Below are 122140 nucleotides of genomic sequence, written 5' to 3' on the forward strand. Positions count from 1 at the left end.
GCTGCCTTTTCCCTTCTATCCTTTCCTTTCCCCCCTATTACTGGAAGTGCATGAACGGACCACTTCTCCTTGAATGGTCCCTTGAAACGTGTGTTAACTACCTATGCTAAACAATCTGTTCTACCTTGTATTTAGCTGTTACACTCAATTAGTGAAGATCTCAAAAGCTTGACCCTCTCACCAACAGAAGTTGGCCCAACAAAAGATATTACCTCCCCCACCTTGTCTCTCTAAGATCCTGGGATGGACACAGCAACAACACTGCTCACACATTCTATTGACATTTTACCTTTGTATGACAATGAGCGTATATTGCAGTTACATGGTTGCATTCAGTATCCGCTTTGCACAGATGTAAATGATTATCTATACAAGGGCAAGGCAGGGGAGAATTCAGGTCCGCATTTCTATGCGCCTAGCCCTGCTTCCTATGAAGTCAGTTAGAGTCTTTGCATAGGGAAAGAGAACACAGCTGCTTGATGCTACAGTGAGTCCTTTGATACAATTGCTTCATTTTGATAGGCAAACACATGGCTCTTCTTCTGTTGGCCTGCTTGACCAGCAACAACAAAACACTATTTCATCACAGAAGCTTTCCTCCTGACAACTCTGAAGCGAGCGTGAGCCATTTATAACACAAACGGAATAAGAGACAGAGGTGCACCCAACCCTCCCTGCCTTTGGCCACAACCTTATCGTTAAGCTACTGGTTGGGAAGCTCTGCCTCTTTACCAGCTCCTCCCTATTGTGACAGCCAGGCGGATGCTATTATAGTGCTCTGAACACCTGACCAACCTCCAACCCCAGCCCCGCTTCCCTGCTCTTCCCTGTACACCAGAGAGTGATGTACCTGGAGATTTAACTCTGCTGGCTGGTGTTCAGGCAAGGCCTCTGCACTCTGCCATAACTATTAGTTAGGAGAAGCAAATCTCAAAGTCCCCTCTTTAGCAAGCTTCTAAATAACGGTGCACCAGCTAGCAAAGCTGGTCTAATACGTTATGTGATGAGCAACAGCAACGTTCACTAAATATTTGATGGATTATTTTTGGAGTACGAGATCTGCTCTGATGACCATCATTATTTTTGTTGAGTAAAGGGGCCCCTTGAGGGCATATTCTCTAGAGCAGTGCTTCTCAAGCTATCTGATGTGGGGGACCGGCAATTTTTTTTTCCAATGTGGGCGCAGACCGGTAGCCAATGGCTCGCGGACCAGCACCAGTCCGCGGACCACCACTTCGAGTAGCACTGCTCTAGAGAGAACAAGCAACATTGAGATGGGTTGGAAAGGACATTTATAAATTAAATGCATGCTCCCCTAAGCCCTTATGCAGTACGTACATGGAAATCTAAGCAGCTAGATGCACACTCTTCCTGAGCGCAGTTGTCTGTGCATACACAATCTGTCCCTTCCACGTTTTTTCCATTAACGCACACTCATATATTGTTATAAATCAAAATGAAAGAACAGGCCAGACCAGCAGAAGAGCAAGGAAAGGAAACAGATCATAGTCCATGTTGCAAAAGGCTGCTGCTCTAAATACCAGCAGTTAATGGCAGTCATGAACAGTGAGACTTGGGAGCACTGTTAACCCATGACCCACTGAGGCCAGGAGGGATGGGGCATGGTGGAAGGAAGAAAGGTTAGAAAAAAAACACAAGGTTTTTGGTTACTAATGGAAATAGGGGAAAGCAGAGTAGGGGTAGGACAGGAAGCAATCGGTTTAGTGTACACCAAGGGAGATTCAGATTTAGATATTAGGAAAAGCTTTTGAACTACAAGGATAGTTAAGCTCTGGAATGAGCTTCCAAGGGAGGTTGTGGAAGCCCCATTGTTGTAGGTTTTTAAGAACAGGTTGGACAAACAGCTGTCAGGGATGGTCTAGGTTTACTTAGTCCTACCAGAGTGCAGGAAGATGGACTAGATGAACTCTTGAAGTCCTTTCCAGCCCTACACTTCTATGATTTTATGATTCAGGAATGAACTGATGTGATTAAACCCTTTGATGAATACAAACTTAGACCAAAAGCTGATACCCACTATGAAAAAGCAGGCAATAGCTTTGATCCCACTATAAGTTTTGGGGAATCAAATGTAAAAGAAATGGGACTACATAAAAGAAAACAGAGGAAAGGAAGAAATTGCACTGGATAATGTCAGGAGTTCTAAAGTGGAACAGATCTGTATGTGACTTCCTGTAGCTATTAACAGGGTATACATTAGCTAGCTGGCAATGTACTTACAGGGTGTTGAGATACGTAATGCTGAAGGCAGAGTGCAGCAATACCCCTCTCATCCATAACATGCCACTCCTTATTGCAACTGGAGCATGGCTCCTGCATTTGAATTTTTTTTTTTTTTTTTTTTTTTAAAAAAGCATACATGAGTGTCGGAGGTTTGAGGAGAAAAATTTGGGCAATAGCAGTTTTGTTCACAAAAATATTCCCAAATTAGCATTTATTTTCCACTATGATTCATGATTCGATTCACTATTTGTAAGTATCCAGATAACTCTGTGGTGCTTGTGAAAGTGTCTCTGAACCCCAGAAGTTTCATGAATTGTAATACAAATAATTAATTCATCCACAAATACATACAGGATGAGTATTATCCCTATTCATTATTCTCCTGCTTAAAAATGTTTCAGTCACCTAATCAGGGAGCGGAAACAATGCCCTGTGACTTAAGCAACTAACCATACATCCTGAACATCGAATGGTCAAAAGAAGAACTTGTAAAGCTACAGACTGGAAGTTATTCGCCCAAACTCTTCAACAAGCACCTATGAATAAATATATTTTGGGAAAGTCAAGATTGGTTCAGCAATGACTCGATAACTAAAAAAGGAGCTACATTTGTAAGTAACAAACATTCATAAACAAATAGTTTGACAGGTCTAGCATGGAAGGAGGATTTATGTGACATATCCTGCTATGGAAAGCAGTTCACCATAGACAACTTGGAAAAACTCCCCCCTTCCCCCAAAACTCTCAAAAAACAAACCACCACATATTCCCAGGAAAGAATAGCCCCAAGTCCCCAAGAATCTTAAATCTCTTCCCCCCTCACCCCACTGGCCATCTTCAAATGATAAACAGTGGGTCATTCCCAACCCTGCACATACTCAATGTATTTTTTTGGAGCAAAGTGTAAATAGTTCCAGCAAAAGTGCAGCAGAACAGAAGCTTGTTTGCTCAGTGATAGGGCCACCCCTGGTTTGCACTGAACTGGAAAAACAAATGGATAGATTCCCCACTTCTTCACCTCCCCACTCCACAGTACAGCACTCCTGCCCTTTGACATCAGTTACAAGGAATACATCTTGTGAGATCCCCTTGTTAAAATGTTGGCTGAAACCCACTGTCTGTTCAGCTTCACCAGTTGTTTCAGTACAGACTCTAATACATTGTTTCCAGGGCCCTTAAAGCACAATATGAATTTCCTTCACATGTAGCATGAACAACACTTGACTCCCGACTCAGAACTGCATGCAGAAGGTGATTTCTCTATATCCCATGATCATATCAATATATCAGCAGTGTCCTTAATAAACCCTGTGTATTATTTTGGTCTTGTGAATCAGTTCACAGGGCAGTCAGAGAACACTGTAGCACACATGACAAGGCCGGAAAGCTGCCAGCTGCTGTTCAGCTGCAGGAGCAGCTCTCGTATGCATGAACAAACTGGCGCCGTACCAGCTTGGTATCTGACACGGGCAGATTTCACGCCTGCTTAGCACTGCTGCTATTGCAGAAACTATTTAACATACAATAATACAGTCACATGTAACAGGTTTAACCAAAGCTGCATAGCTTCCTGCTATGGCGACTGGTCACAAGAACCAAAAAGCTGAACAAAAACAAGAACTTTCTGTGTTAAAAGCTTCTCCTAATCTGCCCTGTTCCCTTCTGAAGCCCTAAAAACTGATGAACAACGACACGGACTAGTTGCAACCGGCCCAAGGCAGTGATCTAAGCTTTTTCACATCAAAACACTGCCAACACCATTAACCTGGGTCAGGTCAACAGTGTAAAGATATTTCACGTGTCCCACCCCAACTCCAAATGACCTCCTTTTTCTGTGTTGCGACCAATCCACCCCCCACTACCCACCCTAATACTTATAAACATGGACTATGAAATTCACCCTTGTGCAGAGGGCATAAGACTTAAGCATCATTAAGTCCCAAGTAAGCCTCAAGGTATGATTTTTCAGAAGTGCTGACAATTCACAACTGCAGGTGAAGTCAATGGGACCCAAAAGAGATCAGCACTTCTGAAATTCAGACCTTTGATGTCTCAAAGTTGGCCACCCAAAAACTATAGCACCCAATCCCATTACCTTGTCCCTTTTACCTGGTCTTCATTTGTTAAGTCATGTCTTCATCTTTGGATCAGATCCACATAGGTGGATCCTATGGGACTCTGGATCCCAGTGAAGTCAATGGGGCTCTGTGCAATCACAGGGGCCTTCATGCCTGGATCCAACTGCAGGCTTGACTAACTTGTATGGGGCAGGAGTTTTGTCTGTAAAGCACTTTCCAGACTTTTGGAATTTTATAAATATTAATAATCTCCAGCATGTCATATGCAGAAAAAGTACAGTTCAGAAATATGGAAATGTGAGATCCAAAGACAGAGCCTGCTGAGGAGTTTGCTGATTTGATTAATGTTGATTTTCAATAAGCCTTGGAGCACTTAGGAAGTTCCAGATGACTGGAAGAAAGCTAATGTTGTACCACTTTTAAAAAAAGGTAAAAAGGATAACTCAGGTAATTATAGGCTTGCTAGCCTCACATCAACCCCGGGGCAAAATAATGGAGCAGCTAATATGGGACTCAATAAAGAATTAAATGAGGGTAATGTAATTAACATAAATCAACATGATTTTGTTGATAGATCACATCAAACTAACTTGATACCTTTTTCTGATGAGCTTACAAGATTGGCAGACAAAGATAATAGTGTTTAATGGAATATACTTAGACAACTATAAGGCATTTGACTTGGTACCATAGGACATTTTGATTAAAAAACTAGAATGATAAATATGGTGCATTAAATGGATTAAAATGGATAGCCCTCAAAATATAATTGCAAAACAGGGAATCGTCATAAAGTGGATGTGTTTCAAGTGGGATGCCACAGGGATTGGTTCTTGGCTGTATGCTATTTAACGTTTTTTAAAATGACCTGGAAGAAAACATAAAACCATCACTGATAAAGTTTGCAGATGATAAAAAACTGTGGGAGATGGTAAATAATGAAAAGAACAGGTTGCTGATTCAGAGCAACCTAGATAGCTTGGTAAACTTGGTACAAGCAAACAATAAGCATTTTAAAACAGCTAAATATAAAGGTATGCATCTAGGCACAAAGAATGTAGGCCATACTTACAGAATGGGGGACTTTATCTGGGAAGCAGTGACTCTAAAAAAGTTGGTGGTCATGGTGGATAATCAGGTGAACATGAGTTCCCAATGTGACACTGTGACCGAAAGAGCTAATGTGATCGTGGGGTGCATAAACAGGGGAATCCTGAGTAGGAGCCCACAATTCAAGAAGGATGGTGATAAATTGGAGAAGGTTCCAAGAAGAGCCACGAGAATGATTAAAAGATTAAAAAACATGCCTTATGAGCTCAAACTATTTAGTTTACCAAAGAGAAGAGTAAGGGGTGACGTGATAACAATGGATAAGTATCTACCTGGGGAACAAATATTTCACAATAGGCTCTTCAATCTAGCAGAGAAAGGTATAACACAACCCAATGGTTGGAAGTTGGAGCCATACAAATTCAGATCAGATATAAGGCATAAATTTTTGATAATATCACTGGAACAATTTACCAAGGGTCATAGTAGATTCTTTATCCACTGGCCATTTTAAAAATAAGATTGATGTTCTTCCAAAAGATCTACTCTAGGAATTATTTTGGGGAAGTTTGGTGACCTGTGTTATATACAGTATGTCAGACTAGCTGATCACAATGGCCCCTTCTGGCTTTGGAATCGCAAAAAGAGCCCCATTATTGTAAAAAAGGTTAGCTATTTAAATGGTCAAGCAAACCAAGACTAACAACTAAGGCTAGCTTGCCACCTTCCCATACCAGAGAGTCCATGTTTATGGTTTATGAATTATAGGAGGCCTTCCACCATGTTCACCCTCAGTTACCCTGAGTGTTCACATAGCTTACCCTTCTCCAGCATGGTTACTTCTAGATCTCCTGCCTTTATACAGCCGAACTGTTCTTGACAGACCTTAACTTTTATCATGACAGGTTTCAGAGTAACAGCCGTGTTAGTCTGTATTCGCAAAAAGAAAAGGAGTACTTGTGGCACCTTAGAGACTAACCAATTCATTTGAGCATAAGCTTTCGTGAGCTACAGCTCACTTCATCGGATGTAGCTCACGAAAGCTTATGCTCAAATAAATTGGTTAGTCTTGCATCCGATGAAGTGACCTGTGGCTCACAAACGCTTATGCTCAAATAAATTGGTTAGTCTCTAAGGTGCCACAAGTACTCCTTTTCTTAACTTTTATCGTTATGTGAAATGAGGAATCTAGTACCCACAACAGTCCTAAAGAGTGCTGGCCTGTATTTAACCACAAACACAGGTTCAGTACAGACAGTTGCAATGCAGCCTTCTCTACTATCCAAGCCATGTGCCTCCACTTTGCCCTGGAGATATAATCTCAGTGGGGTAGAAAGGGAGTCAGAGCTGCCTGTACACCCACTCAATTTTTGTCATGCCAACAGTGATGCTAGTAAATGTCAATTGTGGTGAGTGGTTTTGTGAGATGAACACTTATCCATTACGGATTTGAGTCAGACCTAGAAACTCATTTCACATAGGCCAGCAAATCATGATCAAGTCACAAGTTTGGGTCAGTAAAGAGATTACAATCTAGCTTTTAGACAAAATGCACTGACAGAAAAAGACATTGGGAAGGAAACAGAGCTGGGAGGGGATGGGAGAAGAGGACAAAAACAAAAGTAAGGTTATGAGGCTAATTTAGGTAGGTAATGCACACAGCTTAATAGTTTCAGTAGGGTAAAAGTCCACAGATCATGTGTGCGCTTACACACATGGGCACAGATCATTGTTTGCTCTCATTTCATTTTTCAAAAAAACTTGCTTAGGTTGTTGGTTTATTTCATCTTCCCTCTCATTTCCACCTTAAAACAGCATTGCTAAATGTGCTAATATCTTCTGTTGAGAGTTCTTGCTTTTCAGTTTGTTTTCTGCAGCTTTTTTTTTTTGTTAACAAATGACTGAAAAAGTCTAATTTTAATAAAACCACTATTTGGGATCAGTTCCTGAAATATCACCCAAAAAAATCCTTTTGTTTGACAACTATATTTCGGAATATCTGAAATCACACTGAAAGGTTTCAGCGTAACAGCCGTGTTAGTCTGTATTCGCAAAAAGGAGTACTTGTGGCACCTTAGAGACTAACCAATTTATTTGAGCGAGCGAAGCTTATGCTCAAATAAATTGGTTAGTCTCTAAGGTGCCACAAATACTCCTTTTCTTTTTGCGAATACAGACTAACACGGCTGTTACGCTGAAATCACACTATAATCTAGTTAGATGGGTAGGTCCTGGATATTTATTTATGATTCCTTATCCCACCTCACTCAGTTAATTCCCTTCCCACCAAGAGTAACGTTTTTTCAGCAGTGAAAAGTAATGGGCAATGTCTCTCAACCATGGGTAGTACAAGACCCCTTTCTATATGCCCTTCTATGAGTCCTGTAGTCAAGGTACTATATATGCTCTAACAATTGGGCTTCACCAGCTCACTCCCTCATGGAGACACCCCTCGCCCAGCCAGTCCCCAGCACAAGGGAGCCAAAGCTTCCCAACACCATCACCTCACTCAGCCACTCCCCTAAGATAAGATATTTACTACTTGAGCTTTAGCCAGATGGAGATTGGAGGTCTATTAACCTTAAGCAAAATTTACTGGTTTCAAATGCTTTGCAGGATTTGGAAAGGATTTATACACTGCTGTAGCCAGAACTAAAGTGCCAGGGGAGAGAGATCCATTTTTGTCATGAGGGTAAAAGCTGGCTAAATTGAACGATGGCACAATTATAGGCAGCGAGTAGGAACAGAAAGCCCCTTTGAGAGGTCTTGGCAAGAAAATCTAAAAGAAAACAGTTTTACTACCCTAGCAGCCATAATACTCTTAGTATATTGTAATTAAACCATAAGATTGTGCATATCAAGAAAGTAATAAAACACCCAGCAAAACCACTGCACAGAGCTCCGCCAATTTTCAGGTGTTGAGCCAATAACAGAGTAGCAAAGAAGTTAACACTATGTAGTACTGTATAGCCATGAACACGCCTCCAAACAAGGCGCCTGTGACTCTTCAACAGGAACTTAGTGGATCCGTGTGCTGGCGAGACTGGATATATCAAAAGGAATTCCATAACTAGAAGGCACATGGAGAAGAGAATGTCAGGAGTTAGTTGGGTTTGGTGTGCATGCACACACTAAGATGTAGATCGAGATTTTCAAGTGTCTAGTGACTTTGGGTGCTTTAGCTTTTGAATGCCCAAGCTGCCATACCTCAAACAGATGCAATTTCAGAAAGCGCTGAGCACCCCCTGTGACAGTCTGTATCACAAAATAGCAACCTGGAGCCCCCTTATTCACCACTATGATAGGATTATGGTATGTTTTGTACAAAGTATGCCTTGTGAAGTATCATTTAAAAAGCCCTGATCTGTTGATCATCACATGCAATGACAGTATATACGATTCAACAGGGTAGTGAAGTTATGAAGTATTGCGATACGTTTGTTTCAGAAAAATGTGGTAAGTGGGAAATGCCCACAGGTAGCCTTTCAGTGGCAACAAAGGAGCAACACGCTGACATGACAGATTTATATCTGGATTAGCCAGAGAGGTGTTGATGGTCCATCAAGAATCGATTCTCCCAGAGATTCCTCAGAGAGGGCACATACACAATGGGGGCTACCTAATACCCATGTCCCAGCTATGATCTTTCTAGTACCTGGAGAGAAAGTATAAATGAGGGTCAATGACATCACCACTTGGCCTCTCTCCTCCCCCATCTCAACACCTGGAAAATCGTTTGGAAGACAAAGACTTTGAGAAATTGGTCCCAGGCTAAGAAGAAAATTCAGTCTGTGTATTAAGAACTGTGAGCTGCCTGTAACATCTATTAGGGTGAGAAACACCACTTGATTCAAATCTTGCTTAGTCTATTAGAATTTAGACTGTGATTCTATTTTTATTTCTTATGTAACCAACTTTGACCTCTGTACCTAACACTTATAATCACCTAACATCTATCTTTCTGTGGTTAATAAATTAATTTTTATATTTTATCTAAGACAGTGTGTTTTTGATTGAAGAGCTTGGGGAATCTGCTCAGAGTACAAAGGCTGGTGCATTGCCACTTTCCTTTGACGAAGTGACGGACTAATTAATGAGCTTGCACTGTTCAAGAAAAGATCTTGAAACAGTATAAGATGGGACATCAGTGAAGTACAAGGCTGGGGAGATTTGCTGGTGTCTCCCTCTATATAATTCATAAGTGGCTGATAGAGCATTCATGCAATTTTAGCTGGGTGTGTCCCTGCATGTTGTTGACTGAATAATCATAGTACCTGGAGGAGTTTTGTTGCTTGTCACTAGCACAGCATTGTTAGAGACAGCCCAGGCTAGAGAGTTAAGGGGGCACAGGAGTCCCACAGTTCTAGAGTGTACACTGGGGACATGTCACCATCTGAAAATTAGGGTCCTTTAAAGGTGTGTCAAGTTAGACACCCAAAAGCAGAATACACTTCAAATCTCTAATCACATATGAAGATCTTGTCCTCCATTTTTAAATCCAAGTTTGCAAACAGGGGGGAGGTGTTGGTTCCTCAGGCACTTTTGGAAGCCCAGATACCAGTATTAGTCAAATTCTTTTTTCCATCTGAATTTGGATGGAATAGTTTATTTCAGATATTTTATTTTCCCCATAGTTAATTCATGCCTCAAGACTGGATTTCAGCAACATGCCTGACAGAAAACCACTATGCAGAATGAAGCAACTTGCTTACTTAGTTAGTGCATGGGATGTGCCACACCGGTGCTTCATAGTCTGTAATAGTTTCCAGGTGCAATTCAATGCGCTGGTTTGATCTATGACCTTGCTGTTTGATTCCTCTCTCACTGAAAAATCAGTCAAAATCTTGAGTCAACAGCTACCACATTTAAAGACAGGAGAAAGCTAGAAGCAGAGCTTCTTTAATAAAAGATCCTTGGGCCATCTCCATACTGGGAAAGTTTACAAAAAAAACCTCTACAGTTTCCGTTTCACTACTGTTGAAAGAAATGAGCCCTAGTGCAGAGTACCAGAACCAGTTTTTAATCAGAGTTTTAGTGAAAAGTGCTGAAAATATCTGTACAGCACCTGCCGAAGTAGGGTGATGACCTTCGGCTTGCAGGTAGTATTGCAATATAAATGTTAAATCATAAAAACTGAACAAGTGAGATCAATTTCTCTAATAAAGACAAGGACTTGACCTCTGGAAGTTGCTCTCTTCCAACAGACATTTTTGTTTTGATGTACTGCGAGAATTTATTTCCTGGACATTGGTGTTACAGAATCATGTATTTAAAAATTCTCTGTATACAAAGGTGGGTGCAATATTTTTTTAAAAAAATCTCTATATAAAATTAAGATTTCCCCTACAAAAAAGCACTATTGGAGAACCTAGTACATGAACATAAAGTGTCTATTATCAGTCTAGCCTGTAGAGTGACCTGACTGAATGCTCATCACTGCCTTATAATGGATATTATGTTTTTCTTCTCATTGTTAAATCAACATTAAGTGCAGGAGATAAGGAGACTGTCCTACTTGACTTTCCACCTTAAAATTAATTCAGAAGAAAGGAAATAAGTAGAATCAACATTAACCAAATTAAAAGCAATTTGTCGCTCACCCTGCAGCAATTTAATTTTGTATTAATTACTGTTATGTACATGAACAAAAAGTTTCACTGAAAACAAATTTCAGAGTAACAGCCGTGTTAGTCTGTATTCGCAAAAAGAAAAGGAGTACTTGTGGCACCTTAGAGACTAACCAATTTATTTGAGCATGAGCTTTCGTGAGCTACAGCTCACTTCATCGGATGCATACGGTATGCATCCGATGAAGTGAGCTGTAGCTCACGAAAGCTCATGCTCAAATAAATTGGTTAGTCTCTAAGGTGCCACAAGTACTCCTTTTCTTTTTATTGAAAACAAATGCAGCCTTAGAAAATCTGATGAAATTGAGTAAGATATCTGGGGAAAGCAAGGCAAAAAATGGATAAAGGCTGGCTCAAAGAGGGCTTACCAAGTAAGCATCAAAATAACTTGTTCACTAAATACGTTCCCTCCCACTTTATCGGGGGATTATGGTTTTTGAGGTAAATCAACCAAGCCCTCCATTAGCAGGGTCACAGGCCAGATGCTTCTTCCATCATGCACCAACGGTAGAAATCAAAAACATAGTCAAAAGCAAGTCCCAACTATCCCTGACCGTTTATAGCAAGAGTATTTTGTGCAGGCTTTTGGCTTGGTTCTATGAACTCTCCCCTCACCTTCCCTACTCCTTTATCCAGATGGGCCAATGTGGACATCTCTACAATAGATACACAGGTAATGGAGTTTATTTCCAAAAAGTGCGGGAGGTATGGAAAAAGAGGTGTTTACAACCCAGATGGATTTTTCCTTTTCACTCTGAAAGGCCTTCACATCTCCATTACAGAGATTTGATTTTACATCTACTGTATAACAAGTTGCAAAAATGGGCACTTTCATGTTCTATTAAATATATCTGGATTGTCAAATGTAGTTTGTATGTACGTTACACCTTTGTATAATATGGAATCATATGGAAAATAGTTGTCTGAGCTGAACATCTAGGTTGTTATGAAGTCCCTGCTATGAATAACTGTAAGCATTTCTAATGCATGTACTGCTGTAGTATCAAGGGGCACAATATTCATTTACATAGTCAGCCTGGAGTGAATCCAGAAATATGTTAAGCAAACTTGATAAATAGACATTTGTTCTCAGATTATAGAGCAGCTCATATTGTCCTACCTATCTGAACAAAACTACAGCGGATGTCAGGGAGAATAGGGAACTAGAATTAAAGTAAGATGTACTATACAGGAGTCAAGGGAACGAAAAGCCTCTATGACAAATGGCTAGCCCCACATGCTTTACAAAGTGCTTAATTACCAAATAGCTCAAGTCTCACATCAGGTATTTCAGCATACACTGAAGAGGGCTTGCCTCACACCGTATAGGTGGCTAACATTATTTTACACGTGCCTTGAAGAAGGCACGCATAAGCAAGAGGCCACTGGTTATATACTACTGACTGATTGAATGCAGATATTACAATGTTTGGAAAGTAGTAGCCCAGAGGCTGGAGCCAGTATAATCCTCTTTCATTCTGAGAGATCAAACAGGACAGAGTAGTGAGATGTTCGCAACTCCAGCCCAGTCAATTGGGGATCACATGTCACAACACATTTTTATCATTAGGCACAGGGAAATCTTTTGTCTGTGTCAAGCGCGATTAGTACCTATTTGATGTTCTACAGAGCTTAAGATTTACCTGGAACATCTGGGGTGGGATTGGAAATATTCACAAAACACCATTCCCACTTCTGCCTGCTCCTCTCCCCACAATTTTAAAATTAGCTCATTGAAGCTGGAAGACCTAGTTCCCCATAACAAAAGCCACTGCCAGAAAAGGAATGTATCAGCCCTTTAGTAGGGATGGGTCACAGGATTTCTCACTCAGTAAGGGAGATTTCTCATAACTGTTCTCTAGAACTTGAGGTTGCTGGACATACCCAGGAGAAACAAAACACAAAGATATTGGTCACTGGGTTGATTATTCAGCAGCCAAAGTTCACACTTGTATTATCTATAATGAGTACATACTGAATCTAAAACCATGCAACTGGCCAATTTTCATTATTTGAAATATAATGGCATGAGATTCTGGAAAATGGGCATGAAATTGCATACCTAACGTGTGCACGCAATTAACTCTACATTCATAAGAATTCCTTATGAAAGCATGGCTTATATGGGAGAGTTCCAGAGCTTTGCTCTTGGGTATTAAACTTCAAGGGAGTCTTGCAGTTGTTAATCTGCCCCATGGGAATACTTGTATAATTTGTTTCACAAGAGTAATAACTTCTACCCATCTTACTTGTGAGTGCAAGGGCTCCAAGCTAAGCCCTTTCTGCTTGGAGAGCAAAAACATTCCACTAGATCTACTACTAAACACTAGCCTGTGGATCAGACAGAAGATGTGCAAATAGCCACTAACCACTGAAAACATCTTCTCAGGGTATGACTATATTACCCGCTATTACCCGGGTAGCGATCGATCCAGCGAGGGTCGATTTATCGCGTCTAGTCTAGACACGATAAATCGACCTCCAAGCGCTCTCCCGTCGACTCCTGTACTCCACTGGCATGAGAGGCGCAGACGGAGTCAACGGGAGAGCGTCGGCAGTCGACTCACTGCAGTAAAGACACCATGGTGAGTATGTAAGTACATCGACTTCAGCTACGTTATTCGTGTAGCTGAAGTTGCGTAACTTAGATTGATTCCCCTCTCCCCCCAGCATAGACCAGGCCTTAGGCACTGACAGCATCACCTGCTACACTCTCGTCCCCTTTCCACTCCAAGAGCAGAACTCCACTGCCAGTGGGCGTCTTGGACCTGCGCTACCTATACAGACACATATGGCCCTACACACACATACCTGACAACCAGCCACAGCAGCACCACTAACAGTTAGATGGAAAGTTATTTCTGCTATTGAAGCAAGGGCAATTAGATGTATGAAAAGTGCTGGATCATATACCACCACCACAGGGCAAGTCCTACCCAGTAATGGAAGAAAATCCTTTACTGGACTGCAAATTATATTTGATTTTTTTATTCCTGAACTTCTGCCTCAACTTTCTATACTTGATTTAAATATAGAAAAATAGCAAAGCCCATTATTAAAATAGTAAATAAGTAAACAGTATAAGGAGAATGTGTCTCTTTCCCCCCATGTGGGTTACAACTAAACATTTTAGCTCTGTAGATTTCAATAGCTGCCAAAATACACTTCTCTACTTACAGCTAGTTACTATCCTATAGAACAATCAGGACTATGTAATGGGCTGTAATAGTACCCAGAATTCTGTGTGTGATATAGCTTATTTGTTTTCCATAGTGGATCATAACATCATACAAATGCTTAATTTAACTTTAAGTGTTTAACTTAAATTTGCATTAGACATGGACCCAAACCAAAAGCCCAGATCTGAATACCATAACTTGCTGGGAATGTAGACATGGATCTGAAATTCTAGTTTCTATGGTTGGTCAGGAATTCTGGTGGGGTTGCCTTCAGATATGAACATAAGAATGGCCATACTGGGTCAGATCCCAATAGTCCATCTAGCCCAGTAACCTGTCTTCTGAGAGCAGCCAATGCCAGGTGCTTCAGAGGGAATTAACAGACCAGGTAATCATCAAGTTATCCATCCTCTGTCACCCATTCCCAGCTTCTAGCAAAACTGAGGCTAAAAACACCATCCCTGCCCATCCTGGCTCATAGCCATTGATGGACCTATCCTCCATGAATTTATCTAGTTCTTTTTTGAACCTTGTTATAGTCTCGGCCTTCACAACACCCTCTTGCAAAGAGTTCCACAGGTTGACTGTGCATTGTATGAAGAAATACTTCCTTTTATTCGTTTTAAACCTGCTGCCTATTAATGAGACGATGATAATGAGCAGCGTCCGTCGTAACACACACACACAGATGTCCAGTTTTGAGAACTGAAGTTGAAAAGAATATCCATTTGCTTTCACAGATTTAGAGAAAAGGCAAATGGAAAGCTGGCATTGATTTGTACCAACACACTTAACCTTACAAGGATTAGCATTTTCATATTTTCCACTGAAAGGACTACTTGGCTTTTCTGTCTTCCCCATCAACAGAATGTTCTATCCTTAGATCCGATTTAAGAGGATAAAATCTTATTTTTCCGTGTTTCAAAAGGACTTGTATCTCCTGCTATCTAAAACAAACCTTTCATTTTTATAGCTTTGCCTAGGCACATAGTAATAAATCAAAGCTAAGTTGGTGTTTCCACCATAAACCACATTTTTCAGCCTTTTACAACTCCGCCATAAAATTTCACTAGAAGATGTGATATGCCTTATAATCTGTACCCAGATTTTGTTCCAGGATGTAACTTACACGCTAAACTGAATGCCAAAAGTTCAACGAGTTAGGAATCTCACGTATTTATTTTGGTAGCTCACTGCTTTATCTCAGCAAACTGTATCTTGGGTTGGCACATGTCTTAGCCAAAAGTACTAGACACCTCAAAGCGTCCATCACCAAGTCCATTAGTGACAACAGAAAGCTCCTATCTTCTGAGACTGACTTCCAAGTTGTGGCACTGTCAGTTGAAGTTGCTAATCCACTCAACCCTAAACCACTAAAATGTGTCCCACTATAAGATTTTCATACAAGCTTTATACATATCTTGACTGGAAAAAATGCTAATGGTATTTTCTTAAAACTATAATCTCAAAGTCTATATTTTCTTATGCCCAATACAGCTTTAAAAATATAGTTTGCTGCAACTGGATTAAGCCCCTTTACCCTATGTGTTGCATGACCAAAGTTTAATCTATGTTACTAAAAAAAAAAATTGACATTTCCCAGTAATGTTCGCTTGTTAAGATCCACGTATAAGAAATAGGTTTTGTCTGTGTTTGTGCTGGAAATGGACTCAGCTGTTTTCAGAAGTCTTACATCCTCTGGTACCTTTTGAATTACAGAAATCAGTCAAACATTTAGGCCAAGATTTCTAGTTCCACACAGTCCTATAATATGTTTTTATTACACTATACTAAAGTTCCATTGCCTATTCAAAGAAATGACTGGTTTAATTTCCAAGAAGAGAGAACCAGTACCAACTGTAGCCAAAAGGTTGTTCACAGAATCCCTGGGAAGAATTACAGATGGAAGTTGGCATACTGACTGAACTACTCAACTATTTTTACCATTGCTCATTCAGAATCCAATTTCACCTTCCAGACTACAGGACATGTGCAGAAGCAGCATTTTAGTATCATCCACAACACCCAAAACAAAGGCTGACAGCATTCTGTACAAATTCCTCCTTCCATCCTAAAGAAAAAAATCCTGCCCGCTTCCCTCCCCCATCCAAAAGAATCACTATCAGCAGAGACTCAAGCATGGAAAGTATCAGTCCAAGATGTAAATTTCATAAATTTATAAGCATGTGAAAATGGAATATAATGGAAGGTTTATTTGGGCACTATGCTAATAATATATAATTAAAAAAATAAGGCCTTCTACAAGAAAACTGCATGGGGTTTATCTTCCTTTAAAGAAAGGCAAATGTGGGGGCCCTAAACAGGTTAGCCATGTCCCTTAAGATAATAAGGATTGGCATGTTTGTGAGAAAGAATTTCTCTAGCATTATCAGATACAAATAGTGGAACATACAAGCTAGAACTGCCCAAGGTCAGTTTTAAGTTACACAACTTCATTTTGGCATTTGTTTTTTTTTTTCCAGGCAATCTTGTGAAAAATGCATGTTGGAGCCCTGCCCTTTTGGCTTGGGCCCTCATTCCCTTCTCTGGAAGGCACACCTCCCTTCACATAAAAGTGTAACGTGACCCAAATAGCACGTTGTTATAATCTAAAAAAAAATAAGAAAGGAAGATAGCAAGTTCACACAATTTAAATGAGATCATCACATCACACCCCTTTTGTTTAAACAAAAATCCAAGTTGTTGGCTGCATAAGTGATGGGCAAACAATAAACGAACAAAAAAAACAAAAAACTGGGACTTGCATCTAGAGTGGACTAGTAGCTACAGACAGATTCTCTATCTCAGACATGCAACTTCTTTGGGGCCAGCAACTGGTATTTCCATGCACTAATATAAATGTATTAAACACTTAAATATCCACACTTTAGCTTTCGGATGCCAAAAGCTTTAATGATAAATTCTTACAACTTACTGAAAATAAAGGCATGCCTTCTCCATACATCAGCAATTTTCCCTAAATCTCCAAATGGCTTGAATCTGCAGATTAATAAGTGTTTCCATTACAGAAGTGTCCCTTTGGCGGGACAGTGTTTTCCTCGTCTCTTTATATAGTAGCAGACAAAAACAAAAAACCAAAAAATAAATATAAACCCATACACACTTTGCCAGGATGTTGTTAGTGGCTTTTTCCAAACACAATAGAATAAAAATTCTGAAATGAAATATTCACAGAGGAACAGGGAAAGTGTGAAACTAAATATAAGTTATATTTAATCTGATTCAGTCAATACTGGACACAGAGAATTCTGCTAGCTAAAAATACTCCCATAACCTTAAATAACAAGACACTTTATATTTACCTTGCCAATTTACAGTACATATAAAATGAAGTAGTCAGGTAATCCGATAGCCCTAATAGCAACATTAAATGCTATCTCATCCATGGAATTTTGACCCATATCCAAGACACAGGGAAAGAAGTTACCTTAAGTGGTAAATTGCCTCTAAGTTTCTATCTCTACATTTAAACATTAATTTGTAATGCAAGAAAAACATAAGCAGCTGCTTTTGATGACTTTCTCCCACCACGTGGGCCTATTAGATTGAGAGAGAGACTTGCTGCAAAATATCAGTCCCATCAGGTGTGTTGGGTTTTTTTGTTTTTTAAGGCAAGTTAAAACCTGTAACTTTCTACTAGAGAACCATTTCAGTAATGAACTGATTTTACATTGTTTTCTTATCTACTTGGCTTACATAGTTGTCCAGAATGCCCAAGAATTTTAAAGCCATTAAGACTTAGGCTAGTGACCGGTACTGGTCTGCAGCTTTTCTGAAAGCCTTTCAAGTCTGAACATGTATAAAAAAAATGACTTAAATCAAAGGGCATCACTGAGCAACATTAAGTATTAAAGTCACATAGTCCTACATGCATAAAGTCACATGGTCCTAGCACACTCTGCCTAGCAAATATAAGAACATTTCCTTTATGAAAATGAGAAGAGTTTTCCCTCCCAATTATTCCCATGTAGAATTCTAGTGATTCAACAATAGTCAGAGCCTGAAAGACTTGATTTTAGGCTGTGTCATGGTATGAAGATATTGGGAGAAAGCAAGGTATGGGAGTAAGACAGGACTCCTGTATCCTGTTTGCCGCTCTGCATTAAGTCAAGTCACCACTTCGTGACTCAGCATACCCTTAAGTAGAATGGTTACAACAAAGAAAACAGGCTTGAAAAATGATGTAGGTAATAAGGTTTTGCTGTCCAGTTTGGCAGCATGAATGAATGCAGAATAACGTTCACAACACCAAACAGCTGATGGACGTTTTCAACCATCATTTTAAATGTTATGCCCCATCTACGCTACCTGACACTCACTAGAAAAGCTTAGTACCCTGACACAGCTTAAAAAATCAGTTTCAAGAACTGATCTTAATGTGGCTCAAGTCTTAGTTTGAATACCCTATCTGTAATAAGATACTGACCAGTTAGCACAGACTCAACATAGTTCAACCTATGTTCACGCTCCTTGAACATCTCAAAGTCAGAGAAAAGCAGCATACTCACATACATGGAAGTAGAGGGTAGGAATGGGAAAAGATTGCCTCCATGTAAGCTAAAGAAAGACTTACAACTAATGGACATTGTGGACAAGACTAACATCACTAAAGTGCCTTAATTACATATGGTTATTAAAAAAAATCTAAGCAGAACAGAGACAACGAAGCTTTAATAAGTATATAAAGGAGACGTATGAAAAGGCAATAGAAAATAGGGTTATGAGATTCATTTTTTTTAAAATCCCTATATTTAAAATTACAATAAACCGTAAGGAGAGAACTTTTGGAAACTGAAGTGGACCACATTACAACTAAAAGCTTCATCAGCATTTAGTCTAAGACTGTGATTAAATTAAAAAGTGTACACTCTAAGGAGTAAAGATAAAAATATCCATCACACTTTTACGTTAAATTGGTAGTAAGGCAAAACTACATCAGTGAAATGGTATTCTGAGAAAGGAGATTGGGAAGTTTTTATAACAGAGCAGGAGTACCATATGTTACACCTATATTATGTAATTAAGCTACTGATCCTTTACAGATAGCTTCTATTCTGAGAAAGGAACAAGTGAAAGCCAGGTAACCCCATGGAGAGACTCAATCTCTCTGCTGGGGTCACACAGCTGAAAAGGATTACCAGGTCAAAATTTTAGCAGATTTAAAGAGGTATTATTCTGAAAAATCCTAAGGGAACAAATGAACTCTTAGGCAGCATTACAATTACAAAGGGAAAACTCATTAGAACAGTTCCTCCATGTGTTAAGTGCTCAAAAGTTTGTGTGTAAAGTAGCAATTTTGGTGTGTGTGGGTTTTTTTTAAACTTAGAAAGCAAAAGCACAGGACGCTCAATGTGGGGGAAAACTTTCAGAGTACTAGACTGGTTAAGGGTTAAGATGAGAGAAACAAAAATATCTTTAAAAGTTCGTACCTAGAAGACACTGGACAATTTCAGGAAGCACAATGTTCCTTAGACCATACCTTCTTCCTTCTATTACTTAATACCAAGTCAGGATCTCACTGAATAAGAAACAGATCACTAATAATCTCTCATAAACCTGTGCCTGCTTTACTAGGTGGATTTATGTTACAACAAGATTGCCTGCTGCTATGAGAGGTTTATTATTTAATAGATTTTGGTTAAGAAAGGTTTTAAGCAAGTCCTTCCCCCCCCCCCCAGTTTTCTCTTCCAATCACATTCAACGTTTACCAGATTCCGTGAAAAGTCAGTTAAGAAAGAGCAACGCACATAGATAAACATCTACCGCCATTTCATACAATAGGAAAAAATCACATTCTGTTCATCAAACAGCTATATGGAATATCAGGCAGCTGCACGAAGTACCCAATTAGAAAACTGAAGCGAGAAAAGTTCTCGATGGTCTTTATGTTTGTATTCTTTCATGGCTCCACAATTGGTATTGTGTAGTCAAAGAGAAAAGATAAGGTATTTACAGGCCGTGATTAAAACCTGAAGTCTAATTGCTCTATCCAAGACACACATTCTCTCCTTTGTTTCCTAGCAGGATGTAGCTCTCTCTCTAAACAAATAGGCCTGAGCAATAATCATTAGTTTCCCCAAAAACTATACGAGCTTACAGAACAAAACAACTATTTTGTTCTATATAAATTCTTATATTTTCACTCTTGTATCTTCTAATTTTTAGTTACATCAAAAGTTTGGAAAACATTAACCTCTCACTATCTACATATAAACAAAGAATTCTTTAAAAATGACATCTCTCCTCTAACATACCAAACGAACAGACTTTTTGCTCTCAAGCTGGAGATTTTTTCTATATCTATTAATTCATGAAACCTCAATGTTTCAATTTACAGACTTAAGTTCAGGGATAAATCCTGCTTATAATTATAGTATTTTAACAGGTACTAGAATGAGCTAAAAATAACTGAATTCATCAAAATATACCAGCATACTTATTTACTGTCCATAGTCCTGTAAACAAAGAATATTTAGAAAAGCCAGCTTTCAGCTGTAATACTCGCAGATTCTGCCAACTTTTAATTACAAAATAACAGCTTGAAAAGTTAAAATACCAGTATCAGAAACTTACCAAGTAGACTGTTAGCAAAAAGGCTGAACTCAGTAATATCCTCCTGATGAATCAATTTTTTATTATTTGTATTACCATAGTGCCTCCCTAGAAGCCCAAGTCATGGACCTGGACTCCACTGTGCTAACATCAACAATGTAACTGACAGAGGAGTTGCTTACCATAATACTCTAAAAAGTACATTTCAGTACTATACCACGTTAAAAAAAAAAAACGTAGTGTATTTCAAGACACACAAACATGCCCATAACATTAAAATATCTTTAAAATGTCGTTGACAAGAATTTATTCACACCTGACTTACAGATCTCAGTGTAAGTTTCCTTTACCAAAATAACCTCATTATGTTTACTTACATCTTTGCTGTAAAAGAACTGTACAATATATATATAAAAAGCCATCAGCTTTCATCTTTCCCCAATTTTAATCATCATCTTCCTCTTCATCGCTGATCACATATTTCTTGTGCTTTTTACTTGCTTTGTCATCATCCTCTGCTTTCCTCTTTCCAGAAGGTTCACCTTCCTGAGGGCAAAACATAATATATTTCAAGTTAAAATGAAAAATTCACCAAGTTTATTTCTGTGAAGAAAAACGAAACTGCTTCCAGTTTCAGTCCCCTTTCATAGTACTCAGACTTAAAATTTATTTTTACATGGTCAGTAGTACTGAGAGTACTCCTGACATTACTCCCAACCTCCACCACACTCTCCAATCTTACAGAATCATATCAAAGATGCAATTGCCTTGCAATTGTCCAATTACACATGGACTTCTGGTGTGCTGAATTTCATTTTCCACATTTAAGAATTAAGCACACAAGCTCCAAAGCAGCATCTAGAGTTATAACACTTGGGTGTTTTTAGATGCACATCAAAAAGTTAATATCCTCAGAAAGTACTAATATCACAATGCTTTACCCCTCCTCCCGCCCCCAAAAAGGTCCTATGGCTCCTGTCCCACAGACAGGACACAGTGTAGTAGTAGGAGTTTGTGTTTGTACTTTGTATGATTTCGAATGAAGGATAACGAATAATGCTAAATATTGTTAAAAGGTATACCATACGAATAAGGTGATCGACCATTCAAGTGTGCAGAGCCCCGATCATAGAAGTGCCGGGCAATAGGGGGAGGATTAGAGTCGTCACTCCGACCCGTCTGTCGGGGAAAACTATACAGATAAGATATATACAAATTGTCTAGGTATATACACCACTGGTCGTAGAGGTACCGGGCCATAATGGGGAGGGTTAGAGTCCTCGCTCCTACCCGTCTGCCGGGGAGAAAATTGCACAGGTGAATATACCCTCGGTCGTAGAAGGATCGAGCCCAAAAGGTAGGGGGCTTCGTGTTTCCCCCTCTGCTTTGTCAGGCAGAGTTCTTTTTAGTGGGTACAAAACTTTTGAGTTTTGTAAGTCCCAGCACGAGCGTGAGAAAGTATAAGGAACTGAAATCAAATAACCCCTATGAGAGAGATAAGGCCATTTCTTGCAAATCTGTAAAATGACAAACAGGAAAGGTCCACCTTTAAATTAACTAGTTTAGATGATGAACCAAAATTTGATGGAGTATTAGAGGATGCAAGCAAGTTAAATGATTTTTATCTGACAGTAAAACAAGTCTCTTCCTGTTTTACAGAGATGCCACTAATACTGATGGCCCAAAACCAGTATTTAAATACCTGTTTAAAATCATGGAGCTACAGTAGATTCTGGAAAACTTCAGTACAGCTTTTTACAAGAAGGCTCAAATCATTTGAATTCAGGGAATCTGATTTGATCCATGAAGAACTGGAAAAATGTTGGGTTGGGCAAAGGAAGGGAAAGTATAGGAAGCGATTCTGCCCCCAACACAAGGAAGTTGTACCAATTTAACTAAATTGGTTTAGACACAGATGCAGTTAATCAACGCAACCTCCTTGTGTGGACAATCAGTTTAAGAGTACCTTATATAATCAATTTAAGCTTAAGTGAGTAAGGAATCAAGTTAAGCAAAGCTGATACAAAGCCCTCTGATCAGTCTATAGTGAAAGGAGTAGTGGCTAATCAAAATAATACAAAGATTCACTATCGTGACCACTGATTGTATTATGTGTCTGACGATGCATTGTCTACTTTGCTTTTAACTATCAAGCTAAAATAGTTAACATGTTAAGCATAAAGTTTTTTAAAATAATTTTTAGTGGAGTGGAGTCAGCACACCAAAATGAGGGCTACTGTGTACTAATTCCTATTTGATTTACATGAACTGTAGATTCTATGTGGGTATTTATTTTACAAATTTAGGATATTATAGTAATGAAATAACTAGCTTTGGATTTAATTAAGTTTTATTTTATATATAAAATAAAACTTAATATGGACAATATAAATCAATAAATATAGTAAGAAAATACAAAAAGCAATCCCATAAATCACAATTACTTTAGCTATTAAATCCAAAGCTAGTTATTTCATTACTATAATATCCTAAATTTATAAATATATATCTCCCACTTTATGTACTTCTACTGTAGATTTAAATGCTTGTTCCTTTGGCACAAGGGTAAACCAATACAAATAAAAATCTAACTTTATAAACAGATTAATTTTCAATCTATCAATCAATCTTTGGGTTCAAACACTAAAACACAACACTTCCAGAAATTCTATCAAGCAGTCATCTAAGATGTTCTGTAAACTTACAGCTTAAAACGACACAGTAAAAAACGAAATAATAGAATATATTCCTTTATTCTAAAGCTATAGATTTAAGGATGTCGGAGGAAAGTATATAACCATATGATAAAAGTCTCATTCACATTGTAAAGTCAACCATCTCAAACAACACTGTTTCCACTTCTCCCCTGACATGGCATCTTGCAGTGTGAATAGGATTTAACTACATCCATTAATTTTTCTAAAGCCACCAATTCAGAGACACTCTAGAACAGGGGTGGACAAACTTTTTGGCCCAAGGTCCACATCTGGATATGGAAATTGTATGGTGGGCCATGAATGCTCACTAAATTGGGGGTTGGGTTGCAGGAGGGGCTGAGGGCTCCAGCTGGAGGGGTGGGCTCTGGGGTACAGCCAGCAATGTGGAGTTCAGGGTGCAGGAGGGGGCTCTGGGTTGGGGCAGGTTGGGGTGTGTGGGGAGGGTGGGGGCTCTAGCTGGGGGTGCAGGCTCTGGGGTGGGGCTGGGGATGAGAGGTTGGGGGTGCAGGAGGGTGCTCTGTGCTGGGACCAAGGGGTTCAGAGGGTGGGAGTGGGATCAGGGCTGGGGCGCATGAGGGGGGGTCAGTGGTCCAGGCTCTGGGTAGCGCTTACCTCAAGCAGCTCCCGGAAGCAGTGGCATGTCCCCACTCTGGCTCCTACGCGGAGGTGAGTCCAGCAGGCTCTGCATGCTGCCCCGACCACAGGCGCTGCCCCTGCAGCTCCCACTGGCCGCAGTTCCCAGCCAATGGGAGCTGCGGGAGTGGTACTTGGGGCGGGGGCCTTGTGCGGAACCCCCTGGCCGCCCCTACGCATAAGAGCCGGAAGGGGGACATGCCTCTGCTTCTGGGAGCCGTGCAGAGCCATGGCATATGTGGAGGAGGGCAAGCCCTGGACCCCGCTTCCCAGCAGGAGCTCAAGGGACAGATTAAAACGTTTGAAGGGCCATAGTTTGCCCACCCCTGCTCTAGAACATGGTTAGGTCCCATCCAATCTATACAGCAATACAGAACTATGCATTAGTAACATTGTTGGACAACAATTTTAACTAAATCTGCAAACATGGCTGATTTTACAGTGTAGATTGAACATAAGTACCATTTTGGTCAAATATATGCTTCAAAATTTATTTCAGAATAAAAACAGGATTTTTAAACTTTAATCAGTACAATATTAGATACAGTAGGAAAAAGGGAAATACCTTTACAAGTCAGAAACTACTATGCAATAGGATGTTCTAAACCATCAGATAGAATTACAAAGAATAAAAAAAATTCTGCATCTGAAATATAGTAAAGCATCATCAAGCTGGATTGTGCCAGCCTCTGAAGCACATTATCACTATCAAATGTGGAAAATGACCTGGAGTGTGGGGTTCTTAGGTCAAAAACTGAATTTATGCGTGCAAAATTAAAACTATTCTTTAATCTCAGAATTGGGGGAAAAAAAAAAGAGCATGAATTCTGATTAGTCAAGCAATCACCAGTATTTTTCCCAACTGTTTCCTAGTTTATCCCATAGGCTGTCCTAAAAAATACCTTTTTCGGGTACACTACGACTCAGGTATTTTGTTTTGTCATGCCGCATTTCCATTTTGGTCTGTTTGCTAAGTAACAAAATAATGTCTTGAAAGAGGTTGGATATCCAATTTTCTAGTACCCTAACACAAAGCTGAATGTAAGTTGTGTTTTGACTTTAGGAAAACTGATCAGGTCTAAAATATTTGAAATTAGACTTCCAGACAGCATCTCATTTCAATTTCCTATGAACATCTTTACCACCACAATTAACAGAAGAGACAGAATAATGGAAGCGCTGCTCAAGAGAATAAGTTTAGTGCACTAGCTTGACAAGTGAGAGTATCTAACCCTGCAATCTTTAGTCAGTCAAAACTCACATTCAACCAAAGAACTTTTGCCTGAATAAGAAATGCAGAAATAAGTCCAACAGTTGTGCAGTTTTTCTGCTGACATTGTTACAACCAGTTAACTTTCCTGAAAGACATTTACGTAACAGTTTTGAGTATTTTTCCTTGCTCTTATGATGTTCCCTGATTTGTTAACCAGTTTTTAAAAAATGAATTTTCTATCATAGGAGACATTTTACATTGGAGCCTAATTAACTTTGATACAAAGAACAAATAAAATTGTTGATATAACAACTGAATTTCTTGTTTGGAAGAGAAAGCTCCTTACTTAAATATATATCATCAGGTCTAGGCAGTAATTTTACCCCTCTCCTCCACTATACTTAAGGACCACTGTTATTTTAAAATTAATGTTTAAATAGTAGTGAAAGCTAACATAGGATTTAAGAATTCTATTAAGACTCATTTCTGCTCAACTTTAACCAACACGACAAACTAACATATTTATAACCTAGAATCTCAATGGCAGCCCCTATCTGCACTAGGCATCTGAAAAGACATCTATCTAGTAAAGGTATTTCGAAAATGCTCACTACACTGTACAACAGAATTTCCCAAAGTTACATCAATGGGAATACAACTTGCCTTTTATCAGTATGCTGCATCACTTGATAATTTGATGTTTTGATGCTGGACAAAGCACTTTAGCATTGAGGACCAGCTCTCAACAACCTTTTTGTTTGTGTGTTTGACTAGATAGCCAGCATCCTTGTGCAAATCACTAAGGTATTACAGTATTTGACAGATGAGTGCCATGCTTTGTGTATGAAGATATACACTGGTAAATACCTCCAAGTCTCTATTTATATACATTCAGAGTGTTGGTTACTATAACTCACCATTGCCACATTATGTTTTTTTTAAGCTTGAGCACCCCTATGTGGCAATGTTATGAACTTCAGCCTTAAAATGAAATTGTTTTAAAATGGAAGATGTAGCTCAAAGCAGCACAGCGGATTAGCTCAGTACTCTTTCACCTCTGACGAACCAGAATCAAAGCCTAATTGAGATCACAAACGAAAATGATTTTGGTGTTCATATATCACAAAAGAAACAATTGCTAACATCTGCTTAAGGGAGAAAAGGGACTGGAATTCCAGTTCAGGTGTAAGGGCGTTAGCATAATTAAATGGGGTTACTTGCACATATGGACATACCCAGACCATGTGTAACTAAGGACAATGCTTTTAGTGCCTCACTTTCCAGAACACTAAATTCACTCAACAAATTCAAAACTAAACACTATTGGAATACTTTTAACACAACAAAGCTTTCAGTGATTTGCTTTCAGTTATTTCACCACACTCCAGTTCCTTTTAATTATTTAATACAAACGTCACTCTGCTAACACTGTAATTGGAATTATCTCAGACACAGCAACACAGAATGGAATCCTAACCAACATCCCAGTTTTAGCCACTGGACAAGATTAGGAAACAAATACACCTGATGAGGGTTTTACTGATCAGGGGTATACATCATGGTACAGCTTATATATGTGCAGTATACACATTGAAATAACTTTTGGAGGAATACAAGTTTGATCTTTCAATGAATTAAAGATTTTCCGTATTATAAGGTCCCGTACATCACACTGCAAGCTATACCGTATAGAAATCAAGAGTCATTTTGAGATATAATTTTGACATTTCAGTGAGATTATGGAATTATAATATTTGTCTCACTTTAGTGTTTAGTATTAGTAGTAATACTACTAATTAAAGAAAAGAATATAATGTTTATATGAGAGTCTAAGACTTTACACTGATATAGTTACTTCAGTAGTCTCTTAATTATTAGAGTAGTACAAAAGGGACAAACAAGGACTGATGAGATGAAATTCAGTTGAAAAATTTGAAACTGAATATCTGAAAAAATTTTGCAATGATAAAATCATCTCCTAAGGGAAACTGTAGAAGCTTCACTGTTTGACTCGTTTAAAATCAGGACTGAACAAAGGCCGGGAAAATATTCTGTAGGCAACAATCCTAAATTGATTAATAAGTCTTTCATTTTTAAACTTCCATAGATTATGCTTCTGTATATACTAACTTTTGATTTAAATTTAATAAAGGACATCAACAGGAAACTAGGAAGGTAAGATTAAGCAAGATGCCATTCAAGTGCAAAAATCATCTTTTTACCTCTAACAAAGTAATTTAAAATTAAGATAGAAGTGCTAGAGATATATATTATCTGACCTACAGATAATATATGTCATATATATCTACTACAGAGTCAAGGCGGCCATCATGTAATTGTCAGTAGAATTTTATCAGCTCTTACTACTAGGTTTGAATCCTACACCAGCATTTTGACTCCAAATAAATTATGACGTTGCAGTGCAATATTAGATGGAATTTCCATTGTTTAGAGGTAGAGATGCCATCACAATTTTACGGGGAATTTAAAAAAAAAAAAAAAAAAGGAGGCGGAAACCTTAATATTGTAGCCAGTATTTTCCTTCATATTATGCCTAGGACAGTACATGAGCTGTAAGTGCCACAGTCCTCCTTTTATCAAAGGATTAATAGTATACTAGTATTTAACTCTTCCCCTTAAAAAGCAATGATCTACGAATAGTGCTGTGTGAAACAGGTTTCCCCTCCCCCCCAACAGAATTGTCATAAGTTTATCAGGGGGAGGGTGGTGCAGACAGTAAGGCCTGGTGGATAGAGCACTGGACTGAGATTCAGGAGCCCTGGGTTCTATTTCCGGCTCACTATGTAACCGGGGCAAATCATGTCAACTGCTCTGTGCCTCAGTTTCTCCATCTGTAAAATGGGAATGATGCTTACCTCCTTTCCAAAAGGCTTTGAGAACTCTGAAAGAAATACCTAGCTTTTATATATGGCTTTATTATTATGGAAAGCATAACAAATTTAACTTTACCTCAATCCCTGGGTCCATAAAACCTTGAAAAAAATCTCAATTTACAAGAACTTAGCTGGATAAATATGATGTATCCAGTCATTAAAGCAGAGAGTAGTAGTCATTTTTCACAATAATACTCAAAATTATAAAAACAAATTGTTCATTTTCAGTCAACCAACTTTCACCATAAAATAAAATGCTTCTCTCACCTCATCACTAGTTAGTTTCTTTGCCTTGAGTAGTCTCTGCGTTCTGTCTTCATCTGATCCCTCATCACTGTCCGAAGAATAGATTCTAGCACGTTCCTCTTTAAAAAAAAAAAAAAATTAACCCAGGTAAAGACTGGTCTGCAAATGCCAATGCCTGCCAAAGCACCTTGAACTATACCAGGGATCAGCAACATTTGGCACGTGGCCAGTCAGGGAAAACCGCTGGCTGGCCGGGACAGTTTGTTTACCTGCAGCGTCCATAGGTTCGGCCAATCACAGCTCCCACTGGCCGCAGTTCACTGTTCCAAGCCAACGGGGGCTATGGGAAGTGGCAGCCAGCACATCCCTCAGACTACGCTGCTTCCTGCAGCGCCCATCGGCCTGGAGCAGCGAACCGCGGCCAGAGCTGCTATTGGCCGAACCTGCAGATGCAGCAGGTAAACAAACTGTCCCAGCAAGCCAGCGGTTTTCCCTGACTGGCCACATGCCAAAGGTTGCCAATCCCTGAACTATACCATCACATATACTGTTGCCTGATATTTCTCTCAATAATGTGCCAAGATCTCACCATCTTCATGACAAACTATAAATAAATACACAAAGTATAATTAAACAGATTGAGCCTTCTTTGTAGTTTCCTTGTTCATTATGCACTGCTCTGAGAAATCTGTTATTTCATCAGGTCTAGCCCATGAAATCAGTTAATTTGAATTAGATAGGCTGCACTCATCAGATATTAACAAAAAAAAGTTACATTCAGATTTTATTTGTACCTCTTATACCACCTTTATAGCGGTTTTTAATAGCTGCCAGACTGATTGCCTCTTCTCCTTCATCCTCCTCATCATAACGATCAGGTTCTAAATAATTTGCACTCAGCCCACGCTGATGCTGCTTCTCCCGCATTCTCCGCTGCTGGGATTCCCTGCGAATAGAAGCTCTTAACCTCTCCTCTTCTTTCTGTCCAGGAAAAGCAGCAGCATGTAAGGAACTCTGAGGAATTATACCCAGAGGGCATCTTTCTCCAATGCTTTGCACCTCGTGTAGTCATTTTATACCAGTGCAAAGAAAATGTCAAATTCTACCAAATCAGAATGGTACAGCTTGATGCTCACTTTGCACTGATGTAAATGACTACACACAGTGCAGGACTATGGAGAATCAGGCAAAGTATTTTTTATATTTGATATTTCTCTTGGTTGAAACATTTTTAGCTTTACGTTTCCTTATTTATTTTCTTATTTAATGCAGATCAGAGACAAAGGCTTAATTTCCAAGATTACAAAATCAGGTTTGTGAATGTTATAAGAATTAAAACAGTTTAAAAATAGAGGCAACAATGTGTACTTATGATTAAACTTAAATTCTGTGCAATATCATAATATGCTAGGAGAAAATGTAATGAAGGTAACCATTACTTTTTGTTTCTGGATTGCTGTGTAAGTTTAATTTTTCCTATACAGAACAAATATGATAAACACTGATTTGTTCACCCCACTGTGCCAAGAATAACATTTTCAATTAGCACTACTTTTCCTGTAGCACTGTATTGTTATTTTCAGTTAATACAAAATTTTGAAAAACTAATATTTACATCTGTAGCATCATACTTAAATGAATGTTTGAGTAAATTTGTCCATCTCTAGATTTTTGTTTTCTTACTAAAATTAAGAATTATAACATATTTACAGCTGTAACAAAGGAGTAATACAAATCCCAGAAGCAGAAAGGGGACCATGCTTTGAAGCAAACACTACAATTTTCTGCCCCCAATCCTGAAGGTTTGGAAAAACTCCCCATCTTGTGGGGATAGGGGCCAGCACCTTCCTCAGGGCTCCCTTGTGGCCTGCGGAGCACCTCAGAACCGCAGCTCTGCAGAGTTGTTTCTGCAGGTAATAGTAAATACTCCATTCACCGGGCTTATTTTAGGACAGCTACACCTCGATAGCAATTGTAATCTTTGCTGACACTAGTGACATGTAAACAGTCAGAATGCAAGGACACTTTTAATAAAATGTATACTTTGGGGTGAAATCTTTTGCACAGTTGCCTGTGTAATGGTCCTCAAGTGCATGAAAAGTCTAGTCGCAGAACAAAAAAAAGTTACTTTTGTTAAAAGTCAAAAACATTAATTTTCACAGCCTTATAAATAAAGACGTTTGGCTGATTTGCTTCCAAAAACTCCAGAACCATCTCTTAGCCCCTCTGCTTTAAGACTAAGCATGGGAATTTTCAGGCCAAAGGATTATTTGGAATGGTGACAGGGAGAGATTGGAAGGGAAATAAAAGGGGATAGACTAGAATAGGGCTAGTTTCTTTAATTATGAAATTACAATAGGCTCTAGAATGTTATACAGGAGGCACAGCATTTCACGAGGAAGGTAACAAATCAGCGAAGGGCTGAATAGAAGAATTAGTCCCCCTAGCGGGCCAGGCTAGGAATGGCAGACTTGGGCATTAATTCTGCCACAAAACAGAGGCATAAATTACTGTGATTATTATACAACTGGCTGCTATGTTCACACACTTGGCAACCAACTTTACATAATATACATGAAGAAATACCTTCATTTGAGTCTTTGAACATTTATCTGAAAGAGACAAAGTCATCTTCCTGTGGAGGGCACTGTCTTTAGAGTGAGGCCTGTTAGAAAATCGTTCTAGGTTAAACACACTTCTTATAAGGGCACCTCTGCTTCCTAACATTAAGGTCAAGCCATGGAAGTCTGTCTGTTACCAAGAAGGGAAAGCAGCAGGGAAAAATGATAAAGGAGCAAATTCTTCATATGCATGCATATAGGAAGTTCCAATGCAAGTTAATACGTAAAAAATTCCACTGACAAATACACGATAACTTCCATATTAGAGTATAGCAGCACCTAGGCACCTCAGTCAGGATTGGGGCCCCATTGTGCTAGGCCCTGTAGAACAATGGAGTGGCAGCTGCCTATCCCATTGATGAATTTGGGATATAATTTTTAATATGCAAATTAAGTGTACACAGTCCACATAAATATGAACTAGAAAGTCTGAGTCATTTAGTGACTGCTGGAAAATACAACACATCACCTTAAAATGAATGTTTATTTCATCTTAAAAATAAAGCCTTTTCAAAATTTTACTTCCAAGGCCTTCATTTATTGTATTCTTAATATTTGTTTTTAATTTTGTTATTTCTGAAATCTCTTGTTAAATGGGTACTTTACACTCTTACAATTTCTCCTCCTAGTTTACAAGGTAACCACTATACCAGGCGCCATATCCACAGAGCATAAAAATGGATGCTGATAGAATATATTGTTGTGATTTCTATGTCAGCACCAGAGATTGCATCTTAATTTATTTTACTAAAACCCAATAAATACCCAAGAATATTCAGACATGATATTTGCAATTTGAAATGAACAATGTTAATTCTAAGTTTTGATCTAAAGAGTAATAAAATTCCTTATCATAATTAATACCTTAATCATTTCTGTGCGCTGAGACTCTGGATCACGGCCAGCCATGGGCAAGATACGAATTTTTTGGGTCTTTGAACATCTATCTGCAAGAGACAAAGTCATCTTCCTGTGGGTGGCGCTGTCCGTAGAGTGAGGCCTGTTAGAAAATTGTTATAGGTTAAACACTTCTCACAAGGACACCTCTGCTTTCCAAGAACAATTACAGACATGCCACAAATACAATCAGGAAAATCAAAGACAAAAGCAAAAAAAAATTAAACAGAATAGATAATATGCACAGTACACAAGAATTATCTGATAGATCAAAATATTTAGCAAAATCACCCTTCCCCTAAGAAATCCTCCACATCCTCTTACACACCTAAATATTTCTCCTTCCACTTTACATTTATGCTTCTGGTCATAGTCACCATCTTCATAGCAGTGAAGTATGGTATGGAGATTTTTTTCCAAAGAACATCAACATTCCTCCTGATTCGCACCAAAACTTCTCATTTTAAAATTTTAAATTAAATATTAAAATTACAGACAAAAATATAGTCAGCCTAGATAATGCAATAAATAGCACACTGGCCTTTCAAGCCTGGAGATTTGGTCTCAGACCTAGCTACCTTAATGTGCAGGTCTACTCTGAAAAGTGAATATTGAAAAATGGCAGCTTCTTACTGAACATTTCTGTTCCCTATGTATTCAGTGAAAGTGAAACAGTATTTGTATTTATTTATTCCCTATTATGCTATGGGAGAGAAGAGGATGCTGGCCTGTATTCTGATACTCACATATCAATGAAATCCAGATTGCAGGACCAAATTCTGACTTCATTTATGCTTGTAAAAAGGCGAGACAAACATGGCATCCCCAAGATGTCACTTTTTAGAGAAATGTACTTAGGTCTCAAGTGTAGCTAGCATGCTAGTCTTTGTCTTCAGCAACAGTATAAACTCAAACAATTTGGCAGTCTCTGTATAATTGATATTCAGATCCCAAAACGGCCAGCACTGAAGTCAAAAGGAAGCCTATAAAACTCATGACTGAGCCATAGTTAGGTGTATACATCAACACCAGCCTTACTTTTCAAGGGACAGAAAATTCTTTTAAAAATAGTGGGTTTTTTTAAAAAAAACCTCTTCCATACAAGGTGTAGTAAAAGAAAAACTAATGATCCATTACTTTACTAATTCATCTCCACCTTTTAAGACCCAAATATTTCATACCAAAATGCTGTACTATGACTTCAAGCTCTGTTAATGAACTGTATGTTTACCTGAAGGTTAATTTAGTCTTGAACACAGCCTGGCCCTGTAGACCAGTTCCTTGTCTGATAAACAGATGGTTGTGATCTCCTTGTAATGGTGCCTTGTACACATCAAAGACTTCATTGCCCAAATGCAGCGACATGCTTGAAAAAAGATTCATATATCAGTTATTTTCGTATTTAGTGACTCATTCTGTTTTTACACCAATATTTCATTCCCTCTTTTTTATGCATAATATGGATTGAAATATTATTAGCTAAGTAGTACAATATTTGCTCAAAGATCTGAGAAAAATTGTGCAAGAACTTCAAATTTCACTCACTCCTCACTTTTATATGCAAGAACATCTGACAACTATGTTTTCCTAGTCTAGAAAAACCTAAGCTAACCTTCCATCTGACCACTTGACTATCCGTGCATTGCTTTCTCGAATCTCATTTCCTTCTTCATCTCGTCGCATTCGCCAACGTATGGTGTTTTCCACCTGTTGGAACAGAAAGCCTGTAAACATGTATATAAAGTAAAATGTGAACTAGCTTAAAGGAATATTGAAAAAAGATATAATTGGGAGGTCAAGAATTAAGTGCCAGTAGTTAGCTGAATCTTCTGCGTGCAGGGTAAAAGAAAAGCTTTTGCAGAACAGTTACACTGCATCTAAAGAAAAAAGTAGATACAACAGAAAACAGCTAAGCAATTTCTATGAGTGCTGAACTTGTTTACTTCTTGGTAGAACAAGAAGCAGGGGATATCTATGAAAAGTGTGACTCAAACCATCACCTCTCAACCCCCCAGGCTTTTTGGTTTATATAGTAGTTTGAAAGAACCTAACAGGAAAGACGTGAGATGCAGAAAGAAAATTACAGCTATACCTTTAGTTTTAACCTGGTTCTACCTTCTTCATCAAGCATCTCCTCATCTTCAAATTCATCCTCATAATACTGAGGATCAAAAGGTCTGTAATAAATTAGATAATGTATTCTTTATTCACCTATCTTCCAAAAAAGCAAACCCATGTTATTCTAGGATTGCTAAAAATAAATTTGTGATTCCATTAAATTATATATTACACACAACTGTAGACATTACTGCCATGGTATACGTACATTTATTTCTGCCACCATGTAATAAACTGGAGAGGTTTTAAACCACAGGAGACCCACCCTAAAGTCTCCCAATAATATCAGCTGCAACCACTTCTAACTTTTTAAATCTCTGAATAGCTTTTTTAAAAAGAAAAAGTCTACCTCAAATGTGGTATCCTCCCCTGAGGTCCCACTGTGGCAAATAAGAGGTTAGGCCTGAGTCTAGGACTAGATATGATCAGCCTGGTCCAGTGAGTTTTAAAGTGTGATAAAGATTTTGTGAATTATTACGGTTAGGATGCAGGAATTCCTGTCAGGACAACATTTGGATGAACCATCTTTCATATGAGCCTAATACACTGGTGGGCAACCTGCAGCACGCGGGGCACATGTGACCCATCAGGATAATCTGATTACAGGTTGCAAGACATTTTGCTGACGTTGACCGTCCACAGGCATGGCCCCTCACAGCTCCCAGTGGCGGCGGTTCGCCATTCCCAGCCAATGGGAGCTGCAGGAAGCGGCGGCCAGCACATCCCTGCGGCTCGCCGCTTCCCACAGCTCCCATTGGCTAGGAACGGCGAACTGCGGCCACTGGGAGCTGCGGGTGGCCATGCCTGCTGACGGTCAATGTCAGCAAAACGTCTCACGGCCCACAATCAGATTACCTGGATGGGCCACAGGTTGCCCTCCACTGTTCTAATAGGTATCAGATTTGACACAGTCCCACACCTAACCCATCTGAGAGAAGGGAGAGGCAGAAACACAAATTTCTTTCTTCCTCCACTACGCCTGACAGCTGGAGGAGTTGCCATTCTCACTTCCTCTCCCAGATGCTGTAAAGGAAAAGAAAGTGGGTCAGAGAGAAGCTGTTAATCTGCTAAATTATTGCTATTTTAGGCCTAGCCTGCACTAAATATTTAGGTTTGTTTAACTATATTGTTCAGGAGTGTGAAAATTCCACATCACCGAGTAGTGTAGTTAAGCTGACCTAAGTCCCTGTGTCAACAGTACTAGGCCCACAGAAGAATTCTTCTGTCGACCTAGCCACTACTTCTCAGGGAGGTGGATTATGTATGCCAGTGGGGAGAACCCCTCCCATCAGCATAAGGAGTGTCTATATTGAAATGCTACAGCAATGCTGCTGTCCTATTGTAGTGTTTCAAGTGTTAACAAGCCCTTAGTCTCCATTTTTGGGTACTGACCCATTAAAATCTCCAGTATCTGCCCTTGCTGTTGTTTATGGCTGCAAATAATGTTGGGAGGAGAAGCAGCGAAAGCGACCAGAGTTGTCGGCTTCACTTTTCTGCTTTTTGAGAAAGCTGTCAATTGCTGCAAAGCATTGCAGTAGTCTGTCTGTAGACCTTCAAACTCTGTACATCCTGACCCACAAAGGTTCACATTTGGAACATTATCTTTTCAATCATAAAGGCTATTGGCTCATAAATACTTCCTGACAGGCCACAGAACAGAACATTTTGAAAATCATGCAATGGTGCATTGGGATAGAGGTGGTCCAAAAGAAGAGTTCTCTTTAAAAGTGGTCTGCAGCAGGAGAATGGGAGAACCACCAAACTAGAGTATGTCAGGAACAGGACTAGATTTACAAGGAAATGGACACCTTTTACAAGATCCAATAATATAAGTCCCAAGTCAGTGGTATGTTTAGAAAAAGCAATATTCAAAACATTTTTTGTTACTGGTTGATGTGCAGTTGGAGTCACAGAGTAGTATTATAAGGAGCTAAAGAAATTTATTTTCTTAGAAATTTTGGATAAATATTATGATCTGTGTTATACAGATGGTCAGTCTGAATGATCATAATATAGTTTCTTCTGACTTCAATGAATAAAAAATAGTAATTTAGCAAACAGATGAGGTCAAGCTTATTCTAAAATCCAAAGCAGTGCTTCTATTATTCAAAAGTACATTTTTATGTCATTTGGCTAAATTAAATGGCTTACAATACACTAGAAGATTAAACCTCAAACTGAATAAATATGAAAACTATATGTTTAGAACTCAACAGATAATCTTAAAAGCTAGTCTTTATAATACTATGAACTCATTAGGCACATGCTACTGTTTCAAGTCACTAGACTTTTAAAACTGATGCGTTGTGAAGATACATACTAAACTAAAAACCTGAAAACCATGCACAGTTCTAGTAAATACATCACAGCTCAAAGCTTCTCTAAGCTACTTTTTACATTATGTTCAGTACATCATTTTTGGATTTGCAAAACAAGGTTGCCTATTGAGAAGAGTCATACAGATAAAATTAAATGCCATCAAAACAGATTTCCTTGATTTAGGAAATACTCAGGTCCCCTGAACAAGCTGTTTACTCTGAATTAAATCTCAAAGGAAGATCATTTGGTTTTCCAATATATGGTCCATTATTCAGGATGAAAGTATCAAGGTTCACCAAAAACTAAAGCGGTGTTGAAGAAAGGCAAGATAGCTATAAATTCAGGAGAATAGTGCAATGCAGCCACAGGCAATTAAAGAAAATAGATTAAAAAGGACAGAGCTACTCATTTGAGTTGCAAACCAAGCTTACAAAAAAAAAAATCACTAGTTCTTTTACTGATTTAGACAAGAGTGAGATGATTAATTTTATAGGTAGACCAGTTAAAAATGGCTAATCTCACAGGGTCAAATTAATACAAAATAAAAAGGAGTTATTTAAAATTATGAAATGCATGTATCTAACAGGTTGAACCTACACATTTAGTTTACAAGAAGACTGTAAAATGAAAAGTGATCTGAATATCTGATCGACTATATCAAAGTATGCACCCCAGTGTTAATTATATTTAATGTTGCCAACAGAAATTTCATTGGACTACTAGACAAAAGCAATACAGGGAAATACTATGTATGAGTATAAATAATTAACACCTTTAACAAAGACTCAAATGCAGTATTACCTGGGCTCCACACTGAGGAAGTTGGGCAGCTTCACAAAATACAAGTCATTTCCTAAGTCAGTGTTTACTTTTGGTATCTCTACTTCTATTCGCGTTTCTGGAATAGGTTCTTCTTCCTGCTGCTCCTGATTCAGTCCATTCTCATCCTAATGGATGGAGTAGCAAAACCACATTACATTATGCAGGTGAAAAAAGCCAGATTGTTCAGGTTGTTCCACTGACCACTTAATTTTTGCTCTGAAACATATGGAAAACCTCTCTCTCTGTCCATCCACCCACCCACATGGAATTGATTGTGCAAAGCACAAACTACTGACATAAAATTATCACACACAGTACTCAAGCATTAAAGTGATTTCAGTTATGAATGTTAGCTCAAGATACCAAGAGAGAATGGAAATAAAAAGCATGGGACTGATCCAAATAAATCGGTCTTCTACTAGGAGCTAGGAAATGGTGGTAACTTTGCCTAGACTAAAACTGGCCTTTAGATGTAAAGGGCTTTGAATCCATTGCCATCTAATCCCAAAAGTACTTTTCCAACAGGCCTTACTACAAGTATCTAGAACAGTTATAGTACTATATTCTACTTGTTGACATAATCAGAACGTACTCAAAATATATAACCACAGTTACAACAGCAGAAAAACAAGTGACCCTATCGTACATTGCCATATATAAGAGGTGAAACTGTTAATAGTGATTCTTTCTGCCTGGGCAGTATCATTTATGAATTCTCATTAAATTATCAGTCTTTCATTAAAGCATGCTAAAACTCAGTCCTCTAGGATTTAAAACTCTATATTAGACTGCTGGGCCAGGTGTAAGAGGCATAGCAGGCAAATTCTTTTGAAGGACTTACAATAGGTTGCCCTGGAGTTGGTGGCTTGTCTTCCCCATCACTCCCTGAAGAAATGTCATCTGCACCTCCAAACAGATCTATCGAATCTCTGTGATCTTCGATAGAAAAATTATTTTATATAGGAAGAAAGAGAAACTGTTATATTCTACCACTAGAAGTCATCTACAAGATCATTAAAAGTGACCTGCAAAGGAGAAAAAAAAATTGATTTCCTATTTTGTGCATTTCTCTAGGAGGTTCAAAGAGGCCTTGAAAAGGTGATTCGTCTCTTCCCTCACAAAAAAGTTTTTTAAATAAGTGGATGTATGCTTAATGCCAGATAAAGTAGAAGGGATTTGAAAAAACAGCTAATTACCTTTTTGTCCTTCTGCATCGCTATCCATTTCTGAATCTGATGCAATTGGTTTTTTACGTTTCATTCGCAAAATTTCATCTTCACTGTCACTGCCTCTTGCAGACTCTATCAAAGAGAATATATCTCCTCAAATTAAGAATTTCATTCTGCATCTTTTTACATCTCACACTATCCACAGCTTGTATTAATAAGTAAACTAATTCAAACAATGAAAAAATAATTGACGTTTACTGGGTGAATCAAGCTTTATTAAAAAACTATTATTGTTAGAAGTCAACTGGAATTAATAAATAATTTTATAACCAAATCTGAATCATTTCAAGCCAGGACAACAGAAGTGATATTGTTATGGACAAGTCAACAAGAAAACACATGACTTAGGGTCCTCATTGTAATGGTGACAGTTCAGTCTGTTCAACATTAAGATTTGATTTTGTTTATGAAAAGACAGCAGAATCAATCTTTGAGAAAAGGTCACCCAACGGGAGGATTAATTATCTCAACTATGAGATGACTACAAGAACCCAGTGAAGGTCAGGGATAACGATATTTTAATTTGTCTATTTATAGTCAAATCATTAACACTGTATTCAATCCTACCAGATTTATGCTCCTGTTCCTCATCATCATCTGAACGCCTGTGATCTTCATCAGAATGCTGGGCCCTTTCGTCATCATCAGAATTCTGCATCTTCTCCTCATCAGAATGCTGGGCCCTTTCATCATCATCAGAATTCTGCATCTTCTCCTCATCAGAATGCTGGGCCCTTTCGTCATCATCAGAATTCTGCATCTTCTCCTCATCAGAGATCTGAGGCCTCTCTTCATCATCTGAGTTCTGCATTTTCTCCTCATCGGAGTTTTGTAGTCTTTCCTCATCATCAGAAATCTGAGGCCTTTCATCATCATCAGAGTTCTGAACCTTCTCTTCATCATCAGAGATTTGCGGCCTTTCCTCATCATCAGAATTCTGGAGCTTCTCATCATCATCTGACTGATCACTTTTGTCCTCTTTGCCCCATTTTTCATCCTCCGAATTTGCTTTTTCAGATACATCTGCATCTGAGCGACGGCTACCTTCATCTGATCCGTGTCCTCTGTCATCATCGTCATCAGCAGCTTCTGAACCACTATGCTGATCTATATCTGACTGGTCATTATCTTCATGCTCAGAATGTCCCGAAGCTTCAGAGTGATTGTACGATCTTTCAGACCGAATGTCACTCCCAGTATGGTGAGATGCTCCCTCATCCTCACTATCATCTCCAAATAATTCTTTATTACTGGGCTTTACTGCCTCTCTGTCATCATCTCTGTCACTCTCACTTCCAGAAACATTACTGCCAGAGCCAGCATTCTCCTGATCAGAGTCAGAGTCAGATCCAGAGTCAGAATCTGGAAAATAAATATTACCCACTTAAAAGTGATTGGGGGAAAGATCGTCAGATGAGGAGATAACAAAAAGATTAGCACTTCTTAAGACAAAGTGGAAAAATATAAGAGGGGTCATGAGACACGCACCTAAATAATGAAAGTAAATTGCATGCTCTTATTTACATGATAAGAATAAAAAAACAGCTAATGAAGTTGTGACATTAAAAGGAAATTTTTTTTCTTTTTTTTTCTTTTTAAAGGACAGATTACTGGTCTGTGATCCTGTCACAAGGCATCATTGAAACCAGAAGTCTACTAGCAGTCAGAGAAAAACTGTACATTTATATGGGTAATGAGGAGACAAAGATAAATTTGATAGTTTAAAAAACATTTTTTATTCTAACATTTTACTCTGTTTATAACATCTTGTGAGTTCAAAACTGAAATTGTTTTCAAATCCAATTTGTTTGCCTTTCCCCAACACATGCCCACAGACAAATTAGTTACAGTAGAACTACTCATGAGTGCTGGGTTTGCAGCACTAATTTTTATTCAAGAAAAAAAAACAGGGTTTGTTCTGAAGAGTAAATTACATAAAATGACAGGAACTTCGCAAACATAAAAAAGCTCAAATTTTGGACAAGCCAATCTGGACAATATCCATAAAGAAATTATTTCAGCATTTTTCTTTGAATTGTTGATGACAACTGTGACGTATGAATTACGTTAAGGAACCACGGTGATCATCACAAATATATGTAAAAAGAAAAAGTTATAGAAATTATATTAACAGATTATTTTTCTGGATAAAAAGGAACAAGCAGGAAACTCATGGAATACAAACATATCTAAACATAAAAATACTCAAAGAGTAAAAAGGCTAATTATCAAATTTATAATCGGAAACCAATTTTGCAGCAATTTCATGAAAGTCAGTTATGCAAGATCATGCTAAAGGGAAACTAATACACTATGACACGCACATTCACTAAACTCTCAGTCCTAAAACATGTACTTTTTTATTTTAGATGTATTTTAACTGGAACTGATGTACTGAAAAAGAAATGAAATTGAAAACTTGTTTAACATAATAAGAAAAAAAGTTCTAGACTAAACCAGAAAAAAAGACAGTTTTCCAAAAGACAGGTGATGAAAAGTGTGTTCTTTCTTTCCTCTCCTTTATTAAATATTAATTTAGCTCTGCACCCAGGATAAAAATGCTTTGCCAAAAAATCCAAATAACAATATCTCAACCCAAAGAAATTCATAAATAATAGTTTATATAAAGCAAATATTTGCCCCTATTTATACAGTTTATAAAATTAAAAACAGAACAAAGATCTAGTTGCATTAAATTCGTATCTCTTATGCCCAAGCTGGGGCAATCTGTTTGCTTCACTAAAGAGCTGAAGTCCTTTACAATGCAGTACCTATTAAGCAGAAAAAAACGGGGGTAGGGGGATTACTATCAACAGAATCAGTAGAACCACCCGGGTTAAGCAATTTCCCTGTCGGCTCCACAGTCGAATACTGGGGCTAGAGAACTTGGTCACCTCTAACAGCAGCTGTAATAAAACAGGCTACGATACTGGGGTATTGCTAGTAATGAAACCCTTCGGGCCCAGAGCAGGGGCCACGGACACACGCCCCCCTCCCCTGGCTGCAGCACTTGTCAGGGGCATCCCAGGGGTGCAATCACCGCGGCAGGCAGGAAGTCAGCCCCGGTGGGCCAAGTACAAAACCGCAGGGCAAAGCCCACCCACCACAAACACTTCTTACGAAAAGGGGCAAAGCCTTGGTGGAGACTGAAGGGAACCAGCAGCCGGAGAGGATAAAGGGAGGGGAGGGGGAGACCCCGGAGGGGCAGAAGGACGGGCCAGTCGTTCGGGGGAGGGAAGGGGCAGAGAAGGTTAAACACGGGAAGCGCAGCGGGGCGGGCCTCTCTCCCCTCTGCGGACCCTGCGTTGGTACCTTTCTGCTCGGGCTCGGAGTCGACATCGCTCCCGAACAGGTCCTCCATGTCCGCCATGGCGCGGGCTCACCGGCGCCAGGTACGACGCAGCCGCAAAGCGCAGGCCTCGCTCGCCTCCTTTCCGGCGCCGCCGCACCACTGGGAACTGGGGAGGGCCGCGGCGCCAGCCAGTGACGCGCGTGCGGAGCGACTGGTTCCGTACGGGGTCAGGGGCGTGGGGCCGCCTGTGCTGACCCGACCCAGGCATGGGGGTGGAGGGGGCGGGGGGAGCCTTAAAGGGGCAGCGTCCCATTAACGGAATTCCCCCACGGCAGGGGCCCACAAGTCTCTCTCGCCCTTTCAGCCTGCACAGGGCCTGGCCACGATCCCCGGCACCAGGACGCACCCGGGACGGGGGACAGTGATTCCACACCCACCCCAGGGCTCTGGGAAGTGGAGTATTTGAGTTGGGCCAGGTGCGATGGCTGCTGGGATGCTGGGCCCGGTCTGGTACCCACAGGGCCAGCAGGATGCTGGTACATTGGCGAGGGAGCTGAGATGAACCCGAGAACGATTAACGGGTTTGAAAACGTGCCTCAGCCTCAGCGTGCTAAACTCCATAGCTTGAGTCTGACCGACAGAGGAGCCAGGGGTGACTTGAGCACAGCCTGTCAGTAGCTACAGGGGGAACAAATATTTAATAACGGGCCCTTCGGTCTAGCAGCGAAAGGTGGAACACGAGGCCCCGGTTGGAAGGTGAAGCTAGACAAAGTCTGACTGGAACGAAGGCAGTTACATTTTCAGTGGGGAGTCATTAATCATTGGAACAACTTATGAAGGGTCAAGGTGGAGTCTCCATCACTGGCCATTTTTAAATTGACAGGCTGTTTTTCTAAAACTTATGCTCTAGGAATTATTTTGGGGAAGTTTGTGTTCTACAGGAGGTCAGACTAGATAAGCACAATGCTCCCTTCTAGCGTTGAAATCTATGAGTGAGGGGCTAATAATCCCCACCACCACCCCTCCCCACTGGCCCCAGCCCCAGAGAAAAGGGCCAGTGATCCGCCTCACCATAGGAACCCCATGACACAGGGTCCAGTGACCCTCCTGCCGACCCACACAGGACAACTCTTCCCAGGACTATCATCACATCCCCCTAGGTGCTTCACATTGACACAGGATCTGGCATTTACCCAGCCTGGGGACCACTGACTCAGGTTTGCCAGCCTACGGACTTGTCCTCACTTGCAATATGGGGGTCAGGGCATCCACCCCAGTGACCACTCATCCCAGGACTCAGGCATCCACTTTTCTTCTTTTCTTTGTATGGCTGATATAAATGTAGAACAACAACTATAGTTTTACATTTAGATAGTTAAGCCAGATAATTGTGTCTGGAGTAGCAGAGTGGATTGCTTTGATGCCTCCTTTGTATTTGTGATTCAGGCATTGAGTTGTTATATGTTCCATGTTCTGTTCTGCCATGGTTTGTGCAGATGCAGTTTAGGGTTACCCATGAGCTCCATGGGAGATCGAAGCCAAGGCTCTTCTGGATTGGGTCTTTCATGGGGTAGTTTATTTGTGACTTCTTGTGAACTCCATTTGGCTTTCCAAGTTTAATCAAGGTTGAAGTTGCATTGTTGTAGGTTAAATGTCTGAATCCAAAAGGGCTTATGTGACTTTAAGTGGTGGTGAGGGATGTTGTTAAGGTCATGGTGGAAGGAAAAATGTTCATTTCCCACAATCCTCTGGAATTCCCGAAGGCGTAGTGTTTTGCAGGAGGGGATCCACACTATGACAGCCGGTGTCTTGGTCCTACACAGTAAGGTTTTGTGCTTTCTTCATATCTCATGTTCTACAATCCATCTCCAGTAAGGAGTTACAAAGTAAAAGTGAGGGAGTACTTGTGGCACCTTAGAGACTAACAAATTTATTTGAGCATAAGCTTTCGTAAGCTACAGCTCACTTCATCGGATGCATTCAGGGGAAAACTGAATGCATCCGATGAAGTGAGCTGTTGCTCACGAAAGCTTATGCTCAAATAAATTTGTTAGTCTCTAAGGTGCCACAAGTACTCCTTTTCTTTTTGCGAATACAGACTAACACGGCTGCTACTCTGAAAGTAAAAGTGGATCACATAAAAGTTTATTTTCAGGCAGTTACCACCCCACAGTCCTACAGTAAACTCTGTCCCATATTTTTCATAACTGTCCTTAACTTACTCTACCAGTGACTAAACCAGGGGTTCTCAAACTGGGGGTCAAGACCCTTCAGGCCATTGAGAGGTTATTATGTGGGGGGGTCATGAGCTGTCAGCCTCCACCCCAAACCCTGCTTTGCATCCAGCATTTATAACGGTATTAAATGTATAAAAAAGTGTTTTTAATTTATAATGGGGAGATTGCACTCAGAGGCTTGCTATTTGAAAGGGGTCATCAGTCCAAAAGTTTGAGAACCACGGGACTAAACTGATACAGGGTGGGACTGAGCATCCGATCTCAAGCAAACCACATAGTAGAGCATTTCTTGTCCTGCAAACCCAAATTGAAATGGGGCAGAATCAAATACTCCACTTCCACAGGCCAAACAGAGGAGAATCATGTATTTTGACCCAACTGACTCAGTGAGATCATTTGGGTCAGGATTCCTAAAAACAATGAAATCCCTGAAGATTCCTGCCATAAGAAGCCAAATAGGGAAAAGGGACACATTGTCTGGTGGAAAGAGGATAAATGACACCAAAAGGAAGCAGTCTGGGGGAGAGAAAGAGAGAGTAAATTTAGATTTAAATTGGCCAGGTGATGCTGCAAATTGTCTACGTGGCTCCAGCTGTAGTTATGAACTATAACATTCAAAGAGCTGGGAATTTTCCAGTCAACTAGGTACATTTGAACAGACAGCAGAGAATGGGCTGGTTGCTCTTTTCAGATTTACCCCTGATTTTCTGTCAATTTTCTTATCTTGCTTTGTTACTGAGAATGTAATTTTCTGCTGAAATTCCCCCCACGACACTTACTAATCCTTTTATAAATCGCTTGGAGCAAGGCTGCTGAGATACTTTTTGTTCTGAAATCTTAGTATGCTTTTCTCAGAAACATTCAAGCTTTTGAAAAGGTATAAACAAATTCTGCTTTTCATATATTTTACTCCATTTACCTTTTTTAATTGTAAAAAATATAATTATATTGAATATAGGGAATAGGAGTCATCCAGATGTTTTTTACTTTGATATTAAATTCCTTACATTTGCACTGCACCCCACAATTTCATTGTACAATATACTGCAGATGCTTTCAGTTTCCGATCCAACAGTCCATTAAGATGAGTGGGATTGGTTGACCACTCTCAGAACTGTTTCAGGCAGATAGCCTAGCTATCACATTCAGTGCATGTTTTCCAGCTTTTCTTCACAACCTGAGGGCTAGAAACAAATTTATTTTTTATAATGAAAGTGGAGATTCTCAGTCATAGTTGTGTGGTAAGGGATCAAATTCTAAGTCTGCTGAATCAAATTCTAAAGCCGCTGAATCATGGAATACACAGAACTTCACATATAAGGAACAATTCTGCATCAACAGCAGGATACATTAGATGACAGAGTAGGTCTCTTCTCTCTCTAATTTTTATTAGCCAATCTGTCCAGGTAGATTGGTGAGCACATCTACCACTAGTGAAGATTATAAAATCTTTCTGTAATGTTGCCTGGCCTATACTAAAATTACATAGCAACTTCAATTTTTGGAGTGAATAGTTGTGGGTTAATTCTCTTCTCTGCCACATTTTCATTAATTTGAAAGTAGAATTTGGTTTTGAATATCTTCTGTTAGAAGTAGTACACAACAAAGCAATTTACAAGTGCCTTTCTTTAAGCCCTTAGAGCAGTGAGTAATTAGGCAAATATGGCCATCTTTTTGTGCTTAGCAATAAGGTAGCTCAAATAATGTCAACAAAAACATTCGTAAGAACTGTCCACTGTAGTAAGTGTGCATAGGATTGGACCCCTGGGAGGACTTGTCTCACTGAGCTAAGTTGTGTTTTAATAGGCAAAGAAAACATCATAACACCCCTTTCCCAAAGGACACTGCTAAATCAGCATTTTGTTAAGCCATAGTTCTGGCATAAGAATTAAACACAAACTTTTGTGCCAGAGGTAAAAGTGCTCTCTAACTGAAAGCAGACACTTGACATAAAACACTGCTGGTATTAAAATATATACTGGTCAGCCAGTTTGTGCCATATAGCCAGAGCCTGCAGCACTACGCTACCATGAGAGAGGGAAAGTACTGTGGACTCCAAAATAAGAAAACTCCCTGCAATAATTAATTTCAATACAAGGACCACTTGCAGAATTAAATAATTGGGTTTGAAAAATACTTAGAATCAAATATGCACTTCTGAACCTAAAGAAGAATGCCCTAAGGTAATGTGAGATTTCTGTTAAGATGTCTAACATTGCTATTTTAGAATTACCTACATGTTGTCCAACACTGATAGGACAGCCTTATAATTCTATCATGCAACAAGAAAACCCTGTTCTACAACTTCAGAATAAAGCAGGGCCTGTTAGTTACAGCAGAAACAACGTATTTGTAATTTAACTATTGGGCCTGTTAAGAAGCAGAAAGTTAACTCTGAATAGCTTTTGGCAGATGACAGATCTGCAGGACGCACTCTGCCTCTGATCTGTATACAATCTTTTCCTACGAGTGCACCTTTCTTCTTTGTGGTAGGCCTTGGGCCTCCATTCTGCACAAGAGGAAGTCTGTAACTAGGGCCCTGGTGTCAGCACCTCTGTTTCTCACTGTGACTACTTCCACAAATCCAAATGAGCTTCTGCTCCTGTTGGAAACATACCATCTTGGGAGGTCTGCAACCAGCAGATGATTGGAGTGACACTAGACAGCCTCTTCAAAACAGAGTATTTATTAGACAACAGGAATACTACCATCTTTAGGTGCATTGGGTTAAAGAGAGGTTTCAGAGTAACAGCCGTGTTAGTCTGTATTCGCAAAAAGAAAAGGAGTACTTGTGGCACCTTAGAGACTAACGAATTTATTTGAGCATGAGCTTTCGTGAGCTACAGCTCACTTCATCAGATGCATACCGTGGAAACTGCAGCAGACTTTATATATACACAGAGAATATGAAACAATACCTCCTCCCACCCCACTGTCCTGCTGGTAATAGCTTATCTAAAAGCCATTTCCAGCACAAATCCAGGTTTTCTCACCCTCCACCCCCCCACACAAATTCACTCTCCTGCTGGTGATAGCCCATCCAAAGTGACAACTCTTTACACAATGTGCATGATAATGAAGTTAGGCCATTTCCTGCACAAATCCAGGTTCTCTCACTCCCTCACCCCCCTCCAAAAACCCACCCCCATACACACACAAACTCACTCTCCTGCTGGTAATAGCTCATCCAAACTGGCCACTCTCCAAGTTTAAATCCAAGTTAAACCAGAACATCTGGGGGGGGGGGGGGAGGAAAAAACAAGAGGAAATAGGCTACCTTGCATAATGACTTAGCCACTCCCAGTCTCTATTTAAGCCTAAATTAATAGTATCCAATTTGCAAATGAATTCCAATTCAGCAGTTTCTCGCTGGAGTCTGGATTTGAAGTTTTTTTGTTTTAAGATAGCGACCTTCATGTCTGTGATTGCGTGACCAGAGAGATTGAAGTGTTCTCCGACTGGTTTATGAATGTTATAATTCTTGACATCTGATTTGTGTCCATTTATTCTTTTACGTAGAGACTGTCCAGTTTGACCAATGTACATGGCAGAGGGGCATTGCTGGCACATGATGGCATAAATCACATTGGTGGATGTGCAGGTGAACGAGCCTCTGATAGTGTGGCTGATGTTATTAGGCCCTGTGATGGTGTCCCCTGAATAGATATGTGGGCACAATTGGCAACGGGCTTTGTTGCAAGGATAAGTTCCTGGGTTAGTGGTTCTGTTGTGTGGTATGTGGTTGTTGGTGAGTATTTGCTTCAGGTTGCGGGGCTGTCTGTAGGCAAGGACTGGCCTGTCTCCCAAGATTTGTGAGAGTGTTGGGTCATCCTTTAGGATAGGTTGTAGATCCTTAATAATGCGTTGGAGGGGTTTTAGTTGGGGGCTGAAGGTGACGGCTAGTGGCGTTCTGTTATTTTCTTTGTTAGGCCTGTCCTGTAGTAGGTAACTTCTGGGAACTCTTCTGGCTCTATCAATCTGTTTCTTTACTTCCGCAGGTGGGTATTGTAGTTGTAAGAAAGCTTGACAGAGATCTTGTAGGTGTTTGTCTCTGTCTGAGGGGTTGGAGCAAATGCGGTTGTATCGCAGAGCTTGGCTGTAGACGATGGATCGTGTGGTGTGGTCAGGGTGAAAGCTGGAGGCATGCAGGTAGGAATAGCGGTCAGTAGGTTTCCGGTATAGGGTGGTGTTTATGTGACCATTGTTTATTAGCACTGTAGTGTCCAGGAAGTGGATCTCTTGTGTGGACTGGACCAGGCTGAGGTTGATGGTGGGATGGAAATTGTTGAAATCATGGTGGAATTCCTCAAGGGCTTCTTTTCCATGGGTCCAGGTGATGAAGATGTCATCAATATAGCGCAAGTAGAGTAGGGGCTTTAGGGGACGAGAGCTGAGGAAGCGTTGTTCTAAATCAGCCATAAAAATGTTGGCATACTGTGGGGCCATGTGGGTACCCATAGCAGTGCCGCTGATCTGAAGGTATACATTGTCCCCAAATGTGAAATAGTTATGGGTAAGGACAAAGTCACAAAGTTCAGCCACCAGGTTAGCCGTGACATTATCGGGGATAGTGTTCCTGACGGCTTGTAGTCCATCTTTGTGTGGAATGTTGGTGTAGAGGGCTTCTACATCCATAGTGGCCAGGATGGTGTTATCAGGAAGATCACCGATGGATTGAAGTTTCCTCAGGAAGTCAGTGGTGTCTCGAAGGTAGCTGGGAGTGCTGGTAGCGTAGGGCCTGAGGAGGGAGTCTACATAGCCAGACAATCCTGCTGTCAGGGTGCCAATGCCTGAGATGATGGGGCGCCCAGGAGTTCCAGGTTTATGGATCTTGGGTAGTCGATAGAATATCCCAGGTCGGGGTTCCAGGGGTGTGTCTGTGCGGATTTGATCTTGTGCTTTTTCAGGAAGTTTCTTGAGCAAATGCTGTAGTTGCTTTTGGTAACTCTCAGTGGGATCATAGGGTAATGGCTTGTAGAAACTCGTGTTGGAGAGCTGCCGAGCAGCCTCTTGTTCATATTCCGACCTATTCATGATGACAACAGCACCTCCTTTGTCAGCCTTTTTGATTATGATGTCAGAGTTGTTTCTGAGGCTGTGGATGGCATTGCGTTCCGCATGGCTGAGGTTATGGGGCAAGTGATGCCGCTTTTCCACAATTTCAGCCCGTGCACGTCGGCGGAAGCACTCTATGTAGAAGTCCAGTCTGCTGTTTCGACCAGTCGGAGAACACTTCAATCTCTCTGGTCACGCAATCACAGACATGAAGGTCGCTATCTTAAAACAAAAAAACTTCAAATCCAGACTCCAGCGAGAAACTGCTGAATTGGAATTCATTTGCAAATTGGATACTATTAATTTAGGCTTAAATAGAGACTGGGAGTGGCTAAGTCATTATGCAAGGTAGCCTATTTCCTCTTGTTTTTTCCTACCCTACCCCCCCCCCCCCCCCCCGATGTTCTGGTTTAACTTGGATTTAAACTTGGAGAGTGGCCAGTTTGGATGAGCTATTACCAGCAGGAGAGTGAGTTTGTGTGTGTATGGGGGTGGGTTTTTGGAGGGGGGTGAGGGAGTGAGAGAACCTGGATTTGTGCAGGAAATGGCCTAACTTCATTATCATGCACATTGTGTAAAGAGTTGTCACTTTGGATGGGCTATCACCAGCAGGAGAGTGAATTTGTGTGGGGGGGTGGAGGGTGAGAAAACCTGGATTTGTGCTGGAAATGGCTTTTAGATAAGCTATTACCAGCAGGACAGTGGGGTGGGAGGAGGTATTGTTTCATATTCTCTGTGTATATATAAAGTCTGCTGCAGTTTCCACGGTATGCATCTGATGAAGTGAGCTGTAGCTCACGAAAGCTCATGCTCAAATAAATTCGTTAGTCTCTAAGGTGCCACAAGTACTCCTTTTCTTTTTGGGTTAAAGAGGTGAATTAAAGCCTAAACACAGCTCTAACTTGTCAGCTTGTCCTTGCTTAGCTCATCAGATCTCTGCCCTGGCATGCTTACAGCAAGCCTTGCTCTGTGCCTCTCAATTAGTACTAGGCAGCCTCTCTCAACCCTTTTTTTCCCCCCTAAGCCCTCAGACCCACAATAGTTTATTGCTGCCTTTGATCTCTTTCTTCCCATCACAGCTATATAAATGACTAGTGTTTGAGGGGATGCTCCTCACCATGACATTGTTTTACTTTTCCTGTTTGGTTTAACAATCCCTTTTGATCTAACTCCATAGCAACTAACGCAGTATAAACACAGAGAGGCATGTACCATCTTCCTACAAATAATATCAGCGTTACTTAGTTCGTCACAGCAGGTCAGAATACTAAACAGCTTTTTGTGTTTTAATCCCCTGACAAAATTATTTTCAAATCTTGACCAAGTCAAATCAGGAGCAATAGTAACTGCAAACAACTATGCTGCAAGTTTCTCCCATAGTCCTCTGGGGTAAGAAAACTCTGGCATCACAGCACAAGCAAGGTTATGAGTTCAGGTACCATTTAAAAACCTGTTATTGGAGACACACCCAAAATGTGCATTAATGGAAGGGACAGAAAAGAGATGTACTGAAGGATTACTTTTTTCCTGGTATCCACCCTAACCAATCCACCTTAACAATTCATGCTCTTACACTTGCTGTTAATCATTGCTTTTTGGTATTTCCACTAACTTTCAAAAAATATTAGCATAAAATCGATTGCAGAGCATTGAGCTTTTGTATGTTATGCTTTGGACCAGGAAAAAATGGAAGCTGAAATCGAACATTTTCAATGAGCCCTTGCCACAGGGTGGGATGGCCTGTTCATACATTCAAACATTCCGACCCCAGAAGGAATCACTGTGATGATCTAGTCTGACCTCCTGTATAACACAGGCCGTAGAACTTCCCCACAATAATCTCTAGATCAGATCTGTTAAAAAAACATCCAATCTTGATTTAAAATTGTCAGATACACTGGTAAATTGTTCTAGGGGTTAATTGCTCTTCCCCCTCCTCCCTTTAAAAATTTGTGCCTTATTTCCACTCTGAATTTATCTAGGTTCAACTTCCAGCACTTGGATCTTGCAGGACCTTTCTCTGCTAAATTGAAGAGCCATTATTAAATATTTCTTCCCCATGTAGTACTTACAGACTGGGCTTAGTCCCCACCTGTAACTGACTGGCTTCCTCCCAGATTAGTGCAATAAAAGGTGAACAAGCAGCTCACTTAAGGATAAGAGCTGCAAAGAGGCTTCTGCAGGAGGTTCTGGGTTAGGAAAAGGAGCTGGAAGAGAGCTTGCCCCAGCAGCTACGTGAAAGAGCTGTCTGGGAACAGGCAGCAGCAGAAGCCCTCTGAGGTAGAGGTCTTAGGAGGAACCAGGACCTGGTTTTTCCTATTTTGATGGATGCTGAACTGTGTGTGTTTGAACACTAAATGCAGCCCTGAGAAAAGGGACTGAAATACTGATACATGTGGGAGCTACTTTGATGCACTGGCCTATAAGCTGACATTCCAGCTTAACCAAGAGAGGGGAAACCAGGGCAGAGGCAAGCTCAGATGCCGGGTTGGAGAGAACCAGTTACATCCCTTCACTAGTGTGGCAGAAATAGGCACCATTAGAGCTGGTAAACAATGTAAGTCTAATCATGACACACCCATGTCAAGCAGAAGCTTACATTCTTAAGAGTTCTACCAGAAGGGTGACTTGGTTTTCCCCTTTGTCTCCAGGTAAATGGGCAGTTTAAAATGCGCAAATATTAAATAAAATCCAAATTTTGCTTCACAATGTATAAAAACTTTGCCAGGTGACAATGGGGGAAGTTTTGCTCTCATTTACACCACAGTGAATCAATAGTGACAGAATTTAGCCTGCTAACTACATTTCAGAATACTTTAAATCAGTGTTTCTCATGTGGCCACGACAGCCTCCAAAGCATGGGCAGAGATTTAGGGGGGTGGGGGGGGGGGGGAGAGAAGAGAGGGCTCCCTGCAGTGCCCAGCTGTTGCTCCTGAATAGCTGTTTCCAAGGGCAGCATAATGTGCTGCCTTGGGGTTTGTGCTGGTGCTGCCAGCAAGGATTGGTGCCCTGCACCACGCAGCCATTTGTACAAGGAAAAATCAGAGGCCGGGGAGATGTGGCTTCGAGTTCATGCATTTAAATGATTTACACATCTGTAAAGTGGGGATAATGATCTATGCCTCCTTCGCTAAGTGCTTTGAGATCTACAGATAAGATGTGCCGTAAGAGCTATTAGAAATTAAACTTTTTAAAATTAGGTATGATTATCCACTCATGCAGTCTGCCCCATTTTGCTGACTTTGCTTTTTAAAAAGAAATCTCTCATGTGTAATGCACAACATGGCATTTTTAATATTGTACGGCAAAAGCTTGGAAACAGTTCATTCCCGCCACACATTTTCCTTGGCAAATTGGGTGAGGGGCAAGGAGGGGAAACTAAGTACCTTGTTGCAGAATTTGAGCTTTCATTAAAAAAAAGTTAAATTTCTAACCCTCGTAACAAAGATAATTTTCCAAATGAGATCTGCAGACAGCCCAGTGCCTCTCTATAAGCTTATAGTTTTTTCCAAGCAGAAGAGTTAAATTGATGAGATTCAGGCCATGTCTTCACTACGGAGCTAAACTGGCGCTTCTTTAGCAGGTGTGGTGAAGACGTGTTAAATTGATGGGAGAGTGCTCTCCTGTTGATTTCTGTACTCCACCTCTCTGAGAAGAGTAAGGGAAGTCAACGGGAGAGCATATTCATGTAACTGAAGTAGCATAACTTAGATCGATTTACCACAGTAATGTAGACCTGGCCTCGGGTTCCCTTCACTGCTACAATTCAGTACCCTCTGGGTACCAGTGAAACTGACATGAAGGAATTGATTTTAATCTGTTTCATTGCTGCTTTGAAATCAGAGCCTGGCAGCAGCACAAAGCAAGAGCTATTCAGGAGGCAGAAGGATCCAAACAATTGAGGCTGGGGAGAGGGGGTGAAAGAGGCCACCTACCTATTTCCATCACCCAGACAATAAAGAGTGGCACTCCTGGACAGGCAGCAGCGAGTGCTTTTCACTTTCAACAGCTGGGATGGTGGCTTTAAATGTATTAAGTAGTTGAGAGAGAACTCCCCCTCACAAGCAGGGCCTAGGACAGGCCTGTGGTAGGATTCCAGCAGCTGTTTAAGGATGGAGGTGGGGAGAGAGATTGGGTCACCCGAGTATTTGTTGTTAGCAACCTCTTCCTCCCAAATTTTTCTAATCTGTTCCTGGCTAGGTGTTTGGTATACTTCTCAAGGCCTCTGCATGATGAAATGGAAAGTGTTAGAAATGTAACTCATGAGAGGTATTACCCACTATTACATATGAGGAGACATTCCAAGACAGTGTGTCCTTTTACTAGGCAAAATTATGTAATATGTCTATTAATATGACTCAAGAGTTCAAAGGAAATTTGGTTGGAAAACAGATGTTTCCAAGTATTAATTTTGGAACTTAAGTAGTTTCTCTCAACACCATACTTAATGTACTTATTACCCAATTTGCTTTTATAAACTGACCTCAACAAAGACTGCTGAAGCGTTCCCATGAGTTCCATACAAGACTACAGGTTTATGGAACAGATTGCTTTTTAATTATTTGGACTTTCATAGATTATATTTTAGTAGATACTCCTGGGTTAGAGTTACCCCTGTTGGTGCAGGACTGTAAATTCTGATTCCATCATGTCCAGGAAGGCAGCTGTCTTGGAGAGGGAGTTTTGCCCTAGCTGGGGATACACAGAAGCCTGCCAGTAGAGATTCCTAGGGGGTGTACTGAAAATACTGCATAGCTTGGGTTCCTAGATCCTGTATCGTCCCAAGCCAAGCTCTATTTGTTGGCTAGCAGAGCCCACAGTTCTAAGATCCCCAAGGCAGAGGGAGAGAGTACAAACAGCTTGTTCCCCAGCAGGGCTGCAGATTTTGTGTTGCTAGGAACCTGCAGTCTACTTTATCCCAGCAGAAGCTAAAACAAATCTAGTCCATAGGCTTAAATAGCTGCGTGCATGAAACTGGGTTGACAACAGTTTGCCACTATTTGTTATTTTCTGCCGTATGCTAACATTTTTCCCATGTGAAAATCAAATTATAGCCAATGACAGGTGTTGACTCCCAGAAGAGCCATTTGGGCCCAAGCATTCCCAACAGCAAAGGTACAAGCAGGAGCCTGAAGTATATGCCAGCTTCACCTTTCTGCTAAATTAGTGCTCTGTTAAAAAAACCAAACAAATAATATTTTGAGGTTTCAGAATTTTTAATGTAATACAGCTTGACAGCATACAGTGCTGATATGCTAAAATACTCAATTCATGTTTCCTCAACGGAAACTTAAACTTAACAGACTCTGTAATTCATAGCTTACAAACAGCATTATTCATACAAAAAGCTGTGGAGATGATGAGGGCATCTCTCTAGAGTATAAGTGAAAGTAGATAATTTACAGAATGTTTGGGAAACATATTCAGTCCATGAGTCTGTGTATTAAGAATGAAACCCAAAACTATCAACAAAATGTGTGGTTACTTGATTTTCCAGATTTAGTGCATATTTCAAAAAAAGTGAATTAACCATGAATCAATTAGACTAAAAATAAAGCACATAATCACCACCTCTTTTTTGAAAGCAGCCTGGTTTTTATGGTAATTTATTGCTAAAGTAATACCACCCATAAAATATGAGCTCATCATACCCAAGACCTTACGATATATTTGAAGCCAGTAAATCAAAAAGTCAGCTTTGCTTGCTGAGTTGGATTATGGTATTTGACAGCTCTGGAGACTGGATTCCTTCATTTATCCACACGCAAGGTAAATTACAGGCAGCAATTAAAGCGTCTTCATATTGCCCTGCCAAATGTGCCTCAAACCTAACTTGGAGGGACAAGCATCTATGGTTAATTCTCCATGTCCAATCTGTCTGATTTCTCTGCTACGATTGCCACCACGTGTCTAGCCTCAGCCGTTCACAACAGAGCTACTAAATTTATTTCACTGGGGCAATGCTATTAAGGATCTGGCACAAAGATGCCCATTACTTTCAACTGTGACCCGACTCCTGACCACTACGTCTTCAACCAACCACTGATTTCCACTTATGCCACTGGTGAGCCAGATATAACTCAAACAAGTAGCGTAGAGAAGAAAAAATGCTTTTCATTACCAATTCTCTCCCCACCTCATCGCCTTTCATTTTCCTCCTCTATCTTCAGTTACAAATATAAAGTAACTGGCTAATTTGCCTAGAGGCTGATCAAACAGATATTACAAAAATTAGATTTTATAAATATGCAACCCTTTGACAACAGAAGGAAGAGAAGGTTTTACAGCCTGCTTATTTGATACAAAAATGATTCCTTGGTGTTTTAAACATTAGGCACCGTAAAATAGTTTCAGACAACTTAATACATGTATACCATGTTTTGGCCACACCTGAATAGCACCATCTCTTGAAAAAACACTTAGCTTTTAATATATGTTTGCATGTAAATGTATAAGAACTTAAATTTTGGGATAGCATTCACACAACAAAGTCTGCTTAAATTATGTAAAAAATTTAAATATCGTAAACCAAAGGCAAAAGGAGTCTTTATGACCAACACCATCATATTTCTGTTCATTCAAAAATGTGCAGTGCAGGAAATCTTTGGTTTTTCAATAGAATTCATTCCAACTTCCTTTCATTTTTACACAGTTACATCCATGTCTTTTAGGCCATAAGACACTGATGTTTATTCAGAATTAACCACAACATTTCCAATTTTGAAATGATAGTTCATCTTTCCACCCTTGTAAAAGCCTAATTACTTATCTTCAATGAAGGTACTATAGTTTAAAAGTCGCTGTGTACTTGCCATAAAATTTTAATTCATTTTCAGATTGAAGTCTGTATTTTTTAAAGACCTAAAACATGATTTGTAGTAGCGCAGAAGCGGGCACAATAATAGGGGATTATTCTAAAGAAAAATTTGTACATTGTAAAACTCTACGTACAGCACGATACAAAAATCTCATTTTTCTCCACACCACCTATATATGGCTTTTACAAAAACTTACGGTATTTATGTTAATTTTATGGATACTGGACAGTTAAGTCAGTTGAATTATATAAGTCACTGTAAATAGACTGTCCAATTCCTTAGAACATGCTTTTACTTCTGTTATGGTCCAATGGTCAACACTGTGCAATCAAGTATAGTGCAATTCAAAAATAGCACAATCAAAATAAAACCTAAGTTTCGTAATATTACAAAGGAGTCCACAGCTGTTATGTACGGAAACTGCAGTGACTTTTGTTTGCTAATTTGTTTTCCTAGATAAAGAGCTCTAAATATTTCTCTTTAAAATAAATGGCTTGGAATAACAGCATGGATCTAATATCCAAAGCAAATTAGATACTACATTTGTTAAGTTTCTGCATAACACGTTGTGATGATGGAACAAGAGGACCCTTCATCAGCGTGGAAGGTAAAGATCCGTCTAGTACAGTGGTCACTATTTCACAGGAAGTATGGTTGACAGCTGTTTTTAGTTTAACAGAATTTCTCAGTTGGAACCCGCCACAGGAGATTACGTATATGATTTCAGAGCTGCACAGGAGTGCTTTTCCTAAGCATACTATCAGCATTTCTTAAAGAATGCATGTTCACTACTGCTAGAAAACTCCTATGTCATTTAAGGTATTTAGATATACATTTTTATACAAGAATATAATCTAAAACAATGCTGATAAATGTACTAAGTCAATCTAAAGATGTCCAGTTTAAACGTATCAGAACAAAGTACAGTCTTTTAGAATATTCAGAAATGTAAGCTCCTTTGGAGGCTTTTTTGGTTTAGTACAGATGTTGATTTTTCAAGACACCCACCCTCGTCTTTTAATTAGTTCTCCTCCAAATGTATTGGAGAGCAGATACAACCCTTATTCAATTCACGTTTTCATCAGAAAAGGGATGACTTTCGAGCTTTATCAAAGTATCAATAAAGCATATTATTGAATCAAGACAAAAAGGAACTGCAACTGTGACAGCTGTGAAAGATTTAAGTTCAGTGTATATTAACAAGAAGGCTGAAGTAATAGCTACAAAATAAGAGTCCAATTGTTCTGAGTTAAGAATCCCTTTTCTCTAAAACATTGTTCTCAAAAATATACAAATCCTGCCATTTAAATAACCATCCCCAGCTTTCCTATCAGAAACATACTCCATTGTTTGCCCATTGATCCCTTCATGTATCATTCTTTGAATACAGACAACTACTCCACTGATTACAAAATTTACATTATTTTAGTGGAAAGTATAGCTAAAGTCTTGAATATAAAAAAGTTCTCAAAAAACCGATCTTGCAAAGTCTAGTGCAGTTACTATGTCACAAAATGAAATACGTGATGCATACCACACAGATCTAAACATAACTTTACTAAAAAGGAATGGGGTTTCCAGTCTTTTCCCTTCTACCCAAGTAAATGAAGTCTGAGATTGCCAACACCCATGATTAGCAGATGCGCCTTGAGGACCTCTGAAATCTTCACACAATGCAATTCTAGCAGCAGCAAGGTTTACTGGTAGTCTCCTTCAACCCTTCTCTTGCGAACTGTGTCCATAACAAAAAAGAAAATACAATAACTTTCTTAGGGATTTCCACAATATCTCAACAGCTTACAGGACAATTAGTAGTCATTAACCTTTTAAACCACAATTCTTTCAGCTATGTAAAATTTCATTCCAAACAGTTAATTAACATTTAGCACTATTTATCATTTCAAATTTGCTTATTAGCAACTCTGAGTACCTTATTTCGATACTCATGAACAATTTAAGATTTACATGGTAAGAATTAGGGAATAATAATGTCATATCACTTGAAATATGGTGAGCAGATTTAACAGTTATTCTTGACTTCATATGTACTATTCTCTAGCACTGTGCTTAATTATAGTTCTAGTTAGGAATATACAAAAGCTTCAGAACACTCAAAGACTTGGTAAAAAAACTTTACAATATTAACTCATGTTCAGTAATCGGATAATCTTCAGTCCATTATTAGAGTGAATAAATTTTCAGATATCTTAAAACAATAAATTACACAAGGGACGAACAAAAAATTGGTGAATAAAGTTACTAAAACTCACATGCTATTTACAGTTAAAGAATATGCAGTATTGACTGAATGATTGGAGTACGCTTAATGTTTAAAGTAAAACCCTGATGTTCTACATAGTGTATAAGTGAAATAATCAGTTTGTCTTGTATTTTCTCTTTCCCAATTAAATTAACTTCTTTTTTGAGCAGATATAGTGGATTTGAAAGTGGATTAAGAGTTTTAAAAGCCTCAAGTTAGATAGGATGTTTCCACATTTTTTTTTAATTAGAAGGTACTATATATTTGCAGAAAACCACCCAATATTAAGAGTGGTTTAAATACTTAATCACATGATAAATTTATAATTTTTATTAATATATCTGTTACAGTTTTATATAAACCAAGTTGTCTATCTTCAGCTTTGGTTCAAATTAATGAACTGAAAAGTTTTAATGCTATATTGTAAAATCAGAGTGGGATAATTGTTTTTCACTGCTAGAAAAGATACTCCACTAATGCTCAAATATGGAGTTTACAAGTTTTAGTACTTACAGAGACCTACCATCAAAGCCTAAAACGTACTACTCATTTAAAAAGTAACCTACAGATATTTAAACTGTTGCATTCTTAGGCTCTCTCTCGCACACTCATCTCTATTTTTTTTAGTTTTATCGCAAAAGCAGATGAAGTGGTTCATACTACTGGGCCATCTCACTGTAGTCCAATCATGCAGTTAGAAATAAACTGGCACAGGGTCTCAGGCAAACAAGAACAGGGGTGCAGGACAGCATGAGAGAAACATGGGGAGAAAAGATGTAGACAATTTGTCAGAAGAAACGTACAAAGACAGTGATGCGAGACTAAACATTTCAATTTCAGAGCTCAGTACCCAACTGGGTATTCACAATAACCTGTCTCTGTAGCTTCAAGGCTGGAGAGATGAAAAGGCTTTTGCAGAAAATTTTATTCGTATACTCCAGACTAAGAAAGCAAGGAAAAAAAGGCAAGATATCAATAGAAAACATAGAAATAGATTTTCAGCAATTAAATGCTAAAATCAGAACTGGTGAAAAAGAAGAAAGTTCACAACTACCAGAGGAGCACTTGAAATATGATGATACAGAGAAAAGATCAAATCAATTGTTCTCAAATGTAGGCCATTTCAGGAGGTAGCTATGTAATATGTCCGGTGCCTTCCTGCTCCCTTCAAAATTATATCTTTCCTCCTGTTCCTCTCTCCTCAGTCTTTCATAGCTGTTTAACTTCCCCACAAACAGCTTTCCTCAATGGGAGGCCCTGGACATATCACCAGCCTCTCAAACCTCAGGCCTCTGCTCTCAACAGGTCCCCCACTGAGCTTCTTTGGACCCTTGGAAACTATTCTGGCAAGCACCTGCCCTACTTCCTGTCCTGAAGAGATACCCCTCCTGCACCATGGGGTGTGTGGATGTGTAACCAGAAAGAGGAATACCACTTAGTGGGGGGCGGAATAAAAAAAGGTAATTCTATTTAATGAGGGGAATTTAGTTATTGTTATTTAGCTGGAGGCTTTAGTGTAGGTATATATAATGCATTACCTGAGTTCTCACATTATGTTCATAACTAAGCTTCAAGCTTCCTGATTCAGTTAGTTAGCCACATCTGTGGTGATGTGTCCTGGCACCCTGGCAATAGGGATTAAATTTAGTCTCTCCACTGGGGTAATAAACAATAGGTGGGGTGGCCTGGCCTCCCAGTTCACAGTGGCTGCAAGATAGGGGATATGCCCTTTACTTGAATTTAGGCAACTACCCACTATCCCAAATCAATGGGTTTGGATGATCAAGTAACAGGGTTCTTGTTCATTTTTTCTATTATGCCTGTCAGAACAAATCCACCATCAAAAGTACTCTTCATCCTTTTGGAATCCAGGAGCTAACCCCTTCCAGAAGAGACTTTTAAATTTAATTTTTATTTTTTAAAAATTAGTAATTTCAATGTATCCTTTAAAGAAATACTGAATCTTATCCAGGGCAAAGCCAAATGTATATGAAATTGTAAGGCATGTTCTGCTTATGTTCTGTCTGGAATTCTTGTTTTTTTTGAGTTTTAGAAAATACTGAAGAATTCTGGACTCTAGCCTGGGAGCCTGGAGAGTGTGAAAACTGAAGGGGGAAATTAAGAGAGGAAAAAAGTAGGAGAGTAGGACTCAAAGTAAAGGAGAAAACTGGAGTAGAATTATTTGTGTATCAGGACACAATTAAAACACAAAGCAAAAACACTATCTGTGCCATTAGTTCATTCAACAGTCTACCAGAGAGGTCTTACCCAAATCATTATTTTTTGTAATAGCTGCAGCTGCCCTGGTTCGTGGCCCCTGTTGTGTGAAATGGTATCCAAATTTAAGGATATTTGTGTTCTCCTCAAGCATTTTGGCAATTTCCATTTCTACAGGTGTTCCCAACTGCTGCCTCTGTTAACAAATATTACAACTTCAATATATTCATATTCATTTCCTACAAAAACCTAGAATATTTTTAGTATACTTAGGTGACAAGTAGTCCTCTTTACATCTGCTGATTTGAAAGACATGACAAGTTCAGATTACTGGTCTCTCTATTTTAAGCACCAATCACCAAGTTAACTTAGCACCAATTTAAAGTGGATACCTATTTGAATTTTAAATCAAATTTATGAAGCGCCCCAGCCTCATACCCCTCAGTTAGTTATGTGCCTTTCTTCTCCTTCCCATTGTTGGCTCCCTCTATATTTTATTGTCTGAGGCCTATCTGTTGGCCCTAATGGTGGCACTCTTGCAAGTTTCCCTATGCTCTTGGGTTTCCTAAAAGGTACTGTGTCCTGGAGCACAGCAAACAGGAAAGTCCCAGAACGTTACCTAGTGTGGAGCATCTAGTAAGATACTAGTAGCTAGAGACATTTCTGGACCTGTTGGACTAACATTGTAAAGGTAAAATGGATCAGAAAAAATTTATTCAAACCAGCGTGAGAGTTCAGTTAAGGAGGTTTATTTAGGCTCACCCATTAAAAGCAAGTTTTCCCCCTCTGCCACCACAGAGTAGTAGTTTAACAAATTCTGTGTAATAACCAGAATCCCTCAGTGTTTAATTAGAGCACTGGCAAGAAAGTATGTCAACAAAATTTTAAGAGGCAAAAAAGACTGACTACTTCCATTAAGATGCAAAAAAGAAATGGCACATATCAAATTATGTTTTTCTGCTGTAATAACGTGTTTCAATTACAAGACTGCCTAGGAACATGGACAGTTCTAGGCTAAAACTTTTCACATAGAAACTGCAGAATATACTCTACAGTTTAATTCTTTATATTGCTTATTAGTTAAATGAGCTTGTTTACTCATTTTAAAGAGCACCAGCAGCATATTAAACTAAATATTTAAGAATATTTTGTTCTTTTTATTCCAAGCAATGGAATCTACAGGGCAGTTAACCTCAATCTTCCATGCTCCTCACTTGAGGATGCCAAGCCAAGCCCAGCAGTTACCCAAAAGGGAAGTCTATTCTTAAACGAATAGAACTATAATTATATAGAAATCATAGAAATGAAGGGCTGGAAGGGACCTCAACAGGCCATCTAGTCCAATGCCCTGCCATACCTACACCATCCCTGACAGGAGCTTCTCTAACTTGTACTTAAAAAACCTAAAATGGTAGGGATTCCAGAACCTCCTTAGGTATCCTGTTTTGGAGAAGTTTAAGACACCTTAGGGAATTCTCCCTCAGAACAGGAATAAGCCCCATCTCTTGCTCTGATATCTGAGGCTCTCTCTAGACAAAGGTTAAAAAAAGTCTGGTTTTAAAACATGTTAGCAAACATTTAAAAACCCTAGGACCAGGGCCAGCTCTAGGACTTTTGCTGCCCCAAGCAAAAAAATTTTTGGCTGCCCCCGCTTTTTTTTTTTTGTGTGCACCCCCCCCCACCCCTGGCTCCGCCCCAACTCCACCCCTTCCCCAAATCCCCAGCACTCCCTTCTCCCACAGGCGTGCCGCATTTCCCCCCCTCCCCCACAACCCCCTGCCCTAGCTTACCTCTGCTCCGCCTGCTCCCCTGAACACACCGTCGCTCCGCTTCTCTCCCCTCCCTCTCAGGCGAGGGAGAGGCAGCGCATTCAGGGGACCAGGCGGAGCGGAGGTGAGCGAGGGTGGGAGGGGGAGCGCAGGAAGTAACGGGAGGGGGCTGGGGGGGAGCGAGGAACAGCTCCCCACCCCAGCTCGCCTCCCCCTCCCCCAAGTGCGCTGCCACTCGGCTTCTCCCTCCCCAGGCTTGCCACGCGGCAGCCAGCCTCGGAGGGGGGAGAAGCGGAGAGGCGGTGGCGCACTCAAGGGAGCAGGCGGAGGCGAGCTGAGGCACATTTCTAGGGGCAGCATGGCCGGCGCCGGAATGCCGCCCCTAGAAATGTGCCGCACCAAGCACCTGCTTGATTTGCTGGTGCCTTGAGCCGGGCCTGCCTAGGATAGACATGGCATGTTGTGTTTTAACATGTCTTAGCTGGTCAGAGTGAACCACAGATTTCCTCTCCCCTCCCCACAGCGTTCACCCTGCCCAGCTAACACGTGTTAAAAACAGGCTTTGGCGCATGCTCTCTACATCCCATCCAGTGGGATGGCTCGCTAAAGTATCCTTACCCCCACCACTGGAAGATAGAGAGGGAAGCCATGTGATAGGATAATGCCTGTCCAGCCCAGTCTTCTTCCATTTCATCCTGTGTTTTAAAGGCATCTCTCAGCTATTTTAAGTATTGCTGATTTCCGCCCCCCCACCTTGATCTTTTTATTTTGGTTGGTTGGGGGGAGGGAGGGGAGAGAGGAGACTTCCACCTACCCAGCTCTGAGCTCCACCAGACAGCTAAGGTTTTAAAAATATTGTACATACATTAATGTATACATACTATTTTTCTCTTCCCCTACCCTTAATCACCATATAAACTACATAGAAACAGAACATTTATTTTTCATGGGTTCATCTCTTCCTGCTCTATTTTAAATCCTAATTCTTCATTTTCAAATATCCCCATTGCTTGCTGGGGAAACTATTTGAATGTTAAGAAATTAATGAATAAGTGATGAAAAAATCAGCCCATCATTTCCCAAGAGGCATTTAGTCCGCCTTCCTCAAGGGATGGAAGTGTCCACTTGAGGAAAGAATAAGAAGAGACTAATGTTTACATTTATTTCGGTACAAAACTGTTCTGTTTTTAATTAAAATACTTTTTGAAAAGGTCACGAATCAGCAGCTGCTTTCTTAAAGGTGGATCAGTCTGTTAGAGTGAGAGCACAAATAATTCAGCTATAATCTTATTATAGCTTCACTTACCTGGTTATCGATTTTGACCTCTGTCAGGGTTTCATTCTCTTTTAGTGCATCAATCAGTGCCATAATGCCAACCCCAGTGACGAAATTTGATTCTATATTTAGACTTTTCAAGTTTTTGTTCACTCTCAGCATATCTGCAAAAGCCTTGAAAAGCAGGAAAAAGTAATGAAAATTAAATAGCAAATTGTACTACAGTAAACGTAACATATAGGACCAGACGGAACTATACCAATTTACACCATCTGTGGATGTTGCCCAAAATCGGCAACACTTTATAGGTTCTTAATGTAATTTCCCAGCCTTTTATCATTCATCTGAGACTGAGGAGAGAATCTTTAATCAGCCTTTTCGAATGCAAACAAGTTTTCATTTGTATGGTACACAATTAGGAAACAGCCTGCATCTTACACTTGTTGCAAACTAAAAACCTTCACAGAATATAAATTATCTCTAATTAGCACATTGGCCCAAATCCACTTTATAAGCCTTGGCAGAAAACCCTCCAGAGCACACAATGAAATACAAGCTGTTCAATAGTAAAGATTAATAACTAACTTCTTGTTTGCCTAGCAGGTGAAATTAGATTTGAGTGATATACAGCCAGGACATTTGACTTTCAAAATACTAATAATCTCTGCCTATTTGATCACATAAAATACAAGAGACCTGCTTTTAGTCACCAATCGCCAATAAAGTAAATATAATTACAGCTGGTTGGAAAATGCCATTTTGTCTCTTGCTGGGATATCCCAGAATAGTCAGATGTATATGCAACTTGGAAATACTCCGGTTAAAAAGGAATATGATGTGTGTCTCCCCTCAAGAGAGATGACAGCCAGGGGAGCCTGAAGCCTAGAGTGGGGGCTTTTGCTGGACCAAAGAGGAGGAATACAGGTGTAGTTGCCCTGAACTGTGACACCTCAACACAATGGTTCTTCAAACTGAGTCCTGCATACACCACAGGTTCACGGACTGAAACTGACAACTGAGCAGTGGTGGACTGGTTGTTGGGAAGGGACGGGGTCCACATGAGGCTCTCTCACAAAGTGGTCTAGAATGAAAGAGTTGAAGAACACTTCCCATTCATCTAGTAGTTTTAGCGCAGTGTTGCTGTAGCCGTGTCAGTCCCAGGATTTCAGAGAGACAAGGTGGGTGAGGCAGTGTCTTTTACTAGAGAAGCTGATCCAATAAAATATATTATCTCACCCACCTTGTGTCTCTAGTAGGTGCTGTCAAAGCTTCTTTAACTTCAGGATGTAAGGGGAAAAATTGTTTTCATCCTCTGCATTACCAGGATGTTTAAACAGCTTTCAGTTCAAATCAACCCCACTTCCCAACCCACAACAAGAGCCTACTTACAACAGCAACAGGGTCATTGCTTCGAGTCGCTGCAAGGCTGAAATTCTTCACATGGGTGTTGGTTTCCAAAGCCTTAGCAAATTCTTTCAGTGTTGGAATTGGGATGTTCTTGAATTAAAAATGAAATATACACATTTTGTACATTACATTATAGCCATTACAATGATTTTTTTTCTACTCAGCTCCTCCCCATTATCTCTTTCTACAGAGAAATATACTGGGCTACCAGTTCTCCCTTACTGGTATCAATAACCAAGTCCCACAGCACAGGCTTGGATGCGGATGAAGGGCAAAATCATATGCTCGACTCTTTGCCTTTTCAAATTACCAATACGCTTTCTTTACTGTACTCAAGCCAGTACCACATTAGAATTAGACTAGAATATCTTGATATGTAAAGCTACCAGAACAAGAAAAAGTGTACAAATTGAATACTCTACTAAATGTGTGTCTGCATATTAATCAGTATCTCATTAAGTTCTTCATATTCCACAATCTGAGAAACACTAATGAGGAAATGGAATTAATAAATAGAAACTACTTCTGAACACTAAGTAAATTCAATTACTGAAGTGTGGTTATCTCTGTTCTGTTACACTAATTCAGGAAGAACTGCTAATTTAGAGTTAGAAATATGGTTTAGTGTACTAAAACTGAATAGAAGGATTTTGGTCTGACACTACTAAGAAATTTGCAACTCATTTTGTGTACATTTTACAGGTGTGTATAATGCCCAAGGGTTATGCTGGATATACTATACAAAATTCCCCATCCAATTTTCTGCTGTTAGAGGAAGCAATAAGAAACCTGGGTTATTTATTGCTTGCCAAAAATGTTATGATTCTGTTCTGATTTATCTGATTAAAAAAATATTCTATTTTAATTTTTTAAAAGTTTGACCGCCACATTTATGACCAGAAATAACCATAACCACCAGCATCTTTTATATGACAACACAGTAAGATACTATATACAAACATCACTCTGTTTCTCATAACCATACTGATAACACTCCTCCGTGAACAGAAGGAAATAAAAACTTTAGGTCAAAGTTTGATTTGAGATCACATACCCCACACATTTATTGGAAAAAATTGATGCATTTACAAATTAGCCTATCCAAGATGAGTTGTGTACTTCTAAAACTAAGACAAAGATTGGATTATTTATTTTCAAATATACGCTCTAGATCAGTGGTCTCCAACCTTTTTAAGCACAAGATCACTTTCTGAATTTAAGATCAACCCAGAATCTACCTTGCCCTTTGCCCGAGGCCCTGCCTGCTCACTCCATTCCCCGCTCCCTCCGCCCCACCCTCACTCACTTTTACCAGGCTAGAGCAGGGGGTTGGGCTGCAGGCTCTGGGCTGGGGCCGAAGGGTTCGGAGTGTGGGACGGGGCTCTGGGCTGAGCCTGGGGCAGGGAGTTGGGGTGCAGGAGTGAGGGGTGCAAGCTCTGGGAGGGAGTTTGGGTGAAGGAGGGGGCTCTGGGCTTGGGACAGAGTGTTGGGGTCCAGGCTCTGGGAGAGACTGCTGGGGCAGACGTGCAGGAGTGGGTGCGAGGTGCAGGCTCCGGCCAGGAGGCCCTTACCACAGACAGCTCCCGGTTGGTGGCACAGCAGGGCTCAGGCAGGCTGCCTGCCTGCCCTGGTCCCATGCTGCTCCCGGAAGCAGCTGGCTGCTGACACGTCTCTGCAGTCCCTGGGGGTGTGTGGAGGGCAGCGGGTCTCCATGCACTGCCCACACCACCCCTGCAGCTCCCATTGGCCGGTTCCCAGCCAATGGGAGCTGCTGGGATAGTGCTAGGGTTGGGGGCAGCATGCAAGGCCCCCCTCACACACATCCCCCCTCCCAGGGGCCACAGAGACGTGCCAGCAGCCAGCTACTTCCAGAAGCAGCGTGGGGCCAGGGCAGGCAGGCAGGCAGCCTGCCTGAGCCCTGCTGCGCAGCTGGACTTTTAGAGGCCAGAAATCACGATCGGTTAGCAGAGGCTCCAGGATCGACCGGTTGGTAACCACTGCTCTAGATCAAAAGAAATAATTTTGGGGAAGCTCTATGGCTTGTGTCACACAGGAGGTCAGTCAAGATGATCACAATGGCCTTGGAATCTGTGTACCTATAAAAGACACACTGAAAAGTTATTTTTAGGTGAGAAAAACAATGCAGTTATTGTAGCCTCCCAACAATTACCTTTATATTGTTCAGATTAACTTCACCAAGACGAGAGTCATTATCTTTAATCCTTTGCAAACTCTCCTCTACATGTGTGGGATTTGGTGGTTCATCTGAAAATGGTATCATCCTTTCACCTTTTACGGTATCTGAAACATAAGACAAGGAACATGAATCAAAAGAGCCCATCTGTCATAAAGGGAAGGGTAACCACCTTCCTGTATACAGTGCTATAAAATCCCTTCTGGCCAGAGGCAAAACCCTTTCACCTGTAAAGGGTTAAGAAGCGAAGATAACCTCGCTGGCACCTGACCCAAAATGACCAATGAGTGGACAAGACACTTTCAAATCTGGAGGGTGGGGGGGGGGAAAGCAAAGGGTTTGTCTGTCTGTGCGATGCTTTTGCCAGGAACAGATCAGGAATGCAGCCTCACAACTCCTGTTAAGTTAGTAAGTAATCTAGCTAGAAATGCGTTAGATTTCCTTTTGTTTACTGGCTGGTAAAATAAGCTGTGCTGGATGGAATGTATATTCCTGTTTGTGTCTTTTTGACACTTAAGGTTTTCCCTAGAGGGATTCTTTATGTTTTGAATCAGATTACCCTGTAAGGTATTTACCATCCTGATTTTACAGAGGTGATTATTTTACCTTTTCTTTAATTAAAATTCTTCTTTTAAGAACCTGCTTGATTGTTCATTGTTCTTAAGATCCAAGGGTTTGGGTCTGTGTTCACCTGTACAAATTGGTGAGGATTTTTATCAAGCCTTCCCCAGGAAAAGGGGTGTAGAGCTTGGGGGGATATTTTGGGGGAAGACATCTCCAAGTGGGCTCTTTCCCTGTTCTTTGTTTAACACACTTGATGATGGCAGCATACGGTTCAAGGACAAGGCAAAGTTTGTACCTTGGGGAAGTTTTTAACCTAAGCTGGTAAGAATAAGCTTAGGGGGTCTTTCATGCAGGTCTCCACATCTGTACCCTAGAGTTCAGAGTGGGGAAGGAATCTTGACACCATCTGACATATTAAGTGTAATAAACGGTACACATTAGTTATTACATCTAGTCAACTAGTCATCTGCCAAAAACTTTTATCCTCTGCCCATCCTGCCAAAAACCAAGAAACATCACACCATGCTGTCCTCTTTTGGCCATACTTTCACACAGTAACTTTTTTTTTTTTAAATAAGTCCTTCTGTCACATTCACAACAGGTTTTTGAAAAAACAGATGGGAATTGGATTACAAAAGAAAATATTAAAACCCAGACTCAATCACAAATAAAATACATATTCATTCATTCCACTTTTACAAAAAGTGAGTATATTTTATCTCTTTTTATTAATTTCTACCCTTTCCACAGCTCATCTAACAATTTACATTTTATATACAAGCTTACCTTTGACTTGGAAACAAAATGCTTTTTGTGTATCAAGAATATAAGTGTAACGTATTACACAGTTTATGCTGCAGTAGCAAAATGACTGGATACTTGGTATTGTACACAGGTTTTTATTTAGATCTTGACTATAAATACTCACCTGTGAAGCTTTCATTGCTGACACCATTACTACTTCCCACTATGTCACAGAACTGAGTGTTTGTTATCAAGTTGTGCATTCCCAGGATAGCTGTAAGAGAAGAATTTTACTGTTCCCTGCTGTTTAAATTCAGAATCTGAAGAATATTTGAGAGATTAATAATTGCATCTGGTTGGAAAATGTCAGCTGTTCAATGAAAAGTGTTTGCCATTTTCTTACTAATTCTAATAATTTAAAGCCATTGAGAGCTTTTTTACTTCTATTTGGCCTGCCCCTTTTCAAAACAGCCATCAAAATCCCACCAATAGACATCATACACCACAGCCAAGTGTGCAGTTCAACCCACATATATCATTACATTGTTTGCTGCTTTGTCAGTCTAAAGCTAGTTTTACAAGGCATATAGCACCACGTTCCCACATTTGAGGAAGGGATGTAACACACATTTACTCAAAAAAGCTGTCAGTTTGAGGGAAGACCTTGCTTAACCCATTTCTTACTTCTTCAGACCCAAAAAACAATAAAATGGTGAAATATTTTGTATGCGGGGAGATAATTTGTGCAATGCTTTTTCTACAAACCTCCAGTGTGTAACATGACATGGTTCAATTTCTAAGACAACTAGATTTCATGCAGCAGTAAAGACTTTCAGGCTTTGCCAGGTTTCAGATGACAAAGATACAGTAATATTTACTACAGAGGATCAGGCTTTTATGAATATGCACAAACACACCCATGCTTCAAAAACTAACCTGCAAGGTCACACAGTTCTGTATCTGTGGCACTTGTCAAAGCTTCCTCCAGTTCTGGATCAAGAGAGACTTTTTCTTCTATGAAAGACTGTACAGGCTTCTGTTTGGGGATAAATATTTTCCCTGTGTGTAGGGGAGAAATAAAGAGTCTGAAATTCCTTTGGATTATATGGTTATTCAGTTTTACTCATCTCACCATATTACACATATACACACACAAGTTTAGTTCTCCAGCTTGAACTACTGCCTTATAAAAACAAGCATGAACCGTCATTAGCTAGAAGACTGAAATCAGCCCACCAAACCCAAGAATGCTAACAGCAAAGGGGCTGATTTGGTCAAGTATGCTGGAATTAATTTCTGCCTAATTTGTTTTTGGAAGTTGGAGGGTGCGGTGATGGGAAAACAAACATGAAGATCTGGCATTGTAAGTAATGTGGTATCCCAACCATCAATATTCATCTTTTAAAAGCAAGATAAATATTTGCTAATATTTTGTTTTCCATTTATATTAAGTTTTCTCTACATTCACCTCTCTAGTAGTGCTTCAGGATTTACAGTGACTGACTGATATCACTAACTGCACCAGGAGAGACCACTACCTGGAAGACTTCTAACTTGGACTCATCAGGTAGGACAGATACCAAACCTTGTCTGAAGTTTCAGATTAAAATGTATTCATTTTATTTTTAGTGATACATATTCTGCTTCTGATTTTGGATACAAGGGCTTTCAAATGAAAAAAAAAAGCCCCTATCTGAGCAGTCCAAATCAAGGGCAACGTACATGAATAGCATCTGAAGAAACTGAAAAGGCAAACTATATTTTTTAGATATTTGCATACCCAAGGATGCTCTTTTCTAAACTGAGGTAGGCCCTGTAGCAGAGTCAATGAAAACACACTAGTTAGAATAAGCAACTAATGATTGCGCACTGGTTTCTCAGTTATTGCAGACAGAAGATGGGAGAAGTTATTTTTAGAGGACATGCAGTATAAACAGTACTCTGGGTAGTTCACATAAAATACATAGTGTACATATATTACATCTATTTTATTTATTAATGTACACTAATATGTACATATATATTACATTTATTACACACAAAAATACACACCCAAAAGCAATGAGAGCCTTTGGAACCGGACATTTGAGGCTGCAGAGGCTAAAGCTCTCGTTAATATGCCTAATATGACTCTCCACTATTTAATATAGACATTCATTTAAATTTCCTGGAGTTAAGTGAAAAAGGAAACAAACACACTTGAAAACAGAATAGGGATTTGTTACGTGCCTTCAGTGATGTTTTCCCCCTTCTAACGAACCTAAAATCACTATTAAAAACTAGTACTAGACTAGATATCGCTAAAATTTATATAAAACTTCACTTTTAAAACTTAAGAGCATATTTCCTTACCACAGAAACAATTATGGAAAAAACTGAAGGGCAATTAATACTGGTAGAATATGGCAAGTGCTAAGCATCCGTTCCCCTTCTTTCAGCCCAAAGGAGGGTTTCATTGGGTGGGACTGCTTATTTATAGTTAAGGATACGATTTAGTCATGGAGGACATGGATTCTGTGACTTTACCGGACCTCCGTTACTTTAGCAAGCCTCCCCCCCCATTATTTTTAGTAAAAGTCAGGGACAGGGAATAAACAAAAATTCACAGAGCTGTGATCTGTCCCTGACTTTTACTAAAAATAACTGACAAAATCTTAACCTTAGTCATTGCTAACTACAAGGTGGAACAGATTGTTTAGTATAAGTAGTTAACGCATATTTCAAGGGACCATTCAAGGTGAAGTGGCCCATTAACACCTTCAGTCACAGGCAGAAAAGGAAGGGGGCAGGGGAGGAAAAAAGCAGTTTGGAGGAGGAGGGGTTGTTAGGGGGTTACAGATTGTTGTAATACACCATAAACCGTCAAATCTAGTGCATCTTTCAGTCACTCTTCTTGCAAAGGACATTAGGTCCTTTGCAAGTGCTACAATACTATTCACATTAACATTCAAACTTAGAACTTAGTTAGGACCATTTCAATACTATTAAGTAACCCCAACATAAAATCTCAATTCCACATCAGCAATATGTGCCTAATTCAATATTCTCATCTAAAACATTCTTTCTTTCAGATTCCTCAGTCATGCTGGCTAGTCCCAGCTCCACTGTGACAGCCCATCGTGCACCAGGGGCAGGCTAGGTAGGTCACAAGCCAAGCATCCAAGATATTTTCCTCATTTTGAATATAAATATTTGTAACTTGCTGTTTGGAATGAGATTAAGTTTAGACTTTTTAAATACCTCAGTGACATGGGATTTTATTGGTGTGTTTTTGTTTTGAATTGTGGGATGTTTAAAAAACTTTGGTTTTAAAATTCAGAATCTCATGCATGAAGACAGAATCCACATGCTACAGTGAACACAGGCAGCAATAAAATGCCCACGAATGATTATGGTTGTTTGTTGTGCTCTCTATAATGCACTGATGCACCACCACAGCAACAGATTAAAGAGCCGTCTATTGATTTTTGGTTTTCCTCCACATACATGTAGTTGGTATAACAAGGCACCCTAAGCCACAAACAAACCAGTGCCAGCATCATGAAGCATTTTCATTTCTAAGTATTCTCATTTTGGGGAGTTGTACAATAGGGAACATTAACTCATGGGATGTTCTGTGCACATCTGAAAGGAGACAGCAAACCTATTTTCTTACACTACTGTACTGAATATAGTCATGATATAGTAGTTGGTAATGCACTCCTCCTGGCTCCTTTATAGATGCCATGTGATCCTTGATGCCCACAGAGCAATCAAGAAAAAGTGATGTTACACTCCTGATTCATGCTGAACAGAACCTTGGAATGAATGGGAGATTAGGGGGAATTAAGTGATATCTGATGTTGTAAAAGCGTTGATTTGATTTTTGTCAGCATCACATGCTGAGAACCAAAATGATTGTCTGTTAATACCCTATCTACTAATAAATATTAATATATGGGAAAACATGTCACTTGCTTGGTCACGTTTTTAAGTAACCATCCAGGGCAGGATATGCAGGATTTTATAGAGTATTTGGTATCTATTGTTGCAGTTATTTTGTATAAATAATTTTAATTAAGATGAGGCACTTGGTAACATTTACAGATTGGTAAATAAGCCTCAGAACATCAGAACCCAAAAGGGAAAAAAAACCTGAAAACTGAAAGGAGGTAAAGTTTTGTTTTCTAAATAACTGCAGGCTTGTTAAAGAAGTGAATGCATAAGCATGTCACATTTGATCTGCAGAGTCAGTGGGTTTCCTGTTCATTTCCCCTTCTCCACATATTAAGTGGGCTTTTCCTGTGAACTGTGACTTCCTGCTAAAAACCCACAATCCCCAGGGCACCTCAGGACTTCATGCAATTTTTGAACCGGTTTTATCAGCACAAAAGTCCATATTTATATAGATAAGGTGATAAATAGTTGTATAAGTTTGTTTCAAAGTTTTAATTCTGCATATTCTGAAACTGCCAGTACAGATTGTTCCTCTGACAATCTTCCCATTGGACTCTATCATAAGACTCTGGAAGTCAGCGCTCTCATCTACTTCTTAAGATCAGGAGGCAGGGATTTGAGCTAAATGGAAGAAAAGTGGGCAAAGGTTTGTGAGATGGTACAGCTTTGTGGGGATGAGTGTACATTTCTCTGTCTAGTAAGTTCAGAAAGTGTGCTTTAATAAAGTTATCAAATGAAGGAGTCAAACACTGGCTTCTGCTGGATATATTTTTGTTAGTAGGTCTTTAGAGCAAAGCTAGAAATTGTACTTGTGAAGGAGCTGTGAGAGCACCATAAAAGGGAGGGGAGGGTCCACAGGTGCCCAAACTGTGGCCCCGCCCCTCCCCTGCCCCTGGGCTGCCCTTCCTCCAAGACCCCGCCCCTTCCCCCATCACTCACTCTTACGGTCGGTAAAAAGTAAGGGGGGGGCCATAGCCTCCTGATCCCCTGTTTCAGCGCCCCTGCATGTGTGTGATCAACCTTCGGTTAGTTTATCATTTAAGTCACAGTTTCTCAAACTTACATAGTTTAGATCACTTCTTAACAGAGCTGGTTTTATGGCACATTCATGAATGCATAACATCCCTGTGGCAACTACAGCAAACGTTGCCATGGTAAGTAATGTAAGGAATGGATGTTTAGCTGCCTTTAATGCAGTAAGCACGGTGATTCCCTCCCGACCCCCCAGCTTTGGCTCTTTATTTCATCTCCCCTTCTGCTTCTCATAGCTAGAGGCAGAGGAGGAGGGAGTCCAGCATGGGGCGACCAGCTACCTTTTCACAGACCCCCTGGAAGTGCTTTGTGCACCACAGCCTAGGAACCCGTTTAAGAGGAGGAGGATGTCAGAGAGGAAGGAAGAAGATGGTGGTCTCTCTCACAGGATGAAATTCACTCTAGCAGAGGGCCTGCTGAAGACTCTCTATGCCTCCTGTGTCTCACTTGAGCCCTTTAGGGTAACCTGCAAACTAGGTGTGGGAGGAATAGGAAAGTAGAGACATTTTTGTGAAAAACAAAAACTGTTTTTATAAATTAAAAATGTGCCTGGTTGGTCTGGTAAAAAAAAAAATACAAAAATTGAGAGGTCAGAGAGTGAGGACTACTGCACCTGCCCTTTACTTGCAGCCTCAGGCTTCTTCCTTACTCTTCAGCACTTGCTGAGGCAGCAGCGAACAGTTTTTAAAGCAGTTCTAACATTGTTAGGCCCAGTCCAATCCATCCGGCTTAACTCTGCTAGAAGCAGTTTTGGGTGTAACCCAGGTAGAGGACTTGTGTAGATAGAGCCTTTGTGAGAACGTTTCCAACAAACGTCATCTCGCCAAGACCAGTCATCATGTCTGTTCACTTGTACATTGCACATGTGAAAGCAGCTTAATTTTTCAGGTAATGAGCAAATACTTCAAGACAATTTAGTGTCTTGTTCAGTTACTTCAAGGATAAGACCTCTGTATCTTAGGAAACAATGATCTAACTAGAGGCTCACTGCCAAGAGAGCTATGGGGATATTTTTCTCTTTATACACGCACACTAACACAAGCACTTTTAAAAAGTCACATCTGCACATCAGCCCATGAGGGCTATGAAAACCACTTCTTTGACTATCTGGAAACATTCCATTTTTTAAGGGTTTGATCACATGACGAAATGTGACAGACTTTACTTATTTGGAAACCATGGGATACTTCAGAATTTAATAAACAACGTGATATAAAAAAAGGAAGATTACAGAAATGGTTAGTATTTGACCACCACTGAAATACTTATTTATCTTGCAACAAAGCCCATTGCCAACTGTGTCCACATATCTATTCTATAGTCGATACGGGGACACCATCATAGGGCCTAAATCACATCAGCCACACTATCAGAGGCTTGTTCACCTGCACATCTACCAATGTGATATATGCCATCATGTGCCCGCAATGCCCCTCTGCCACGTACATTGGTCAAACTGGACAGTCTCTACGTAAAAGAATAAATGGACACAAATCAGACGTCAAGAATTATAACATTCAAAAATCAGTCGAAGAACACTTCACTCTCTTTGGTCACTTAATTACGGACCAAAGTGGCAATTCTTCAACAAAAAAAACCTTCAAAAACAGACTCCAACGAGAGACTGCTGAATTGGAATTAATTCGCAAACTGGATACAATTAACTTAGGCTTGACTAGACACTGTGAGTGGATGGGTCATTATACAAAATGAAACTATTTCCCCATGTTTATTTCCCCCCCTCCCCGGCTGTTCCTCAGACGCTCTTGTCAACTGCTGGAAATGGCCCACCTTGATCATCGCTACAAAAGGTACCCCCACCCCGCTCTCCTGCTGGTAATAGCTCACCTTACCTGATCACTCTCATTACAGTGTGTATGGTAACACCCATTGTTTCATGTTCTCTGTGTACATAAATCTCCCCACTGTATTTTCCACTAAATGCATCCAATGAAGTGAACTGTAGCTCACAAAAGCTTATGCTCAAATAAATTGGTTAGTCTCTAAGGTGCCACAAGTACTCCTTTTCTTTTTGCAGATACAAACTAACAAGGCTACTACTCTGAAACCTTATTTATCTTGATCAATCTATTTTGTTTGCTTCCTGCCATTGTATTTAGGATCAGTTGTAACCCAAACTTTCCAGGCTACAGAATGTACTTTGACTTCCCCACGCCTTCTAATCTCATTTTATGTACTATGATTCTATGCATGGTGGCAACTAGTCTAGGTTTCAACAGACATGCTATACTGCCTCTGGCTTTTAATAGATACAGTATTGTGTTGATCAGTACTCACATGTGTCCACCATATTAAAACAGGTTTCACAGTAGCAGCCGTGTTAGTCTGTATTCGCAAAAAGAAAAGGAGTACTTTGGCACCTTAGAGACTAACCAATTTATTTGAGCATAAGCTTTCATGAGCTACAGCTCACTTACCTCACGAAAGCTTATGCTCAAATAAATTGGTTAGTCTCTACGGTGCCACAAGTACTCCTTTTCTTTTTTCATTGAAGTTAGTGGTAATTGACAAACTGCACATCAAGATGATTGGACTCCAAATCAATTTCATTGTATACTAATCCTGGGACCAAAGCATCTATTGGGAACAGAGGACAACTGAGTAGTATTTACTCTCAGTCCTAATGATTCCTTGCAGAACAAAGAAAAATAAGGGTAATAAAACTGAACATATCTTCATGCCCTTCAAGATTAAATATTTCACCAAATCAACGTTCAAGATTGTATCCACCATTTTCCTTTATTTTAATAACGGAGAAATGCTTTGGCTTATCAACCCACTCTTGTACTCATCTTTTGAACACAAATGAATGCCAGCTTTGTAAAATACAGGTGATAAATCTCTTCCTCACAGAGCCATGGGGCATTCAGAAACAATATTTACTACATATTCTTCATTAGAATAAAATTCTGAAAGGCACTTGTGTAGTTTTTCCAATTCCCAGCTATATAAATCCATTTTCTCATGCTAGCTTTCATGTAAACGTGTCTTGCAATACAACAGCACTTAACCAAGTGTCAATTTGTTAAACTTTCACCTCCTCTTAAACTCAAAGCATCTTTAGGCATGTAACTTCACCTCACAATACCACTGTCCCCCTCCCACACCCCCTTTAACCTCTCACATTTCACAGAATAGTTCCCTGAATTTCCTTTAAAGACTAGCCATTTGTCTGAAAGACAAAAATTGGGTATAATTGCAATTGGGGGAATTTTCCTGCAGAATAATTCTTGATGCTAAAAAGGCCAACAGTAAATTTAAATCAACTTAAGCCAAGTGACCTGGGTCAATCCAGATAAATAATGCATACAGCTAAAGTTTTTAGTCCAACATATTTACTGTTATGTTAAAGCAGAAACAATGTTTTATGACCAGTCAATCCATGAGGTGAAGAAGCCATAGTAAGAATGCAGTGTGTGGAGAGGTGGTGGGAGGGAAGGACTAGAAAAGTGTAACGCTTTTGAGATGCAAAGCCTAATTTACAAAATATTAGCTAAATATTAAGTAAGACCATAGCACCTTCCACATGATGATTTCAGAGGGAATACAAGCATTAATAAATTAATCTTCACATCACCCTATGCGGTTAGGCAAGTATCACATTTCACCGTTAGGGAAGCAGGCAATGAGAGGTTAAGTGGCTTGCCCAAAAACACACTGGTTTCAGAGCCAGGAACAAAACCCAGATCTCCTTACTCCCAGCCTTGAGCTTTTGCCTTTTTGCAGGGAGACACACAGCTACTTGTTCTGAAGTTACTGCAGCTTTTTAAAGTGACACTTCCTGGAAGAAAAATGTGTTACATCAATCTTTTGCCTGAATTATTTCTTCAGGCAACAATGGCTTATTGTATGTTTCAAAACTTAATCAGAACAGTATGTGACTTTCAAGTTCTTAAAACCGGTTGAAAACAAAGTCGTTTTTTTAGAAGGGGTGGGTGTTTGATAGTACGCTTTTAGAAACAGAGCCAAGCACTAGAAAGAGTATACTGTACTCATTTTACATATGATTTGTTATGCTTCACACTTCTATAGTCCTGTTTCTCCCATTACCACCAAGTGCTTCACAATACGATTTCAAGCTCATCAAGTTTCACAAGACAATGAGGTAGCTAAAGGTACTAAATTGTAGTGGAATCGTGACATGTTACAACCCTGGGGTTAATTATGCAGTTGTTTAACAGTGCACGTCAACCCTAAATTATTTCAGACACAAGTGAAGAACACCATATTCAATTCAAACAGCAGGGGAATTTAGGCAGGCAGAGTGTAAGTTACCAGGGTCTGTGCGTGGCCAGGACATTGTATCTAACGTCTCCCATCATATACTACTCGAATAATCTCAAGTGCTCAGGACCAGCACAGAAGCCCCCAACATCATGTTGAACATCAGTTCAGAACTGACTCCAGATTGAAATGGTATTGGTGAACCACTGAGTGGACACATGTTCCCTGCACAGTCCTGATTAGCTTACGAGATCCACTAGGATTACAGCACAAGGTGGGATCATTAAAATAAGTATCCCATAGGAAATAGGCTTTTTGTAAAGCTTCCTATAATCAAGGTAGCTGATTGGCGAAGGTAAAGAAGATTTATATAAATCAGGAGGTGGGCAAACTATGGCCCGCGGGCCACATCCGGCCCGCAGGACTCTCCCGCCCGGCCCCCGAGCTCCTGGCCAGGGAGGCTCGCCCATGGCCCCTCCCCCGCTGTCCCCTCCCCCCTGCAGCCTCAGCTCGCTCCGCCGCCGGCACAATGCTCTGGGTGGCGGGGATGTGAGCTCCTGGGGCAGGGCAGCTGCAGAGCCCGGTCTGACCCGGTGCTCAGTGCTGTGCGGTGGCAGCGTGGCCCGGCTCCAGCCGGGTGGCGCGGCTGTAGCACCCCCAGCCACCAGTGCTCCAGACAGTGCGGTAAGGGGGCATGGAGCAGGGGGTTGGATAGAGGGCAGGGGAGTTCAGGGTGGTGGTCAGAGGGCGCAAGTCTGGATAGGGGTCAGGGCAGGAACAGGGGGTTGAATGGGGGCAGGGGTCCCGGGGGGGAGGAGTCAATGGGGGGGGGGTTGGATGGGGCAGCAGGGGTGACTGGATGGGGCAGGGGTCCCGGGGGCCAGTCAGGAATGAGAGGAGGGGTTGGATGGGGCAGCAGGGGGCAGTTAGGGGTGGGGGTCCAGGGACGGTCGGGGGTCCCGGGGTGGGGGTTGGATAGGAGGTGGGGGTCAGGTCACGACCCCCTCCCCTAACCGGCCCTCCATACAATTTCTGAAACCCAATGTGGCCCTCAGGCCAAAAAGTTTGCCCGCCCCTGTAAAACAGGATAGGTGTGGTTTGTATTTTTGGGAGGAGAGAGAACTGGATAGATTTCCCATCTAATTAAGTAAAAATTCAGAGAGTTAGACATAAGACTCAGACCAGTTTCTATTCTATTGTATTTGGTAGTAAAGTCTCTGTCCCAACAAAACTGCACATAGGGAAGCAGAAGCAGCCCAAATCAGAATTTATTCTAGCTAGTTTAGATTCCTAGTAAAAATATAAGCTTGAACACACATTAGACAAGAATGATTTGTCACAAGATGCGTGGGAAACATTGTCAAGCTAGGTTAACTGAACAGCTAAGCAAGATTCCCATTCCTTACCACTCCATGTTTCCACCTATTCAGACTGAGTTCACCGAAGTTTTAAGTTTGTCTGTTACACTGAGGGCTTGTCTACACTGGCACTTTACAGCACTGCAACTTTCTCGCTCTGGGGTGTGAAAAAACACTCCTCTGAGTGCAGCAAGTTTTAGCACTGTAAAGCGCAAGTATAGACAGTGCACCAGCGATGGATGCTGTGCTCCCAGCACTGGTAGCTATACCCCTCGAGAAGATGGGGTTTTTTTAGAGTGCTGGGAAGATCAGGGAAGAGTTTCTGAAAATCAGGTTCCCTTAAAGTCTCAGGCTGTGCACCCAAAAATTAATGTATCTGAAGTCAGACAACTTTTTGAAAATCTCAGTCGAAGTGGGGCAGCAAGCTAAGGTTGAATTTTGACAGTCAGCATCACTCTCCCACGCAAGAAAAAAAAATCCCTCCCCCTCCCCCGCATCATAAAACCAGAGCTGGAGGGTGGGGGTCTGGAGAAAGGAGTAACAAAGAATTATGCTGTCTAAGACGTGCATAAAATTCCTCACTACTATACACTGCAAAAATTCTGTTTTCATAGCTCTCATTTTGTTGAAAAGTGCCTAGTTTCACTTTTTACAATATTTTTAATATATTCTTTCCATTTATTCCTTTTTTAAAATTAAAAATTAGTATTCAAGGAAAAAGATAAGGAAGGTTATTAAATAAGAACACTCTTTTTAGGAGTGAAGGGATCTTTAATGGCTACGCTGGCATGACACTGCTATATCTGAACAGTTTGTTGCCACTAGTAATACTTCATTACATAAAGGAAGTGACATTTGATCTTTATTCACTATGATTTATACTACAGCTGGATCCTTCTATTTTCCAGAATTAATCGCATGGCTTTGGTCTACAAAGCTGATAACAAGAAAGCCAGAGGAACTTTAGAAGGCATTCCCCTAGCTGAGTGAAACCATATTTAAAACATCTTCTTCTCCAGACCAGCAAGAGCTGGGAAATCTGAGAAGGCAGAGTTATCAGGCTGGGTGGTAAGTGGAGTAAAGAGAATCGAGCATTACTTTTATTACTCTCTTAGATCCTTCCAGCCAAACTAAGGACTGCTTCCACGAGGTCCAGAGGGAGCCATGTCTAACCTTCTCAGCTAGACTAGAAACAAGGCCTTTAGGGAAAGGAAACCCAGAGGACTTCTCTCACAGTCACCTTTTACCCTTAAACTGTTTGCACTATGTGCTGGGAAACCTTACTAAGGTTAGAAACACAGAACAAGATAGGTTAAATAGCACACTAAAGACCCAAATACAAGCCAGTAGAAGCAGAAGAGGGGTGGTTGTTGTAGTTGCAGGCATTATATATGAAAATATTCACCCAAATGTCTGCATCTAATTGCTATGCGCAATCAATAATTGCATATGCAAATTAAGCAGATTAATGTACAGAAAAGTCTGAAAATCCAGAACCAGCTGTTCATTCACCAACAGATAAGCTAGAATCTAGTGTTTTGAACCAATGAGTACAAGATACAGTTGAAAAACAGAGCCTGAAGGCACCAAATAGTAGGACAGGAACTCCCCCACCCCCAAAAAGGAAAATATTGAATTAATTGAAGTCCATTGATTCCTTCCAACATAATCATAATTTATAAATGGGGACAGATTGACAGGCTCAATTTTAAATCTGGGCCAGGGAAGAAACTGTTCCATAAGGACAGAACCACAGAGCTGTTAAGCAAAATCTTGGGTTTTTTTTAAAAAAAAACTAATTATTATTTCAGTTCCAGAGGCTTTATGAGTAAGTAGCATTTCTGAATAGACTTTCACATTAGCCATTACGTTTTTTCTGCACTTACATTTGTTTGACAATAGTGATTTGTAGCCAAGCTTTAGAAGTGTCAGAAACACTTGAAAACTTACTTTGATTCTAAATCATGCTCCAGGACACAGACTCTTGGACATTTTCTTAAATTATTGGGAAGCAGAGTTGATTTACAGTGAAATTTTCTTCACTATCTCCAAGTGCTATATCCTATTTGACTGTACACACAATTATGCAAGTAGGAATGATTAGATACCAGAATCAGCTTTGAGCATGTGTATGCATATATATATAAAATCATATACACTTATTATATGTACTCCAGATACGTGTTTTCATCTGCAACATTTTCTTTGTGGTGTAAGCATGTCTTGTGTTGTGTCTTTTTTTAAAGCATTCCCAATAAAATTCCAACCCAACACACTTTCCTAAAATGCAGAGTAACAGCAAGTACTAAAAATATTTTTAAACCAGAAACTTGAATCACTAATAGAGTACAAATGGGGCATGAACCTTCTCATAATACAATTTCATGGGTAAAAAATTTAAATTTGCTCTGGGCCATTTTTCTGCTAGGAATCCTACCATATCATCTGGGATTGGAAGGCAATAATGCCTTTTGCTGTACTGGGCTCCAAGCTGTAGAAAAGCTTTGCCTTTTAAGTCAGTCACAGCCATCCCTCATTTTTACTGCTATCCAATCTCTTCAATGCCAGGTGGCTTTTAGTAAGACCACTAGCGGCCATCCTATTTACATTCTTTCTTCTCTCTCCCCACCGCCATGATGGACCCCTCTACTACTTCTCCAGTGTTATAAGTGTGGCTTTATTTGTAATATATACAGTTTATTACTCTACAATACATGTACATTTTCAAACCACTATACAAACAATAACTAATGATAATGACACCTTTCCAAGGTAAGAATTCCTGTTTTAGAGATGGGAACTGCTTTCTGCTTCCCCTAACAGATAAGTGGGAGGCCTGGAACCTGAATTCAGGACTTCCTAGCTCCTGATATTGTGCTTAGTCCACTAGATCATGTTGCTTCAATGGAATTTTCTTGTTATATTCCAACGTAATACCAAATTATTAATGGGATTGTCCATAAGCAATTCTCTGGAGCATTGGTGGTGTAAGCTACCGGAGCATTTCCAACTACTGACAGGGAGAATGACACTTCAAATAAACTGGCTGAGGGGAGTTGCTGGCTATTCTACCCAAAGAAGAATGTCAAAACAGCCCACGCATCACACCAGTAAAGTCCATTCCTGAATGGATGTCAACATGCTGGCTAAGGACATTCTTACCTTTCTTTTCCCCTGTAAAAGGAACAAAATCCTCCCTGTCTTCTTGTTCCAGTGCTTCCTTCTCCAAATAAGCAAGGAGTCCCTCTCTGTCAAAAGCACCTGAGGCCTTTTTAGTAGTCTGGTCTTTCTGTCGGAAGCCTGCTGGCAAAAGTGCATTCTACAAAACAAAAGGAAGAACTATGACAAAGCTTCAAAAGTCCTGGTATACAAGTTGTCAGCTTCAATTCAGTCTTTCTGAAAATCAAATTCATTCATTCTATTCTACTTTTCAGAAAATCTTGAACCTCCCTCCAATATTTATTTTTGGAGTCCAGGTCTACATACAATGGATTGCATATTGTGCATTATTAGTGTTTTTAAGAAACTGAAACAGTTAGATTGCGGAGTACCAGAGCTTCTAGACCACGGATCGGCAACCTTTGGCCCGCAGCCTGCCAGGGTAAGCCCCCTGGCGGGCCGGGCCGGTTTGTTTACCTGCCGCGTTCGCAGGTTCAGCCGATCGCTCCAGGCCAATAGGGGCTGTGGGAAGCGGCAGCCAGCACATCCCTTGGCCCGTGCCGCTTCCCGTAGCCCCCACTGGCCTGGGAGCTGCAATCAGCTGAACCTGTGGATGCGGCAGGTAAACAAACTGGCCCAGCCTGCCATGGGGCTTACCCTGGCGGGCCGCATGCCAAAAGTTGCCGATCCCTGTTCTAGACTCACACAGTAGTTATTTCACATTTCCTTTTCAATACGCATGCGCCCTTCACTTGCATGGGGAAGAGTGAATAAAAACCACTCACCCCATTTGGGTGCTCAGTCAGGACGCTATCTACAACTTTCCAAATTCACAAGACAACTGTCTATTCTAGCCAACTCAGCCAGCAGCCAACAACATGGGGAAGCACTTTTGTGCAGGAGACTTGATCTTACTCAAGGCCTCTGCAACTGCTGGTATGATGTGAATTAAAGGAGAAAGTCATAGAAAAAAATCGAGGAAAAAATGTAGATAGAAAGGAGGGAGCATTACATAAGTAAGGGGGGAGATTTCAGATGGTCATTTTTTTAAAAAAAAAGGCATTTTGACCGTTTCCCCACAGTTAAAAATTATGCATGTCACCAACATGAGAAGTAAGCAACCATACATAACTACTGGCATCCCACAAGAATACTCTGCTACAGATCAAGTTATTCAACACTGACTAGTATATTACAATACGATTGAATGTCACAAGTCTACAGAGATTATATCAATCTTAAACCTAAATTGACAGCTGGAACTAGAACCCAAATCTAGCTAAAGAACAGGACTGGGAGGCAGAAGAAGTCAACCCTTCCCCTCATCATCAGTACATGCAACAGAGGAGGCCACCAGGGGTACAAAAAGATGGTGATCAATACATGTTGGAAACAGGATAATAAAGCTAGAAACATTTTCAAACAAAGAATTTCCTTCAGGAACACCACCAACTGTATTTTTTCTTCCTATAATTATATATTATTCCCAAAAAGGTCTTCATGGTCATTTTGCTTTACATTGGTTGTTGTTATGTTGCAAACAGGAAACAAACAGCTTTGAGATATGAGTCTTTATTTTTAGTAGTGTTTCTTTAGCAGGTTAGAAAACCTGTTCTGTACATATCAAATGAATTCAAGAAAGAGGCACTAGTCTGTCAGCATAGTTTCTTAACCAGTGCCACCAAAAGGGGCTGTTTGCTACCCAATACCCACCTCAGGGTCAAGGTCATCCAGAACAGTTTCCAGTTGTTTCAGCTCTTCTTCTGATAGCTTGCCAAGAATGTCATCCTCATCAAGATCCTTGTACTTGTCCAAATCTTTTCGGAATGGAAGTGTCATGTCTTGAGTAGCAGAAAGTCACTAAGCTTTTCAAACTTCTAATAGAGACTGAGTTCTGTTGTTAAATGGAGCTACAGAAAGAATAAAAAGAGCACAATTCAGGACATTTTCTCAAAATCACTGTGTTGCTTCCAAGTGTACAAGCGCATTTCCTCCAGAAAAGTTTCCCCCTCCATCACATGTATACATCAATTTTTGCTGTTCTACAGTAGCACATATCATAAGTGCCCTGTGGTTTTTATCAAATGTCCATTACCAAACTATCTAAGCACTGCTAGGCTCCTAGTAGCCATTTAAAAATCTCCAACCCCCCGACCAAATCACTCTGCATCATGAAAAATTCAAGTTTTGACTTATAATGTTGATAGTGCCAATTTTACTTATTCTACTGATATCAATAGGCCGCTCAATACTAAAGGATTGGAAAAAGACAAAAATAGTTATGAAACAGTATTTCTCGAGTCTAAGCCTTCCTATTGTCATTAGTTTTTGCAAGCAACTGACGTCAAAAGTTTCCGTAGGTAGTTAAGAATGATCTTTTATATTTTTCTTGTTGGAGGTCATATTTACAGCTTGATTAGAAAAGGCACAGTAAAGGAGACAAACTAATTAGGTAATAAACAAAGACATGAGTCAGCAATAATGGCAAAGGAAATTAGCCATCTACTTCTGCTGAGTGAGTTGTATACTGATAAGTAACATTTGACTGTGTCAGATTAAAGACAAATACATAGTCAAAATGCTTAGCTACTCTTTCTTTTTAAGTTTCCTAAATACCAGTAGCCAGATGATCAAGAGATATTGTCATAAATATAAAGGGAAGGGTAAACCCCTTTGAAATCCCTCCTGGCCAGGGGAAAGCTCCTCTCACCTGTAAAGGGTTAAGAAGCTAAAGGTAACCTCGCTGGCACCTGACCAAAATGACCAATGAGGAGACAAGATACTTTCAAAAGCTGGGAGGAGGGAGAAAAACAAAGGGTCTGTGTCTGTCTGTATGCTGGGTCTTGGCCGGGGATAGACCAGGAATGGAGTCTTAGAACTTTTAGTAAGTAATCTAGCTAGGTATGCGTTAGATTATGATTTCTTTAAATGGCTGAGAAAAGAATTGTGCTGAATAGAATAACTATTTCTGTCTGTGTATCTTTTTTGTAACTTAAGGTTTTGCCTAGAGGGGTTCTCTATGTTTTTGAATCTAATTACCCTGTAAGATATCTACCATCCTGATTTTACAGGGGGGATTTCTTTATTTCTATTTACTTCTATTTTTTATTAAAAGCTTCTTGTAAGAAACTGAATGCTTTTTCATTGTTCTCAGATCCAAGGGTTTGGGTCTGTGGTCACCTGTGCAAATTGGTGAGGCTTTTTATCCAACATTTCCCAGGAAAGGGGTGGGTGCAAGTGTTGGGAGGATTGTTCATTGTTCTTAAGATCCAAGGGTCTGGGTCTGTAGTCACCTAGGCAAATTGGTGAGGCTTTTTACCAAACCTTGTCCAGGAAGTGGGGTGCAAGGTTTTGGGAAGTATTTTGGGGGGAAGGACGCGTCCAAACAGCTCTTCCCCAGTAACCAGTATTAGTTTGGTGGTGGTAGCGGCCAGTCCAAGGACAACGGGAGGAATATTTTGTACCTTGGGGAAGTTTTTGACCTAAGCTGGTAAAGATAAGCTTAGGAGGTTTTTCATGCAGGTCCCCACAAGAGTGGGTTGATAAGCCAAAGCATTTCTCCGTTATTAAAATAAAGGAAAATGGTGGATACAATCTTGAACGTTGATTTGGTGAAATATTTAATCTTGAAGGGCATGAAGATATGTTCAGTTTTATTACCCTTATTTTTCTTTGTCCTGCAAGGAATCATTAGGACAGAGAGTAAATACTACTCAGTTGTCCTCTGTTCCCAATAGATGCTTTGGTCCCAGGATTAGTATACAATGAAATTGATTTGGAGTCCAATCATCTTGATGTGCAGTTTGTCAATTACCAAAATACTTCCCAAAACCTTGCACCCCACTTCCTGGACAAGGTTTGGTAAAAAGCCTCACCAATTTGCCTAGGTGACTACAGACCCAGACCCTTGGATCTTAAGAACAATGAACAATCCTCCCAACACTTGCACCCACCCCTTTCCTGGGAAATGTTGGATAAAAAGCCTCACCAATTTGCACAGGTGACCACAGACCCAAACCCTTGGATCTGAGAACAATGAAAAAGCATTCAGTTTCTTACAAGAAGCTTTTAATAAAAAATAGAAGTAAATAGAAATAAAGAAATCCCCCCTGTAAAATCAGGATGGTAGATATCTTACAGGGTAATTAGATTCAAAAACATAGAGAACCCCTCTAGGCAAAACCTTAAGTTACAAAAAAGATACACAGACAGAAATAGTTATTCTATTCAGCACAATTCTTTTCTCAGCCATTTAAAGAAATCATAATCTAACGCATACCTAGCTAGATTACTTACTAAAAGTTCTAAGACTCCATTCCTGGTCTATCCCCGGCCAAGACCCAGCATACAGACAGACACAGACCCTTTGTTTCTCTCCCTCCTCCCAGCTTTTGAAAGTATCTTGTCTCCTCATTGGTCATTTTGGTCAGGTGCCAGCGAGGTTACCTTTAGCTTCTTAACCCTTTACAGGTGAGAGGAGCTTTCCCCTGGCCAGGAGGGATTTCAAAGGGGTTTACCCTTCCCTTTATATTTATGACAGATATCTATTCAATTTTTACTTTCTGGATGCCTGCTGGAGGCCAAATATATAGAGAATCAGGAATTAAGAATTCCCTGGGTCAGCTTTTTTCCTTTCTATAACTTGAAAGAGGCCAGTTAAAGCCCAATGACTAACACTGCAATATCTCTCACTTCATTTTGACTCAAGTATGTGTTATCTGTGAATTTAAAAAATCCCTTGGACTGACTTAATACAACAAGTCCTAACTCAAAATTAATGTAAAAGGTTTAAATAGAGCAGGTAGTTATAAAAAAGCATCTGCCCAGCAAAACAGTTGAAATGTTCAGGAATATACTACATAATCTGACGGCTGAACAAACTGCATACCAGAGACATAATTTATTCTCAATTTCATACTCTGAAAATGAGATTTTTTTAAGCAACCTACACAACTTAGAGACTTCCATTATAACTAGCAGAAGTTACTTACTACCTCATACAATCAGGAGCTATCGATTCTTATGAAGCTTGTGTATAAGATACAGCCCTGGTCTACATGACAAAGTTAGGTCAGCTTAGCTACATCGCTCAGGGCTGTGGAAATTTCATGCCCTATGCAATATAAAGCCAACCTAATTCCCAGTGTAGACAGTGCTAGGTTGGTGGAAGCTACTGCCTTTTGCAGAGGTGGATTTACTACAGTGACAGAAGAACCCCCTTCCACACTGTGGGCTTCACTATGGCACTAAATTGGTGCTACCACAATCAGTGCAGTGGCATTGATTTAGCGGGTCTACTGAAGACGCTCAATTGATGGGAGACCGCTCTCCCATTGATTTCTGTATTCCACCTCAGCGAGGGGCAGAAGCCATATGCACACACGTATATGCAAAACACCACAGCTGAAGGTGGAAGGAGAGAGGGATATTCTACTTGATTTTTTCCAAAAGCGTAAAGTCATGGAGATGTATCCCACAGCAGACTTTGGGAACAGGGCCAAGACTACTGGCCTGACTTGAACCCCACTGCTGCTTCCGGCAGGAATAATCTACAGAGAGGCTGTGCATGCAGCCAGAGTCAAAAGGAACGTTGGTTTTATTTATCCAATGCATGCACAAAGTGCCATTGCAGGTGCTTACATAACACACTGCATTCATTATTTAATTTCTGCAATTTTAATTGAGTCCAGGCTACATGATCTTTGTCAGGCCAATAAGTCATTGTTTCCTCACAAACATAACAAACAAAATTAAAAATAAATTAAAAAAACAACCCTATCTCTTGGCTAGTCTACAGCTCTGTTTACTGAATTCCTTCATCTTATTTGTGTACAGTAAGGGAAGTCTCCTGCTGATTATTTGTTCACTGCATGTGTCCACTGTTAGTCAGCATGCTGTTTTACACTCTCAGACTGAGCAAACAGTGGGAATGTAGGCTAAGTTTCTATGGTGCACACTACATATACTTTATAGATCAGAGGTTCTCAACTGTTTTCTTTCCGAGGACCTCCCCCCCCCCCCCCGCTATAAAAGCTTCACGGCCCAGCTGTGCCACAACTGTTTTTCTCCATATAAAAGCCAGGGCCGGCATTAAGGGGTAGCAAGCAGAGCAACTGCCCAGTCCCATGCTCAGGCTTCACTTCAGCCCCAGATGGTAGGGCTCAGGGCCCCAGGCTGCAGGCCTTTGGCTTTCTAGCCTGGGATGTAGCAAGTTTAACCCCCTGAAACCCACTTGCAGCCCCGCAGGGGACCCCAGACCTCTAATTGAGAACCTCTGTTATAGATAACAGTACTACAAGCAAGTTCTGTGCAGCCAGATTTTCTTGTCAATTGTTCTAACAAGAATGACAGTTTTTGATTTCTGCCAACCTAGAAGAGACTAACAAAGGCTACAGGTACATAGTGCTTCAAATAGTTACAACTATTCTCCGGGTGATCTCACTATATTAAAACTTAGTATTTTACTAAAGAAAACTATTACCAGTTGTAACACTGATACTTCTGTGACTGCATGTTTGGTACTACTAGGACATCCAGATGCTGAGCTACTATGATCAAACACAGGCTAAATTCTCAAGAGACTGCAAAAATGTCACGAAGTTAAAGTTAAATTAAGTGACTTCTGCCAGGTCTCCCACTAGCTTAAAGGAACAGCCTTAGTCTGACAGTTGGCCAGAGGGGGGAGTGTTAATATTCTGTGAAAACACTAGGAAATGGATGGACTAGACAGGGAAATAGGGTCCCGTACTCTTCAATATTTTAATTAATGACTTGGATAATGGAGTGAAAAATATGTTTATAAAATCTGCAGATGACACCAAGCTGGGAGGGGTTGCAAGCACTTTGGAAGACAGGATTAGAATTCAAAACAATCACCACAAATCAGTGAACTGGTCTGAATTAAACAAGATGAAATTCAAAAAAGACAAGTACAAAGTACTTCACTTAGGAAGGAAAAAATAAAAAACGTACAACTACAAAATGGGGAATAACTGCCGAGGTGGTCGTACTGCTGAAAAGGATCTGGGGATTAGAGTGGATCACAAACTGGGTATGAGTCAGCCTTTTTCACAGCTGCATTACATGGGTAATGTTCTAGGGTGTATTAATAAGAGTGTTGGATGTAAGACACAGGAGGTAACCGTCCCACTCTACCTAGCACTGGTAAGGTGTCAGCTGGAATACTGTATCCAATTCTGGGTGCCATACTTTAGAAAAGGTGTGGACAATTGGGAGAGCAGCAACAATAATAAAGGGTTTCAAAAGGTTTAAAAAAAACTGGGAATGTTTAGTCCTGAGAAAAGATGACTGGGGGGTGGGGGTGGGGGGGAGAGAACCTGATAACAGTCTTCATTAAGGGCTGTTATAAAGAGGACTGTGATCAATTGTTTTCCATATCCACTGAAGGTAGGTCAAGAAGTAATGGGCTTCATCTACTGCAAAGCAGATTTAGGTTAGATATTAGGAAAAACTTCCTAACTATAAGGGTAGTCAAGCTCTGCAGTAGGCTTCCAATGGAGGTTGTGGGGGGTTTTAAGAGCAGGCTGGACAAACGCCTGTCAGGGATGATCTAAGTTTACTTGGTCCTGCCTCAGAGCAGGGGGATGGACTTGATTTCTTGAAAAGGAGGACTTGTGGCACCTTAGAGACTAACACATTTATTTGAGCATAAGCTTTCGTGAGCTACAGCTCACTTCCACATATCTATTCAGGGGACACCATCATAGGGCCTAATCACATCAGCCACACTATCAGAGGCTCATTCACCTGCACATCTACCAATGTGATATATGCCATCATGTGTCAGCAATGCCTCTCTGCCACGGACATTGGCCAAACTGGACAGTCTTTAAGTAAAAGACTAAATGGACACAAATCAGACGTCAAGAATTATAACATTCAAAAACCAGTCGGAGAACACTTCAATCTCTTTGGTCACTCGATTACAGACCTAAAGGTGGCAATTCTTCAATAAAAAAACTTCAAAAACAGACTCCAATGAGAGACTCCTGAATTGGAATTAATTTGCAAACTCGACACCATTAACTTAGGCTTGAATAAAGACTGGGAGTAGATGGGTCATTACACAAAGTAAAAATATTTCCCCATGTTTATTCCCCCCCCTCCCCCCACTGTTCCTCAGACGTTCTTGTCAACTGCTGGAAATGGCCCACCTTGATCATCACTACAAAAGTTTTTTTTTTTTTCCTCCTCTCCTTCTGGTAATAGCTCACCTTACCTGATCACTCTCATTATAGTGTGTATGGTAACACCCATTGTTTCATGTTCTCTGTATATATAAAATCTCCCCACTGTATTTTCCACTAAATACATCCGATGAAGTGAGCTGTAGCTCACGAAAGCTTATGCTCAAATAAATTGGTTAGTCTCTAAGGTGCCACAAGTCCTCCTTTTCTTTTTGCGGATACAGACTAACACGGCTGCTACTCTGAAACTTGATTTCTTGAGGTCTCTTCCAGCCCTACATTTCTAGGATTCTATGAAAGTTCAGGTTTATGCAAGTATGTGCTTAAAAGTGGTGACTCAAAATTAACAAAGGACACCATCAACTTAAATTCTGTACCTTATAGTCTAGCACAGACTGCTACAGTTGCCATAGCCTGATGGTATTTCTGAAATGTTTTGTTAAGGATTCACAGTATCTGCAGAGTAATTAAACTTAACTTCAGTGGATCCCACACAATATGCATACAAACTAACTTCTGACTCTAGAACAGAAGTTTTTCCCCTTCCTTTCAATTTAAGCCATTCAGTATAGTATCTTAAAGGAAAACATTTCCTGCAGCTAATTACACAGCATTGTCAGCCACCAAGCTGCATACTCTGAGTGCCAAGTTAAGCTGTTTTTCAACTTCGTTGAATTTGAATACACACACTCACAAGAGATTTATAATTTGAAACAATTTGCAATGCTGTCAGTGATTCGAATCTATAAAAAAAACCTGATGTGGCTCAGTAACTAATCCCTCCACCAAAACAATATGATCAGCTTCATACCATATGCCTTCTTCAACCAGGCTCTGTGCTACTTTTCAAACAACTCAAACTCCCACAACTCCCTTCCACTTACTGTCTTTAGCATGTCCACCTTGAGAAAGTTCTCTGGAAGTTACACAAGACAAATATTGGTAATATATTAAGATTCCATTTGCAGTCCATGGACCTCATTTGTCTTATATATGATGCCATATAATCACTATATTGATCTCAGAAGCTGTTCTAGCTTGCCTGAGAGTTCTATTGATAGCACATCATAAACCAATCAAGGCTCCCAAGTGATTACATCATCTGAGAGGCCTACAGGTTTGGAGATTTTAAGCTTCCCATCCATTTGCAAAACCTACAGACACCTGTTAAAGAATACAGTGGGAAACCGCCAGCCCTACCCACTGCAGACTTAGTGACAGTTGCAATTGTGGATATACAGGATATGGGATAGAATACTTTTTTTTTTAAGCTTTTAAAATAAAACTGGAAATTAACAGAACACTTGCATAATATCCTGAATCTTCTCCTTAGCAAGTTAAGCATCCCCTGACACAGACTCTTAAGTGAGAGTCCCCTTTCAAGTCTTTTAAGATTTGGGATGAGCCTACCATTTAAAATCATTCCTGGGTCCATTAGGAAATACCTGTGGATCAGTATTAAACTAGTTTTAAAAGTACACTTTTCATTTTTAATAAAAGGCATCTTCCAAAAAAGATTACCATGTACCATGTTCTGACAATTATATGTACTACTGTAATGTCTAGGAGCCCTAGTCATGAAACAGGACTCCACTGTGTTAGGCACTGTACAAAGAACAAAAAGAGTCCCTGACCATCATGATTATTTGCAGAATGTGGTCTGCAAAAGAAGATTAAGATCCATATGAAACACATGCTCAGCTCCAAAAAGCTGTCAGGGTCTCCAGTAGTCTTAGCATGGGACAAACAGCAACTCTATGCAGTTATGCCTGTTAAGCTAGAACCCTTCACCTCCCATTAACTATCTTAAGGTGCTATAATTTACTGTTTAATTTGCATTTATTTGCTTTCCATCATTCAATACGAACAACTAGTTTTTGAAAATGTGTTTGTGCACTATTTGATTCACTACAAAATATTGGTGTCACAGATCCACAGGACCAGTGCTTTGGAACAGCTCTGGAACAGTCCCTGGAGAACCCTTCAGTGTGCCAGGCTCCCTCAGGGTCTCACTCTTTCACTCTGATAAGACACTTGGCTTCACTGCCTTCTTAGACTGAACCTCAGAGCCTTCAGCACCCCCGCTTCACACCGTGAGCTCCCTTCAGCTAATCCACCTGAGAGAGAACTGAACACCCAAAGGGAGCAATGCACCCCCAACTTCAGACACTGCAGTGACTCTCAGCTAGCATCATAAAAACAGTAGGGTTTATTAGCTGTCTGGAACACAGCATAGAAAGTCCTTGGTTAGCATACAGAACAGAAAGTTACAGCACGGTCCATCCTGGTTAGCCCATAGCCTCTCTTTTGTGCTAGGAGAGTGTCCAGCTTCCAGCAGCTCACACTTAACAACCCCCCTGCTTTGTCCTTCCCCAGTTCTTTGTTCTTGTTCCCAGGCAACCATTGTCACACGGGGCCCAGGCCTCAGACAGTAGGTGTAGATCACACCTGTATCTCTGGGTCTCTGCAGAGAGTAAACAATCTTTTCCTGCCACCTAGTTAACAATATAGTATATAGGGGAAACTAAGGTACACACAATATTCATGCAAAATGTTACAGAAAATTCCCATTCCATCACAGGAGGCAGGAAGTAGTATTTAGATTGTAAGCTCTTTGGGGCACATAGTGCCTTTTTCTGCAAAGCAACATCAAAAAACTTACTAAACAATTCATTTTCACAAAAGCTTTAACTACAGCCTATGTTAATGCCATTGTTATTTGACTTAATCATTCCAGATCACATCTCAAAGTTCCCTTGTCAATCTAGGATCCGGTGTTTTCCACTGATCTAACTTTATAGTTTACAGCTTAAAAACTTTGAATGTAGAAGTCTGAAAGGTCACTTTCCTCAGAGTATATAACTAAGATACCAGAACAATATAGCTGGGCTTGAGGAATTTATTCTCCCATTTGCCAGTCAAGTAGGAAACTTTATTAAGTTGGTGGCAGGGAGACAAGAGATGGAAGAGGATAAAGCCATGATTTTTTGACAAATTTGACCTTTCATTTAAAAATAGTTTTTAGCAGTCATCATCACTACAAGTATTACATTCCAAATGTGAATTAACGCAGTGCTGCCCCAGTCTGCGTTCAGACAACTCCAATGTCTCTTCTGCTATTCCTAGGTTTATTAAGCATCAGGAGAGTTAATACATGAGACTAGTTAGAACACTATGGACAGGAGAGAAAGACACAAGAATCAGGTCACTCTGCTGCTGCCTGGGAAAATGATGAGCAACAACAGAAATAAGCACTGGAGAGAAATATTCTTATGTTATACTGCTTTATTAGCTGAGGGACCTCTGCTAATCACCTCGGAAGGACTCTTCAGCCACTTTCAAACATCTCACCTCAACACCTGAATTATTCTGTAAATGTGTTCTCTTAAAGTGTGGATTGGAACTGAATGCTTCAAAAGACCTTTTGTGGGGGAGAGTTGAAACTGAAATCTTAAACTTTACTGAAGTCACTAAACTGGTTGTGTTTTTTTTAGGTCAGATTTTAAAATAGAAGTGACATCATAAAAACAAACGGAGCTGGTTTTGGCCAGCAAGCTTACAGAGTTCACTTTACCCTCATTTGTTACTCCAGAATCTTCTTCCAATCAGCCCCTGGACGAATCTAAATTGGCAGGGAGAATAGGGTCCACAGGCAGATTTTATCAGCATTCCATCATCAATCAGAGACTGAAACAGTTCCAGCTGCTTAATGGAGCCTAATCTAAAGTTTTCCCCAAAGGAAGTCTCCACAATGCCAGCAACTTTAACTCTCAACATACAAGAATACACGTAACCGTTTATGAACACCACATTCTCTTTAATGAAGACTTAAGTTATCTTCATTTACCAAAACTAGAAGAAATAAGAAGTTTATTTTAAAGTGACAAAGGCAATATGAATACCAGCACATTCTTAGTTTAAGATTCTCGTTGTGGGATCCCTCATTAATAGTACTGTGTACTACTACTTAGAGCAGTGGTCTCCAACCTTTTTACTCACAAGATCACTTTTTGAATTTAAGTGCAACCCAGAATCTACCCCACCCCTTCCCTGAGACCCTGCTCTGCGCACTCCATCCCCCCACTCGCTGTCATTCACCTTCCCCCACTCTCACTCACTTTTACCCAGGCTGGGGCAGGTGGTCATGGTGCAGGAGGGTGTGTGGGCTCTGGGCTGGGGCTGAGGGGTTTGGCATGTGGAAGGGGGCTCCAGGCTGGGGCAGGGGTGCAGGAGGGGGTTCAGGATGCTGGCTCCGGGAGGGGGTTCAGGGCTGGGTTGTGGGCTTCCACCAGGTGGCACTTACCTCGGGCGGCGATGCAGCAGGGCTAAGGCAGGCTCCCTGCCTGCCCTGGCCCCACACCACTCCTGGAAGCAGCCAGCATACCCCTGCAGCCTCTGGGGAGGGATGGCGGGGGGGTGCACATGGCTCCATGCATTGCCCCTATCTGTAGGTACCATCCCCACAGCTCCCACTGGCTGCAGGTCCCTGTTCCCAGCCAACAGGAGCTGCGGGGGCGGTGCTTGCAGGGAGGAGCAGCATGCAGAGACCCCTGCCCCTCCCCCGGGGCCTCAGGGTGTGCTGGCTGCTTCCAGGAACAGCATGGGGCCCCTGCCTTAGCCCTGCTGCACCACTGGACTTTTAGCGGCCGGAGATTGCAGTCGACTGGCAGAGGCTCCAGAATCAACCCGTTGATTGCAACCTACCGGCTGGTGACCACTGATTTACAGCCAATCAAACCTTGGCATTTCTGCTGAATCATCCAATCAGAGTACCATGAGAGTTATAGTAATTTTGGGATAGAGCCACCTACTACTAAGAACTAAGCCTACACCACCAACTTGTTTCATGTGCCTGGCCCCGAAATGGCAACCATTTTCTCTTCATAACCAATCCAGTCCAGAATCACTTAGAGGTCTAAAGAGTTATATATCCATTAGATGGATTCCCATCTTGGGTTATACCACTCTAATTTTTCTACAGTGCAAGTTGTAGATTTTTCTCACTGTAAATTCTGATATAGTTGGAGAAAATGCAGTTCACCTTATAATGAAATGTACATATATTATGCCACTTGTCCTGTCAAATGACCTCAATCAACCAAGAGCATTTTTCTGTTCAAACTAACAGATGCCTTTGTGGGCAACTGGAATCCCTAACACGTAATCAGACTCAGATGTTACAGTTTTGCACCTCCACATACCTGCAAAGAAAAAAAAATGTTTCCACCAAAGATTACATTTGGAAGCATCTATATTGCTCAATACTGCTATTTTTTCCCCTCTACTTCAGTAAGAGGTATTGACTCTTTTCAGCAAAGCAGTGTTTACTTTTTGTGCTTGTGCTTTTAGTCCATAAATACATAGCATTAATAAAGATGCAGAGTGAGCACAATACTGGGTTGTTTTAAGAGATGGCTACATTAATCCAGATAATCTTGTCCAGTAAGATCCTATACCTGGATGCTTATTTCTTAAAAATGCAATCACCTATTCTACAGAATCAGACAAATAGGACTGAACAGCAAAATAACCTAGTAGAGAACATTATGAAATTTCCCACAGGAGACTGATTCAAGAACACTGCATTTTTCATTTACTGGGCTGAAAGCACTGTAGCAACGACAGAGCTTCTGGGGACAGCAGGTGAATGAGCTGTGCTCTTCAGCACAACCAGCTTAAAGGCATTTCCAGATTTGTAAGCCTTGTTAGTCAAAGGGCAGGTATTATGATCAGAGCTAAATGCCAGACCTTGAACTGGAGAATAGAAAGATAAGCATACCAGAATAATAATAAAAAAGCCTCACACACTAGCTAAAATCCTGCAGTTATCAACTGTCCTGGGGAGGTAAGAGCAGCTGGGGCAGAAATCCCTTGCTAAGGTTACATGTATGTGTACACTTAAGGACTTCCTGCTCATATACTGCACACATGTAGCATTTTCAAAAGCTATTTGCTATTCTCTAACAAAAACAGAAAAAACCAAGTATGCTTTAGTTTTAATTCTCCAGATAGAATGCAACATAATTTCTCCCTCTTTCGCTTATTTAGCAGTGACGACCCACTCAAACAAAACACAAAAAGGGGAAAGCATATTCACTTTAAGATGCTCCTCTTATCTTTTCATCTAGAATATCAAAACAAGTTTCAGGAGTTACCAAACTATTTTAAATTCATCTTACATACTTCTTAGTCTAACAATGGAAAGAAAAGCAAAAGACCAAGCCTTCCAAATTCTGAAGGACTAGTCATGCCAAATCATTCATCCCAGTAAAGCTTTGTGTATCAAAAATCTATATACACAATCAGTTAGCAAAATGTAATTGTATAGGATACATTAATTATGTTAAAGTAAGTTTGCTTTAAGGCAATAATGTGAAATTACGCCTGCTACAATAATTTTTGATTCCCCAGATTTCTTTTCTTGTCTCTACTGCAACAGGGCATTGTAAAAACAGCTGTTTGAATATCTATTAACTGAATTTTTTTTACTGAAAATAGCCTGCTCTCTATTTTCCTGTTTTAAATTACATTCCGGGATTACCCAAATATCTTCTAACTTTGCCACTGCTGATAACATGGCAATTATTTAAAAATATTTTAAAAATAGTTGTTTCTGCCTTCCTCTAGCATTATTTTTCTAGCTTGAAGAACTTAACACCATTTTTTAGAATACATCAGCTCACATTTTACCTTTCAGAGACCAACACAGCAAACTTGTTCATGAGAATCTCAGAGCACACGGAAACAGACAAGTATATGCACATTTACACTGCAAAGGGGCCCACTGAGCCTTGTCATTCAAGTTACATGTCTTGACGTAAACATATCTCTATTTCCTGTTTGAACACAGCCTCATGAGACATTCAGTTTTCATTACCGGAAGATTTCTACATTAACACTCCATATAATACATATCCTTTTGTTAAACATAGGTATGCCAGAAAAGCATTCCTTGGCAAGTAGCCTTCTAAAAATTATTTACAAGCACAGTTTTTAAGTTGTAGAACACGTACAAAACAAATTTATAGAGTTGTGTCAAAGCTGAGGAGAGAAAGAGAGAGCTCTGATTCTGCAGGCCAACTTTTTAAAGTATAAATTGTAGCTATTTTATTTGATCAGTTGGGCTGCTGATAGAAAGGTTAGCACATACCTGCTATGTGGGAAGATAGAAAAACAAGTGTTTGAATTCATGTCTTCAAAACAATATATTCACATATATTAAAGATGATCTGAAGAACATTATTAAAAAATTGTGATGGGTCCTTTCCATGGTTTTGATGAAGGAGTGGCTCAGGGTTTCAGAAGATGTACATTGTTAGCTTGAATGCTTCACTTGAAGGGGTCGGGGGAAGAGGCGGGACACCTGAATTTTTAACAAAGGCTTTCCTTCTCCAAAATGTTACTAAGCTAAATAGGTATTATTTTAAAACACCAAAAATTTTAGAACATAATGAAAAAGGAGTTAAGCTAAACATTTCTAATGTAAAAAAGTTTAAAAAGTCACCCCACAGACTTTTTTTGGGGGGGGGCACAAAAACCATTTCAAGGCCTCTTTACACCTCAGAAAAATACTAAACAGAAAAATGCTAATTTTTTCTCCCTTTGCCGGTGACCTGTGATGATTATTCTATTACATTTTTAAGTGAAGCGGTTTTACAAACATATGCTTCCAAGACTAACACAGAAAAGCATTACAAAACTTCCAGTTTGTTGATTTAGACTGTAGGTGTGGGTGACACAAGAACATCATGATTCCTGTAACACCAAACCTCGCTTTGCACATATCATGATTTATTATCGAATACTTAATCATCGACATCAACATGAATGAAGAAAGTTCAGACAGGGCATTTATCTTCCTGTACTTAACAAAACTCGGCTGGAGATCTCAAGGCAACAGACCAAGGCACCAAGCCAGAACATATCAGGGGCCGGGAGATGGACAGAATGGTTTAAGAAACGAGAAAACACCCTAAGGCTCTTGAAGGCTGCATGTTCTAACAGAGCAAATTACAATGCAAGCCACAGAGCAATGGGTAGGGGTGGGAGGAGAGAGTGGGAAAGTTGCTGCGTTCCCATTGCCAGAGGGCATCAAGTTTCGGGGGTGGGGGGCTGGGGAGAGTGCCCTTGGAGGGACGCTAAGGAGCCTTTCAAGCCGGGGGGCGGGGGGGGCAGATAAGGCAGCGCGGCAAGGAATCCCGGGGGGGGAGGCGCGGAGCGCAGCGACAAAGAAAGGAGGAAGTTTCCCAGGGCGTGGAGCTGTGACGCTGCCAGAGACCCTTGGACCAAACCTGCCCCTGCTTCTGGGGACACCCCGAGCACAGCAGCCTCGCGCCCGGCTTGCGGGGCGCGCGGCTCCTCCCCGAGACCCGCCCCGGCGGCTCGGCGCCCCCCACGCCCCGTCTCCGGGGAGCGCAGGGGCTCTGCCCGCTGCCCCCAGCCGGACCTCTCCCCACCGCGGGCTGCACCAGGGCCGGGCCCAGCCCACAAACAACCCGCGCGCCCGCCGCCACCTGCCCGCACAGACTCACCCCGGCACCAGCAGGCACCCAGCGTCCTCCACCGCTCCCCAGCGAAGCGGTTCCTCTCCCCCCCCGTCACTGCGCCTGCGCACCCTCTCCCTGAGCCCAGGGCAGCCCCAGGCATGATGGGAGTTGTAGTCCTGGGTGATTGGAATAGCTTTGATTCTACTGGTAGATTTAAAGCGGTGCAGTCCCCTTTGTATGGAGACGCTCAGGCTCTGTCTACACTAGAAAGGGTTTCCTGGTATAGCCATACCCAGAAACTTTCACAGTGGAGATGCTGCACATACCTGCAAAATTAGGTTTGCCAACCCTCCAGGATAGTTCTGGCGTCTCCAGGAATTAAAGATTATGTCATGTGATGAAACCTGCAGGAATATGTCCAACCAATATCTGCAACCCTACTGCAAAAAAGCCTTCTTGCCAGCATCGTTTATACCAGTTCCCTGAATAAAGTAAGCTATGCTGGCAAAAGGACTGTGTTGTCGGTATAACTGCATCTATCCTGATGGTTTTGCTGGCATGATTATGTTGGTTGGGGGGTAATTTTTTTTATGCATAAACCAAGCCTTATTCTGGTATAAAGGTGTTTTGCATACAGTGATTATAGATGCTTATCTTATTCTGTTTATTTATTGTCTTGAAGGCCTGGGGTAAACTAGACTGGCAAGTGACATGTTAAGGCCCTGAATTTATCTTTCTAATTTCCTTGAACATGGTTGATTTCTGACAGCAACACTGACTTCTCTCTGATAATCTTTCTAACAAAAGTATTTGTCTTCTTTTCTGTCTAGATGATACAGCAGTATTATCTCCCTTTTACATGAGGAGACTGAGGAACCAAGTTCTTACATGACTTGCACAAGTTGCCATAGGAAATTTGTTGCAATTCCAGGAATAGAAACAAGGGGTGAAATCCTGACCTTACTGAAGTTAATGGGAGTTTTGCTGTTGACTTCAATCAGGCCAGGATTAACCTCTGATCTTCCAGCCTCATAAGACATATCCAGTGTAAAAGGGCATATGTAATATGTCTATTATAAATTACTTGACTTTAAATAGCTAAAATAACTATTAAATTAATGGGAGATAGTGGATGGAATCCTATATCTGTTAAAATCAATGTCAAAACTCACATGGACTTTAATAAGAGCTGAATTTTACCCATTTTATTTTATTAAATTACGGTTATTTCTTCCCCTTGGTGTGAATTTAAAATGGAACAGTCGAATATGTAAAATGGAACAATCTAACGGTGCTTTGTTTCACAGTATGAAACACCCTTTGTGTAGACAGCTATGAGGTTAAGAGAGTTCAGCTAGTGATCTGACTGGGTTTTATAATAGCTGTGAGTTTCACTTGTGAATGCTTAGGCTGAGAGACCCACAGAGCAAAACTCAGTAGTTCTGGCACCCAGCCTAAGGGTGAGTGAAGAGACTTTTATAACCACAAGAGTACTCCCACAAATGTTTAGCAATAGATTATAATCCTTCAGTCTTTAGAATGAGGGCCTCTTCCAAACTGACAGCCTAACGTATGTGTCAGAGGTCAAATATAATGCCCTTAAAGGGATTAGTGTAATTTCTTTTTCAATGGTTGAAATAAACGATATTTTAAAGACTATTATATGTCTGTGTGGAAAGCATAGCACAGAGGAGGTCTGCACAGTACTAGGATTTGTACCCTCTCTGAAATGATTTGTATGCACACAAAGACAAACAGCAGATACTGTACAATACAGTCACACTTTCATTCATAGCATTATACAGCCCATAGAAATAAAAGGAATATGCAAAGCCTGAGCTAAATAAGTTATTTATTTATTACAGGCATTTATGTGGAACTGATCTGTTGCATCTGGGTTCAATGTGTATAGTTGAAACTAAGGCAAAACCAATTTCCATTTATAGGGAACTAATACACAATGACTCCCGTAAGCATCATGGCTTTAAAAGGATAAAGACAGGACGGATATTGTCAGTAGACTAGGTATGTGTAGAAAGAAGAGCTGGACAAATAGACGTGCCTTACAACCTTTTCTGAAAGGTGCTAAGCTCAGGCTGAGATCAGTTTCATGTGTTAGTGAAGAATCTGCTATTGAAAACAGTTTAGCCCTGGCTTTCTTGATATACAGGCCATATTCTCTTAGAATGTTATGTTTGATATTTAGGGATACTTAAGGAACTGGCTGAAGCAATCTTGGAACCATTAGCAATTAACTTCAAGAAGTCCTGGAGGACAGATTAGGTCCCAGAGAACTAGAGAAGGGAAAATTAGTACTTATATTCAAAAGGGGGAGAAAAAGGACCCTGGAATTATATAGATCAGTCAAACTTCAGTACCTGGAAAGATACTGTAACAAATTATTTAACAATCAATTTATAAGCACCTACAGGATGATAGGGTTATAAGAAATGACCATCATGGTTTTGTCAAGAACACATCATGCCAAACCAATTTAATTTCCTTCTTTGACAGGGTTATGGCCTAGAGGATAGAGAAGAGGCAGTAGATGTGATATCTTGATTTTAATAAGGCTTTCAACACAGTTCCATGTGACATCCATGTGAGCAAACTATCACAGGTCATGAGTAGCCAGAGCTAGTAGTCAGAAACAGAGTCCACAGTCACAAGACAGGAGTCAGCATACCAGGAGATCAGAACCACAAATCAGATGCCAGGAAATCAAGCCAGAGGAGCAGAAAGCACAAGTCACACAGCCCTGGAAAGGGTGAAGCTCACTTGTACAGACAGCTTCCCATTCCTGCTGCTGGCTTAAGTAGGGCCAACAGGCCAATCAGCTACTCTGGGACTCCACCAATAGGACTTCAGGGGCAGAGAATCAAACTGGTGTTGGGCTTCAAGAGTCCCAGGTAAGCAAGTATCAGCAGACTTCCAGATGGAGAGTTGGAGTATCACTGCTGCCTGCTCCTAGAAACTCTCCAGACCCACATTTGAGACCTGTAGGTCATAATACAAACAAGGGAAATAAGATCGAGATGAAATTACTATAAGGTGGATGCACAAATGGGTAAAGACTGTACTCAAAGAGTAGTTACCAGTGATTCACTGTCAAACTGGGAAGCTGTATCTAGGGTGATCCTGCAGAGGTCCAGCACTACTCAATATTTTCATTCATGACTTGGAAAATGGAGTTGAAAGACTGCTTATAAAATTTGCAGATGACAGCAAGCTGCGAGGGGTTACAAGCACTTTGGAAGTCAGGATTAGAATTCAAAACAACTTTGACAAATTAGAGAATTAGTCGAAAATAAACAAAATAAAATTTAATAAAGACAAGTGCAAAGTACTACAGTTAGGAAGGAAAAATCAAAGGCACAACTACAAAATAGGGAATAACTGGCTAGATGGTACTGCTGAAAAGGATCCTGGGGTAATAGTGGATCGCAAAGTGAATATGGGTCAACAGTTACAAAAAAGGCTAACATCAGTCTGGACTGTATTAAGAGGACTGTTGTATGTAGGATATGGATGGTAACTGTCCCACTCTACTTGGCACTGGTGAGGCCTCAGCTGGAGTATTGTGTCCAGTTCTGGGTGCCACACTTCAGGAAAGATGTGGATAAGTTGCTAGAGTCCAGAGGACAGCAACAAAAATGATAAAAGGTTTAGGAAACCTGACCTATGAGGAAAAGTTAAAAAAACTGAGCATGTTTAGTCCTGAGAAGAGACGATGGGGGTGGGGAGGGAGGAATCTGATAACCTCTTCCAATATGTTACGGGTTGTTATAAAGAGGACGGGGATCAATTGTTCTCCATGTCCACTGAAGGTAGAACAAGAAATAATGAACTTGATCTGCAGCAAAAGAGATTTAGATTAGATATTAGGAAAAAACTTCCTAACTATAAGGGTAGTCAAGCTCTGAAATAGGCTTCCAAGGGAGGTTGTGTTGGAGGTTTTTAAGAGCAAGTTGGACAAACACCTGTCAGGGATGGTCTAAGTTTAATTGGTCCTGCCTCAGCACAGGAGGTTGTACTTGATGGCCTCTTGAGGTCCCTTCCAGCCCTACATTTCTGATTCTATGGTTCATACTTAGCATATGTCCAAAGTTACCCAATATACCTTGTGCTCGGTGAAGAAAGCTGAAGGCATGTTTGCTACATATTGTTGACTTGCAAAGACATTTATCTGAACTAGGGGCCCTGATTCTTCAAGTTCAGTGCTATTTACATAGTAACTGAGGCAGAAAGGCAGATTTCATTTTCTGCGTCCAGCCAGATGCTCACTGATCAAGCAAAAAATGAAGGCCAGACAGTGAATGGCCCTGCATAGCCATGCATAGGGTGTGGGATGAACCCTCCCACATTAGCAGTCCCTGCACTCTGGCAAGCACAGGAACCACTGCTGTTGAGCAGGTGACTATAAAGGGTCAGAAAGAAATAGAGGCTTTGCCTCCCCTGCTCTCATACCAGCTCATACAGTAGTGCAGGGTGGAGGAAAGCCTGTGCCATCCCAATGGATGGATCAGATTGAGCACTCCCCATGCTTGCGAGCAGACTGGGAGAAGCAGTGCCTGCCTAAGGCACAATTTCTATGGTGCTTCTCGTTGGATGGAGCAACTTAGCACAGCTCCCTATGCAGGACTGTAGAAGCAGGCCTGGACTGTGACTCAGGAGACCTGCGTTCTATTCCCAGCTGTGCCACTGGACTGGGTGACATGTCACCACTCCGAGCCTCAGTTTCCCCATCTATAAAATAGGGGAAATGATTCTTACCTCCTTTTTAAAGTGCTTTGAGATCTGCTGATGAAATGTGCTATGTGAGAGCTACATACTATTATAAAAACCACAACCTAGCTCAGAGTGCCCAAATAGGAATATGCAGGCATGGAAGGTCTCATTCTGTTCACAGAAGCCAGATTTTAGGTGCTGAGAAACTGATTTTAAATCATAGTAGAAGTTTAATTATGTGTCTTACAAGATGGGCCAGGAAAAATCCTATTATTATGGCAGACCCTGGCAACTAAATATAACCAGTCCAGACAAAGTGAAATGTATTTACTCTCTGCCTGCTGGATATGCTGCTGGCAAGCATTTAAAGATCTGGACCAACTGGTTCTGATGATCTGAGGTTGATTACACAAACTGGTACTATCCACCGAACATCACGTGGGGCACTATGGATGCTCAATGCTACTTCCATGGAAACTGAGGCAGGAAGTCAGATTTCATTTTCAGCCTCAGGACAGATGCTTGCTGGTCAACCACTGAACCAAGGATTTTTAAATTCAGGTCACACCTGACCAATAGCTTGTCCTTGAAGGAGCAGATCACAGCGCACATCACAATACTCAAGACCGGATATATTTATAAAAGCTCTGCTCTAGTTCAAACAGGAATTAATTCAGGGAAGTCATATGGTGTGTGTTATGCAGGAGTCAAACTAGATGATCACAATGGTCCCTTCTGTCTTCATAATATATGAAACTGTGGGGGAGTGGGGAACAATCAAGTTTAAAACAAACAAATATAAATTTTGGCTACAAATAGTTGTGACAGCTATATTTTCTTTTTGAACACCCACATTTACGATCCAGGGGTTTAAGATGTGGCAACCCAGATTGTACTGCTTGCACCCGTCCTCCCCTGAGCCAGTCCTCCGTAAATGGGGATGGAATAACACCAGCTATTCATAATCCATGCTCCACTCGGGGACTTGGAGCCAGCCTGTGGATCCACAAAAGTAGGTAGGATTGGCCCAGGAGAGGGCAGGAAATGCCCCGATTCAGAGTTAGTGGGGCTGTTGTAGAATCCCATGTTAGCCTTAAAGTTGCCCCTCTTAGAGGTGAATCCTCTTTTTTGCAGATGAGCTATCCCTATGCAAATTGCACCCTGTGGATGGTTAATCTGGCCCGGAGTTGTCCTTAAAGAAATCAAGGACTTAGTCTGCTGTTGAAATGTCCTGGGAATACCCCCTCCAGTACAACAGAAGAATAGAGTGACCCCCAAACAATCCATCTGGACATTTAGACAGAGCCTAGTACATTCTAGACATACTTTTGAGTTAAGTGCTGTATGGTTTCTCATGCAGTACAAATACAATCAATAATCAGTCTCAGCACTTTGATGGAAAGAGATCTTGGGAACCTGGGGCACAACAGTTATCAGGTTTGTTGGCTGTGTTTGATACCTTTGAATTGCAACCTAGTGATATTGGGAAAACTAAGAATTATTTTGAAGTGCAGAACGTACAATATTAATATACAAAGGAAAATATAGAAATACAGTGTTACTTGCCTTTGGATATATACTGTGGTTGGGGAAGTAGTTTTATTCCTATACCTGTATATGTATTATTGTAAAAGTCTTTATGTATATTTTTGTGTGTATGGATTGGATTTGGTGCACTCTTTTGTGTATCATTTTATTTTTGAGATTAGGATTGGTTTTCATGTTTCTAAATGTTTTATTGAAAATTCTGTTTGTGATGTAAAAGAAAAAAAGAAACAATTGACAAAAAATCATAGCCAAAGGGAGGGAAATAATACTGTCTCCAGCCAAATCACACAGACTGCAAAGAGGCCCTAGATTGTCAGATCTGTAACAGGAAGGATACAAAAGTAATTTATTGGCAAAAACAAAACAAAAAGGAAAGGAAAAATCACTATGGGAGGGTATCTCTATGTACAAATGAAGAGATACAGTTTCAATCTGTCAAAAATATTTTAAGGTGGGACTAAAGACTTTGGGCAGAGTTGAAAACTTCAAGCAGTTTATCAGAGAACAAACGCACAAAGTTAACTTTGCTTCTTTGTTGACACTTCATATTTTCGCTTATCAGTATTTGAATAAGCATGATGTCATTCTGGATTTAGCAAGGCCAGTCTTTGATTTTGGAGTTCTGTGTCCAGTTTGCTCCCAACCTATAGCCAGGTCCTTAACCTCTGTGTATTCACAATTCCCTCCACCCAGTCCCTCCAGCCCCAAGATTAACCCTAGTGAAAATCTTATCATAGTGAAAAAACCCAGCCACAACCCTATGGCTAACAAAAGCCCACAAACTGGTCCCAAAAATACACCTAAACTGGCCCCAACTATGACCTTAGCTAGCACATGCTTGCAATCCTGCATCAACTCAAAACCTAATCCAAAATTCACTGACAATCATCATCTTAGATCTTATTTATAGAATGGTTCGTTTCAAAGGAATTTGAATTTGCTTTTCCTCATTGACTTTAGTACTGTACACAGATAAAGACTAAGGGTGCTCAGATCTTCTTCCCATTTTATCCAAGCTGTTCAAGACAGGGAGAAAGGAGAGATGTTGGATAAATGGCTCTGGTTTTGGCCCATATCTTATGGGAAATGTTGGAGTCGTTTAGTACGATCTGAGTCTCATTTCATCTGAAGTTTGGGAGTTTTGAGGAAGTGGCTGTCTCTGTACACTGTGTTATTGGGTATACTAGTATTTCCCAACCAGAGTGACTGAAGCGCCCAAGGTAGCCCACTTCTGTCACTGTCATCAGTGAGTTTTCGCTTTTCTTCCTACCAAAGGTCCTGCCACTTGTGCCTGAAATCTTTGAGTGTATGCAGTGAAGCTAAGGCTGTTACATTTCAAAATTGCGTTTTTTATTCCCACAGGAAAATTAAGCTCAGATCCAGCATTTGCTTTTCAGTGAGGTGAAGTCAGGGCCTGCTTTTTTATCCAGCTTTCCAGCCAGATTGTCATGAAGCACATGGACATCTTAATGATTGGTCCTGTGGCTCAAACTGCTCTGCCCTTACTGGCTCCCGCTAACCATTAATAAAACTGCCTTCATAAGAGCTAGACATTAACCAAAGATGTTCCAAAATAGTTTTATTACTATGTTAGATCTATATTTATTTACTAAAAGCAGATTATTTTATAATTTTATGTGCATTATACATAGAAAGTACACAATGGCTGATTCTTCTGATAACCATTGATATTTATGAGTGATGAAAGGATGGGTTGTGTGAAGACACTTTCCAGTGTCCCCATCATAGTTAGGACATTCATAACATTACACTGTAAATATTCATATTATTTAAGTAAATGACTATATGCCTTATTACACATAAATACCAGGAAAGTTGATTCCACAGGTATCCTTGATATTTACCAGTCTGTTTTAGGTGTGATCCTCACGTGGAGATAACTTTGTTGTCTATGGTTTGGTCAATGTTCTAGCAATGGGCACTGGCAAAGTGTTTGTTCCGGTTTTACTTACTGTAAGAGCTGAGTTTGATAATGAGATTTAATTGGTTTGGTTGTGAGAGTGAATGGAGCAACCTTCATGTTGGTAAATTCTTTTTTCTCTGAAAGTTCCCAAAAGGTAGTAACAAATGTTTACTTTTCCATCCCAAGAACTTGTATACACATGTTCTTGCCGGGTTTCATTCTATCACCCCTCTTGTTCAATGTGCATGGACAGCCATTGAGAAGACAACAAAGCCCTGTGGTCTGCAAAGCTATCAATATGAAGACCCAGGGCTATCTTACTTTTTCATGAATGCAAGTGCTAGTGTCTCTGCTTAGAGAACAGAATTTTGTTCCCATGGGAAATTACAACATTTTGAAATTTGTTTTCCGTTTAATCAAAACAAAAAGTCAAAATAGAATAGAAATTCTGGAATAAATAATTAATTTGGAAACAACAAAATGTTTTGTTTCAATAATATTGAGACTTTTGTAAACAATGTCAAAACAGTATAATATAATATAAACTATTAAATGTAATATATAATATTAAAATAAGAGATCTATATAATAAGATTCCAGGATTGTTATTCTGGGCGTTACTCTGAAACCTAGAACGTCTGACTCATTGTGGAACAATAGAAACAGCTACAAGTATGGCTGAGAGCTCTTTTTTTTAAAATACCACCAGGTTCAATCATCATGGGGATTCACAGTAAGTTACTGTCCAATTTTTAAGTTCCCAGTCATTTTCAGCTTTTTTATACTTTATGACTTACTCTTGAATTACACTCGGCTTCCATGTAGTATACAATAATGGGTTCCCCCAGTGTGCCACCTGGAACTGGGGTACCACTGAGCCCACCTGGGCTCTTTTTACTGTACTGCTGTGACAGGCTCTAAAGCCTCCTCCAGCATACATACAGGTAGGGACACACCCAGCTGCAGCTACACAGAGATGCTGAGATCAGCTCTGCTCAGGAAGGCTTAGCTAAGGAACTACCCAGTTACTCAAGTGCACACACCACTTTGGAGGGTAAACCCAAAATTTAGAGGGTAAACCTAAAATATTTGATTTCAAGGTGTTCCTTATGCTCTACAAAGTCTTAAATGGATGGGAACCAGTCATTCAGAGATTGCTTTGCTTCCACTCCGTGTTCTGCATTTCTGGTTACAGTCTACTAAACCGATTTTGCAGTCAGGTTTTAAAATTCAGCTCTGGAAGAGCAGAGGCCGAGCTTTCTCTGTGGAGCACCCACACCTCTGGAATTCACTCTCTGTGGCAGTCCATCACCTCAGGCTTTGGCAGCTCCCAGAAGCAGGCAAGACTTTTTTTTTGTTTAGCCAGGTGTGCAATAAGCCAAGGAGACTGTCCTTGAAGCTGGGTAGGAGGATATTTTAATTCTGATAAAATTTGTGTGTGTCAAGCCAAGCCAGCTGTTAACTGCACGTGGGAAAATATGCACCTGGAATTTCTGTGCACAGTGCCCGGACTGTGTGTTTGGAAATGCACTGATGGCACAATCAGGTGTATAACTGGCCATTTGCAATTACAGCTTCCACGCAGGGGCAATATGCATGTGCAAGTGTGACCATCCAATCCATACTATATTCAATAGCAATCCTAGTTTGAAATCTTGTCAGAGAAGGGGATTCTGCAGGAAGGGTAAAAGAAGATTGGACCCAGGAGACTAGCCTGGCTGTTGAAAGAAGAGGAAGATACTGCATAGGGCGGAAGGGGAAGAGAGACAGATCTCCTGATCTGGGGAAAGAGTGGAGTGGGGTGCAGCATGGGGTTGTGGGGAGGGTCCCTCTTCCTGTGGAGGTGGAGGGAAAGGGGATACACATGCAGGTGGTGGGGAAGGAGCCCGGTCCGGTGGTGGTGGAGGGAGGGGGATATACATGGGAGTGGTGAGGAAGGTCCCTGGTCCTGTGGAGGTGGAGGGAGAGGGGATACACATGCGGGTGGTGGGGAAGGACCCCGGTCCGGTGGTGGTGGTAGAGGGAGGGGGATATATATGGGGGTGGTGGGGAGGGTCCCTGGTCCTGTGGTGGTGGAGGGAGAGGGGATACCCATGGGGGTGGTGGGGAAGGTCCCTGGTCCTGTGGTGGTGGAGGGAGAGGGGATACCCATGGGGGTGGTGGGGAAGGTCCCTGGTCCTGTGGTGGTGGAGGGAGAGGGGATACCCATGGGGGTGGTGGGGAAGGTCCCTGGTCCGGTGGTGGTGGAGGGAGGGGGATGCTGCCTGGGGCTCGAAGGAGCAGGGAGGCTGGAGGTGGGCTAGACCCCTAGTACTAGGACCCCCTGGACTTCTCGGAGCATCCTCTCCCTGCCCGAACTACGAGTCCCAGCGTGCTCAGCACTCGGCGCTGGGATTGAGGTTGCGCAGCCGCCGAGCTGGGGAGTGACCTGCCTGTTGACAGCGCTGTTTTGGGGAGGGCTGGCTCCGCGGCTCGGGCAGACGGACTGACGGCTGGCTGCACACCCGGTGACAGGCAGGCAGAGACCTTGCAGAGGGGTAAGCCCGCGATCCCTTGCCCAGTGCCGCGGGCACGCTGCCTCCCCCTCCCGGGCAGGGATGCATCTCCGCCAGCCTCCCGCAGAGACACACAGGCACCGGTGCGGTCCATCTCCGCGCGCTCTCCTGTGCGGAGCCTCTGCCCTTTCCGCATCCCCGGAGAAGCCGTGCCCCGGCTGCCGCGCGGCGTAGGAGGGGTCTTGCAGCGCCCTGAGCTGCACGCAGCCAGCTGGGTGGTGCTGCCTCTTAGGATGCTCTAGTTGAGCACCAGCTGCGGCTGGAGGAGACTGCATGGGTGTGATTGCCACCGACCGGCTCGGCTGATTGCATTGCGGGAGGGAGAGGGAGAGTGCTGTGTGTGTGTGAGAGAGAGATGTTCGGCAGGGATGAAAAGGGAGCGGTGGTCGGATTGTACAATTAAAAGGACCTTGCAGGGACTCCTACCTTAGTGTAATTGCCGCCCTGCATCGTGGAGTGGTGTCAAACCCTTTTCAGACATTCCTTCTGCCTGGAGCAGAGCTACAATCCCGCCTGCATGTGCTGAAAGCAACATGCTTAGTTCCCTGGTGTGTTAATGGTGGAGCGGTCGGTTTGGTACAATGAACATTGCAATGTCTTGTTTTTAAACTCCATCCCCAATCCCCTACAAATACACTTTCACAATATAATGTAATGCTTTCAAATTAGAGTGACTGATTTAAAGTGTTGATTTAAAAAAAATTAAAGTTCAAATCAGTCTGCGGAATGTCTGTCCTTTAAAAATATAGGCAGAATAAGTAATAATTTATTTTTAAAGGGTAATTTTAAAAATAAAAATATATTTAAATTTCCTCCCTGCATGTATCCCAGGTACTAAGTGCATTACAAAACTTAGAGCAAACAATGTTAAAATATGAAAACATGGTGAAGTTTTTTTAAATAAGTGAGAATATATCTGCCTTTCCTTGGTGCTCATATTCCTTTTATACATAAAATCAGACTGATATACTGTCTTTAGATCTGGTCTCTTGGCTTTGAACAATTAAGAATATGTGATTTAAAGACAGGACTCAGTAATGTGATATTGGTTTAATGATATTTCTAAGTGTTTGATGAAGGAATGTTTTCCTCTGCCTTGGACTATTCTCATCATTATCTGTGACTCTCCTGTATTTCTGCTATCTCCTTTTTGAGATATGATGACCAGGAAAATGAACAAGTGATTGAGGTTGGAGTGTACCACTAATTTAGATAATGGCATTATAATATTTTCAATATTATTCTCCACCTATTTGCATCCTAACAGGCATTTGCTTTTTTGATTGCTGCTGCACATTGACTAGAGGTCTCCATTGGTTTGTTCACAGTGAGGCTCAGGTCTTTTTCTGAATTGTTACAGTTAATTAAGAAGCCAGTAAGGTATGTGCGAGTAGTTCAAATAATTCCTTTCACTGTGAATGACTTGCTTTTGCCAACATTAATTGCATCTGCTATCATGTTGTCCATTCACCTAACTTGGCCAGGTCCCTCCCCAGAGTCCTCTGAAAATGCTGCCACCTATTTGCTCAATTCCTTTTCCAGAACATCATTTTTCATTTTCAACATTTTACAGTTCCCAGCAGGCAAACTCTGTGGACCTTTGCTTACTTACCTTTGCAAGTTGTTTGCAGAAATTGTAAACAAGTATGGAGTAAGATTTATTTTCACCTGGTTCCATGTTTCTCTGTGTCTGGTGATCCTCCTGACTTGAGGCTGAGGTGGTTTGGCAGGGTCTTGGGCTGAATGGCATCAGGTAGCTACCCTCATCAAATACAATTGCATATGCTGGGGCTGTGATGGAGGTTAACTGGTACTCTTCATCCAGTATACACAGCATGCCTCCGCCTGTGAAGCAATGTGATCATAGGTTCTGTTTAATGCGGAGTTTGATCTACGTTAGTTTGTAAAAGACAAATTATACTGGGATATTTGTTCATCCATCTTTACTATAATTATCTCAGGCGGCAGCTGGATCCAGAGGTCTGACAATCGTAATTATAAGGCAGGGGAATCTGGGGATGGGCACGGGCAAACAAGCAGCACTTTTTAGATAGCTATGGTCAGTGAGAATAGAACAATAATTATAATATTATCATGATACATTTTTCATATTAACGTTACTGACATGGACAAAAATCAATAGTCTTGTCTGTTCCAGGACCTGCCATCTCTGTTATAAAATTTAAAAGTACTCTGTATATTTCAATGCAGAGCTCCTCATGCTATTTATTGCTGTAGTTATCAAGTTGTACACATCACAGATGGTTTCTATTCGCTGGTTAGCAGCTAAAATGCACAAAACCACTTACAGTAACTTATGGTAGTTATGTTCCTGAAAAATGAAACTTTAAGCGAAATGATGTTAAGCGAATCCAATTTCCCCATAAGAATTAACGTAAATAGGGGGGATTAGGTTCCAGGGAAATGTTTTTTTCCAGACAATACATATACACACTTATACACAGTATAAATTTTAAACAATTTAATACTGTACACAGCAATGATGATTGTGAAGCTTGGTTGAGATGGTGGAGTCAGAGGGTGGGATATTTCTCAGGGGATGCCTTACTGCTAAATTATGATCTAGCACTCGGGTGAGCCCTCAAGGGTTAACACATTGTTATTAATGTAGCCTCACACTCTACAAGGCAGCATGAATGGAGGAGGAGACACAGCATGGCAGAAAGAGAGAGAGTGTGTGTGTGTGTGTGTGTGTGTGTGAGAGAGAGAGACACACACACACACACACATGCATTTCCCCTTTAAGTACGCTGACCCCACTCTAAGTACACTGCCTTTTTAACTAGATCAGCAAGTTGAGACAGCAGCTGTTGCCCGGAAGCTCCCTCTGAGCACTGTGGTGTGGTGTAGTGAGCCCCGAGCCCCCCTCTCTGTGGAGATAAGGTACAGGAGCTGGGGAGAGGGAGGGGGGGAAGGTGTGGGACGCCCTGACTTTAGCACCCCTCGTCCCCTCCCCCTCGCACATCAAGCAGGAGGCTCCTAGGAGCAGCTCCAAGGCAGAGGGCAGGAGTAGCACATGGCAGGGGGGAGGGGCAGCTGAACTACCCAGCAATTGATAGCTTGCTGCCTGGCTGCGCAGAAGGAACTTAGGGGAGCTGATGTGGGGCTGCCGGCCCACCCTGGTTCCAAACTAGCTCTAGTGGCTGCACTTCTTGCAAGCAGTGGAAAAAGAAGGCAGCTGCCAAACAACGTTATAAGGGAGCATTGCGCAACTTTAAACGAGCCTGTTCCCTAATTGATCAGCAATGTAACAACGAAACAAAATGTTAACCGTTAACTGAGGAGTTACTGTAATGAGAAGTGAGCTATAGCTTACGAAAGCTTATGCTCAAATAAATTTATTAGTCTCTAAGGTGCCACAAGTACTCCTTTTCTTTTTGTGGATACAGACTCACACGGCTGCTACTCTGAAACATGTAATGAGAAAGGAAAGCACAGGGGAGACACAATAACTTTTTTTTTAAGGAGTGATCTGATAATTACCATTATCGATGATCAGTTTTCTGCTGACAACAATGTATAGTTATAGCCCAGCCTTTAGTTCAGGATCTGTTCACCTTCTCAGATTGAGAAACATCTTGCTGAATGAGTAGGTCCAGTGAAATTACTGAGGCTACTCAAGGAACAAGGTACTACTCAATGAGAGGAAGGGTAATCCAATGGGTAGGGTGTTCTCCTCGGACTTGGAAGACCTGTTCCCTGCTCTGCCACAAACTGCCTGTGTGACTGCAAAAGAGAGATTATAGCACTTCTCTACATCACAATTGCAAGCATAAATACACTGAAGAATGTGAGGTGCTATTTAAGTGCTATGGTAATCAGGACCAAATAAGTGTGATAGATAGGTAGATAGATAGATAAGAGGAGCAGAATCTGGCTCTGAATTTTTTGACAATTCTTGTTTAAAAAGCTGTTAATATCTATTGTCCATGTTAGCTTTGCATTTCAGGTAAGTGTGATCACATATAATTCTTTTTACAACACAGTTAGAATTTGGAAGATAGATAACTGGACACCAGAGCTTTTCTTCTGGATGAATCACAGGTACTTCAGTGATGAGTGCGTTATAAGAAACTGTATAGAATAGACTAGAGTAGTTCAAATCTAGTGCGGACTGGCAATGACTGAAAGGTCTTAGCATGTTATAGCTGGCATTACCATGTTTGGTGGCCCATGTGAAGCAAGGGATGGCTTTAGTCCAGTGGCTACGGAACAGGCGTTCACATCATAAAAGCCGCCATCACAGGTGACACTCTGAGTCGTTCCTCAGGGCTGTGCACAATCAAGCTTGATGGGAATAGTGACAGTGGCTGCAGGACTCATGTTTTTGTGTTTTAGTCTGTTCTGATTTCTCTGTGGTATTTCTAAGAGCCAGGCAGTACGTAACAAGGTAGGTGGGGTAGAGAGAGACAGTTGCAGGGGCTGCACAGTGGCAGCCCCGCCTTGCTGTCGTGCATCTGCCGACACAACATTCCGTCGTCCCCCTCCCCCCTTTATGGGACGGGGTAAGAACACGGGGGAGGGAAGGCAGCCTGCCCAAAGCAAGTTAATAGTGTTCCAGCACTTGCTTCACTCTAGCAAGCAGGAGCAGCAGCGTAGGGATGCACAGAACCTGGCCCTGCCCCCATGAAAGTCTGTGAAAAGCATGGGAGCTTTGCCATTTGCTTCAATGCCCACTGCACGTCTCTTCCCCTGCCTGCACACAGCAGGGAGGGACGCAGCCCTGCAGAAAACATTATTTTTCTGCTCTTTACAACAGTCACAGCTACATTGGCTGCAGTGCTGCCCCGGTGTTGTGTGCATGTTTACTATGGGAGGTACAGCAGGGCTGGTTTTTCCAGGTCACCCTGGAAGCCAGGCCTTTGCTCCTCCAGCAGGGTTCCTGTGAAAGTAGGAACCTGCAAGTGAAACTGACTCCATAACTAGTCGTAGCCTAAACCCACAGAGCTTTCAGTAGGGGAGCAGATTACCATGAAGAATGACATGGGCTTTCCAAATTCTTTCCCTTTCAATAGTTGATTGATGCTGCATGATCCCAACCACTCCAGGCTGAAGGGAGTGAAGAGTAGCACGTGCATGCGCCGTCCGGAGAAGGGTGTGGTGCGCTCCAGCAGGCCGGGATAGCGTGGGTTCATCATCACCTTCAGTTTCTGCAGGGAAGTGTTTGCAGCCACTGTCGTGAGTCTGTTGTGTCTCCTCCCTCCTACGTCCATCTGTGCTGCCTTGTAGAGCTTGAGGCTACATTGACAACACTGTGTTAACTCTTGAGGGTTCAGCCCAGTCCTAGTTCATCATTTAGCAGCAAGGGATTCCCTGGGAAATATCCCACCTGATCTCAACACGTTGCTTTAGGAGACGTTCATAAGCAGATCTGCAGAGAATCCTCTGATGAGTCACTGCAAGGAGATTTGGGGAAAGGGGAGCTGCTGCTAACGTGTGTGAGCAAGAAACTGAAGGGGCTCAAGAAGCTGACATCGGACATTGTTCCAGTGACCCTGTGCAAGTCTGTTTTAAATGTAATGGTGGAGGGCTCGTTGTAATTGTACTGTAGAGTATCACCCAGCATCATGAGTCAAAAACGCCGAGCAAGTCATAGTGGAGTACCTAGTGGTAGCAGTACTACTAGCAGTAAGAAAACCAGGAAAACCATTAGTTTGGGTACTAAATTAGACGTTTTAAGGCATTTTGATGCAGGTGAGCGTGCGGTAGACATTGGCATCACTCTAGGTCTTACTCCGACCACTGTGAGAACAATTCGGAGTAATGCCGACAAGATCAGGGCTAGTGCTCGGTGTGTAACACCGCTTAGTGCTACTAAAATAAGTCGATCAAGGAGTAGTTTGATGGAAAACATGGAGCGTCTTCTCTCAGTGTGGATAGAGGATCAAAACCAGCGGAACATACCTCTAAGTTTGCCTGTGATACAAGCTAAGGCAAAAAGTTTGTATGACAAATTAAAGAGAGACCAAGGTGAAGGATCACAGACAGAGATGTTCATGGCAAGTCGGGGATGGTTTGATCGGTTCAAGAAGCGCTTCCACCTGCACAACATGAAGATGTCCAGTGAGGTGGCTAGTGCTGATCCTGCAGCAGCTAAAAAATTCCCCGACTATCTCAAGAAAATAATTGAGGAATGTGGCTATTCACCTAAGCAAGTCTTCAATGTCAATGAAACGAGCCTCTACTGGAAAAAGATGCCTGAACGGACTTACATTTCCCGAGAGGAGAAGACAGCACCTGGATTTAAAGCAGCGAAAGACCGCCTAACTTTGCTTTTAGGTGGTAATGCTGCCGGAGACATGAAGATGAAACCGCTGACCGTATACCAATTCGAAACACCACGAGCTCTCAAGGGACTTTCAAAGGAACACCTTCCGGTCATTTGGAGATCCAATAAGAAGGCATGGATAACTGGAGCTATTTTTTCAGAATGGCTGACTCTCTATGCTGTCCCTGCATGGAAGGAATATTGTGCCAAGGAAAATCTTGATTTCAAGATTTTATTACTTATTGATAATGCACCAGCTCATCCAGTCAACCTGGACTACCTGTGCGAAAACGTCAAAGTTGTCTTTCTGCCACCGAACACCACATCACTCATCCAACCCATGGACCAAGGAGCCATTGCTGCCTTTAAGGCATATTACTTACGCCGTACTTTCGACCAGCTCATCAGAGGCACTGATGGAGAAGGCAAGCCTACAATTCGGCAATTTTGGCGTGACTACAACATCCTCAAGTGCATCAATAACATCGGTGAGTCCTGGGCTGAAGTTACTCAGGCATGCATGAACGGTGTGTGGTGGAAGCTGTGGCCTGAATGTGTCAATGATTTAAAAGGATTTAATGATGTTGTTCCCGCTATGAAGAAAGATATTCTCGGCTTGGCCAAGAAAGCGGGTTTTGATGAGGTGGAAGAAGCCGACATTACACAACTTCTGCAGTCACACGGAGAAGAGCTAACCAATGAAGATCTGATGCAACTAGACATGATGAGAGCAGTGGAAGACAAGGGCCAAGAAGTAAAAGAAGAACCAACCCATCGAAATTTGACTGCCAAACGGCTTTCTGAAGCTTTCCAAATGATTGAAGCTGGCTTGCAAATCCTTAGTGATGACGATCCTGACAGGGAACGCAGCTCCAAAGTTATTAGGGGAGTTGGTCATCTAATGACTTGCTATAAAGAAATTTACGAAGAAAAAAAAAGGAAAGCAAAACAACCATCTCTAGATATGTTTTTTCGAGTTGTGACAGTTAAGGAAGAACAGCAAGAGGAGCAGCCTGACGATCCACCCTCTTCCACCTCTGACTTCACCACCTCAACCAAGCTTAACTATCATCATTGCTGAGTACAGTATTAAATTGTTTGTTTAAAACTTATACCTGCATTAAATTGTTTGTTTAAATTTTTTTAAAACTTATACGGTATATGTATATAATGTCTTTTGTCTGGCAAAAAAAATTTCCCTGGAACATAACCCCTCCACTTACATTAATTTTTATGGGGAAAATGGATTTGCTTAACATCATTTTGCTTAACGTCGCATTTTTCAAGAACATAACTCCAACGTTAAGCAAGGAGTTACTGTATAATCATATGATTACCATGCCCTGCTAAATACAACATTAAATATTATAGAATACATGATGCAGCTCTTCTCTGTTTTACATTTTCTTAATCAGTATGTCTAAGCTGATTTTATATTTTAAATGTACTCTTAAGCCTTCATAAAGTAATCATTCCAGATTACTACCTATTTAACTCACTAAAACAAAGACAGTATTTTAAATTAATCAGTCACAGAGGTTTATTGTGTTCATAACAATATTCATTGCTTTTAGAAAAAGGGAACACTAATTTACTTTGTGTGATCTCCATAACAATAAATAGACATGTTTATGAAGTTTCACCAACTTTAAAAAATATATTTCCAAAGATTTTAGGCATAACAAAGGATTTTATATCTTACTAAGGTATCGATTTTGCTAGAAGGTTCTCTTAAAACTACTGCATCAAATAGTCAGAAGTAAAGAAAGGGAAACTTATTTGTCCAGATATCTGGAAGGAAAGGGGTGTTGTCCCTTTAAGGGCTCTCTTCAACAGGGGGGTGAAGGGAGAAAGGGATGGACAGAAAGGACAGGAAGATTTTGGAAGCAAGTTTTTTGAACTATAGTAATTAAAATTAAAATATGTCTTTTAGATAGGGGTGGTCTTTTGAAGGATTTATTTTAAAAACTATATGTCTGAAGATCCAAGCATTTAAGACTAAAGATGAATACTCAGATTGTGCATCTAAAAATCTATGCAAGGATTTTTTAGAGATGTGATTTTATAATCTTCAGCAATCTTCTAATGAAAAAAAGCAAATTTTAAACTAAGGTCCTGTACACAAATATGTGCTGAGTAAATATTACAATAATACGCAACGGTTTTTGTTAGTAAATTCAGAAACTGACAGTATATATCTAGGGGTTGGCAAATGCCTGTTAAATGGCTTCATTACTTGAATGATTCTTTAACTTGAATGGCTCTTTAACAGTTTCAATGCTGTGCTAATACAAGGGTGGGCAAACTTTTTGGGCAAACCAGAGGGCCACATCTGGGTATGGAAATTGTATGGCGGGCCATGAATGCTCATGCAATTGGGGGTTGGAGTGTGGGAGGGGGTGAGGGCTCTGGCTGGGGGTGTGGGCTCTGGGGTGGGGCCAGAAATGAGGAGTTCAGAGTGGGGCAGAGGATTGGGGTGCAGGGGTTGAGGGCTCCAGCTGAGGGTATGGGCTTTAGGGTGGGACGGGGGATGAGGGGTTGGGGGTACAGGAGGGTGCTCCGGGCTGGGACCAAGGGGTTCAGAGGGTGGGAGGGGGATGAGGGGTGCAGGCTTCAGGCAGCGCTTACTTCAAGCAGCTCCCAGAAGCAGTGGTGTGTCCCCCCTCCAGCTCCAATGCAGAGGGGCAGCCAGGCGGCACGTTGTGCTGCCCCGTCTGCAGGTGCCACCCCTGCAGCTCCCATTGGCCATGGTTCCAGTGGGAGCTGCGTGGGTGGCACTCGAGGCGGGGGCGGCATGCAGAGCCCCCTGGCTGCCTCTATGCATAGGAGCTGGAGAGGGGACATGCTGCTGCTTCCGGGAGCCGTTCAGAGCCACAGCACGAGCGGAATGGGGCAAGCCCCTGGCTGGAGCACTGGAGCGGGGCAAGCCCCAGACCCCAGTCCCTGGTGGAAGCTCGAGGGTCAGATTAAAATATCTGAAGGGGCCGGATGTGGCCTTTGGGCCGTAGTTTGCCCACCCCTGTGCTAATAGGTCTGGCAGGCTGGAAGGTTTTTTCACTTTTAAATTACTAGATTCCCTCTGGAGGAAGACTCACCAGGCTGCAGCAGCTAGCTGTGAGAAGCCTGAAGGAAGGGTCAGAACAGGGATAGGAAGATGTGGGAGGGTGGACATTAAGACCCAGGGGTGCACCAAATTTTCGGGTGCCCTACCCAGCTGCCTCTGCTGCGTATGTCTAAGGATGGCCCTGTGTGTGTGCACGCCTGCGTGCGTGTCTGTGTGTGTGAGAGACACACACCATGTGTGTGTCAGAGAGAGAGAGACGCGCATTTCCTCTTTAACTACGCTGACCCCACTCTAAGTACACTGCCTTTTTAATTAGCTCAGCAAGTTTGAGACAGCAGCTGCTGCCGGGAAGCTCCCTCCTTTCTGAGCCCTGTGGTGTGGTGAGCCCTGAACGCCCCTCTCTGTGGAGATAAGGTACAGGAGCGGGGGGAGGGGGACACCCTGGCATTAGCACCCCTCTTTCCCGCCCTCTGCACAGCAAGCAGGAGGCTCCCGGGAGCAGCTCCAAGGCAGAGGGCAAGAGCAGCACACGGCAGTGGGGGGAGGGGCAGCTGAACTGCCCGGCATTGATAGCCTGCTGGGCGGCTGCGCAGAGGGAACTTAGGGGAGCCAATGGGGGGCTGCCGGCCCACCCTGGTTCCAAGCTCCCCCCGCTAGCTCCAGCGGCTGCTCTTCCTGCAAGCAGTGGAAAAAGAAGGCAGCTGCCAAACAACGTTATAAGGGAGCATTGCGCAACTTTAAATGAGCCTGTTCCCTAATTGATCAGCAACATAACAACGAAACAAAATGTTAACTGTTAAGTGAGGAGTTACTGTAATGAGAAAGGAAAGCACAGGGGAGACACAATAACTTTTTTTTTTTTAGAAGTGATCTGATAATTATCATTATCGACGATCACTTTTCTGCTGACAACAATGTATAGTTATAGCCCAGCTTTTAGTTCAGGATCTGTTCACCTTCTCAGATTGAGAAACATCTTGCTGAATGAGTAGGTCCATTGAAATTACTGAGGCTACTCAAGGAACAAGGTACTACTCAATGAGAGGAAGGGTAATCCAATGGGTAGGGTGTTCTCCTCGGGCTTGGAAGACCTGTTCCCTGCTCTGCCACAAACTGCCTGTGTGACTGCAAAAGAGAGATTATAGCACTTCTCTACATCACAATTGCAAGAATAAATACACTGAAGAATGTGAGGTGCTATTTAAGTGCTATGGTAATCAGGACCAAATAAGTGTGGTAGATAGGTAGATAGATAGATAAGAGGAGCAGAATCTGGCTCTGAATTTTTTGACAATTCTTGTTTAAAAAGCTGTTAATATCTATTGTCCATGTTAGCCTTGCATTTCAGGTAAGTGTGATCACGTATAATTCTTTTTACAACACAGTTAGAATTTGGAAGATAGATAACTGGACACCAGAGCTTTTCTTCTATGGATCACAGGTACTTCAGTGATGAGTGTGGTATAAGAAACTGTATAGAATAGACTAGAATAGTTCAAATCTAGTGTGGACTGGCAACGACTGAAAGGTCTTAGCATGTTATAGCTGGCATTACCATGTTTGGTGGCCCATGTGAAGCAAGGGATGGCTTTAGTCCAGTGGCTACGGAACAGGCGTTCACATCATAAAAGCCGCCATCACAGGTGACACTCTGAGTCGTTCCTCAGGGCTGTGCACAATCAAGCTTGATGGGAATAGTGACAGTGGCTGCAGGACTCATGTTTTTGTGTTTTAGTCTGTTCTGATTTCTCTGTGGTATTTCTAAGAGCCAGGCAGTACGTAACAAGGTAGTTGGGGTAAAGAGAGACATGCAGAATCCAAAGGATTTTTGCCATCAAATAACAGTTCTTGGTACCTTGATCATCATCTCATCATGGTAAATCCCAAAGGGTTGTGCTCTGGGTGGTTTCCCTTTAATAATTATGGGACGGTTTGGGAATTGGGCGCTACACCGAACTTTTGCGGAGGCTCCACCCGAGGCTACCAGCCGCCTGCAAAGCATTTTCAGGGGCTGCATAGTGGCAGCCCTGCCTTACTATCGTGCATCTGCCAACACAGCATTCCATCTTCCTCCTCCCCCTTTGCGGGAGGAGGGTAAGAATACAGGGGGCGGCAGCCTGCCCAAAGCAAGTTAATATTCTTCCAGGGCCTGCTTCACTATAGCATGTGGGAGATGCGGTGTAAGGATGCACAGAACCTGGCCCTGCTTCCATGAAAGTCTGTGAAAAGCATGGGAGCTTTGCCATTCCCTTCAATGCCAGCTGCACGTCTCTGCCCCTGCCTGCACACAGCAGGGAGGGACGCAGCCCTGCAGAAAACATTATTTTTCTGCTCTTTACAACAGTCACAGCTACATTGGCTGCAGTGCTGCCCCGGTGTTGTGTGCATGTTTACTATGGGAGGTACAGCAGGGCTGGTTTTTCCAGGTCACCCTGGAAGCCAGGCCTTTGCTCCTCCAGCAGGGTTCCTGTGAAAGTAGGAACCTGCAAGTGAAACTGACTCCATAACTAGTCGTAGCCTAAACCCACAGAGCTTTCAGTAGGGGAGCAGATTACCATGAAGAATGACATGGGCTTTCCAAATTCTTTCCCTTTCAATAGTTGATTGATGCTGCATGATCCCAACCACTCCAGGCTGAAGGGAGTGAAGAGTAGCACGTGCATGCGCCGTCCGGAGAAGGGTGTGGTGCGCTCCAGCAGGCCGGGATAGCGTGGGTTCATCATCACCTTCAGTTTCTGCAGGGAAGTGTTTGCAGCCACTGTCGTGAGTCTGTTGTGTCTCCTCCCTCCTACGTCCATCTGTGCTGCCTTGTAGAGCTTGAGGCTACATTGACAACACTGTGTTAACTCTTGAGGGTTCAGCCCAGTGCTAGTTCATCATTTAGCAGCAAGGGATTCCCTGGGAAATATCCCACCTGATCTCAACACGTTGCTTTAGGAGAAGTTCATGAGCAGATCCGCAGAGAATCCTCTGATTAGTGACTGCAAGGAGATTTGGGGAAAGGGGAGCTGCTGCTAATGTGAGTGAGCAAGAAACAGAAGGAACTCAAGGAGCTGACATCGGACATTGTTCCAGTGACCCTGTGCAAGTCTGTTTTAAATGTAGTGGTGGAGGGCTCGTTGTAATTGTACTGTAGAGTATCACCCAGCATCATGAGTCAAAAACGCCGAGCAAGTCATAGTGGAGTACCTAGTGGTAACAGTACTACTAGCAGTAAGAAAACCAGGAAAACCATTAGTTTGGGTACTAAATTAGACGTTCTAAGGCATTTTGATGCAGGTGAGCGTGCGGTAGACATTGGCATCACTCTAGGTCT

The 122140-nt window shown here is 41.1% G+C and overlaps 2 protein-coding genes and 1 long non-coding RNA gene across 4 annotated transcripts; 1 reads left to right on the forward strand and 2 right to left on the reverse strand.

Moving 5' to 3' along the window:
- Positions 1-21030: 21030 nt before the first annotated feature.
- LEO1 (LEO1 component of Paf1/RNA polymerase II complex) lies at positions 21031-41918 on the reverse strand. Of its 2 annotated transcripts, XM_077828953.1 has the most exons (12): positions 41773-41918; positions 39028-39822; positions 38428-38532; positions 38073-38167; positions 37211-37356; positions 34065-34149; positions 33585-33679; positions 33204-33338; positions 31940-32075; positions 29249-29435; positions 28476-28573; positions 21031-21297 (listed from the first exon to the last, which is right to left on the reverse strand). In XM_077828953.1, the coding sequence occupies exons 1-12, from the start codon at positions 41828-41830 to the stop codon at positions 21196-21198; spliced, it is 2037 nt and encodes a 678-aa protein (XP_077685079.1). In that variant the 5' UTR covers positions 41831-41918; the 3' UTR covers positions 21031-21195. The 2 variants fall into 2 exon arrangements, with proteins under 2 accessions (XP_077685079.1, XP_077685081.1); XM_077828955.1 differs by lacking the exons at positions 21031-21297; positions 28476-28573; positions 29249-29435 and adding an exon at positions 31049-31119.
- Positions 41769-71432, forward strand: LOC144271553 (uncharacterized). Its single transcript, XR_013347367.1, has 3 exons — positions 41769-41852; positions 69770-69860; positions 71365-71432. It is a non-coding gene; the product is annotated as an uncharacterized LOC144271553 (long non-coding RNA).
- Positions 54248-98840, reverse strand: LOC144271551 (tropomodulin-3-like). Its single transcript, XM_077828956.1, has 10 exons — positions 98762-98840; positions 83737-83933; positions 82027-82183; positions 69230-69352; positions 68478-68567; positions 66962-67092; positions 64774-64881; positions 63415-63558; positions 60391-60535; positions 54248-57594 (listed from the first exon to the last, which is right to left on the reverse strand). The coding sequence occupies exons 2-10, from the start codon at positions 83860-83862 to the stop codon at positions 57560-57562; spliced, it is 1059 nt and encodes a 352-aa protein (XP_077685082.1). The 5' UTR covers positions 83863-83933; positions 98762-98840; the 3' UTR covers positions 54248-57559.
- Between the last annotated feature and the right edge of the window lie 23300 nt (positions 98841-122140).

The sequence above is a fragment of the Eretmochelys imbricata genome, chromosome 10 (assembly GCF_965152235.1).
Source record: "Eretmochelys imbricata isolate rEreImb1 chromosome 10, rEreImb1.hap1, whole genome shotgun sequence".
Classification (NCBI taxonomy): Eukaryota; Metazoa; Chordata; order Testudines; family Cheloniidae; genus Eretmochelys; species Eretmochelys imbricata.

Excerpts from the sequence above, each read along its gene's own strand:
- LEO1 (XM_077828953.1), bottom strand. The coding sequence starts at position 41,830 with ATGGCGGACATGGAGGACCTGTTCGGGAGCGATGTCGACTCCGAGCCC. Across the intron at positions 37,357-38,072 it reads CAACTCCAGGGCAACCTATT|GATGAGAATGGACTGAATCA; the intron begins GTAAGTCCTTCA and ends TCCATCCATTAG. Across the intron at positions 33,339-33,584 it reads GTCAAGTGGTCAGATGGAAG|CATGTCGCTGCATTTGGGCA; the intron begins GTTAGCTTAGGT and ends TCTTTTTTCAAG.
- LOC144271551 (XM_077828956.1), bottom strand. The coding sequence starts at position 83,862 with ATGACACTTCCATTCCGAAAAGATTTGGACAAGTACAAGGATCTTGAT. Across the intron at positions 82,184-83,736 it reads TGGATGACCTTGACCCTGAG|AATGCACTTTTGCCAGCAGG; the intron begins GTGGGTATTGGG and ends TTTGTTTTGTAG. Across the intron at positions 69,353-82,026 it reads TTTTACAGGGGAAAAGAAAG|GGAAAATATTTATCCCCAAA; the intron begins GTAAGAATGTCC and ends CCCTACACACAG.